The 136,877-nt window shown below is 54.5% G+C and overlaps 8 protein-coding genes across 12 annotated transcripts; 4 read left to right on the top strand and 4 right to left on the bottom strand.

Moving 5' to 3' along the window:
• Window positions 1-3,267: 3,267 nt before the first annotated feature.
• LOC139680535 (BPI fold-containing family B member 4-like) lies at window positions 3,268-10,739 on the top strand. Its single transcript, XM_071573228.1, has 12 exons — window positions 3,268-3,282; window positions 4,925-5,033; window positions 5,299-5,484; window positions 5,579-5,960; window positions 6,387-6,491; window positions 6,956-7,102; window positions 7,400-7,463; window positions 8,007-8,067; window positions 8,658-8,749; window positions 8,870-8,912; window positions 9,595-9,649; window positions 10,688-10,739. The coding sequence occupies exons 2-11, from the start codon at window positions 4,940-4,942 to the stop codon at window positions 9,624-9,626; spliced, it is 1,206 nt and encodes a 401-aa protein (XP_071429329.1). The 5' UTR covers window positions 3,268-3,282; window positions 4,925-4,939; the 3' UTR covers window positions 9,627-9,649; window positions 10,688-10,739.
• A 7,057-nt stretch (window positions 10,740-17,796) lies between these two features.
• Window positions 17,797-24,446, bottom strand: CDK5RAP1 (CDK5RAP1 mitochondrial tRNA methylthiotransferase). 2 transcript variants are annotated; one of them, XM_071573073.1, is made up of 13 exons: window positions 24,193-24,446; window positions 23,462-23,565; window positions 22,958-22,992; window positions 22,216-22,316; window positions 21,894-22,104; window positions 20,987-21,107; window positions 20,483-20,713; window positions 20,141-20,238; window positions 19,973-20,028; window positions 19,730-19,860; window positions 18,718-18,867; window positions 18,171-18,311; window positions 17,797-18,039 (listed from the first exon to the last, which is right to left on the bottom strand). In XM_071573073.1, the coding sequence occupies exons 1-13, from the start codon at window positions 24,425-24,427 to the stop codon at window positions 17,959-17,961; spliced, it is 1,695 nt and encodes a 564-aa protein (XP_071429174.1). In that variant the 5' UTR covers window positions 24,428-24,446; the 3' UTR covers window positions 17,797-17,958. The 2 variants fall into 2 exon arrangements, with proteins under 2 accessions (XP_071429174.1, XP_071429175.1); XM_071573074.1 differs by lacking the exons at window positions 22,216-22,316; window positions 22,958-22,992; window positions 23,462-23,565.
• Window positions 24,447-25,008: 562 nt separating this feature from the next.
• LOC139680261 (bactericidal permeability-increasing protein-like) lies at window positions 25,009-33,997 on the bottom strand. Of its 2 annotated transcripts, none has more exons than XM_071572709.1 (15): window positions 33,858-33,997; window positions 33,509-33,623; window positions 32,854-32,982; window positions 32,264-32,419; window positions 31,793-31,856; window positions 29,939-30,002; window positions 29,388-29,479; window positions 29,048-29,224; window positions 28,775-28,834; window positions 28,483-28,650; window positions 28,138-28,205; window positions 27,872-27,914; window positions 27,461-27,524; window positions 26,894-26,970; window positions 25,009-25,347 (listed from the first exon to the last, which is right to left on the bottom strand). In XM_071572709.1, the coding sequence occupies exons 1-15, from the start codon at window positions 33,970-33,972 to the stop codon at window positions 25,297-25,299; spliced, it is 1,443 nt and encodes a 480-aa protein (XP_071428810.1). In that variant the 5' UTR covers window positions 33,973-33,997; the 3' UTR covers window positions 25,009-25,296. The 2 variants fall into 2 exon arrangements, with proteins under 2 accessions (XP_071428810.1, XP_071428811.1); XM_071572710.1 differs by having other exon boundaries at window positions 25,009-25,344.
• A 4,460-nt stretch (window positions 33,998-38,457) lies between these two features.
• KIAA1755 (KIAA1755 ortholog) lies at window positions 38,458-51,672 on the top strand. 2 transcript variants are annotated; one of them, XM_071573135.1, is made up of 14 exons: window positions 38,458-38,732; window positions 41,556-41,753; window positions 42,241-43,552; window positions 43,661-43,825; window positions 44,349-44,472; window positions 44,789-44,906; window positions 45,541-45,627; window positions 45,728-45,844; window positions 46,171-46,269; window positions 46,526-46,674; window positions 47,444-47,582; window positions 47,832-47,954; window positions 48,490-48,681; window positions 48,763-51,672. In XM_071573135.1, exons 1-14 carry the CDS (start codon window positions 38,730-38,732, stop codon window positions 49,747-49,749), a joined length of 3,813 nt encoding a protein of 1,270 aa, XP_071429236.1. In that variant the 5' UTR covers window positions 38,458-38,729; the 3' UTR covers window positions 49,750-51,672. The 2 variants fall into 2 exon arrangements, with proteins under 2 accessions (XP_071429236.1, XP_071429238.1); XM_071573137.1 differs by lacking the exon at window positions 38,458-38,732 and adding an exon at window positions 39,549-39,715.
• Window positions 51,673-57,458: 5,786 nt separating this feature from the next.
• TGM2 (transglutaminase 2) lies at window positions 57,459-70,566 on the top strand. Its single transcript, XM_071573041.1, has 13 exons — window positions 57,459-57,680; window positions 59,860-60,039; window positions 62,152-62,394; window positions 63,494-63,612; window positions 64,355-64,483; window positions 65,042-65,222; window positions 66,172-66,307; window positions 66,425-66,528; window positions 66,660-66,899; window positions 67,051-67,323; window positions 68,707-68,867; window positions 69,081-69,217; window positions 69,494-70,566. Exons 1-13 carry the CDS (start codon window positions 57,671-57,673, stop codon window positions 69,648-69,650), a joined length of 2,070 nt encoding a protein of 689 aa, XP_071429142.1. The 5' UTR covers window positions 57,459-57,670; the 3' UTR covers window positions 69,651-70,566.
• A 5,949-nt stretch (window positions 70,567-76,515) lies between these two features.
• RPRD1B (regulation of nuclear pre-mRNA domain containing 1B) lies at window positions 76,516-100,719 on the bottom strand. Of its 2 annotated transcripts, XM_071572749.1 has the most exons (8): window positions 100,449-100,719; window positions 98,931-99,060; window positions 97,767-97,900; window positions 91,715-91,827; window positions 90,063-90,189; window positions 88,860-89,035; window positions 80,267-80,322; window positions 78,867-78,955 (listed from the first exon to the last, which is right to left on the bottom strand). In XM_071572749.1, exons 1-7 carry the CDS (start codon window positions 100,597-100,599, stop codon window positions 80,290-80,292), a joined length of 864 nt encoding a protein of 287 aa, XP_071428850.1. In that variant the 5' UTR covers window positions 100,600-100,719; the 3' UTR covers window positions 78,867-78,955; window positions 80,267-80,289. The 2 variants fall into 2 exon arrangements, with proteins under 2 accessions (XP_071428849.1, XP_071428850.1); XM_071572748.1 differs by lacking the exon at window positions 80,267-80,322 and having other exon boundaries at window positions 76,516-78,955; window positions 100,449-100,717.
• Window positions 100,720-100,909: 190 nt separating this feature from the next.
• TTI1 (TELO2 interacting protein 1) lies at window positions 100,910-115,672 on the top strand. The gene is made up of 7 exons (XM_071572916.1): window positions 100,910-103,299; window positions 103,773-103,967; window positions 104,732-104,880; window positions 105,704-105,844; window positions 107,258-107,462; window positions 108,142-108,229; window positions 114,180-115,672. The coding sequence occupies exons 1-7, from the start codon at window positions 101,028-101,030 to the stop codon at window positions 114,412-114,414; spliced, it is 3,285 nt and encodes a 1,094-aa protein (XP_071429017.1). The 5' UTR covers window positions 100,910-101,027; the 3' UTR covers window positions 114,415-115,672.
• Window positions 115,673-118,563: 2,891 nt separating this feature from the next.
• VSTM2L (V-set and transmembrane domain containing 2 like) lies at window positions 118,564-130,807 on the bottom strand. Its single transcript, XM_071572836.1, has 4 exons — window positions 130,558-130,807; window positions 123,253-123,422; window positions 122,113-122,163; window positions 118,564-118,978 (listed from the first exon to the last, which is right to left on the bottom strand). Exons 1-4 carry the CDS (start codon window positions 130,664-130,666, stop codon window positions 118,667-118,669), a joined length of 642 nt encoding a protein of 213 aa, XP_071428937.1. The 5' UTR covers window positions 130,667-130,807; the 3' UTR covers window positions 118,564-118,666.
• Between the last annotated feature and the right edge of the window lie 6,070 nt (window positions 130,808-136,877).

The following is a 136,877-nucleotide window of genomic DNA, read 5'->3' as shown; positions in this document are numbered from 1 at the left end:
CTTGGTGGTGGTAGTGGTGGGGATGGATGGTCTGCTTGGTGGTGTTACTGGTGGTTTGCTGGGTGGTGGTGGCAGAGGGCTGGAGCGGGGGGCTGGCTGGTGGTCTGATCAGTGGAGAGGACGATGCTATGAGGGCTTGCTGGGTGCAGGGGGTGGTGGAGGTGCTGATGGGGGTCCCAGAAACCCTCCCGGAGACTGGTCAGCAGCTGGTGGCGGTGTCCCCAGGGCTGGCATCACCACAGGGGCTGCTGCAGGAGCACTGGGGCTGGGAGGTCTGCTCAGCGACGGTCTCCTCGGTCTCCTGGGCAACAGAGGGCTGCGGGGAGGCGGCACCTGCTCGGCATCCTCGGGGGAAGTGGCTTGTTCGGCACCGTCCAGGGGCTCACCGGATCAGGACAGCACCGTCTGGGCGCCTTGCAGGGGAGCAATCTCTGCTGTTTTGGTGGTGCTTCAGGAGGTGCTCAGGTCTGGTTTGGAGCCGATGCTTTCAGATAAACCAGATAAAAGCTGCTTGGAAGCCCTGCAGGTTTGCAGAGCCTCCTGAGCTGCCCAGGGCAGGGCAGAGGAGGCGGCAGAGGAGGCGTTTGCCCATAGAGGGTGCCCGAGCTGCGCGCTGGGGGCTGTGCCGATCCGCTGCCGCCCACACGGTTAACTCTGCTTTGAAGCGCAGCAGAAGCGGATAAAATGATAAAGGAAAAGAACCAAGAATAACTAAAACAGGGAAATAACTGAGAAAACTTGGTGTCTTTTCTGTTTCAGGTCTAACAGGTCTCGGACTCACCCACCTCCTTAGCGTGGCTGTGTGAGCAGTGGAGCACAGCAGGTTTGTGCCAGGCTCAGAGCTGTCACTCTCAGTGTTCCCTCGCTGTCCCTGCAGGCTGAGGTCATGGAGCTCCTGCCTGGCATCGGCACCCACCTCAACCTCTACACCTGGGTGGCCCTCAGTGGTAAGGGGGGGGTCAGATTGGGGTTGGTGCTGCTGGTGGCAGTGCCAGCCATGTGTTGGGTCAGGGGAAGAAGCTCCATGAGGGGTGTCTCCTGGGGGGGACATTGCTCTGGTCTCCTGGGAGGAGGTTATAGCTCTGAAGGTCACTCCCTTCCCCCTGTGCAGCCTTCTGGGTTTGCTCAACATTGCCATGGAGGTGAACATCACAGCAATGGTCAGGCTGACCATGGACAGCACGGGCTACCCCAAATTGGTGACAGAAAGATGTGATGTGCTCCTTGGTGGCATTAAAATCAGACTCCATCGAGCTCTGCCCATCCCAGCCCACACCCTGCAAATGGCAAACACATGAGGGCATTTCCCTGTTGTACATCTCCATCCCACCATCCCTGCAGGTGGTGGCCACTTGTCAGCCCTGTCATGGGTCTGAACAGAGGCCTGCTGGGGGTGGTCTCTGTGTGCCCCTCACAGCCAAAGCCCATGGATGCATTGTCCCAGAAGTCCCGTGGGACAGTTCTGTTCCACGTGCCACATTCCCGTGGCATCTTAACTGACATGGCGTGGGGTCTTCTGAGATGTGAGCACGTGGGGTGTACAATGCAGGAGCCACTCAGGCTGAGGGTGTTTCTGCTCATTTAAGGAGACTATACACTAACAGATAAAAGGCAGCAATAAATTTCCCACTGGCTATTTTGGGATGCAAATTACAGTTATCTCATGCACAATCCAAGCAGAAACGATTCACTTTGCTGCTGCAATTGCCTTGCTCCAGGAGGTCTGTGCTTGGTGCTATTCACAGGGAATTGTTTAACAAGACCCATTTACTTTGCAGCAGGTTGTTTTCATGGTGCTCCTTTATATTTTTCCACAGCCTGCTCCCAGTTGTGGATAATTTATTGGCAAGTGTCCTGAACAGACTTCTCCCTAATCTGGTAAGTTGGGAAAAAACCTGTTCTGGAAGGAGTGATGGGTCTGAAAAGCTACAGTGCAGCTCCCCATGGCATTTCTGGTGCTCAGAGTGGGAGCACAGCCACTGTCCCAGGGCTGCTGCACCCACATACCTGGTGTCTTGGGATTAGTGGGGGACACATGCCATGTCTCCATGAGCCTGGGAGAAGCTTCTCCCTCCTTCCCAATGAGGGGTCTGCTCAAGTGCTGGCTGTTCCCAGTGTTATGGGCTAATGGAATCTCCAGCCTTCCCCTGGTAACTGGCCAGTTCCTTGAGGTGCATGTGAACGTGAGTCCTGCATCTTTTTCCATCTATGCACAAGGTTGGGGTATTTCCCTTGGGTTTAAGAAGGTCACCTTGGGACATGTACACCCGAGCAAGGGGCTCTGAAAGCTGGCAGAGGTCCCAGCTCCATGCCCTGCTCTCACCATTGTCATGGGAGAGCGCAGCGGGGTTTGGGTTTCATGAACTTCTGGAGAAGGAAGTGTCATGGGGCCTGACTTGGTGAGGCCATGCATGCAGCCATTGCACACTGAGGGAATATCAAGTTAACCATAAAGGCAAATATTGCAAACATTTTAATGTGTGTTTCCTTTCACTGTGATTCCAGACTGTCATTGGGCAAGTGGCTGGAGGCCTGAGGGATTATCCACTGGGAAAGCCAGACACTGTCCCCAAACCCATGACACTCCTGGTCTTCATGACTGTCCTTGCTGGGGAATTGCAGTGGGGTTGGGGGTTTGCTGTTGGGGGCTGGCATGTGCCAGCACAATCCTGCTCTGCTCTGGGCCATTCTGGGGGAGCAAATCAAGAGGGAACCTGTGTATCTGTGAGCAGCAACAGCCACTTAAGCCACAGCCCATGTCCCTGCCAGAGCCATGGTCACATTGAGGAGCCACATAGCACTGGGCTGGATCGGGCCTGACCCAGAGCATTGCCTGCCCAGGGACAGGAACCCCTGCCCAGGGACATGAACCGCTGCCCAAGGACATGAACCCCTGCCCAGGGACATGAACCCCTGCCCACCACCCGGGGGTGGCAGGGGGTTGCCCGGCTGCCCCCTCAGTCCCAGCACAGCATGCACAGGGTGCAGGAGGGAATGAGCTTGGGGAGCAGCGTGGCAGCTTTACTGGAGAGCCCGTGGGCACTGCACCCAGCCCAGGGTGAAGGGGGGAGCTGCTGGGATGGCTGAGTGCCATGGCCCAGCACTGCATGTGCAGCGTTTGGGGCCAGGCTGCTGCAGGGGTCACACTTCACAGCCAGCAAAGAGGAACTGTCCTTGCTCCATCCTTCCCCTGGCTTTCCTCATTCCTCAGCTTGAGTATATAAAAGCCACTGCCAGCAGCTGTGACTGTGGGCAGCTCCACTGTGACATCAAAAGGTCCAGGTAAGTGGCACTGAAGGACCGTAGCCACCGTGCTGGCTCCATCAGACAACCTACAGCACAGTCTAACCTGGCTTGTAGGAATTTTAATGATGTTTTCCTTTGATTTCTGTAGCAGCATTTAATCATTTATGAAAATTAATTTTTAAAGCTAGCAGAGCTCTTCCTTGTTAAACTCTACCTTTATTCCTGTTGTTGTTAAGTTTGTGATAATGACTAAGCTGGCAGAAAGGACTGGGAATTTTTTCATGATCTTGGTGACCAGAATTCAGAGCAATTTTCAGCTTTCCAGACCTCATCTCAGCTGGTGTAAAATAAGTGTTTATCTGCAAAGCCAGACGTGCCTTTTGCATGTACAAGATGCTCAGCTCACTGAAATGTGTGTGACCAAGGAGCAGCACCCTGGTAGATATTGTTACTAACCGCAGAGATAGCTGCCTCTTTGGTCACGTATTCTCTCTGAGACCTCCTCTAAGAGCCCTGACATCCACTTTGGCACCCTTTTGCAATGCTGCACACGTCTTGCAGAGCCCCTCCAACAAATCCCACTGATTTTATTTGACATGATTTTCAATAGAAGCTGCTCGAGCCTCTCTCCTTCTCTCCCCTGTTCAATAATCGTGGCTACAGGAGCTGTGCATCATTACGTGCTGATCAAAGGGAAAATGTAAAAGACAGTCGAGTGAATTAAAGTCTAATTTAATTGTGCCGAGAACTGTCATAGAGGGATTTTTTTAAAGTATCTGGAAGAGATAAAGAAGTTGTTCACTCTGACCTAAATAATGTTATTTCTCAGTGCTGAACCTCTGCAATCTGCACCTTGTACACCGTTTTTCTCAGGAGGGACGAGCTGGAGTGTCTGTCTGGGACAGGATCCATGGCAGTGCTGCAGCAGGGGCCTCTTCTCATTTCTTTGCAAACACCTTTCTGTGCATAAACAAATACTCCCCAGCCTGCATTGCCATCCCGAGAAGCTGAGTTTGGGCAGGAACAGGAGGTCCTTGAAGGTGCATTCTTTTGGCTCAGGGCAGATCAAACATGGGGAAAATGGGCTCTTTTCACAGCCTGAGTGAAGCAAGATGAGAAAAACAAACAATCTGCCCACGGGAAAGTGAGTCTGATTGTGGCTGTGCTTGGAGCTTTAGTAATGCAGGGTGCTCTTCACAGTGGGCAGAAGGACACGACTGAGACACTCGTCATTTTTTATCCGGCAGTGCCCCTGGGACAGCTCTGCTTTCAGGGCCACTTCGGAGCAGTGGGAAGTCATCTGTCTCTCTCAGTACAAGGTCCTCCTGCTTCATCTCCATCCCTCTTCCTCTCTTAAAATGGCCCTTTTGCTTCCCTGCAGTATCAGGTTCCCAGCTCTGCAGTGCAGGAGCCCAGCTGGGCATGGAGACACTGATGGCTCAGGAGCACCGTGGCACCAGGCACCAGCTAATTCCTGTAACCAGAAGTGGTTCAAATTTTCTGGGTGGGCAAAGCATGCTGCAGGTCTGGGCTGATCCCCTGGGGATGGAGGGGATGGTGTGTCCAGGGGGAGCCTCCCCCATCACCCCAGGACATGTGGAGGAGCTGTACCAGTACCCAGGCTGCCGATACACATGTGCTGGAACTGGTGCTTGGGCTGATGTGGGTCTTTCCACAGGTGCTGGGTCAGGAGATGGGATTCTTCTTGTTTGTCATCATTTTTGGGGGCCTTCTGCCCAGCTCTCACAGCCTCCTCAATCTGCTGAACCCAAAGCAAGCCATAGGTGGTGAGTTCAGAGATTTTCTGTGTTTCCAGAGGAGGTTTGTGGCACAGTCCTGTGCTATTCTGGGCTCATGGCATGTCCCACTTCTCATCAGGGAGCTGCCTCCTGGCAGGCTCATCTCTCTGGGGAGCCCAACTTTGTCCAAGGATGCCCAGGGGTCCCTGTGAGACTTCATTACCAGAACAGCCTATCATGACCAACCTCTCTTGTCAATGAAATCTTTCCAACAGTGGAAGTCCAATTAGTAACTGGGACTCCCTTGGTGCAGGTCTGCTTGGTACTGGTCTCACCAGCGGAAAAGGTGGATTGCTTGGCACAGGTGCTCTTGGTGAAGGTGGGCTGCTTGGCACTGGCCTCCTGGGCAAAGGAAGTACAAGTGGAGCAGAAAGTGGAGGTCCCCTTGAAGCAGGAAATGAACCCAGCAGATCTGGGGTCCTTGGCACAGGCCTCCTAGGTGAGGAAAGTCTGCTCGGCATGGGTGTGCTTGGGAAAGGAGGGTTTCCTGGGCAGTGATGGCCAGGACACTAACAGAGTTCTGACTGTTGCAGGAGGACAACCTGGCAGCAGTGGTCTGCTTGGCACAGGCATCCTTGGTGGGGAAGGCCTTGGAACAGGTATCCTTGGTGGGAAAGGCCTTGACACAGGCATCCTTGGTGAAGGGCTCGGCACAGGCATCCTTGGTGGGGAAGGACTTGGCAATGGTCTCCTCAACAATGGTCTCCTTGGCAATGGCCTTGGCAATGGCCTTCTTGGCAATAACAGCCTTCTTGGAGATCAAGGTCTGCTTGGCACAGGCCTGCTTGGAAAAGGAGGTCTCTTAGGCAATGGAAGTCTCCTTGGTCTTGATGGTCTTCTGGGGGAAGCAGGAGGATTTCTGGATCCAGGAGTCCTGCAGGGTGGTGGAACCTCTCAGAAGACACGTTATGCCTGGTGAGTCAGAAGCCCCATGGTGGGGGTCACTGCAGGGTGACCAGTAGTGCCCAGGGGATCAGACACTCCCTGTCATACAAATCACCAGTCCTGGGCTCATGGCTCACATGAGGATCTGTGGCAGGGGAAATTCCAACCAGAAATGGGAAAAGTCTTCCCCATGGGAGTGCTGTGACACCGTGATGGGCAGCCTGGGAAGTGGGGGAATCTCCACCCTCAGAGATGGTTGAGACCTAGTAGGACACAGCCCTGAGAAACCTGACCCTGCTTTGAGATTGGCTTTTCTTGGAGCAGGGATTGGTCCTTCCCCACCTTCACTTTTACTTGGGAATATCCACGTGGGTAACAGGTCAAATGATGAGCAAGAATAGATGGAACTGCAGGGTCTGCTTCTGCTGATGGGTTTCCTTTGGTGTTGGCCCCCAGGCTGAAGGTTCTGAACCTCGAGAGCGTCCGAGTGTCATGGAAGGTCCTTCGTGGCACCGAGATTGTGCTGAACATGTACTCGAAGCTGGTGTTCCGCTTGCCAGGGTGAGCAGGGCTGGAGAGTGAGGCCACAGCGGCCTGAGGGCACTGGGAAGGATGGGACACTCCTGAGTGCTGGAGAAACATCCCCAAATACTGAGCAAGGGGCTGGTGAGGAAAGCTCCTGGCTGTGCTGCTCCCTCTCCCTTCAGACCTTTCCAGCTGTCCTCACCCCAAAGGTGCTATTGGAAGTGTTCAAAAACACTTGAGGATATGGCACTTGAGGACACGGTTTAGTGGTGAACATGATGGTGGTGAGAGATTGACAGTTGGACTTGATGATCTTAGTAGAGGTGTTTTCCAATCTTAATGATTCCATGATGTGCTATAGGACCAGGAGCCTGACAGAAGGCCCAAGACTAAAGCACTGCCCCAGCCAAGCCTGTGCTTGCAGCTGCAGCACAGGCACTGCTCTCTCCTGCTGCTTCTGTTTCCTCCATAACCCCACGTGCTCCTTCCCTTTCTTCCAGGATTTTTAACATACTGAGTGGATCCTCAGTAGAAACAAACCTCACGTCACACATTGCCCTGACCCAGGACACTCCTGGTGACCTCAAGCTGGCAGTTAAGGATTGCAACAACCTGCTTGGAGGCTTCAGAGTCAACCTGAGGGGGGGGTGAGTGTGTGGATGAGCTCCTGCAAGTTTGCAGGGGGACAAAACTTCAGTCTTAAACCCAGGCACGGATTGACACCATAACAACCAGATCTGGGGAGTCAGAAAACAAAGTCCTGACCATCTGCAGTTCCTGCTGAAGCCTGGGGGAGCTGTGGGCTTGCAGCATCTTTTAACATCAGAGGAGAGAAGACAAGGAAGGCTCCTCCACAGCTGCACAGAGGAGCTGTTTTGTCTTGCTGTCAAGTCCTCGGTTTTGACAACGACTCTTGTAATTTTGTCTGCCCCTTCCCTCCCCAGCGTCCTCACCACCCTGGTGAGCAACTTGCTGAACTCCAGCCTTAAGCCCCTTGTGCCTTCGCTGGTGAGTGAAAGTTTTCTTGCTGTGAATGTGCATTTCAGCTGCAGTCAGTGCTCCTGTCTGGCAGATTTACACACACATACCCCCCACCACAGAATGGTTTGGGTTGGAGAGGACCTTAAAGATCAGTTATTCCAATCCCTCCCATGGGAAGGGACAATATAAACACACAATATATATACAAAATTCCTTGATCTTGCTTACAGTTGGAATTTATTTGTTAGGAGTAATTTCAATTCCATCATGTGATGTCATGAGGCAATTTGTACTCAGCTGCTCTCTGGGGAGGGGTGAGCAGAAGTGACAGAGCAGCTCAGAGCAAAGAGGCCTGATAGAGAATCTCTCATCATGTTCAGTAGAACCTGTATTGTTTTGAGAAGGGGACTGAGCAAGTCATATGGATCTTTATCCATGGATGAACTATGCTTGGGGAGGAGCTGATTGTTCCATCCTGCTTTAAATCTGTGGAACTCAAGCTGTGCTGGGGAATGAGCTGCTGCACCCACAGTGTTCTCACCAAGGCTGTGCCACTTGTTGCCATTGCAGCTCTGCCCATTAGTGAACTTCTGGGTCGGCATCATCAACATTAAGCTACAATTCCTCAACCGTAAGTGATTAAATATTCTTTTCTGTATTAAGTTTGAGTGAACTTGGTTTCCTGCATGTCCAGCCACCTCCCTGGGCAGTGGGTGTCCCCAGGAGAGCTGGAGCTGTGGGAGCAGGAGTCTCTCTGCATGGAGCAGGAGCAGCTCTGCTCCACCAGCAAAGCCCCTGTGGGTGGCACAGTCCTGGCTCTTGGTCACTGCCAGACACCACTGTCCTGTTCTCCTCACGGGTGTTTTTCTCACTCAAGCTGCTGCCAAGAAGAGGCTCTGCCAGGACCCCCAGGTGCAGCCCTGCAGGACTGGTGGGGTTTCCCCTCCACATGTCTCTTCACAACAAATCTCATACAGACTCAATTGCAGGCAGAGGTGCCCCCATTTGCTTCCAGCATTTTCCTGGGAGCTCCTGGGCAGCAGCTTTCATGGGAACCTCTGAGCCCCGGGAGGTTTGAGACCCACAGGAAGGATGAGGGGTTTACTCCTCGCTGGGCAGGATGATGTTTTCTCAGCCAGAAGATGCAGGCAGAGGGCTCTGACAGGCTTTGGGACCCACAGCTGGCTCTGCCCAGCCCTGATCCCCTCTCCCTGTCCACAGGTGTCGTCTCTTTTGGGCTCCTGGGGAAAATCTTCTCTGCCCTCTCCAAACTGCCGGTGAAGTCCGGGCATTTTGTGGAGCTGGATCTGCAGGTACAGCCATGCCCCATCCTGTGCCCCATCATTTGTCCCATCCCTTGTCCCATCCCATGTCCCTGCATTGCTGCCTTCCCTCCACATTCACACACTCTAACGTGTCCTTGTTCTTTGCAGAATTCCCCATTCCCAAGCACCTTCATTGACTGGCTTCTTCAGAGTGAGTCTGTCTCCAGTGCCACTGTGGAAATCCCCACTGGTGTCTGTGAGCCAAAACAGGGCAGCTGAGAGGGGGACAACATCCTGGGTGGTGGCCAAGAGTGGAAAGGGAGTCCTTATGGTTCTGAGGTGCAGCCAGAGCTCCAGGGTGCTGGTGCCACAGAGAGCTTGTACCCCACAAGGCACAGTGGTGCTGAGGGTGGTTGGAGTACCTGATCCCCAGAGACATCCCCCAGCTCAGGTGTGAGCAGCTTTGCCATTGTGCAGCAGTGGCTCCAGTACAGACAAAGTCTGTGCGCTCCTACTTATGCCCTGCACAGCCCTAGAAAAGTCACTTCACCTCTTATAAAAGGATTTAATAATATTTGCTTAATAGGAGTGAATAATGGTACTCAGGATGCTGTGAGGATTAATTAATATTTGCAGAGGTGATTGGAAGAGCTTTCAGCTTCATATGCATGGAAAGTTAATATACAGGGGAGGGAAGGAAGAGTTGGAAGCCATCCCAGCTTCTCCAGAGCCATATTCCTCAGGGCACTAAATCATCTCTGCCCATAAAGCCAGGGGCTCTCAGGCCCCTGGCACGTCAGGCTCCACCAAGCCCAGATCAGCAGTGGGGGCAGCCAGGGGGGCTCGGGGGGCCTGGAGATGGGAATGCACTGACCTGGGTGTCTCTCCCCCAGCCACGTATGTCAATCCCGGGAGCAATCCATAGCTGCACGTCTGGAAGCACGTGGGGTAAGGAGGATTTTCTGCCTGGGGACCTGGCTCAGAGTTTTGCTGCCTGTTGTACCAGGGCCTGGGCTGGGTGAGATGAGTCCTGTCCCTGTTGCTTGGAAACAGGAGGTGACAGGGAGAGCACAGGACTAAAACCTCATCCCTGCAGGTGCCCCCACAGGTGATTCCCAAGGAGGAGGGAAGGGAGGAAGATGACTTGATACATAGAAATAGACATGAAAACGGAGAAACCCCACCAAGAAAACACTTTTTATTCTGCTCTACACTTCAGACTTCTCAGACTTTGTTGTCTCTGTCCAGCCCAGGGTTATCTGTGTCAGTGGTTACCCGTGTTGGTAGTTGGCTGTGTCAGTGGTTACCCGTGTTGGTAGTTGGCTGTGTCAGTGGTTACCCATGTTGGTAGTTGGCTGTGCCAGTGGTTACCCATGTTGGTAGTTGGCTGTGTCAGTGGTTACCCGTGTTGGTAGTTGGCTGTGTCAGTGGTTACCCATGTTGGTAGTTGGCTGTGCCAGTGGTTACCCATGTTGGTAGTTGGCTGTGTCAGTGGTTACCCATGTTGATGACACTGTGACTACAGGGGCAGGAGCACCAGGACTTGCCTCTCTGCTCTCTGGGCTGTCACAGCCACAGGCCCTCGTTATGGGACTCACTGAGGAAGGGACCACCCCGACCCCATTTCTTCCACATACCCACCCCAGTTTTTCTGGGGCTGGGGTTTGGGCCAGGTGGTAGTGCAGCACAGAGGGGATATTCCAGGTGCTGGATGAAGACAGCTGGGCTGAAGGCAGGGGTTTGGTCCTCTCACAGCCACCCCTCAGGAATTTCATGAGTTTTCACCAACTACCTCAAAACCCTGAGAAGGGAAGGGAGAAAAGGAACGAGCCCGAGGAGCTGTAAATGCTTTGTCTTTGAGCTCCTCCTGCTTCTTGATTAGCTTACCATTTCAAAAGGGAATTTTGCTGTTTCCAGTGATTTCAAGAGGCAAAAAGGCCCCCAGTCTAATCCAGGTGCACACTCAGTCGTTTTGTTCCCAAACAGTGACGCTTTGAACTGATCAGAGTGAACACTATCCTGCCTTGTAATCTCCGAGAGGATTTGGATGTGCTGCATTGTGGGTGAGGCAAATTTGAGGCAGATTCACACCCTTCTGTTACTCCTTACAATAAAAAGGATTTTTCTTCATCTGCATTCAGCACGTGACTTGGTTCCTTTCCAAACTGCCAAAGGATTTTTGCATTTGTAAGGGTTTTGTTATTTATCTCTCCCATCAGCAACAGGAGTAACTCACATGTGAGGAATATTGAATAGGTGAGTCTGCTGGGAAGGTGGGGAATCGCAGGGGGCTCCAGCCCCAGAGCCAGGACTGAGTCGAGCCCAAGCCCTGCCCAGGCTGCTGGAGCTCCCCTCTCACAGCTTAAAGTAGCTACAGAAATGTGGTCAGTGAGGGAAATAAATATTCCCCTCATTTGTATTTATGCAGATTTATTCTGCCCCTGTCCCTGAGCTGCTGGTTCTTTCAGTGCCTGTTCCTGCTCCTGCCTGTTGCCAGAGAGCTGGGAGCTGTTTGACATGAACAAACACATCCCTGGTGCCCCACTGAGCCAGTTCCCTGTCAGGCTGGGGCTGGGACCCCCAGGACCCCGGGGTGAGCAGGTGGCAGTAGCCTGCAAATTCTCAGGCACAGGAGCTCACTCCCAGCTGCAGTGGCATCAAACCTCATCCTGGGGCTGGCTGTGCCACAGCCTTGAAGAGAATGGCTGCATGGCCAGAGGTGCTGGGGCCAGGGCCAGATTCCTGAGCCACATCCACTGGCACAGCACCCACACTGGCCCTTCTGGGCATCCCTGGTTGGCAGGACCAACACCCTTCTGTGCCTCTGCCATTCATGCCATTCCCTCTGGTCCTGAGCACAGAGCAGATGCTGGGTGCCCTTTGATGGCTGTCAGGGTGAGGACAGGATGGGTGGCAGTGCCTTGGACCAAGCTATTGATTCCGTAACGCCTTGTTGGGTACCTTCAGTTTCCAGTTCCTAAGGAAACAGAAGGAGGAGGATGAAGGAACGTGCCAGCTCCTATCCCAGGTTCACTGACTGTGAATGATTGCAAAGAGATGTGTAAATGTTCCCTCAGTAACCTTAGAGACAAAATGCCAAACCCCAAGCCCTTCCAGGTGCTGTGGTGTCTTTGGGCTGGGTCCTACCTCTGCTGTTGGAGAGTGAGAGGTGGGGGGCCACCAGTCACCAGGAGCCCCACAGAGCCAGTGGCAGCACCCACACTGGTCTGACCCACCAATTCTAATAGAAAATGGTGCCACAGGGGATGCTGCTGCTGCTGGCACCACCTGGCCCCAGTGTGCCAGGACAGGTAACTTTGGAACACCCCAGATCTCTGCAAGCCCTGGCTGCAAGGGCACAGATGGGTTTTTCCTGGGGCCAGGAGCACCCAAATGTTCCTTTAACCTCACTGGGTTCCCCTGCAGTGGCTGGGACATGTTGCCCATCCTGTGTGGTGGTTGCTGGTGGAAGGGCATTGCAGGGACCTGGGGCAGACCCCCATCCAAGCACAGCTCTGACTGGTGCCAGCTCTCCTGCCCACAGCACTCCAAGCTGTGTTTGCCCACAGGGTTCACTTTGCAGCACCCACCCGGTTGCACAACAGAACAACAACCCAAGGGTTGGGGCTGCCAGCCAGGGTTTGCCTTGGCCCAGGTCAGTGCAGAACCAAAGCCCTGAAGGCAAACAGTGGCCTCAGCTCTGCCTGGGGCTCCACTTTTCTCTTGTCAGCTGCTTTATGAGCACCCAGTCCCAGATCAGCCCAGCACTGGAAGGACACAGGATTGGCTGGTCTGAGCCTATTCCAAGCTCCTCCACCCAAAATGGAGAGGCAGGAGACCCAGGGGGATGGAGGAACCATCCCCAGGCAGGGCAGATGCCAGGTGAGGGGCAGTGGCTGGGCAGGATGAACACTGAGGGTGCCACCAGCTGTGGGAGTTTCATTCCCCATGTCCCAGGGCACTTGTCCACTGCCCAGAGCATCCCAGGGTGCTGCCAATGGTGCCACTGCTCCTGCCATTCTGTTGTGCTGGCAGCTGAGCATGGGATGGGGAAAGCTTTCCCACCAACAGTAAAAGGACTTTTCACTGGATTTTTGATAAGAAATGATGGGAAGAATCTTTTTTTCATGATATGTCAGAACATTTTCCTTTTTTTAAACAGAAATTGATTTTGGAAATGCCTCCTGTTTGGTTCTCATAGCTTCAACCAAAGCCTCCTACTATTCTTTTTTAAACTTCCTGGTAATTAAATAACAGAAAGATGACATAAAAAAGCAGAAGAAACAGATTAAAAGACACTAAATAACCCAAAGAGAATGAAGCACCTTGTTTAGCCTCAAAATCCTGTATCAGCCTGACCAAAAGAGAATCTTGTTTCTGTTGCCGTGCTCCAGACATTCTCCTCACTGTCCTCATAGTTGCAGGAAGGGGAGAGGACAGTCCTGTCTGGCTGTTGGTTTTCACAGCAGTGCACTGAATATTAATCACCCTCAACCCTGTGCTGGAGGCACTGCTGCAAATCGCTGCTCCTGCAGCCACTCTGCACTTCCCACATGTGAGACACAGCCGGGGCCAGCGAGGGCTCCCCGCTGTGACCTGGCTCTGCAGGGAGCAGACACAACACCCAGCAGTGTCCCTGAGCACCCTGACAGCTCTATTAGATGTGCCACTGTGCATCAGGCTGTTGTCATCCCTGTGTTTGCTCTCCAGGACTTGGGCACCTTTCTCCTCTTTAATGTGAGAAATAAATGCAGGGCAACAAGGTTGGGTCCTACATTAATCCTCTGCCCACACGGCCAACCTGACCCCGTGTCCCTCCTCACCCAGACCTGCCCCGTGCAAGTGACTCCTGGGAATGAACTCCAATGAACAAATACCCCTGGTCTTACCAAGACTGAGGATATTTGGGTGATTTCAACACTGATACTGTAGAAGACACAATGAGAAAACCCCCACAGCCAAAGGCACTCAGCCAGGCTGGCCACCCTGCTGGTTCCCGTGCTGGCAGCACTGCCTGCCCCACGCTCCTGGTGGCAGTGACGGCTCCCCCAGTCCGGCTGCCAGGGAAGGTGGCTCTGACCCAGCAGGAACAGGGATCCTGGTCAGGGGCCCCCTTGAAATAATGCAAAATAATTCCCTTTCACATTCCTAGCGGAAGTTCTGCTCCTGAGGAAGAGCCCCTGCCAGGCACACAGAGCATGGAAAGCAGCCCTCTGTTTTTCACAGATACAGCTGTCCAAAGGAATTGCAACACCTTTGCCTCAGGAGAGGCATTTTAATTACTCTATTGACTTGTGCTCTTGAGAGCCCCAGGCGTGTCAGAGCTCAGCCTGGGATTGTGGGGATGCAGGAGACAGGGAGGGAGTGCACTGACAGCCCGAGTGCAGCCCCACCACGGCCCCAGAGCACTGCCCTGCACACCCAGCAGTCACTGGGGCATTCTACCCTGTCTCTGACCAGCATCAAACCATCTTCATGTCTCTGATCTGTGCCTGTTAAATAACTCAGCAGCAGGGAAAAAATACTTGAAAAAATATCTGGAAGATAGAGAGCCATTAATGAAAAACATCAGAAAATAGATATCAAGTAATGACACCACGATGAGAGCTTATTAATAGGAAAGGCTAAAGATAAAACTAATTTAAACCTGATGAGACAAGACATCTCATCTTCAGGAGAATGAGAAGTCAATAGTTAGCTGTCAGTAAAGGAAATAAATTGCTCACAAGGGAGGAGGGAAAGCTGCAGGACTTCCAGGCCCCAGAGAGTAGCAGAGCCTGTGACAGACTGCAAGATACCCTCTGAATTCACAAACCCTGAGAACTCAGAGCTGCCACTCACCACCAGTGCCTCTGTCATTGCCATGCAGGTCACAGGCCAGCAGTGCTCCAGGAAGGTGCAGAGACATGGAGGGAGCCCAGGGAAGACGACAGGCAGTGGCAATGGAGAGCTTGTTGCATTTCCAGCACAGCACAGAGTTTGCTTTTGGCTGCAGAGGAGCCTGTAGGAGTAGCTGTACCTGTCCTGCTGGAACCCAACTGCTGCCAGTTCCAGAATGGAGCAAACTGAAGATAGAACTCATTCTAGAAGTGAAAAACAGTTTTGAAAGCTCTTAATGTTGCATTAAATCCCTAAGCTCTGTGCAAAGAGCTGGCTTCAGAAATGGTGATGACAAGCCACTGATGGAAACCTCCCTGGAACCCCAGTCCACAGCAGTCTTGGTACAGAGAGAGGGAGGAGGCCTGGGGGAATGGGCTGGCAGGCACATGGGGCCTGTCTTCTGAAGTGAAAACCCATGAGAGAAGGGGAGGAAGCATCCCCTGGAGCAGCCTGGCAGGCTGCTGGCACTGCTCAGAGGCAATGCCTTGTCACCTGCCATCGTTTCAGCAGAGCAAGAGTCCAGCTGACCTAAAGCAAACTGTGCTCACAGGCTGCCATGAGGGCAAACACCCACCCTGCCCTCCATCACCAGGACATGCAGAGGGAAAACAGACTGCAGAGCTCCAGGGGTTCTGGGGAAGGACGGGACACACCCTGGCCAGCTCTGATGCTGGGAAAAGCCAGACTGCTCTGCCCAAGCTGCTTCAAGAGCCTTAGAGGAAGGAACAAGGTTGGGCATGTAGGCAATGATGGGCATTGATTTAGAGACTGTCCTTGGGCAAATAAATGCCGGTGTGAGCAGTGCACACAGGCTGTGAGTGCCTGCTGCCATCTGTGGCTCAGCTCCCCGAGCACAGCCAAGACCTGAGCACAAACAGGTTTGTTCTCTGATGGGGCTCCAGGGCACAAACAGGCTCTTGTTCTCCCTGACAGTGACCTTTCTGTCAGGTGAAGCTATTTGTGTGTGAGGGTGATGTCCAGCCTCGCTCACACACCCTGCCAGCATAAAGAAAAGCACAGGCTGCAAGTTATGAAATCCCAGTGTCAGGAGATGCCTTGGGGAACGGCTGCTTGGAAAGTAAATGTCATCCCAGCACTTCAGGTCTGTGCTGGGAAACCTGATCTGCCAAATCCCTCGTTAGGTGTTTGCCCACAGGTGTAACCAGGGCATGACCGGCTGGGAGGGCAACACTTCCACCTGCAGAAGGCACAGGTGAACATCACCACCATGGCAAATGTGAGGTCTGAGGGAGTTCAGGGCTCTCATCCCTTGGGAACAGAAACATCCAAGAATGAGCACGAGGTGCAAGCTCAGCTTTCCCAACAGCCAGATTCAGGGAGCAAATCTGACAAGAGAAACAGAAACCGCGTCCCACCTCCAGTCCCAAAAATCCCAACATACTCCTGCTTTCAGGCAGTGCCAAAGGACTGACTCAGCCTCCAAGGTCACCGTAAGCACTTCCTAATGGATGCTTTGCTGCCTTAAAACCTCAGTCTTCATTCCCGAGGCCTATAAAAACTAAGGAGGCAAAGCAAATGGTGAGTGCTATGGCTCCCAGGGGAGGCTGTGCACTGAGCATTATCACCTCCTCATCAAAATGTAAAACCCAGCTCTCCTCCTCATTAGTCTCCCGCTCTTAAAATAATGATTGTAAAAGGGCCACAGCTGGCCTCACAGTGGGATGGGGAGGGCACACCGTGATCTGCATTTCCCACTTGGAACAGGAGCTTGTGTGGAGAAGGTCAAAATGAACAGGGAACGGTGTCAGTCCTTTCCAGGGGCACTGGCTTGGGCCATTGTCCCAAAATGCCTGGCAAACATGAGCTGAAAAGAGTTAAGCTGGACAACTATCCGGTGGGGTTAATTAGCCATGCATGCATTGGCTTCAGCAGGGGTCACTTCTGAGGGAATGATGCTTATACATCCTGCTGCTTCCTATAGGATTTCAACCCAAACTCCTGCCTCTTCCTGAAAAACCTCCCAGGCCAAAGGCTCACCCTCAGTGGGCAGCAGAGGTCCAGGCAAGAAGACAGACCAGCTCCATGTGATCGTGAGCACCTCAGAGCCCACACAGACCGTGCTGACTGTGCAGATTCATTTCTACAAGGGACTCAGCACTGAGATAATAAGCAAAATGTATTTGTTTCTTGAAGTCTAATGAATATGCAGTGAATCATGCTGTTTTCAAAGAGATGCAATTATAGCCCAGAAAGAGCTGAGCAGGAGAAAAGGCCTTCGAGAAAAACCCTTTCATGTTTATTTAAAAATTCTGCAAATTCATGTCAAGACTGCTGTTCCCAGCTGGTCCTTCAAAACTGGTCACTGCATAGAACCTTTTACAAGAATTTCTTTCAGTGACATGATTATATATATGAAAAGGCGTGATCCTTTCTCACGTGCCAGTTTACTCACAAGTGCAGGTCACAGGTCCTTGTTTGAATTTTGCAGAGCAGGCTGGAATGTGACACAGTGCAGTCAGGGTCAGCTGCAGGCTGATGAAAACAAGGAACTGTCAGATGCACTTAAAAGAACTTACTGGCCATTTAAATCACTACAACCACTTCTTTAGTGAGCAAAGGGATGTTTGGATTACAGAGCTCCACCCCAAGTCTTAAGAGACCAGAGATGACCCTTGGCTGGCAGGCAGCTCTCCTCATGCACCCGCAGGCCTGGAGACAAGGAAATCCTCTCTAGCCCAGATCCAGTCCTCCCCAACACCAGGGCAAGGCTGCATTCCCTCAGCCTCAGACACAACAGATTCACTGGTGCACAGTGAACACCACTATATACCCCACAGTCCAGCGTGACATTCCAACACGGGAGCATGGCACAGGTTCCTGCCTGCCCTTTCCAAGCATTTTCCCAATATCTGAAAAGAAGTCATCAATCTTCTCCTGTTCTTTCAGTTCTCTGTCCCCTTTGGCAGTAGTCCTGCCATTCTCCAGCAGCTACCTGAAGCTGTATTTTCTAGGCACCACCAGCTTTTGCAGCTCCTCAATTCAGCTGAGCTTGTAAGGAAGGACCTGCTCTGCACATCCATCTCTCAGGCTGGGCTGTCTAAGAAGACGTGATGACAGTCAGGACCTGCAGCACTCTGAGGGTGGCTCAGGCCTCACAGCAAGTCAAAATACAGTCTCACAGTACCTGTGGTTTGGCAAGGTCACACACACCTTCCATCCCTTTTGCCCATGAACTTGCACACATTTAGGAGGGGTAGGTTGTAGTCAAAGCAGAAATATATACGTATTTTATTATTTCATAAATATGTTTGAATATACACATATCTCCCTGTTTCTACCGTATCTCCACCTGACAACACTTTCTTGTGTCTTCCTGGAGAACATGTGCTGCTTCCATCCACTGGCAGAAGGGACCCTCAGTGACAGGCAGCAGCACGGGACAGGGTTGTCCTGCAGAGTGGAACTCCCCTCAGGGTCTGCGAGCTGGCAGAGGTCACCTGAAAGAAACAGCACAGGGCCTCAGGCATGGGAAGGCTGGGGACAATCCACTCTAATTTTAGGCTCTTCTGGTAGCAGGTGCTCTAGAGAACAGCACCAGGCAAGGAAATGAGCACTGCAGGCAGGTCACCTTCACCAGCACGTAGTCCCCGGGCTGGGCTCTGCCTGGAGCCCCACAGCCCGCAGCATCCTCCAGCTCGGCATCAGGGAAGATCACCTTGATGTTGCCGTCATTCCTCCCACACAGCTCCGAGGCAGAGCGCTTGCTGGGCTGGAAGGAGGACAGGGAACATTACCTGCATGGCAATCACTCTGATTCACTGCTGGGCTTTATTGCCTCACGAATTAATTGAGAACTATTGACGGTATTAAACCCATATTCCATGCCATTAAGCAACCTCTGGAACAGAGCCCTGTGGCCACAGCTGCTGGGTGACACTCACACAGTAAAGCACTAATCCTGTGCTTCCAGAGACACAACCCTAACTGATCCCATCCTCTGCACCCAGCTCAATGCTCTGCAAAAATCAGGCTGTCTGCTTCAGGATGAAGAAATGGTCTTGGGAGTCCTGGGACTACATAGGGAAAGTAAGAAGGGAAGGCACAAGTGGTGACTGCTGTGCACAGTCTCAGGGCCAGCAGAAGAGGAAGAGGACCACTCGGTTCCAGGCACTCACCCCCTCCACCAGCACCAGCTGGTCCTGCCCCACCAGCGCTGTGTTGGCCCTTGAGGCCTCCTCTCGGAAGGCAGCGATGAGCTCCTCCAGCCGCCGCTTCTTCACCTCCGCGGGCACATCGTCCTGCAGCCGGTGATGAGCCCGAGTCTTCTGCAAAACACAAAGCCAGTGCAGCCTTCAACATCCATCCTGAGCTCAGAGCTCTGTCTGACCCCAGCCAGCTCTGCTGCTCTTCCAGCAACAGCTTCCCATGCATTCCAGTTTGTATTCACACAGGAATTATTCCACGTGCTCAGCACCAGTCGTGCCTGTGAGTTCCTCACATCTTTTTGCACCAACTTTTAGGCAGAAGGTTTGATGCAGGGCAGTGAGTATCAGTGGCTGTGAAAGAGTTTTGCATCTCCTGTGTGGGATGTGCCTGTGCCTGTCTCTCCACAAGGAGAGGCAACAGATTCTACCAGTTCTAGTCCCATGTGCTGAAATGTGATCTATATTTTTTTACATCCTTATGTTTCCCAGCCTCCTGTCCTCATCCCCATAAGCAGCAGACACTCTGGAGAGCATTCTAATGAGGACTTATCAACTATCCACTCTTTTCATAGAAAGACCTCCTGAAAATTCACCACTTTGCTCCAGACTCAAGTGACAGTCCCTCTAGCTGGGCTTCAGCCCAGCTCCATCAGCACATTCCTCATGAGCAAATAATGCACAGCAGTTGAGTCTCTGCAGACAGAGCTGCTTCCCTGCAATCCCCCTGGAACATCTGCACAGCCAGGTCACTGAGCAGTGACCAACCCTGGCACTCTCACAGAGGAGTTGGAAGCCTCCCAGGCACAACAGCCCTTGCAGAACCACACACTCTGCAAGTGCTGCCTGTGAGAAAAAAGATCTACCAAGTCTTTGCATTTGATTTTCAATAGCTTTTTAAAAACTGTTACTGTGAGAAATAGCACTGAGTAGTTTGATGACATGCCCAGAGATAACAGCCCCTTCCACCAGGTCCTGCACTCACCTGTCTCATGCTGTAGGCAAACAGGAAGCCAAAGTTGTAGCGGACTTCCCGCAGCAAGGACATGGTCTGCTGGTGATCCTCCTCTGTCTCCCCACAGAACCCAGTGATGAAATCACTGCTTAAGCTCACCCCTGTAACAGACACAGCTGTACACTTCCCTCATGGAAGAGATGAATGCTCCACTTAGGAAAGGACAGTGAGATACAGCTGTGCTGAGTTCAGATGAAGCCAAAGAACACCCACCTGGAACAGAGTCACGCACGTGGTGTACAAGATCTAAATACGCTTCTCTTGTGTATCTGAAATGAACAGCATATGGATTTCCTCATTGGAAAGCTCTAACGTTGGTGAGGAGAAACCAGCACCACAAACCAGAGGGCAGAGCCCAGGGCTCCCTGCAGGGTGACCCACCCTCGCCGCATGGCCTCCAGCACTCGTGTGCTCCCACTCTGGGCTGGGAGGTGCAGCTGTTTGCAGATGTTGTGTCGCTCTCGGATGAGCTGCAGAACCTGTGATAAGTGACCAGGAGATGTCACAGACAGCTCAACTATACCAGGGTCCCAAGAGTACTTGGGTAAAAGCCAGCAAACTGCAAACCTGCCAGCTTTAGCCCCAACATTCCCCTTCCAGGAGCTGATGTTCCCACCCTGGGATTCCATGCTCCCTTTGGGATGGCAGCACAGCCCACACCTCCCAGGTCAAATCTGCCTCTTTGCCTGCAAGCAGAGGTCCAAGAGTTTATTTTACACTTGCCTCATCAGGAAAATCTTTGGGGTGTGGAGAGGTGAAACGGATCCTCATTTCTGGATCAATCCTCGAGACCTGGTCCAGCAGGTGTGCGAAGCGCAAACCTCCCAGTTTGGCTTTGTAGACTGTGCTAAAGCCACGGCTGAGGCCGGGGGCAGCCACCGACTGAAACTGCACCTCAGACATGTCTCTGTAGCTGTTGACATTCTGACCCAAGAGAGTCACTTCTTTCACTCCCTACAAAATAAACGAGAGGAAAAAATACAACCTGGGCAGGATGGATGAGCTGCAAGGACAGCCATGGTTTTACTTTCCAAGGGAAGTCTTCCTTTCCCTGTCTGTCACGGAGTATTAGAAGGGGAATCAAAAAACCAGTGGTGGAACCCCATGGTAACCTCATCTCTGGAGATAAAGGCTATGACACTGGTTAAATGTATCACTGAAAACACTGCCACCAAGAATCACCCTTCCTCCTGTGGCTGGGACAGGCAGGAGGAGGCTCTGCCTCACCTGCTCCGAGAGCATCCTCACTTCCTGCAGGATGGATGCAATGGGGCGGCTCCTTTCTCGGCCTCGGGTGAAGGGCACGATGCAATAGGTGCACATGTTGTCACAGCCCCGCATGATGGACCTGAGAGGTGAAGCACAGGTCACACCCCACCTGCTCTGCAAGAACCATCCAAGTTGCACCCTGCCCTGCTTTGTGCCCAGCACTGCTGCCTCCAGCCAGCTCTGCACACAGACCATCTCTTAGCACAGATCTGCAGTTTCCTTCACATCCCCCTCTACCCACTCTGCCTTTGGCTTGCCCTGAGCTAACACCTCCTGATTTTTCATGCACATTCCCAAGAAAGCTGGAAAGAACAAGGCACAGACTTCCACTGCAGCCTGGCAGTGATCAAAGGTCCTTCTGCATCCTGCTCCTGCAGAGAGCAATACTGTCCCTTCCCTATGCTGTGGCCACACTGAGCAGAGTCTGACTTCATGTGTGGGAATGTTATTATGAAAACTAAACAAACAGAAATAAAACCAACAAAAGTTACAATGTGTGGAGGATTAGAAGAATAAATAGCAGAACCAGGGGCAGGGCATCACAGAAGGCAAGGGATGAGAGAGGTACAGATGTCAGTGGGACAGAAATCACTCAGTGCAGCATCAGGCTGAGACAGTCAGCATTCCCAAAGGTAAGGGACAGAAGTCCACAACAGGCAGAGCTCAGGGCAGGCTCTCCATGACTGAGTCAAACAGTGAGCAGCAGAAAACACACACTCTGGTAGATTCATGCCTCTGGGCTGCCAGAGTGAGTGCAGCCAGGCAGTGCATCTCCCGGGCAGCCGCTGCCACTGACACACATACACTCTGCACAGGAGATTCCAAACTGGAGCCACAGAAACAAGCACTGGGAAAAGGTACTCACACAAACGCTGTCGTGCCACCTGCACTGGTCTGGACAGGCAGAATGTCTGCGTAAGTCTCATCAAGGGACAGCAGGACATTGGCAGCTTGCTGGCCAGACTCAGCCACGGCCAGCAGGCGGGGAAGGTCGCGATAGGCATCAGGGCCTGCCACGACATCGACCAGCTTCTCCCTGTGCAGAATCTCCTCCTTAAGCCTCTCAGCCATGCATCCTGCAGCCAAAGAGAAGGGTCCTGATGAGGCCGTGCCTGCCCCACATGACACCCCCACCCCTTCCCAGCTGCTTTCAGCCCACGGCAGTGGGGGCAGCAGCATGGCAGTACCCAGGACGCCGATGCGCAGCCGCGCCCCCGCCCGCTGCCGCCGCGCCTTCAGCGCCGTCAGGTGCCGCAGCCGGTTCCAGATGGCCTGCTCTGCCTTCTCCCTGGGCAGCCAGGAAAACTGGTTGGTGCAACTGCCACACCTGGACGGTGCCCCAGCCTGAAGTGCTTCATGAGGACAGCTCAGCTAAAGGGAGGGAACCATCCACCTGATGGATCTGATGGCAAGTGAAGTGCCATTTGTGGTGTGGGGATTTTGGCTCTGTCTCAGCTATCACTTTGCTTGGGAGCACCTGCACTGCACAAACAACAGACTGAGCTCTTGGGGAGCAAAAGAGCCATAACCACTGCACTGAGCTACACTGCAAGTGACAATGAGCATTCAGGATCTTCTGCATTCAAAAACACCAAGCAAAGTTCCCTTTGCATTTCTATCAAATTGACCCTGAAGTATTTCTGACACTTCTGAAGCACAGACACCCACTTCAAGAGCAAACAGAACATCATTAAAGCACATTGCAGGTCTCTCACTGCCATGGCAGATACACAGAGATTACACACCCAGCTTTCCACTACACAGAAAAGCAAACCACAGCAGAACTAATGTTGTAACTTGAAACATCAGCCCAACTCTACCCTCAACTAAATAGCAAGTTCCACACCTGCACACTCCTTTATTCACAATCCATTTATTGTCTTGGGTTTCAAATGGTAATTCCTTAAAAGCTGTCTAAAGTTTCCTTACCTCACAGAACAGGTGACAAGGAGAACCACATCTGCCTAAAGTGAAAACACCAAAAAAAGGAAGAATTTTATAAACAAGAAACTGTAAGTTCTCATGCCCTGCCTGGGTAAAGTGAAGAGGCAGACTATAAAACTCCCTTAAACCAGGGAAGAAGAGCTGCCTGAGTACATGGTGGGTTTCAACAGAGGTGCAAGAAAGTAACAGAAGACAAGCAGAGTCTTCCACTAAATGATAGAAGTAAACTCAAAGATGAGTCAGGAGGACCCTGTTGTGTCCAATCCCTCCAACTGAGAGGAAGCACAGCAGTTTAAAGAAAAAAGACAACCCACAGCTCTCTCCCACACTTGTTCAGCAGTTTCCTCCACTCCACAAAACTCAGACTTCAAAAATCACAACATCCTGCAGGACTGCACTCCAGAGAAAACCTGGGTCTTGCAGGCACAGCCAAGGTGTGAGGCCCCTGCAGCCCTGCACTCCAGGAGAGCTGCCAAGGTGCTGCCTCACCTCTTCCAGCTCCTTTGTCCTGGCATAGCCATTCCTCTGCAGGATGGTCCAGGCGATCTCCGTGTCACTGACATTCATCTGGCAGCCATAGGTCTCCAGGTAAACTGCAACAAAGGCAGAGTGACACGGGAACCTGCTCAGCTCCCACCTACAACTTGTTCTGTGACCTTCCCTAAAGGAACAAAGCTTTAATCTCACCGCGGGAGGTGGGAAAGCAGCTGCCTTTGCTGCAGCCCACACGGGACTCACTGGGAAACCTGCGTGCTCAGAGCACATCCCTGCAACACACCAGGTCTGCAACAGCACCCGTGCCCTGAGTGAGCTACAGAGCCATGAAAACCACCCCCTCCCCAGGGAGCCACAGCCCCGGCGCTGCCACGGCCCCCCTGCCAGCCCAGCACACACCGCGGGCAGTGCCAGGGCAGCCCGAACCTGCCCAGCTCCATGGGGGGCACACACAGAGCCCGCTCCCTACCCAGATCCATGACAAAGGGGCCACACAACGTGCTCCCTGTCCAGCTCCACGGCGGGGGACACACACACACCACTGGGGAGCCAAGGACTAAACTCCTTCTCGCCCCAAAACCCCCTCAGGGCCCCAGAACTTCCAACACAACCCGTTCCCTCCATGGCGGTCTGGCGGCGGAGCACCACTGTCTGCCCCGCTTGTTACGGCTGCGCCTGGGCCAGCAGTCTGACCCCACGAGCCCCGGACCCGCGGCCCCACAGACCTTTGGCGGCCCCGGGGGCAGGGCCCGGCTCGGGCGGCTCCCCCGCGGCTGCTCTCAGGAAATGCCGCAGGTCGGGCCCCGCGGGCAGCGCAGCCCCGCGTCCCTCCGGCCGCTGTGCCGGCCCGCAGCGCGCTCGGCGGGCGCCCCCGGTGCGGGGTCCGGCCCCGGTGCGGGGTCCGGCCCCGGGCGGACGGAGCAGCCCCGCGGCCCGCAGCGCTCGGGCCCAGGGCAGCATGGCCACGGCAGGGGGGGCGCTTTGAGGGACGGACCAGCCGGAGGGGACGGGCCGGCCTCGCCGTGCGCCCGCAAAAGCGGCCCCGCCGCCGCCGCCCCCCCGGCGCCGCGTTCCGCCTCGCCGCCGTTCCGGGCCCGTCGCGGGAATCGCAGAATTAGGGAATCAATTAGGTTGGAAAAGACCTCTGAGGTCGTCGGATCCAACCTGTGAGCGAACATCACCGTGCCAAATAGACCGTGGTACTGAGTGCTGCAGCCAGTCTTCCCTTAGGCACTCCAGGGACGGCGACTCCACTGCCTCCCTGGGCAGCACGTTCCAATATCCAATCCCTCTTTCTGGGAGGAAATTCTTCCTGATGTGCAACTTAAACCTTCCCTGATGGATGTTAAGGCCATGTCCTCTCACCCTGTTGCTGCTGGCCTGGGGGCAGAGCCCAAGCCCAGGGCACTCCACGGTGCCTGCCCATGGCTGGGGCAATGGAAACAGCCAAAGTGGGTTCTGCTCCCTCCCCGCTCCTGCCTGGGCCAGGGTGGAGAGCCCAGTGTGGCCCCAGGCACAGACAGCCACACTGACAGCACAGCCCCAGCTCCAGAGCCTTTATTGCTGCTGAGAGGCCCTGGGGTGGGGACAGAGGGAGGACAGGGGGTGGCAGGGGCAGAGACCCCCAGCTCTGGGTATTGCCGGGTGCGGCCCCGGTCAGGGGACAGGGATGTCCGCCCTGGGGGTGCCGCTGTCCCTGGCCACAGTCTGGGCTGTGAGGGCACCAGCAGCATTGGTGCTGTTTGGCTCCAGCAGCAGGACCAGGGGCAGGGGAGGTGAAGGGGGGAAGGAGGCACTGTCAGTGCTGGAGCTCCTTGGCCACCTGATCTTCATGGCCGGGGCTGGAAGTGAACGTCTGCTCCGAGCAGCAGGAAATTCTGCTGGGAGAAAGAGAGAAAGCTCTGGACTGCCAGCAGCCTTGGCAGCTGCACTCCCCAGAGCCTGCCTTGTCCCAGGAGGGAGAAGGGATTGGCACATGTGGCTCTGCCAGCCCCTGTGCCTAATTTTCACCCTGGCAGGCTTTGGAGGCATTTCACAGCCACGCCTCACTACAACTGTTTGGCATCCCTTGGTGACAGCCCTAAGGTCCCCACCACAGGGCCTCTCTCCACTCCCCAGGGCCCAGCACAGCTCCTTCCACCGGGGCTGACAGGCACTGCGTGTCCTGCTGGGAGCAGCTGTGTCCTGCCCCACAGCATCCCCACAGCCATTGCTGTGTCCTGCCCCACAGCATCCCAATGGGCATCACTGTGTCCTGCTGGGAGCAGCTGTGTCCTGCCCCACAGCATCCCAATGGGCATCACTGTGTCCTGCTGGGAGCAGCTGTGTCCTGCCCCACAGCATCCCAATGGACATCACTGTGTCCTGCCCCACAGCATCCCAATGGCCATCGCTGTGTCCTGCCTGCCCCACAGCATCCCAACAGGCATTGCTGTGTTCTGCCCAACAGGGATCTCTGTGTCCTGCCCCACAGCATCCCCACAGCCATCGCTGTATCCTGCCCCACAGCATCCCCACAGCCATTGTTGTGTCCTGCCCCACAGCATCCCCACAGCCATCACTGTGTCCTGCCCCACAGGCATCTCTGTGTCCTGCCCCACAGCATCCCAATGGGCATCTCTGTGTCCTGCTGGGAGCAGCTGTGTCCTGCCCCACAGCATCCCAATGGACATCACTGTGTCCTGCCTGCCCTACAGCATCCCCACAGGCATCGCTGTGTCCTGCCCCACAGGCATCGCTGTGTCCTGCTGGGAGCAGCTGTGTCCTGCCCCACAGCCATCACTGTGTCCTGTCCCACAGCATCCCCACAGCCATCGCTGTGTCCTGCCTGCCCCACAGCATCCCAACAGGCATTGCTGTGTTCTGCCCAACAGGGATCTCTGTGTCCTGCCCCACAGCATCCCCACAGCCATTGTTGTGTCCTGCCCCACAGCATCCCCACAGCCATCACTGTGTCCTGCCCCACAGCATCCCAATGGGCATCTCTGTGTCCTGCCCCACAGCATCCCCACAGCCATCACTGTATCCTGCCCCACAGGCATCTCTGTGTCCTGCCCCACAGCATCCCCACAGCCATCGCTGTGTCCTGCCCCACAGCATCCCCACAGGCATCACCCCTGGGCTGGCGTGGGGGCTCAGGGCTCACTCTGCTGCTCAAGCTGCTGTAAAGAGTGTCGTGGGAACTGCAAGCCCCGGGCTGGAGAACTGGAGAAGGATGGGCTGCTGCCCCAGACCCCAACCGTGCATACAGGAAATGCAGGGCTGTTTTTTGCCACTGGGCTGTTGGGATCCCAGACAAGGGCACCCTCCTGCCTGCTGCCTCCCAGCATGGCTGAGGAAATGGGATTTGGAGGCTGTGATGGCTGGCAGGAGCTCAGGGGTGGCAGGATGGGCCCCAAGTGGGCCCAGGTGCTCCCCCCCACTCACCTGGTGAAACCTCACAAGGGTATTGGAGAGCTGGATCCTGTCTGGCAATGGCAGAGGGAAACCTGTTTCTAACCGAGCTGGAAAAGACAAGACGTGGCTGCACTGGGATGGGAATGGGAGGGAAGGGAGTGCTGGCCATGCAGAGAAGGCAGCCACCTCCTGCCTGCAGCGCCTTCCTTGCCTCCACTGCTCCCAGAGCAGGCAGAGGAAATCCCTCCCAAGCTCCACACAAGGGCTGGGGGCTGTGTGTTGTGCCATGACAGCCCCCTGGGCCCCTCCAGCCCCGTTCTGGCCCGAATGGTTGGAGAGGCAGAACCAGGGAATGAGGGAGAGGGTCTGCAAAGCATTATGTCATGCATAGGGCTCATTTTTTCCACTGGGTGTGCTGCTGAGAGCATGTCACAGTGGCAAGAGGCTCCTGCTGCTTCACAGCCACCTCCTGCTTAGGCTGTGGCTTTACCCTGGGATCAGCCTTGGCAATGGGGATAGAATTAATGAGCTGGGACCACTCGGATGGAACAACCAGAGGCTGTTCCAGCACTCCCATTCCCCCCAGCAGGTTCTCACCATTAAGCCGGGGCAGCAGGATGTCAGAAGCAAAGATGTTCATTATGGACTGCAGCAGTCGTACCTGGGGAGTGGGGAGAGGGGGAGGGAAAGGTTTAGCCTGCAGGACAGGAAATGTGCAAGCACTGGAGGATGGTTAGGAAAAGAAAAAGAGAAGAGGAACTGGGATGGGCACACACATCGCCACCACACAGACCAGGGGCTTTCTCTGGCCATGCTGGCAGGGTAGGGAATGTAGGGGTGAGAGCAGCCCTGCAGGCTGAGGCAGGAGTTGGCTATGGGATAACTGTGGGATCCTGGATATGCTCCCAGGTCCCACGTTGGGGTCAGAGGGAATGAGCTCTCTCCTTGACCCCCAGCAGGCTCACAGGTCCATGCTGGGGGCTCTGGTCATGGCCAAGGACAGCTTACCGGGAAAGTGCCAACAACGGAGTCCTTCAGCGAGAGCTTGATCCTGCACAGGGGCAGAGGTGGTGCTGTGAAGGATGTCCCAAAGGAGGGAGCAGGGATGTCCCAACAGAGGGAGCATTTCCACCCACCGATGGCCATGAAAATCCTGCTCCCTCCAGCCCCAGGTCCACATCCATGGGACCTCCCCACCCACTCTCTGTCTGGGAGCCTGGAACAGAAACACCCACAGCTCCCTCCTGCCCAGCAGTGGCTGATCCAGTCCATACCTGCCCACATCCAGACTCCCAACTATGTGGCCAGATCTCACATCGATGACAGCGGACACATTCCCTGTCTGGGGAGAGAGCACAGAGCTCTGGCAGTGCTCAGCCCACCTGACCCCAAACCAGACACCCAGGGAACGGCTCTGACACAGCAGGACCACTGCCCGTCTGGGGGCATGTTTGCCCCCAGCATTAAACCTGGCACTTGTCAGCTTGGGTTCTGTTGGGGGCACCCCACTGCATGTGAACAGCACCAGGCACCTGCCCTGGCAGGAGCTGGGCAACAGGACCGAGCAGAGATCAAACTCTTGGTCTTGCTTCACTGCCACAGGTTGTGCCTCAACTCACCAGGCTGAGGAGGAAGAGAGGAGCCAGGCTGGAGTTGGGAAGGATGGCATAAGCCTGGACATCCACAACGGGCCTCAGCGAGATTCCTTCTGGTCCAATGTTCAGGAATGGGGCAGAGGGGGTGGACAGCCTGAGCTTCATCGGCATGTCCGGGTACATCTGCTCCAGCTGCATAGGAGCAGGGAGAGGGTGGGCATGGTGACACAAACCTCAGCTCCTGGGGGAGAGCACCTGGCACAGAGCAGAGCCTTTGTGTACAGGTGCTCTGGGGAGGCAGGGCTGGACTGCTCACCTGGGGAATGAAGGCTGAGAAAGTGGTGGTGTTCAAGTGGAAATCAACATCCTTCGGAATCTGTAGGGAGAGGATTGTCATGCTGGGGCAATGTGGCACAGCAGAGCCCACAAGGGGCCTCCCCCATCCCCATATGCTGCCATGCTCAACATCCCACAGCCCCCAGGTGTCTCACTGGGGGTCCTTTGAGACCACCAGAGCTCCTCAGCAAATGGAATCTCTGCCAGGGGCTCAGGGAGTCAGGGCCAGCCCCAGCCCACCTGCCCTGCTCACCATGGCATCCGTGATTTCGAAGACCAGTGCCCCAGCTGTGTGGTAGGCAATTCCAGCTGTGTTGAAGAAGTAGCTGGAGACCCCAAAGTAAACCATGTGGTCGTGATCCGAAGGGAAGGACAGTGGCAGTGGTGAGAAGGGGACAGTGGAGCGATGGGCCAGGGAGTAGAATTCACCCTGGGAGAAGGGAGAGAGGTGGAGAAGGAGGCAAAAGGTGATGGGGCTCAGCTGCTGACCTGGGCTGGCAAACAGCGCGTGCAGCAGGTACCGAAGGCTGGTTACCCACCCACCTGCAGCAATGGCACTGGTCAAATCAAGTGTCCCCAGGGCAGCCTCTCACCTTCAGGGCTGCATCCAGGGACTGGGCAGTAGCAGACGGGGGTGCCACCAAGGAGTAATCGATTCCAGCCCTGGCATCTATGCTGGCCGTGACTGGAAACATAGAGCAGAGAGGTGAGCAAGAGGGAGATGCTTGGGAAACCTGGGAGCAGATCACCTTGACTGGGATTCAGGTGGTGCAGTGCCTGGGCTTCCCTGTGCATCAGCTCAGTACCAGCTGCACGTGTGCTTGCTTCTCTTTAGAAGCAGAAGAACCCATTTTGCTCCTGGCTGTTTCTCAGCCATGTAAACCAACTTCTGGAGCTGAGGAATGCCAGGGTGTCCCAGCTAAGGCAGCCCGAGGCCCTGTCAGTGCAGGGGCATAGCTCCTGGAGGGGTCTCTGCAGCCAGGCAGTGCAGTGCCATGTCTCTGCTGGTGAGGTGCTCCCCACCTTCCAGCTTGAGTGCAGGAATACAAGGAGATGGGGAGTGGACACAAGGTAAAATCCTGTCTTCATGGCTGGGAAAAGCCAGGAAGAACTGCTGCTAAACCCCCATGCAGCCCTCTGGTACCTGGCAGGGTCCGGAGGTATCTCTGGAGATCATTGTGCACAGACTTGGCCACGCTGTCACACACCTGTGTGAGGGAAAGGCCACGGAGCTGAGCAGGGGCAGCCTGGGCACAGCCCCTGCTCACAGCTGAGGCCACACTCCCTGCTCTGCTGCCCACTGCTGGGTTTCTTCCTTAACAAAGCCTGCTTAAGTCAAAGAGTACACAGTGATGATTGTCTCCATTCATCAGGCAGCACATTAAGCGTCCAAGATGCAAGCAGGGTTTGTACCTGCAACCATCCACTTGCAGCAATTTCCCCTCCACAAAGTTCAGCTCCAGGGAGCTCCTTTGAAGGAATCTCTCATGTGCCCTCAGTCTTTTCCTACAGACCTTGAGTGGTCAGGACTTGACCAAAGCAGAGCAACTGAAGGGGTTAACCCACCCTGCAGGGGCAGAAGCACTGAATGCACTGAAGCTGAGCTTTCCTGAGCTCCTACAACTCTGTGCCAGGACAGAAGAGCACATCCCTCTGCTGCTGTCATCCATGGCTGAAGCCCTGGCATTAGTGGGGATTTAATCCAGGAAATTTACTGCAGGGCAGAGTCCTGCACGTGGCTGAGAAAGTCTGCAAAGCTCCTTCCAGGGCTTTCCCTGTAATATCACAGAAACCACTGGCAGGATCCCACCATCATCTCTCTGATCAGTCATGCAGCTTGCAGAGCTGATATTGAGATGTGTGACCTCAGAGGGAGGAGGGACAGAGCCTTGGGCAAGGCCTTAGGGACAGCAGGCTGCTGCTTTTCCCTGTGCCCAGCAATATTTGTCTGTCTATGCCAGAAACACCCCCCCAGTGCCTGTGAGGATGTTGCTGCAGAGAGGCAAACACAGCCCTAGTCCCAGGGACCTCAATCTCCCTAAGATCTGGATTTTTCTGTGACCTCGATTTCCCCAAGACCTTGATTTCCCCATGAATGTTGCCCCAGACCCTGCCCTCCCCTGCCCCTTGGCCCTCACAACATTGCCCACACAATGACACTGAGGAGTGTGCATGGGGCAGAGGAGGAGCAGAGGAGGCAGAGGGGGCAACGGGGTCCTCCCACAGTCCCAGAGCTGCCCTCCTTCGAGGGGGCAAAATAGCAGAAAAGGCCTCTGAGTCCCAGCGTTGCTCCTGCTGCCAGACCATCTGCTGCCCCAGCCCCCAGGAGCCTTGGGAAAGGCACTGCATGGTACTGGGAATAGTGTCTGGGCAGGATAGGATCTCTCACAGGAGTGGGATTTGCCTGTTCTGCTACTGTCTTCTTCCAGAGCAAGGTTCACATCCAGGGAGGCTGTAACTCATGCCAGTTATCCTTGTAGTAATTATTGCTAACAGCTTGTTTCCATGTCTTGTTGCAGGTCTCCTGCATGTCAATGTCTGTGCCAGGCAGCAGTACCAGGGCTCCCTGACCCCTCTCCATGAAACAAAACAGCAAGTGTCTGAAATCCAGCAATGAGGGTGTCCCCCCAGTGCTGCCCAGCGCCCCCCGGAGTGCAGCTGGTTAAAGGACAGCTGTGATCCAGTTCCCTCTATTACAGAGTTTGGCTGAGGCATAGGATGTAATTGACTGACCTTATGGAAAGAAAAGTCTTTGGTAATTAGGAGCCAATTACACTGGGCTTTAGCCAAGGCTGCAGGTTTCAGATTCACCCTGAGATGCTCTGGAGCCTGCAATACCCGTTCCTCTGGTTTTCACCAAACTGGCAAACACAGCCATTTCCACAGCTGGTTCTTGTCACATCCCTACATCTGCTCTGATCCTTCCAGCACGTCAGCTACAAGGAGGGCTAAAGACCATCAGAAAAACACAGAGGCCTGCCCTCCATTGCTCACGTACCTTGGTCTCCAGAATCTTTTTGAACCTGGACTCAATAGCATTGTGGAAGAGGTTGTAGAGCCACCTGCAGAGAAACACAGAGAGGAGTCCTGTCTCTAGCTCAGGGAGTGCTGCAGAATTCTGTGCCCCAAAAAGGGAGACCCTACAGATGTGGAACCTTGGGGAATATCATTCCCACATGAACTTGGCATCTGGCTTTGCCTCAGGGCTTAGATCTGCAAACAGAGCTGCTGGTAAACCACAGAAGTCTGCTATCTGCCTTAACCACCCACAACCTTCTTAAATGTGCAGCCACAGCAGGAGAAATTCAAGCCACATTTAAGACTAGGCAAGTTCAGATAGGCAAACATCTTACTCCTTACACCAGGACCACATTCCAGTGGCAGAGCCACATTCCAATGGCAGATCCATATTGCCATGGCAAATGGGCTAACACAGAGCACTTGCAGAGCTCCCAGTGAAGTTACATACCCAAGTCTGCCAGAAAAGTGCACCCGGACGTTGGAGATGCGGGTGCTGCAGTCCGAGGTGCTGACAGTGGGTTTCCCAGTGCCATCACTGCCCAGCCTCAGGCTGACTTTGATGTAGACATTCTCCACTTTCAGGTTGAATGAGCCGTGGCCCCGGCTGCAAAGACAGAGGAACGAGACAGGGAGGTTTCTCATTGCCAAGGCCTAGTGAAGGACCTCAAATCAGCTTCAAGATGGATCTATTTAGCTCAGGCTTCTCCTTGTATGGGACATCCAGATGAGAATGGGAAAGATTTTAAACTTAGGGAAAACAACTTTCACTGGCACATAAACTAGAAGAGTTAACCTTTAAATAGAGGGGAGTGAGAGCAAGAAGGGGAGGGGGAAGAGAGACCCACAAGCCCATGCACAGCTCTCCCATCATGTGCCTTGTTCTTGCCTCCCACCCTGTTTTATCCATCACATCTGGAGGAGCAAAGTGACAGCTGCCCAAACACAAGAGAGAGGGAGAGAAGAAAAACCCTGTCCAGATCCAGAGAGGGAGACACAGAGACAGCACCCAAGTGGGGAGAGGAGGAGCTGGGTACGCACACGAAGAACACCTTCACCCGCCAGTCCCCATCCAGCTCGGCAAAGGCGTTGGAGATGGAGACCTGCAGGCCCACGTTGGGGACAGGGGAAATCCGTGAGTACGGCAAGTGGAAACTGCGAAGGTGCAGGCTAAAAACAAATGAATAAAAAGAAAAGTTATGTTGCAGTGGTGCCTCACTCCCAGGCACATGGCTGGGAAGGCAGAGAGCGGAGTCACTGCACCAGCAGCACCTCCAGCTCCAGTTCTGCTGCAGCAAAGCTGTGCCTGGCAGGGACACACAGCGCCTTTGGGAATGTGGTCCTTGCAGCTGCCCATGCAGCAGCTCCAAACCCTCACAGCAGGGAGCTGGGATGTCTGCAGGGGCTGGGTCTCTCTTCTGCAGGGAGATGGGGACCCTAGTCCTGTGGACAAGGCCACTTCTGCCACCTGGACTTTGACTGCACAAAATCCACCTTCACCCAAAGCATCATCCCTGCAGTTCCCTTTTTCCCTTGGGGCAGGATGTGAAGCAGGAACATTTCTGCCTGCACCAAGGACAGGGCCAACATCTCAGAGAGTTGTGGAGGGGACAGGATGGTTCTCACTGCTCCAGAGGCTCCCCACCCTCCCCACCCCTCCTACTCCTCGCCTGGATTGGGCACTGGCAGGGCTCACCTGGAGAGCTCATAGTGCACCTTCCCCACACGCAAGACACGAGAGTCACCCGAGATGTCTGGCAGCTTCAGCTGGGCCAGCTCCTTCTCCAGGATGGTGATCCCGTGCTGATGGGCTGCAGGGACACAGGGAGAGTGTCACTGCCAGCACTGCCACAGGAGCTGGCGATGGTGCATTTGGCACCCCTGTCCAAGGATTCCCTCACCCTGACCCAGGACCCTGTGCTCTCTATGTGGGTACCCATGGATGAGAATCCCCATCCTGTCCCAGGACCCTGCACTTCTCACAGGGTGTGCCCAGCTCTGTGCCTCTGCCACCAGCAAGGAGAGAAATCAGAATCAGAACCCACCGTAGTCCAAGCCTGCCTGGGTGATCCTCACCACAAAGCCGGGGTTGGTGGCTGTGGTGAGTGCCAGGCACTGGGCCAGTGCCACACAAGCCACCACAAGGCTCTGCACTCCCATCCTGGCTTCCCACAGTGCTGTGCTCTCCCTGACCACATCAACTTTATATCCCTGCCAAAACGGGAACTGTGGGGAAGGGAGGAGTGTGGAGCTGAGTGGGGCTTCCCCACAGCCCCAGAGCTTCCTGCTTGGTCACCACCCTGGTCCTCTGTGCCACTGGCACCATGGTACAACCCAGCAAACCTTCACTCTGTGGCACAGCTGGTGCCTCTCATCAAAGGCAGGGAAGGGGCAGTGGAAACTGAGAAGGAACAGCCCAGTTTCCAGCTCAGTGTCAGTGCCAGCAGTACCTGCATGCACAGCAGCAGATGCTCAGTGGAGCAGAGCTGGGTTTGGCAGCTGAGCCTGACAGACACGTTCCTGCAGTCTGCATCCAGCAAAAGCTGGGAACAGCCCGGCATGCCCAGCAGCAGTGCCTCAGCCAACCCTGGAGCAGTGTCCCCAGCCCTGCTGCACCCCAGCCCTGTCCCTGTCCCTGCCCCATGGGCCCTTTGCCTGCTGGGTGAGCTGCTGCTGTCAGACCATGAACCAAAGGCACCAGAGCAGCCCTGGGACACAGCAATAGCTAAAGATCATAAGTGACGGGTTCTCATCCCAGGTGAGAAGACCCCGGGGACCTCCCCACACAGCACACTGGAGAAGGGGCACCTGCCTGGGCTGGGAAGCTGCACTGGGGCAATTACATCAGCAGGGTGCCCTGCACCTTCAGGCCCTGGCATGGGGCTCCAGCACTGAGCAGCCATGCACAGGAGGAGACACCCATCAGTTCTGGGACCCTGACACATCACAGCTCTTGTCATGATGGCTGGAGACAGGGGCAGGAGCTGGGTGGAGCCAGGTAGGGGCAAGGGGACAGCACCCCCGTGGTCCCTCAGCTGGGAGAGCTGGGTCGGCTGGTCTCTCCTTGTAGGACAGAGGTGAGGGAAGGAGAAATGATTCAGTTACTTTCATTTCCTGTTGAGGTCCAGGCACAGGAAACCTGCAGTTGCTGATGCAGGCAGATCTCATGCTGCATCCAGGGAAGTCCTGGCTCTCAGAGGCAACATCCCTGAGCCAAGCAAGGATGTTGTGAAATGCAGTTATTGCTCAACACAGCCACCAGCACAGCCGTCCCACAGTGCTGCAGCCCCAGGAGACCCCAAGGTATGAATGAAGCCATGGAGAACTCTGTCTGTGCTGGAGGAACCCTGCACATGGAGTTCAGGGGGCTTGGTTCCCATTTGCCTTTGTTCCCACGAGTTTTTGGCAGAATCACTTGCAGGTTGCCTGGCAGACACTCAGCAAATGCCCACTGGGCTTGCAGGAATTGCCTCTCCTGTTCTGCCACTGTCCCCTGCCCAGGCCAGGACACTGCTCCCTGCTGTCCCCAGGATACCCCTTGCTCCCCAGCTCAGGGCTCCCTCTGGCCACACACACTCCTCGACACGTGCAGGCAGTTCCCCATCCTGCCACAGCCCTTTCCACATCTCCCCTGTGATACACTGGCCCAAACCACCCAGCAGCCACATGTCAGGATTCCCCAGAGACAATGGGGACCAGACTGGGGCAGGTACTGCTTCTTGGGCTGTGAGCAAGGATACCCAGGCACATTTGCCATCTGCAAGGAAATCCAGACACATCCATGTCCCCCGGTGCCAGAATCAGCCCGGGAATTCCCCAGGCACCCTGTGCCAGTGCCAGAGGCAGCACTGCGGCTGCTCACCAGCCTTCCACCAGCAGGTGCCTGTGGGCTGGGCAAACACTGGGGAAAACCCGGGGACTTGGCAAGCAAAGAGCAAGCAGCCCAGATGGGTTTGTAGGCAACTTGGAAAGAAAAGTCAACAGCTCAAAAGAAAACATCCCCCTTTCATTTCCAGTCAGGACAAGTTCACTGTCACCAACAGAACTGGGCTGTGGCCATAATGTTGGTCACTGTGGTGACCACAGCACAGACTTCACCAGAGCTTGCAGAAACGCTGACAATATTGAGGTGTGGGCAGCTGCAGCTCCTGCCCGCTGCTTCATGTGAGGTGTTGCTGCCAGCCTGATGCTGCCACTGTCACCTGCATGTCCCTCACAGCCTCTGACCCAGCAGCATCTAAAAGTATGTCTGGGGACACGTGGGGGCCCCTCCATGGTTGTTTTTCCAGCTGCAGGCTCAGCGTGACCCAGCCACAGCTGTCCCTGGAGCTGGGAGGGCTCTGGGCCAGCACGGGGTCGATGCTGACGCCAGCCCTGAGCTCTTCATCAAACACAGTCACAGGGGACACCCGGGGACCCCAGAGCTCTCACAGTCAGAGCCCTGCAGGGCACAGCCAGCAGCAGTCAGGGACTCTGGGTGTGGGGACATCAGCATGAGCCACAAGGCTTCCCAGCAGGAGCCCAGCCTGGAGACCAACCCCGATGCTGGACTCACCATCCTCACCCTACATCCCAGTGACATCCCAGTGACACCCCAAGGGACCCCCAGACCAGCACTGCAGTCAGTGTGTCTCCCCCCACCAAGGGTTGCTCTCCTCTCACAGCACACCAGCTCATGATGTGGGGTCTGGGAGCCTCATGGGAGACAAAGGGTGATGCAGAGAGCCAAGGGGGTTGATTTTGAAGAAAAGAAAAATAAAAATGCAGGAATGGTGACCTCGGGCAGAGCCGTAGGGGATCTGAATGGTGGCTCTGTGTCGGCAGAGGGACAGGGCAGGAGGCCACATGCAGCCTGTCCCAGCAGCTGCTCGGGACAAACAGGACATGGAGAATGGTTGCAGCAGAGGGTGAGCTCATGGGGTCAGGGGCCACGGGGCAGTGGGGGCACCCATGAGGTCCCAAAGAGCTGTGCCTTTGGCTGGGCAGGCTCTGTCCCCAGCACCCTGACTCCCAGCTGTGAGCCTCGCTGTCCCCCTGGGCTCACCTCCACATCTGTCCCCTCCTGCTTGCCAGTGCCACACAGAGACTGATCCATTGTGCTGGTGCCAGGAGCGGGTCAGCCACATTGCCTTCCTCCCTGCCCTCAGCCTGGTGCCCGGCAGGAGGTGCAAAAGCCAAAGTAAGCTCTTGGGCTCATTTCAGAGGGGACTACACAATTAAAGAAGCCCACAGCCTTGAGCTCAAGCTCCCCTGCACTCAGGGGAACTACAAAAAGCCTGAAGCTGGTAAGTGAACCAACACAATTAAAGGAGCAATTGGCTACTGGTGGGGAGAGGGAGTTGCCCAGGTGGCCCCAGCTGGCATTGGGGATCCTGGGCAGAAGGCTGGGACCCAAGGGTAACTGGTCTCCATGGCCAAGCCTCTGCCCACCCAAACCACCACTGGTGCCTGAGCCCTTGCAGCACTCGTGATCCGTATGGCCAACAAGAGGGCTCTCTCCAGCTCCCGAGGAAATGGGAAGCAAACGCGAAGGCCTCGCTGGCGCCGTCCTCCCTCCCACACAGCAGCAGCCCAGCTGCACCTCCTCCCGTCTCGGCTTGTTTTCACAGCGTGTCCTTTGGCCGCTCACTGATCCCTGCACAAATGTTCCTCAGCGAGGCTGCCCTGGCTGCCTGCAGCCCACGCCTGGCCATCCCACCCGCCCCAGTCCTGTCTGCCTTCCCAGCCCCAGTCCTGGCCTTGAGCACATTCCCACGAACATGACAGTGGAAATTACTCCACCCTGAGAAAGGCACAGAGGGTTTAAAGAGTGCTGGGCACTGTGAACGGGGCTGGAGGAGCTGGGAGCCCTGTGCCCACTGTGCCTGGGGATGGCAGAGGTGTGCCCACCACGCCTGTGGCTGGGAGAGCTGTCTGTGCCCACCACTGGCAGAGCTGTGTGGAGCAGAACTTTGCCTTAGGGGAGACCAAATCTGTGGCTTTGGCTCTTATGCTGGTTGTTTTTGTACAGTTCTGGTTGCTGAATCCCACGATCCTGCTCCTCAGTAGGTCCTTCCCACCACCAGAACAGCTCAAAGTCCCACTGACTGTCCTGCTGCTGCGCCTTTGGGGCAACTCAAGAATGGGAATTGGGAGCCACGGGATCCATCCGGGACACACACCAGTGCCGGGGGATTATGCCAACCCTGGCTGGGGTGGTTTGGAAGAGAGGGAAACCCCCATAATACTGCATGTATTAAAACATCTGCACACACGTTTACACACATGCACATCCAGCTCTGCATGTTCCCAGTGTATCCAGGACCCCCGGCCTGAAGCTGGGCTGTGGGGGGACCCCCAGTGCAGCCCTTCTTGCCACCTCCCCGGTACTTCTTTCCCCAGGGGTCTTACACTCCCTCCACCACCCCATCCCATCCCATCCCATTCCATCCCATCCCATCCCGCCGGGGACCGCCCCGACCGGCCCGCGGGGGCTCGCAGGGAGAGCCCCCCGTTGGAGCCGCCGTTCGGGAGCGCACGGGGGGCTCCCGGCGGGGAGAGAGAAGCGGCCCCCCGGCCCCCAGCGCTCCCCGGGCCGCCCCCGCCAGCCCCTTCCCTCCCTCCCTCCCCTCCGCCGCCCCGCCCCGCTCGCGCTTTCTTCGTCTTTTCTTTCTTTATCCTTCTTTTTTTTCTTCTTTTTTTTTCCCCCAGAAGAGGCGCGGCGGGCGGAGGGGGCCGGGGGGCCGGGGCTGCCCACCCGCCTCGCCCGCGGCTCCGGAGGCGCCGGCGCCGGGAAGAGCCGCCCGCGGAGCGGGGACCGGCCGGGAGCCCCGGGCCGGAGAGCCCCGGCGGCGGGGAGAGCTCGGCGAGGAGGAGGAGGGACGGGACGGGACGGTCGGTGCCGCGGCTCCCGGCCCCTCCGCCACTTCCTAGGAAACATGGTAATTCCTGGGGCATCCCTCTCCCTGCCGCTGCCCCTCCCCGTGCTCCGCGGGCACCGGGTGGGCACGGGGTGGGCACCGGGAGCGGCAGGAGAGAGAGGTCGAGAGCGAAGGTGGAAGGAGGTGCAAAGGCACAGACGGGGGTGAAGGTGGGGGTGAAGGCAGGTGTGAAGGTGGGTACAAAGGTGGAGCTGGGTGCAAAGGCAAAGGTGAAGGTAGAGGTGAGTCTGAAGGAGGAGGTAGGTCAGTATGAAGGTGGAAGTTGGGTGTGAAGATGAAGGTCACTGCGAGGTTGGAGATCAGGTGGCGAGAGGGCCATGGCCTTTTGGGCAGGTGTGTGCAGGGCTGCATCCCACGATGCTTAAACTTTCCTGCAAAGTTTGTCAGGGTATGGGCCGCTGCTGCTGCGTGAGCTGTGCCAGCACAAGGGGACGCTCAGGGGACCCTCCCAGGACCGACTGGCTCGTTGTCACCACAGCCGGCACGTGCCGTTGCCCCGGGCTCTGCTCAGCCCGGCCAGGCGGTGCGTTTGCATCGTGTCCTGCCAAAGCTGGTGACAGAAGAGCTGCCGGAGAGGGAGAGGAATTGGTATTCAGGACTGGTCCCAGGCTCAAACCTCGCTCCTTCCTGAGCAGGGGGGAGAAAGGAGCTGGAGCTGAGTCACCCAGTGACTTTGGGCATGGGTTAAACAACTTCACCACACCAAAACCCCAAAGCCCAGCCTGACTTGTTGATGTAAACCACTTTAAAAATATGGGCATTTTGGGAGAAATATCAATCTCTATTTAACAGCACTTTGGCTTATTAAAATGGAAATAGCTTTGCAAATGTAAATCTCCTTATGTTCCCTAATGCCTTTGTTCCAGCTCTGCTCCCTAGCAGCGGGTGGAGGGACTGGGATAATTGTCTGCTTTTGGATTCCTCCGGGCTCCTGACTGGCCTGGACGCAGCTTCGCCCACGAACACTGAGCCGCTTCACCATGGTTAGCCCAAAAGCCTCCCCCAGTGATGAAGTGCTTTGTGACACTCCATGAAAACATTTCTAGTCAGTCATTCCAGGCCAAAATATTCCCCAGCACAACCCAGGCTATGTCTGGTGTCTTCATCAGTCCCTGTTTGTCTCCTGACTGACTCACACAGTCCCTGCTGCTGGATGAAGTCCTGGGTGACAGGGCGAGAGGAAACAGCCTTAAATAGCGCCAGGAGAGGGTTAGACTGGATACTAGGAAAAACTTCTTCATTGAAAGGGCTGTCAAACTCTGGCACAGACTACCCAGGCAGTGGTGGAGTCACCATCCCTGGAAGGATTTAAAAGATGGTCAGAGGCAGAGTGGGCAGTGCTGGCTCATCTCTCATGACAGTGTTCAGATCTGGATGGATCCCCCTGTGCTGTTGCAGATTGTGCCTCCTCAGCTCAGTATTGGGATGGAGAAGAAGCTGAGCTCAGAGGAACTAGGTGGAGGTGGGGTGGGTGAGGGTGGTGCCCAGTTGGGTTTGGCACTGGGGACCAGGTGGCTGCACCAGGGCTCCACTGGAGCAACATGAAGAGCTTTGCCCTTCAGCAGAGATTTTCCAAGGAAAGGTCTCCAGTCCCTTCTAGGAACTGTACATAATAAGACCAAGCATGAGGAGAAAGCTCCAAGGGCAGAAAGCCAGGACAGGGAATGCATGAAAGATTAGGGCCCTGAGAAGGGACTGGATCTCCTCCTGCTCTGCCTGGCTCTGTGGCTTCTCCTGTCAGGTGCAAGGGCAAGAGATCCCTGCATGGACCTACAGAGAAAAAGTCAAGAAGAATTAAATGAGCATGACTGCAAAGTGCTTTAGCTAAAGCGCATTAAAGCTAATTAAGCTGAATTAACCAGGGTCTCTTTGTCTCTGTGTGGGCTCCTGGACCAGGGATTAGCTGCTTGAAACTAATGCTCACCTTGAGCTAATCCCACCTTCAGCTAATTCCACTAGACTTCCCAGGTTCTCTCACAGGAGCACAGGGATGATGGCAAACTGTAGCTGCTCAAGGTGCAGGACCCAGATACTTGGAGGATGCTCCTTGTCCCTACTCACCAATGGGGTGCCTTGAGCAGCTGTGCCAGAGTCACCCCTGGAGTGCAGCTGAAGTGTCACAAGAGCTGTGGGAGAACTCCCCTCCATGTGCCAGCTGTGCCAGCTGGGTCCACACAGCCAAAAGCTCCTGCAGCACTGGGACAGTGAACTGGAAACCGCTGGTTCACGTGTGGCACAGACTCAGTGTCCTCATCTCATCTGGGACAGCATCAGGAGCTGCAACACAGCAGAACTCTTCCCAAAAAATGCTTGCAGGAGTAATTTTTAAGTTTGGCAAATTCACCAATGAGTCTGGACCAAAACACCCTATCCATCTTCAGATGTTTGTCCTTCCTCCCATCTGCTGCATTCCTGCAGCAAACTGAGGAGCCCAGCACATCCCCACGCTCTGTCTGGTCTGACTCTGCTTGACCTCTCGGCTGCTGTGGCTCCTTGGCCTCCCCATGGCTGGCGGCCAGGCAAGGTGGCTGCCTCCAGGGGTCATCCCAGGCTGCTGAACCACAGCCCTGCACTGGGAACTGGACCTGCCATGCCTCGTGCCCCGCCTGTGCCCCACTCACTGTGTTGAACTCCCAGTTCCTCCCGTTTCCAGCCCCGGAAGGTTTGGAGCCTGAGCTCAGCATTGCCAGCGTGGCCATCCCAGGGTCCTGGCAGTAACGTGGTGCAGCGTGGGATGGTGGGCAGAGGCACTGGGGTGTGGGGGGATGGTGTCCCTGCTGCAGGGCCGCTCTCTGACCAGCAATACTTTCCTCCCTCCTGCAGGACGCTGGGTCGCTGGATGCAGCAGTGCAGAATGCCCTCCAGGCCCTCTACCCTCCCTTCGAAGCCACGGCCCCAACTGTCCTGGGCCAGGTGTTTCGGCTGCTGGAGACCAGCTACCAGGGTGACGGGCTCTGCTGCCTGCTCCAGTTCCTCATCCCCACCAAGCGGCTCTTCGAGCGCCTGCGGCAGGCAGCCTGTGTAAGCCCCCGTGCCCCGGCCACTGTGTGCCCGAGTCCTGCTCCCAGACCATGGGGCATTTGCCCTACTGCCTCCTGCCTGAATGGCTCCCTCCCTGCACATCCAGTCCTTGTCCCACCCCCTCCCCGCAGAGGAGGCTGTGCACACTCAGCTTCCTGGGATGGCTCCAGCACATGTGGTCCCTGCAATAAAGGGTGGGGGGACTCTGGAGTTACCTTGTCTTGCTCAAGCAGGGGTGTTTCCTCTGTAAGTACATGGGGAGATTCCACAGCATGGGAATAGTCATGGCTCGAGGTGGGCTTGCATGTCTCTGCTGTGTTGGTTTGGCTCAGGGACATCCATCGCGTTGTTGAGATCTTGTGTCCCCATCGTGGGAAGTGCAGAGTCGGGCAGTGAGCGCCCATGGGGGTGGCTGGGAGGGCATGGGGCTGGCAGGGCTCAGAGCTGGCAGGGCTCACTCACACTCTGTGTTCTTCCTCCCTCCCAGGCTCCCTACTTTAACTGCATCTTTCTCCATGAAGGCTGGCCCTTGTGTCTGCACGAGAAGGTGGTCGTGCACCTCGCACCTCTCAACCCCCTCCTGCTGCGCCCTGGGGACTTCTACCTGCAAGCGGAGCCCTGTGAGGAGCACTCGGCACGTGTCACCCTCAAGCACCTCTCCCTGGACCTGCACTCAGTGGAGGAGACACCCGTCCCCGAGGCCGCCCACGCACTGCTCTTCACTGATGCCTGGCTGGAGGAGGTGAACAGCAGCTGGGCTGGGGCCCCCTTGCACACCTGCCTGGTGGCCACTGAGAACGGTGTTACCCCAGTGCCGTGGAGCCAGATTGCCACGCCAGAGTTTGTCAACAAGCCCAGGGCTGAAGCCGATGGTGTGCCCGCAGGTGCCCAACATGAACCTGCTCCTCAGACTGCACCCAAGCCAGCAGCACCCGGCACACCTGTGGTCCATGGCACAGCTAACATCCCTGTGCCCCGTGCCCCATCCCTGTGCAACACTGCGGGCACCATCCCAGGCTGCAAAGTCACCTCTCGGAAGTCGAGCCAGGAACGATACCCGGGACTGATAAAGGTGGAGCAGGCTGGGCTGAAGAAGAAGCCAGCCATGCTGCCCGTGCCCAGCCTCTGCGAGATCATCAGCCAGAACCTGGAGGGGGAGTACGTGGACCTGCTGGAGCAATCCCAGGAGCAGCTGCATGTCCTGACCAGGCCCCTGCTGCCCATGTGCCTACCAGGGACAATGGGGTCTGGGGCCGAGGTGATGCTCCCCTGGGCAAATGGGGCACCAGGGGCAGATGCCTGGCCCTGTGGGGGAACACTGAGCTCAGAGGAGAGTCCCTGCAGCCCTTGCCTGCGGAGGAAGCTGAGCCAGGAGCCGGGGCCACATGGCCCAAGGTGCCGCCACCGTGACTCCTACCTGGCTGCACTGCAGAACCCGGTGAGCTTCGGCTCAGGGCTGATGGCAGCCATTCTGGAGGAGCCAGACAGCCCCAGCCCCGAGCTGCCCCCTGCAGCCCACCCTGAGACCCCTGCACAGCACGGGAAGGGGCCCAGCAGCCCCACACTCCACGGCCGCCAGCACCGCCAAACGACTCCTGGGGTGCCAGCGGAGGTGTTGGCACAGAGGGGCAGCCCCCGGCCCACCCCAGGCTCCAGCCACAAGTTCTCCTTCCTGAAGGGTGCTCGACTTGGGGCAGCCTCTGGTGATGAAAAGGCCACCAGCCAGCACGAGGGGGCCTGGAAGAAGATGTCAGCCATCTACTCACCCAGGATGGGCAGAGCCAGGGCAGCTGGGAAAGGTACCATCCCATGGGGTTGCTGCCCCTCACCAGGTACTCCTGGGGCTTTGCCATTCCTTTGCCTCGTTGCATGTCACTAGCTCCTCTCTCCTCCATCCCTGTGCACAGGTACAAATGCTGCAGCTGCTGCCCCCACGGAGGAGCGGTCCTTGGAAAGCACTGGCTGCAAGAATGGTCCCTCTGTGCCTGGCACCAGCGCTGCTGGCTGGGAGCCACTGGCCTGGCTGGACCTGCATGCTGGGCTGCTGCACTCTGGCATCATCTGCCTGCCAGGTACTGCCGGCACCGCGAGCCCGGGGGATGGCAGGAGAGGCTTCCAGAGGGAAACAGTGGGCTGCTGGACAGGGTGTTCTGGAGGAAGGCTTCAGGGCTTTGCTGGAAGCCAGAAGTACCCCAAGCAGAAAATTTCCTTTCAGCTGGGCAAAAACAAAAGCATAAATGCAGGCAGGCTGTGCAGAGCAGCTGCCTCGGTCCCAGCCGCCCTGAACCCTCCCACACCATTCCTCTCTAGTGAAGCTGTTCAGCTTTTGCTGCCAAACATGTTTGGCTCCTTCCTTTTCCCAAGAACCTAAAACTGTAAAACCCCCATTTTTCTCAGGAAAAATGTCCCCAGCAGCTCTGGAATGCTGGGTATTCATGTCAAGAGCCTCCCCAGGCTGGTTCTGCCCCTTCAGGAGGACTGGAGGGGCTGCACCATGGCAGGCCCTGACCTGAGCACTGATGGGTGCCCTGGCCCCTATGGGTTGCTCAGGGCTGGCAGGTTGTGCCAGAGAGGTCACTCAGCCTTTTCCTGCAGGGAGCTCAGACAGGTTGGGCAGGGCCCTCCTTCTGGTGACCACCAGTGGCAGTGCCTGGGGGGCTGCGTGGTGCTCAACTGCTGAGCTGGCGAGGCTCATTCTCTACCTCTGCTCCCTCCCCAGGTAAGAGCCAGCAGGACCTGCCAGTGATCCCCAGCTGCCACCTGGCTTGGGGTTCCTGGCACAAGTCAGAATGGATGCCCAGCATGCCACACACACTGGTTTGGCACATCCCCAAGGACCCTGGGCTGTGCCCCTGCCAGAGGCACATGCTCTGAGCTCTTGGCTGGGGCATCTCACAGGGACAAGGTCACCTGTGGCTGTGTGTTTCTGCATGCCTGGGAGTGCAGAGTGTGGGAGGAGGCTTTGAGCAGGTCCTGCCCCAGGGAAAGACCCACACTTCATGTGCCACTGCTCCTGCTGTGCTTCCCCTCGCTAGGCGAGACGTGAAGAATGGCGAGAGGCGAGAGGTGAAGGACATTGGGCTGACGGTCGTGGTGGACGCCCGGAGGCAGCCGCCCACTCCGGTCTTGTTCTCAGCCCTCCGCTCCGTCCAGGTATACTGGGCTCAGCATGCCTGTGCCAGAGACATTCTGGGGCAGGTGTCCCTGCCTGGGAGGGAGGGAGTGCTGCCACCCTTTGGGGGACCCTCAGAGCCTCCCCTGTGCCCACTGAACATGCGATCCCCAAAAGTCCCTTCCCAGCCTCACCATCACCCAGCACTGTGGCATCACCCAGATCCCTCCAGCATCCTGCTGCCTGAGCTCACCAGGAAATGGGCTCCACAGTGGCAGTCCATCACCTGGCAGGGTCCCTGTGCTGGTGCCAATGCAGAGCTCCAGGAGTACTCTGTGCTGTCTGGAGACCATGGAGTCCCCCTTGCCACAGCGCCCTTTGCCTCTGTGTGTCCGATAAATTCCATGCCAGCCCTGATGCTCCCCACATGGAGAAGTGTTGCTGGTGTCAGAGAAGGTTCATTCATGTGGCTCTTCATGCAGGTCCTTTGCCACGGAGCTGGTGGCTGGGACAGGGTCACATCCTGAGTGACCCGTTTTCATCTCCCACTCCAGTGTGCTCAGGAGCCTTGTCCTTTGCAATGTGTTCACCAGTCTCAGCCGACTTGGGCAGCCCCAGCAGCCCCATGGGCTGCATGTGTGGTTTGTCCTGGTGACTGTTCCATGCCTCCCACAGAGTGTCTCACCAGGCTGCATCCACACTGTGTTGCTGCTGGCTGAGAAGGAGCTGGTTGCCCACCGTGAGAAGCTGCCCGGGGTGCAGGTGAGCCTGTCCCTGTCCCTGAGCTGGGGCAGGAGGGGGTTATTTCCTGCTTCAGGATGTCCCTGGAGAGGGACCAGCCTTATGAGGCTTGTGCCCACAGGTGGAGACCCTGACGTCGCTGAAGGCCCTGGGCCGCCACGTTGACAGTTCCCAGCTGCCCCCAGAGCTGGACGGTGCCTTCCCCTACTGCCACAGCGAGTGGGTTCAATTCTTCCAGGTGTCTGTTACCACGCCATTAGCCATCCCCTCACTTCCCCCATGCTCCTCTGTCCCCACTGCATCTTACATGTCCTGCACACATCCCTGGAGAAGCAACAGGAAAGTCTGGGAGAGGGCTGGGGAGAGGAGAGCTCTGAGCACAGGAGGGCAGCTCCTTGCTGCCTGCTCCTACCTGCAGCTGCCCATTCACCTCCACGCTCCCTTCCTCCTCAGCTTTAACCTGGTGCCTCACAGTATTCCCTGCTCTGGCCTGGTACTGCTCCTCCTCCTCCTCTCCTCATGGGCAGGCTGTTCCCACTGACCCACTGTGTGTCCCTCCCATAGAAGCTGCATCCCTTCACAGTTGGCCTCAGACGGGCATCGGAGCTGCTGCAGCGCTGCATCCAGGAGCTGCGGAGCACTGACACACTGGCAGGGACACAGGTAAGAGAGATGGTGGCACCACAAGTTGGGGACATTCCCAAAGTGCACATCTGCAGGGCAGCCACAGCAACATTTCATCCCAGTTGCCCAAAGCTTGGCATAATGTCTCCCAGACTGCCTGCTCCTGGCCATGGGGCTGTCCCCTGTCCCCTCTGCTCATCCCCTGGGTGCAGCCTCAGGTACCTGTCCTGTGCCAGCAGAGGCCCCAGGTGAGATCCCAGGTAAAACTCCTGTCCAACCTTCTCTCCCTCTGCAGGACGTGGCTGTGGGCATCAGGAGGCACCAGGAGCTGATGCAGAAGGTGCTGAGCGACTCCCAGCTGGTGCGGGTGCAGCGTGAGGGGGGCTTTGTGCTGGCCAGGCTGCGCAGGGAGGCCACCCACCTGTGCACCTCCGACCATGTCAGGTAGGAGAGGGTGGCTACACTGGTCAAGGGGTGTCAGTGCCAGGGCCCCCCATCTTCTGCTGGCTGACAGAGCCACCTCCACAGGGTCAGCTCGGCCCCCATGAGCACAAAGCTGTTGCAATGCTCCATCCTGCTCTGCAAGCCCAGACCGTGCGTCTGGCACAGCCCAGTGCACTATTCCCCCCATCCTGAGTGGAGAAGGTGCCAGATGCCCGGGAGGGTTTCCTGCTCTGCGTTGACTCAGGCTGGGCTTGGGAAAAGCCACTAGATGGGGCCAAGTCCCGGCCGTGCTGCACTCGGCCGGCCATGCCGTGCTCGTCCAGTGATGTCGCACTTGTCTGGCCGTTCCATACTCACTCATCCAGTGGTGCTGGATTACAGCCATGCTCTTACTCACCCAGCCATGCTATAATCAGGCCGTTCCGTACTCACCCAGTGGTGTCGCACTCATGCAGTGATGCTGCACTCATCTAGTGATGCCACACTGGTCCAGACATTCCACACTGGTCCATTGCCCTTGCAAGGTGACAGCACTAATTTCACTGCTCCCTTGTGCTCCCTTCCCTCAGTGGAGCTGAGCTGCACTGATAAATGATGCTTTCCTATGTTCCCTGCTATCCATCTTGCTCCATGGGATGGTGAGATGTCCAAGTGTGTGCAGGACCAGAGTCAGGAGCCAGCCAAGAGACCTGCTCCACTCCATCTCATGCATCCCTGAGCCCACCCAGCGGCACCTGGCACTGACAGCCCCTCTCCTCCCAACCACCAGGACTGCCATGGAATTGGCTGAGGGGCTATACAGTCAGCTGGAGGAAGAGCTTCATGACCTGGTGTCCCAATCCAACAGCTGCCTGGAGCACCTGGAGTTCCTCCGAAAGGTCCGGGAGCTTGAGACCGAGTTTGGCAAGGTGAGCTGGGTGTCCCTAGAGTGCTGCAAGTTGAAGTTGTCCTCTGTAGTGTTCCGTGGCTGAGTGTTTCGGGCACATTTCCTTTGTTTCTGATGATGACGGAAGCCTGGAGAACAGCAGGACAGCCTGGGCTTTGATTTTCCTTATGAGTGACTGTGCGTGACTGTGCCTGGGCTGGGATGTCCGGGGCAGGAAGGGGAGGTGCTGTGGACACACTGACCCCCTGGCTCCTGTCCCTCTCTCTCTCAGCTGGGGTGCTGGCTGGACGGGGAGGCAGCAGCACGGCTGCAGGAGATGGGCACCGAGGAGTGGAGCCTCGAAAGCTGCCAGGGCTCTGCCAAGCACTTCAATGAGTTCCTCACCCAGGCCACAGTATGTTTGGAGGGGCTTTTCTATAACACATGTCCCCTGGGTTTGGGATGGAGTTTCTGGGCAGGACTGGGTGTCCCTGCATTGTCAAGTCACACTGAAACTGTCAAGGCACACTTGTCAAGACTTGTCAAGTGGGGACTCTGGGCAACCCTGCTCCAGTGGCCGCACTGGTCCTTGGTGTGTGCTGGGCTGGGACCACTGTCCCCAACCCCTGCTGTACTCCATCCATGCAGCTGCCTTGTCCTGCAGAACCTGGGCATCCATTAGATAACAAATAACATGGTGATAAGGATCTGTTCTTCCTGCTCCCCTGCATGTGGAGGCCCTTTAGTCACACACGCCGCAGGAAGGACAAGGCACAGTGATCCCACTTGGGACAGGAGGTGCATTTAGAGCCAAGCCAGGGCAGGGCAGAGATGTGGAGAATCTCTGTGCCCTTTGTTTCTTCTCACTTGCCCAGAAGTCACCATGCACCCACATCCCGGGCCAACACCATTCCCAACTGTGGAGCTTGTTCCTTCCCGCTGTCCTGCAGGCTCAGTACCGGCATGGCCTGACCCTGTGCCGGGCAGTGGCTGAGGTCCGAGGCGCAGCATTCCCCGAGGCAGACGCCTTCCACGTGGCTGCAGCCCTTTTCCAGACAAAGCTGGTGAGCTTCTCCAAGCAGCTGGAGCGGCGGCAGGCAGAGTGGGAGCTGCAGCAGGAGCTTGTCCAGTTCTCCAACAAGGTGTGTGCAGGGGGGGTCTTCCCATGCAGGACCTGGTGCTGCTGCAGCCACAAAACCAGGTGCTCTCCCCTCCCTTTGCAGGTCACGGGGCTGAAGCTGCACTGCGGGCAGTGCTCGGGCCGCACTCAGCGTGGGGAGGGTCAGGCACTGCGGTGCCTGCAGAGATCCTTCCAGAAGCTCTCGGTGGAGTTTGCCCTGGAGAAGCTGCAGGAGATGAAAGCTCAGGTGCGCAGGATGCAGAGCAGCCAAGGGCTGGCAGCCTGGACAGAGGCACAGCACAGGTACCAGGAGAGCCGGCAGATCCTGGAGGAGATGCTGGCAGAGCTGCAGGAGGCCTGGGGGGTGCAGGCTGACAGGCAGGGAGACCCCTCCAGCCCTGCCAGCACAGAGCCTGCAGGCCCTCACACAGAAACCCCAGTCTGCAGAGCAGCCACCAGCCCTGAGCCAGTGGTGCTGGGGGGTCAAGGGGTGGCAGAGCAGACACAGCCCAGCCCTGGGGGGCCAGGACAGTCCCAGGGGCCAGGACAGCCCCGGACCAACACCCCTCCTGGCCCCACACGGAGTGCAGAGCCCAGTTTCCCACAGCCCTGTTGCCAGACGGGGCCCAAGGGTGCCCGCACCTCTCACCACCATGTCTCTGCTGACCCCCCCCTGCCCAAACCCGAGAGTGGAGCCAGTCTGAGAACAGCAGGACACCTCTCCCAGAAGCACAGCCAGCCCCCTCGGAGGCGTCCCCACACCCTGCCTCCCTGGATGCGCTTCCCAGGTGCTGACCAGCCATGTCCCACTGCTGTGCCCCACGGGGCTGCCACAGATCCCAGCACTCCTGGCCCACTGCCAGGGCCACAGGCAGAGGCTGCTCAGTACTTTCAGGTTTCCAGCCAGAGCAGTTTCTCCTCTGAGGACTCAGACTCACAGAACTCCATGGAAGAAGCCCCAGCAGTGAGCTTGGTTTTGCCCTGGGACCTTCAGAGTCCCAGACCACCCTGCCCCTCCGAAAAGACCTCCCAGATTGTTTACCTGGAGAACCACCACACTGAGAGCCAAGCTAAAGCAAATGCCAAGTAAATAGTTGTTCCAGTTGGGACTCCTTCTGTCCAGCTATGGAAGACTCGATCACCAACCAAATGAGACTTCCCATGCTCAGAGGTGGGATGGTGGGACCTCTTACCCAACCCTCAGTGCCAGAATCTTTGGTTCCCTGTCGTTGAGAGTTCTCCCCACCGTGGATCAGCAGTAACCCCATCACAAGCTCACAAGGTTTGTTAATAATCTACCAGGTGTGTAGCAATCTTCCCATTAAGTGCCTTTATCTTTACCAGTGTCAGCCTTGTCTCAGGCAGCAGGGAGGGTTCCCACAGCCAGCAGCTGTGCCTGGAGCATCCCAGGGGAGTGCAGACCTGTGCCAAGGTGTTCCTGCTATTGACTTTGCTCTCCACTCTTCCATGTGGTTTTACCACCCCCTGCATTGCTGCTGCAGCTCCAGCTGGGCCTTTTCTTTGTGTGCTCATTAACACAGGACTAATGCCATTAATGTTAATAAACCTGAGGAGAAATGCCTGGTGTGATCCTCGTGGAGCAGAGCAAGAAGTCATGTCCTGCTGACAGACACGTGCTGGGCTGCTCACCTGGGCTCCAGATGCTCCCACCACTGCAGCACAGCACCCATGGGCAGTCAGTGCCACCACGAAGGGCCCCTGTGCCCCCCATGTGCGCTGCTGCTCTCAGCCCGGCTCTCCTGCTTTGCCACCAGCACCTCGTTCCTGCTCAAAGGACCCTTTTGTAAGGGTTAAGTGCCTCAGGCTCTGGTTCCCCCTCCCAGTACATCGAGGATGGTGTCATCCTGCCCAGCCTCCCCGCTCTGTTTTGGGAACACACGTGCTGAGCCCTTGGGGACCCATCGAGCTGGGTGCGACCTTGCCAATCCCAGTCCAGAGCAGACTGGGGTCCCCAGAGACCACACCCCCGTGGGTGCATCCCCCCACCATGCCCCACCTGTTTGGGCACCGGGAGCGAGGAAGGCAGGCGGGACCGCCCCCCAGCTGTGGGACCAGGCACTGGCCGGTCACCCCCTGGGCAGCCGCAGCATGAGCTAATCAAGAGACATCGGAGGAGAAGAAATCTCTCCCCTGGAGGCTGTTCCAGAAAAACACCCTCCTCCTCCCTGCCCCGTGTGGTCATGGCTCGCGCCCTGCAGGATGCTGAGCCTCGGCAAAGGGCACTCGCCCATCCCAGTCTGGCTGAGCATCACTCATACCCCCCTCAGTCTTGTTTTTGCCAGATCCCAAAGCCAAGCCCCACTGAGCTCCTCTCTGGAGGCTCTGGCACTGCCCTCCTCCTGTTTGGGTCATTCACGCAGCAGTTGCCATTAACGAGGATTGACCCCAGCCCTTCTCTGTCACATCCTGCCTGTCACAGCTCCCAGTCCTACCCATTGTCTGCTCTTTACTTCTCCTTACAGTTCTTTCAAACTCCATCTGCCCCAGCTCAATGCTGCTTTTGCTCCTGTCACTTCTGTCCTGCCTCCACTGAAATCCTGGTTGCTGAGTTCATCCCATTCCTTTGGGCTTAAAAGTCATTGTCTTAGAGGCCCCAAACAGGTTTGCATGTCCAGTTCTTGATGAGTCTGGTGGCCTTTGTCCCATTCTCAAATTATGCCACGTTCTGAATGGCACCAAGGTCACCCAGCCAGGACATTTCTACCTCTTCATGTTATATGTCCCTGCTCCCCATCCCTGTGCCAGCCTTACATGCCCAGTTCCCATCCCCACACATATGGCCAGTGCAAGCCATGCCCCCCTGGGTGGTACCCAGCTCATCACAAGAGCCAAACATCTCTTTTCACTCCAGCATCATTCTAAGCCAGGCCTGACGGGTCCCTCCCTCAATTTTGTGCTCTGCTGAGAGCTGATCTGCTGTGTCCCCCCCATTACAGCTTTTAGGTTGGGGGAATAGCACTTTGCCAGCACGAGGAATCATTCTTCAAACCAGATGGAATTATGGTTCTTTGGAATAAAGCAAACAATGGCTTTCCTGTTGTTTATTTTTCCAAGAGTAGAGGAAAAAAGGATATTTTGCTAATCCTAAGAATAACTGATAACAGAAGGGAGAATTCATATCCCCTGGCTGGAGGGTGAATCATTTCCACGGAAGAGCCCTGTGCACTGGCTGTCCCTCAGCCCCCACAGCTGGATCCTGCCCACCAAAAAGTGTTTTGCAACATTCTGCAAAAATTTTCTTATCTCTGCTGATCCTTCAGTGTATGATTTATGACTCCAAGTTTGACCAATTAAGCCATAACCTTTCCAGAAAGGCAAGTACAGGAGTTTATCAATGTCTCCTTCCCCCCATGAAATGGCAAAATCATTTGTCAGGGGCTGGCAGGGGTCCAGGCCAGAGGGGGTCCAGCTGGGCTGGGTTGGTGGGGGTCCAGCAGTGCCCAGAGCAGAGGGCATTGTGGGCAGCCCAGCCTTGGAGGGGAGCTCTGGCAGGGCCCCAGGAAATACTTTTTTCCAAAGGAAAAGATTTCATCAATGGATGCAGAAGATGACAAAAGCAGCCTGGAGAAGGGGAGGGACTGTGGGTTAGGCACAGAGCCCAGCCCCAGAGACAGCCCTGCTTTTCCCCATGGCAGTTCCTGGGGCTGCCTTTCCCCCACGGCTCCTCTCACCCTGCTCCAGCAGAGCAGGTGGTACCCAGGTTGGCACAGAGCAGGGAGCACTCACTGGGGTCAGCCAGTGCAGTTTTCTTCATCCTCCTCTTCTTCTTCACTACCAGATTTCCACCAAACCCTGCCCTGCAGACTGTGGGGGCTGGAGGGTCACTGAGCTCAATCATGACGAGATGGAGAGAAGAGGAAGGAAAGAATGGGAAGAGCAAGAGGCACTGGGGTTGCCTCACTCCCTGACAGTGACTTCTCCCCGACAAGGAGGAAACGTGGGCGATGGGTGACGAGGTAAAGATGCAGTGACCAGGCCCTCCCAGCAGCTCTGGTTCACAGCAGAGCTACCACAGGCCCCTTCCTGTCCAGGCAGCCCCTGGCATCAGAGCTCAACCACAAACAGCCTCGGGAGTTCAGAAGTTCAGGACAGGGACTTGGCCCACGTCACAGCAGGAACACCATCATGCCTAGATCTGTCCTCCTGGGTGGCAGCCAGAGCAGCAGTTAGGGCTTCAGCAGGTAAATACAGAGGCAGCCCTGGGTGCAGGAGGGAGCTGAGCTGGGGCACAAAGCCACCAACTCTGTCCTGGCTTTAGGATAGTGGCTGTGAGGAGAGATGTCCCAGATCAGCTTTGTTATCACCAAGCACCTGCTCAAGCAGAGCAAACAGAGGTCTCACCCATCACTAAGCCAAGGTTGCTGGTGCTCTGGGGAGCTGCAGGATGGCTGTAAGGAATGGAAAACCAAAGAAGCCAGAAATACCAGAGGAAAACAGGAAGGTCATGGGTAACGCCAAAGGGTCAAAGGGCTGGACAGAACTCAGCTCAATCTGAGCTGGCCAAGGCAAGGCCAACCCAGCTGCTTTCCAAAATCCCAGCTGTGCTGCATCCTGAGGGATGGCTGAAAATCACAAGTGTGACAGCGCTTGCCCAGGGGCCTGGCAGACACCCATCCCTGGGAAGCTGCTGAGAGGACTATTGGGTGCAGGAGATCTGAGTGGGGGTCGTGTGTGGCTCACATGTGAGTCCTGGGGGAATTTCCCGGCTTCAGGCATTAAATCTGGACGTGCACACTCACAGAGGAGCACAAACATGCCATGCACCAGCTGGGAAGCACAGATCCCTCTTGTTTCCCCCTGCAGAGCAGTCAGAGCCTGCATGCTCTGAAGGAGGTGAGGGATTACTGGGGAGAGGTGCCCTGGGGGAACAGGAGCCCTGGGTAGGAAGGGCTGGGGGGGTTCCAGCAAACTGCTGGGAAATGAGAGCCAGAGGCTGGAGTTCAGCCTGCACCAGGTACAACCAGCTCAGTTTACAAAACATGGGGCTTGGCTCGTGGCTGCCTGGGCACTGGACACGAGCCCACCTGCAGCACTGCAGCCCACCCTCGAGTGCTGCAGGGCCCTGCCAGAGCCGGACTGGCCTCGTGGCCATCCCAGTGCCACAAGCAGGGAAAGGCTCAGCACAGCTGGAGAATGCACCTCCCCTGCACACATCACTGCTGTCCAACACAGGATCCATCTCCTGAGGGCTTGCTGGGGAGCCCTGCAAGGGAACCCTCCAGCCTTCCTGTCCCCACCGAGCTTGGAGATCGAATAAGCCAAGAGAATTTTGAGAGGTTTTTTGTTTCTCGCTTATTTTAAATAAAAATACAAACTCAGCCTAAGAACAAAGACAGTGACGTAACAAATTTGTCCTGAACGTCTCTAGAAGTGGGAGGAGGTGCCTTGCCCCCAAGACTTTCCACGAAAGCTGGTTATCAGCTGCTGACCTGTCCCTTCAGAACATGCTGGTTCAGGCTCTACACTTCCCAGGAACAGCCTCTGACTAAGCACGTGCTGTAAGCAGTGAGCCAGAGCCTGGGATTGCATCTGAGACCACTGGACCATCCCTCCCCCTGCCCTGCAAACAGAGGACGTCTCAGCCTCCCAAGGCTGTGTCTACCCTGTGGCTGCAACATCAGAGCACACGGGGCCTTCCTGTGGGGCCAGGTGGAAAAACAATCCCGTTTTCCTTAAAAAGCCACTTCTCCTCCCACAGTAAAGGCTGCCCATTCCCTGCACTGCCTGGCCTGGCAGGCAGCTGCCTAGGGCTGAGAACAAGCCCCCTTTATGCTGTCTCCAAACCCACCATCCCGGGAGCCCCACGCAGCATCAGCCTGTCTTGCTCAAGTTGCTGGCTCAGTGCCAGAGCTGCCTGTGGCAACCAAAGTCCCAAACTAGGAGTGATGTTGGCACCAAGTCAGTGGGTCACGTGGCCTAATCTGCCCGTGAGGCCACCACCAGCCCTGTTCTCTCTTGCCCCAGGTGGCAGTGTCCTTGCAGACCCAGTCTGTGGCTGCTGCCCAGCCCCTTGGCTCCACAAATACAGTAGCTACAGGTCTTTCCCCTCCAGCTTGGAAATACACTGACAGATCAGAGCTCTGGTGTGACAGGGGTAATTGCTGCACCTTGTATGCCAGGATCCCCACCCCCAGCCCCAAATGCTCACCACTGACCCCCTCATTCTGGGCATGAAACACTGCCTCACCTTTTAACCTTTTCCCAAAGTCACATCCCAGCCCTGCTGGCCCCTTTCCAAAGGGGAGCAGGGAGGAGGCCATGCCGAGCTCCCCACCAAGGTGAACACAGGTCTCCTGCCTTCAGGGAGCTGAAGGAGCAGAGGCTGTGCTGAAGGCTGTGCTTTGGGGAACACCCAGGGCAGGAGGCACCCCAGGAGATGGGCAGAGCTGTTGAAGTTGGTTGACAACTTAACAGGGCGACTCAAAGCAGACACTGTCCCTTTTCAGGGGTTGTTTATCTGCCTGCACAAGGGACTGAGTCAGGATGTGCGGGCACTGGGGGGGCTGCAGCCACCCCAGCACACACCCAGGAGAGCAAACGGCAGCTCTGCCTGTGCGGGATGGCATGGCAGGGACCGGCACGCTTTGAAGCAGCTCCAGGAGCAGGGAGGGGGCAGGGGAAGTCTCAGTCCTGCACCGAACACCTTGAGCAAATGAGGAGTTATTCTGGGCTTCAGCAGTGCAAACACCCTCTTAATGCAACCCTGTCTTAGTAAGGAGAATAAAAATAACCCCAGCAGTACGGCTGGCCTACCGTGGGCGGCATTTTCCAGTGCCTGGGCAGACAGATGCCTCTGTGATATGTGGTGGTGAGTGAAGTGGATGCTAAAGCTGGAAACAAGGGAGGTTTGCTCTTGTTGAGGTGCTGAGACCAAGACTGGGGCTCCCTGGATTGCCACTGAAGAACAGCCCTGAGTGGACAGACTTAGAGAGATACCCCTGGGGGACAGGCCCAGGCACTTGTGTCCTGTCACTTCTACATGAGCTTCCAAAGCAGTGACAGGCACTGTCAGACATTCCTGCTCTGTCCTTGGCCAAGCAGCCAGAGATAAGATAATGCCAACAGCCAACAGCCTGCCAGTGCCAAGGCACCCTGGCTTGCCTGGTCCCACACATCCCACACGCTCCAACACCCTTCATGGCAACAAACTGCCCTGCTTCCAAGTTGGGTGAGAAATGGCCATTTCCTATTGCTCTGTATCTGACAGTGTCAGTGCAGCTGTTTGTCACACATTAACTGAAGCAAATGACACATTCCAAGTGTGCACCTCCACTGTGGAGTGCATCCAGAGTTCATGCTCGGCACAGGAGGAAGACAGGGCTTGTGCAGGCAGAGCCAGATGTGGCACCCCCCAGCAGGAGCCCAGGCACACTGGCACTTGTCAACAGCTGGTGGCAGAGGCTCCTCTGCCCCGGAAGCAGCCCTGAAAGCAGAGACAACTCAGCTCTGGGCTCCAACCACTCCCTTCCCTCCCCAGGCATCACAACAGCCAGGCAGTGGACAGGGATTCCTGCAGTCCTGATGCCCAGGGAGATGGGCAGCCTGGGGGACACCTGCTCCTCGTGAGTCCACTCTGCATCCATGGGAACAGCATGACAGTGCTGCCGATGAGGACCAAGAGGAAGAGGCTGTAATTTTCAGCATCTCCTTCCTAATTGGAGCAAGGAGAGCAGGACCTCGTGGTGGCATGGCAGGAGTGCACTGGCAGGGCAGTGCTGGCAGGCTGTACCCATGTGATTCTTTCCACAGTGAGCTGGGCACTGCTGAGGTGAGGGGGACTATGCTGGCACTGCTGGTGCACCTGCAGAAGGATCCCCACACAGCCTGCACACCCCCAGCCTGCACACTGATGTGGTGGAGCAGTGCATGAATTATTTCCATTAAAACCAGCTGTCCCGAGCTTTCTCTCAGCAAGGATTTGCCGCTCACTCCCACTCCAGCCTCTCTCCTGCCTCCCTCAAAGATGGTGAAGGAGGAGGGGACTCCTCCAGCCATCCTGGGGCTGCCCTGGGCAGCTTAATACACATGAAGGAAAACCAGTAACTGGACAAAATCACTCCAGAGGTCCAGAAACTTCTCAAGACCTTGTTCATGACAAGCCATGCTCAGGTACCAGTGTGCTTCCAAAACCCAAGAGCCCATGGAGATGTGGTGTCTCAGCCCTCTGCCTCTGACAGAGGGTCTCTAGTGTGTGGGTGACCCGTGCGACACACAGGGAGGGCCAGGCCAGGCCAGGTGGCCCCAGGTGGTACTACTGGCAAGATCCGGGGGCAGGAACCCTCAGGCAGGAGAGGGATGGCCAGAGTGTGGGGCAGGGACTGCCAGAGAATGTGCTGGTCACTGCTGTGTGCACACTCTCACATTCCAGAGCTAACAGCTCCATCTCCAACACATGAGCTGTCCACCAGCTAAGTTTTCAACACATTTTCCCTCCAGACTTCATCTCTCAGGGATGAAGTTGTGGGAAGGGATGCGATTCCCGACAGGCGCATCCCACGAGGACCAGCCAGGATGGACATGCGGCCAAAGAGGGAGAGAACTTTATAAGGAGAAAACATTCCCGAGTCCTGGCACCTCACTGGGAGCCGCGTGGTCCCTCTCTGTCCCCTTGTTTTCCCCTCCTGATCGGCAGCGGGGCCAGCCCGCGGCGCTCCGGGGCCTGCGGCTTTGCCCCCTTTTTTTTTTTTTTTTTTTTTTTTCCCTGGAGTGGTTCCTTTCAATAGGTGGGACCAAAACCCGCCGCGTTTCCTGGAAACTTTGTTTTCCCTTTCGTCCCTCCGCCCGCGCGGGGGGGCGCGGGGAGCGGGCGGCATAAATGGGGCTGGCGGTGGGGCCGGTCAGTGGGTGGTGAGGGGCAGCTCCCCCGGCATCGGCATCGGCACCGGGACAAGCACCGGCACCGGCAGCACTGCCAGTGGCACCAGGACAGGCACCGGCACCGAGACCAGCCCGGCGGCACCGGCACTCCCGCACCTCCCCGCGCCGGCACCATGGCCGAAGGTAGGACCGCGGGGCGCTCGCTCCGCAAGGTCGGGGTCGCTCCCGCTCCGCGGGAAATCCCGACCCGCCAAGCCCCCTCTGCTCCCACTGGCGCTCGGTGCCCTCCCGCCGCTCCCCCTCACTCCCCGCTCGAGCCGCTGTCTGAGCCTCAGCCAAAGCCGAGCGCGATGGGGAACGGGAAAGACCAAACCGGGACGGCGGCGGCAACAAGCCCAGCGCGGGTCCGCGCCGGCTCCACGCCGGGCTGCGCCCTTCGCTCCCTCCCTCCCGACTCTCCGCTGGCCCGGGTGGCGCCAGTACCCGTGGAGTGCAGTTTGGTGCTATTTAAAGGTTTCCCGGGAGAGGAAGGTGGGTGACTGGGCCAAGAGCGTGCGCCCACGTCCTGTCAGGGTTAGGGGATTTCTGGAGGCTCAGGCACAAGTAAAGTTTCCAGCCTTCGGGAATCCTTCAAGCGTGTCTTTTCACGGTAGAGACAGCCCCGACCTCCCACAGAGCTGCCCCCAAAGTCCTAGGAAACGGGTCTGTGTGATACTCATGGGCATGAGACCCTCTGGATGAGATGGCATCACTCTGCTGTGCTGTCTCAGAGCGCACAGGCTGTCCCGACTTCCCAGCACCACCACAGCAACTCCAGCGCGGGTCCCTCGGGTCAGACACTGAGACGGGCACAAAGCTGAGCTGCTACACCCCGGGCAGCTCCTGCTCCTGGGTGCCTGGGGCCCTGCTACCTCTTACAGCACCGTGGCCCCTTCCCTGCATATCTCTTGGCACCCATCGATTTGGGTAGAGCACCTGTGCTTGGAGAAATCTGCTCTTTGCTAAATGTGCTGAGGATGATAACCCTGGGGTGACTGGGACAAGGAGGAAGCCTGTCCTGCTCTCTGAACACACTTATTCACAATGACTTTGGCTCCATGTCAGTGGGGTCCCACTGGTACGGTCCACATGCCGTAGCACAGAGCTGTGCTCCTGCTCAGTGAGGGGGAGGCAGTGAGGGGAAGGACCTCTCTGTGCTCTATCCTCTATTCAGGGTCCCCATGGACTGGCTGCAGGGACCTTGCCCTTAGTTCTGGACAGTCCCAGCAGCTCTAGCAGTGCAGAGGGGATGGTGACAAGCCCACTGCCCTGCACTGAGCACATGCTGCAGAGTTCCCTTGCCCAGAATGCCGGGAGCAGTGCTTTTCTTTAGCTCTGGGAACAGCAAGCTCATGGGCAACTGTTTCCATTTCACACAGGTTTGAGAAGGGCTCGGTGACTACCGGGGCTGGCACTGGGAAGGGCATGGTCAGGGAGAGCCGTGGCAAGCTGAACAACACACAGTGAGCCACCCCAGTCTGGGATTGGTGCTGAGCTTGCTGTGTGCTCTCCTGCGTGAAATGCTTTTGCTCATTCTGGTGATTAATGCATCACTGCAGAGCAGTCAGGGGGCTCTGGCCTCAAGCAATGATATCTCATCGTTCCAGCAAAGCACCCAGGGTGGTGGGAACATGGCCCTGCCTGGGCTGGGAGCAGAGCAGAGCAGCACGCACACGTCTGGGGCATCAGACAGCCTCTGTCTCTGAATTTACACTTGCTCTCACTGATTTGTCAGCAGCCACAGCACAGTAAAGCTGCTGGATGCCTGGCTGAGGCACAGGAACATCCCAGGCATTCCTGGGCTCAGCAGTACACAATTGGGATGGGGGCACAGAAACAGCAGCCCTGGTGACAGGCCCTCTGAGAACAGAGCTGAGTGGTGGGCTTTGCTCCTGTGCTGGGTGCTGTGAATCGTGAGCCTGGCACTGCTCTGGCAGCACAGGGTCCCCCTCCTCCGTGGTGATATCATGGAGGCAGCTCCACAGCACAAGAACACAGCACTGAGCTGGCTCAACAAGGCAGAATGTCACTGTGAGCTCATCTGTCAAAGCCATGCCCCTCTCGGAGCACATGGTGCAAGCCCAGCCCGCAGGGCCCTCCTGGAAGGATGCTCAGAGCTCAGCAGGACCACAGTGCCCAGAGCTGTGCTGGGCACACCGGGCAGGGCAAGGCAGTGTGGGCAGGGGAGGCTCCATTCCCCCTCTAAAGTGCCAACCCAGGGCTCAGGGTGGGCTACAGCCACTCCTCCTGCCCAAGCACGAGGCTGGGTGTCGTGGCTCAGCTGGTCCCAGTGTCAGAGCTGAACATGCCACTGCCTTTTCAGATCTGGTGCTGGACACGTGTGACCTGCATTTGGAGCGCAATGGGAGGGAGCACCGGACGGCAGACATGGGGTGCCAGCAGCTGGTGGTGCGGCGGGGACAGCCCTTCACCATCACCCTGCGATTCTCAGGCCGTGGCTACGACGAGGGCGTGGACAAACTCGCCTTCAACGTCGAGACAGGTGAGTGCCCCCACACCTGTGCCATGAGGGAGGGCTGGGCAGGTGTCGCCACCCTCTGCCCCTGCCCCAGGGCTCACCTGTGCTCCCATGGAGGCTGTGTCAAGGGACCTGGCTCATCTCACACAATCTCTGTCCCCCCGTTCCCACCTGGCAGGGGCTGGTGCTGTGCACAGCTTTTATATCACAGCAAGAAAAATAGGTAGAAATTCATCTCCTTGATGCGAGTGGAAGGGAAGCAATAAAGAAACAAAACAAAGGCCACCACCACCTGTTCCTCCTTCCTCCATGGCCAAGCCAGACTTGGGGTACACTGGAGCCTCCAGCCCACCTGGAAGTGCCTTGGCTCTGGCTGGGAACCTGCCCAACACTCTTGTCCTCTGAGCAACATCAGCAAAGTGCATCTTTTCAGCCAGGGGTAACACAGCAGTTCTGCTGATGCTTTACACACAGTCCCAGCACTGCTCAGACATCCCCAGCTCAGGGTTTGGTCAGGAAATATTCCCATGGAGCACCCCCAGCACAGCCCCCTGAGCAGGGCCAGGGCTGGGACTATCATTCCTGAGGCCAGGGCTGGGTGCAGCTGCCGGGCAGGGGCTCGGCCCTGCCAGCTCAGAGCAAAGGGAGAGGAAACTCTTTCTCAGGCAAGAGCTATTTTGGGTTCGCAGTGTCCTGCTGAGTCAATCCAGTCAGAATTAAAAGCAAAACTGCACCCAGGTTTCCTCACACAGCAAAACTCTTCCATGCCAAAAGCTCTGGTGACAAACCCAAACGTAGCACCCCTCAGCTCCCCCCATGCCCTGGCAGTCCCATAGGGGCTGCCCACCCACTCCCACCCCCTGGGTTTCTTCAGGCCATGTCACAGGCAGTCCCAGCCTGGTTTTACTGGAGGAGCAGCCCCAGGCACAGCTTTCCAGGCCAAGACAGGCTGGCAGAGGCTCCTTTGAGCTGGAGCCTGGCCCCAGCTCTGGAAGAAAGAGGGCAAAGGTGCTCATGGAGGCACATGGCAGTGCCACCCCACTGGCACTACCCCTGGCACATTCCTCACCGAGGCTGGACCTGCAGCCCTTCAAGGCAGGAGGGCAAACCCACCAGAAAGAGGGGAGGAAGAATAGAGTGAGAATACAGCTGTATTTTTGCAGCAGCTGTGTAAGCAGAGCCCTGCTCAGTGCTGGAGCCTGGGGGGATGTTGTGGGCTGTGGAGGCAGGAGCAGGAGGAAGAGGAGCAGGAGGAGCAGGCTGCCCATGGCTGCCCATTCTGCAGCAGCACCAGTCTAGCCCTTGCCAAAAGAACACTGTGAGCTCAGCCCAGCCTCCTCAAGAGGAGAAACTGTGTCACTCTAATGAGTTCATGAGTATTTTTGGTGACTGGTCTGATGCCCTGCCCACGGTGTGGGCGAGGGCTGGCTGGGGACCAGCCAGGGCTGTGGTCCGTCAGGGAGAGTGGTCAGCAGTGGCACCACTGTCCTGGCTGCCAGCCAGGCACTGCATGGCCGGGGAGCTGCTGAGCCGGGCTGGGTGTCACCGCTCTGGGGAGCAGGTCTGGAGCTGGCTCAGTGCAGGTGGCTTGGCCATGGCTGCAGCTTGGAGGGCCAGCAGGGATCACGCTGTCCTGGGCTCGGCACTTTGGCCACTGATGTCATCTCTAATCCTGGGATGTTTGCAGCAACGCCTGAGGCTGCACACACACCGTGGGGCTCCCAGGGGTCTGGGGTTCGTGGCTGGGCTCCCCCAGACCCCGTGCCATGGGCTGCAGCAGGACTGGGCTGTGTGGGCACAGGGACTAACTCAGTGGCTCCTCTCAGAGACCTGGCCCTGTGGTGGGCACCAGGACAAGCACCCCCTGTGCTCTGCTAGCCCAGGGGGGCCCATGGGGTGAGACTGTCCTGCCCTAAAGAGTGAGAGATGTGCCTGAGCCCCCAATAGCTGAGCTACCCTGTGCTCCCAGAACCCAACAGACCACATAGTGAATGTCCCCAGGTGGTGACAGCCAAGGCCTGGGCAGCTGCCACAGGACAGGGGACTTGGTTCAGGACCCCTTGGTGCAGCCCCCATGGCAGAGGGATCCCAGGGTTCCCAGAGCACTGAGAGAGCTGACCTGCTCCTTCTTAACAGGGCCCTGTCCCAATGACACATCAGGAACCAGGTCCCACTTTGCCATGACTGACTGCCCTGAGGAATCGTGCTGGAGTGCTGTGATGCAGCAGCAGGACGGGGAGTCCCTTTCTGTGTCTCTCTGCTCCCCTCCCAACGCCTGCATCGGCCGCTACGCCCTGACCTTGGAGGCCAGCACAGGCTACCAGGGCTCCAGCTTCTACATCGGCCACTTTGTCCTGCTCTTCAATGCCTGGCACCCAGGTGAGGCTTTCACCTTCCTCAACCCAGGGGTTCCTGGGTTCAAGCCAAGTACAGGCCACTCCCCAGGTCTGACAGGGCTGCACGACCCTGCTGGTCTCACCCCAGGTGCCCTGAGCCCTGCCCTGATCTCAGGTCTAACCAGAAATCCCCACTTTGCTTCTGCTTCCACCCAATCCCTGCAGTAGGTCAGGGCCACGAGCATCCTTCCCCACCCTAGGACATGCACAGCCCCTTTTACAGCATCCCAGACACCCAATACCCCATCCAGGCTGCCCCACCTCACAGTGCCCATGGGAGCTCACCACTGGGATACTGGAAGCCCTGGGCAGTCCTCAGCAGCTCCTGGCCAGGCAGTGGGCAGGGGAAAAACCCCTAAATGCCCCTACTTGTCCCCAGTTGCCCCTACTTACCCACAGTTATCCCTACTTGCCCCCACCTGGCCCATCCCCACCCAGGCACCCAGCTGTGGGCTCAGCAACAGGGGTGTGTCACTGCCCCAGTAAAATTCAGGCAGCCAGACCCAGAGGGGAGTCTCGACTCAGAGCTGCAAGTTTTAACAGCCCTGGGATTTTCCTCCCTCCATGTCCTTTCCCTGCCCCTGGACCAGCTGGTTTCCTGGATCTCAACCTTTCCGTACTCAGTCCACAGAGATAAGGAGCTGTAGGAAGCTCTGCTCAGCCAGGGCTGTGCCAAGTTCTGGGGATGGACACGTCGAGTTTCCTTCTGCAAACATGTCTAGTAAATACTGATTTTCACAGCAGTAGCTGCTGTGAGTGAAATGGCTTGTGCTGTGCTCACCCACTCCCACTGCTCACTGCTCCCCCAGGGAGGTCTCTCCTTCTGGGAAAAGACCTGACTCCATTAAATAAAAGAGAGGGAAGACAGAAAAATGAGAAACCACAAACTCACTGAAATTTCCCCATCAGCTAAAATCAAACTGGGCTGAAATTCTTCAGCAGTTTTTCCAGGCAGAAGCAGTTTCAGCCCCTGTTGCCTCATTGCCCAGTGGATGCATCCTCAGAGAGGGGTAGCCCTGAGGGGGTCGGGGGGCTGGTGGCACATGGCAGAGCCCTGTCCCCATCGCTTGCTGTCCCCACAGAGGACACAGTTTTCCTCCGTGATGAGAACGAGCGCCGAGAGTATGTGCTGTCCCAGGAAGGGCTCATCTTCCAGGGCACCTACAACTACATCTTCTCCATCCCCTGGAACTTTGGCCAGGTCAGTGGGCCTGGCCCCCTGGGACCTTTGGGACCCCCAGCTGACCCCAGCCTGTGCAGCCCTTGTGCTGCAGGGCTCAGGGACTAGTGTCATGTGTGTGCCCCCCCAAACATGCACCCCAAATTCTGTCAGCACCTCAGGGTGCAGTTGTGGGTGAAAGAAACGTGATTCCCACTTCCAAGAGAGAATGTGCTGACTTCAAAGCATGGCAGGGTAAGGGGAATGTTTCTACATGGCTCATGGGGGCCCCCCATGGCCATGTGCCGCTAATCGGGATGTCCCTGCTGTGCCAAGGAGCCGGTGCCTGATAACACACTCCCTGGCACTGTGCCGGGGGTGCCGATAAGGCAGCAGCTCCCACAGCACAGGCAGAGCTCAGCCACACTCCCTGAGCAAGGGCATGGATCCTGTGGCCCCCACAGGATCCATGCCTCAATTCAAGGAAGGGCTGTGACTCAGCTGTGGTGGGAAATAAGTGGTTTTCATAGAGGTCAGCTCCATGCATGACCCCTGTGTGGCTGCAGGAAGCCACATCCGGGCGGGAGTTCACCCACAGGCTTTGCAGGCTGAGCGGGGACGTCACTGAGTGAGGGCTGCCCAGGGAGGGCACCCTGGAAAGGTGTCACCCCCTGTCCCCAGCAGTTATGCTTGCAGGAGCATCGTGGTGATCCAGGGAGGGAGGACAGAGGTTCCAGAGCCCCAGTGGGAACCTCACGTGCCTTTTCTCCCTGCTCTCCACCAGTTTGAGGATGACATCTTATCCATCTGCCTCAACATGCTGGACATAAACCCCAAACACCTGAGGGACCAGAACCGGGACTGCTCCCGCCGCAATGACCCCGTGTACATCGGCAGGGTGGTGAGCGCCATGGTGAGTTTGGGGTGCAACCCCGCAGGGTGTCCCCAGCACCCCACATTCCCTGGGGTGCAAACTCACCCCAGCTACAGCTGTGACAGAGAGGTGGCATTTGCCATCCCCCCAGTAAGGCCATTTTCCTTCTCTGAGGCGTTTTTTACATCCTTTCCCATTATTGCTCCTGTATGTGTAAGAGCCTTTTAAAAGGAAAGGAATAGCTGGGGAAGTCTTAGACCATCCCAGGAACAGCTTTGGGATAATGACACTCAAATTCCCAGGTCAGAGGACTTGTTTCTAAAATTCATCCCTAATTAGCACTGCATCCAAGTGAGCTCTTGCATGGATATATGATGCTAATGTGGGTGACAGCGCCCGTGAATGGCACAAAAGCTCTTTCCCTCCCTCCTCAACCTGCTCATCCCTGTTCATCCATCCATCCATCCATCCATTCATCCCTCCATCCATCCACCCATCCATCCCTCCATCCATCCATCCATCCATCCATCCATCCATCCATCCATCCATCCATCCATCCATCCATCCATCCATCCATCCTCTCTTCTCCTGCCACAGGTAAACTGTAACGATGAGGACCGGGGGGTGCTGGCGGGGCGGTGGAAAGACCCCTATGATGATGGGATGAACCCCATGTCCTGGATTGGGAGTGTGGATATTCTCAAGAGGTGGAAGAATTTTGGGTGCCAGCCAGTCAAGTACGGCCAGTGCTGGGTCTTTGCTGCTGTGGCGTGTACTGGTGAGAGCAGATGTCTCTGTCTCCTCTTCCCCGCAGGACAGGGTCACCCATGTCCCCCCATCTCCCATCCCAGCCCCCTGCCCTCCACCCCCTCTTCATGCTGCAGTGAGATGGAAGAGCTGGGACTGGCTGCAATCAGCCTGCAATGATTCCTTCACAATTAACTCTCTGTTATTCTAATTTGTCAGGAAATAAGAGGGAAAAAATTATAGGAAAGGGCTCTGGTTTTTCCATCAGCACTGCCTGCCCAGCCAGGCAGCAAGGGAGTGGTTGGGGCAGGACAGGGGGAGGGAAGTGGCTTTAAGGCCAAGTTTGCAATAAAGTCACGAGTCCACCAAGATCAAGATAATGTCACGGCCACCAGGGCAGTCAGACTGGGGAAAAAGAGAACGATTCCAGGCTGTCTGCTGCTGGCAAACACTCACACGTGGTTGTGCAGCTTTGCCCCAAGAAAAATGCTGTCTCTGAGCGTTCATTGATGTTTCACAGACAGACAAGACCCTTTTTAGGGAAGAGAAATAGGAGAAAATTAAAGTGGATATTCAGCGACTTGCAGAGTTTTATAGCCTTCCTTTGAAGCACTGTAACTGCCTCACTGCTCCCCAGGGAGCTCCAAGCACAGTGAGAGACAGCTGGGAGATGAAATCTGGGGTTCAGCATGGCTGCCCACACTCTCCCTCCAAAGCTCTCCCAGACTCTTCTGTGCCTTTTTTCTGCTGCATTCCAGACCTTTCAGACTGTCAGAACCATGTGCCACCCATGCACAGAGGGTGTGGGAACTGGCTCCTCCCGGGCATCACGCCCTGGGCACCCCTTTGTGGGGGAACAGGAAGGGAAGGAGCTGTGCCAGGCTGGGGCTCCATGAGAGAGGGACTGTGCAAACCTGAGGCTCTGTGGGACGAGAGTGGTGCAAATCTGGGCCCGTCTCACCCTCCTCTACTCCCCACAGTCATGCGGTGCCTGGGAATCCCCACCCGGGTGGTGACCAACTACAATTCAGCCCATGACACAAATGCCAACCTGACCATCGACCGCTACCTCAACGAGAATGGGGGGTTGGAGCGGGAGTCCTGGGACAAGATCTGGTGAGTGGCATGGCAGGACCTCAGCCTGTCCATCCCCAGAGCTGCCTCTTCCTCTTCCCCAAAGCCTGGCGAGCACTGGGGTAAGCTGAGGCTTCTACATCCTGCCTTCCCTTGCAGGAACTTCCACTGCTGGGTGGAGTCCTGGATGGCCCGTCCAGACCTGGCCGGTGACTACGATGGGTGGCAGGTGCTGGATCCGACGCCCCAGGAGAAGAGTGAAGGTACAACGTGCACCACACAGATGCTTCATCCACCTCATGCTGTGACATGGCAGGGTCACCCCACCACAGCCACCTCTTGCCCCTGCAGTGGCTGAACCCTGGGGTGCTGACAGTGGCTCTGCTCCCTGCAGGAGTTTATTGCTGCGGGCCAGCCCCCGTCAAAGCCATCAAAGATGGTGACATGCAGCTGAAGTACGACATCCCCTTCATCTTCGCGGAGGTGAACGCTGACGTGGTGTACTGGGTGGTGCAGCCTGATGGGATGCAGAAGCAGAGCATCCAATCCTCCATGGTGGGGAAGAACATCAGCACGAAGAGCGTGGGCAAGGACAGCAGGGAGGACATCACCCACAACTACAAATATCCAGAGGGTACGGGGGGCTGCATGGGCAGAGACACCCGGCGGGTGGATGTGGCTGTTGGGAAACAACTGCAGCAGGAGGGCTCCAGGGCTTGGGGCACAACAGCCTGGACCGTGCCCTCCCCATAACTCTGGAATCACGGGAATTTCGTCCACCGCAGGGTCTGAGGAGGAGCGGAAAGTGTTTGAGAAGGCAGAGCACGAGAAGAAGTCCATCATGGAGGAGGATGAGGCACTGCACCTCAAGATCAAGGTGTCAGAGGGTGCAAACAAGGGCTGTGACTTTGATGTTTTTGCCGTCATCAACAACAACACGGATGTGGAGCGAGTCTGCACGGTGAGGCTGAGTGCCCGCACCATCAGCTACAACGGCTCCAGTGGGCCCCAGTGCGGCCTCACAGACCCAGTGGACATCGACCTTGGCCCACGGTCAGGTAAGGGACCCCCCGGCGGTGAGGGGGATGCTGGTCCAGCCATTGGGTGAGCAGCATGCCCATGTTCAGCTGCTCGGTGGGTAGTGCCCCTCAGGGCATTCTCCTTAGTTATCTACCACTGAGGATCTTTATGAGAGGATGAGGAAATTGCTCGGGCAGAGGTGGGAATTGCATCTGGAGCTGGACAAACCACTGCTGCTGCCATGCAGCAAGCTGGGCACAGTCAGGCTGCCATCCATCCCTGGGCACTCCATGGCTCTCTCTGAATTTCCTGCTTTCCCACACACCTCCAGGCTGGACTGGCCTCTCAAGTGGGATCTTCCAACCACGGTGAGAGTGGGACTGGCATGGGTCAGCCCCAAGCACACAGTTCCAGGCTGGAGGAAGTGGGCAGTACTGGGTTTACTGGGCAGCAGTGCTGAAGCTCTTGGTGTTCCCCAGCGCTCAGCCACAGAGCTGTCCTGGCATGGCCTCCGAACTTCCCCTTGCTCTTCTCACACGTGAACATCACCATCTGGTCATTAAACACGAGTCTGGGTTTATGTGAGTTTGCCAGAGACCCTTCAGGGCTTGCAAAGGCCACACATGTGCTGTCCTGGAACAGCCCAGTGTTTCCCCTGCACCAAGCCCTGCTCCTCACCGTAGCACACACAGCACTCGGCGTTCTGCCACGGGTTGAGCTGCACTACAGGAATGAGGAATGTGCCGGCTCTCAGCGCTGTTGAGGGGTGTGGGATGTGCCTCTCTCATGCTGGCAAAGGCACCAGCAGGTACCAGTGCCTGCTCGAAGCCTCCTGCAGGGCTGGATGGGGACACTGGTCCACATGTGCCCACCTTGCTAGAGGAGCCCTGCTGCTCCTCAGGGTCCTTAACGTTCCTGTCTGCAAGTTAATCCAACATCATTTTCTCTGAAGCTGTAATTACAAGCTCCTAAAGCTTCTCCCCGCAGCTCCTGCCTCAGAATACCAATCCCAGGATTCCCCAGATTCCATCCTTTAGTGCTTTGTGGTGTTGTGGGGAGCCAGGTTTGTGCCTCTCTGTATAGCTCCAGTCAATACTACAGCAGTTCAGTTCTGCCCCAGGAATGCCAGGCTCCATTTCCCATGGTCATGGCTGCTCAGGGGGTGTTGCCCAAGGCAGCTCTGCAGCTGGTTGCCTTCAGCCTCCTTCCCGTTCAGCTCCAGACAGCTCCATCCATCAAGGACTCTGGGATAAACAACACTCAGGGCTGAGTGAAGGCACTTGGCAGGGAGCTGGGCTGCCCTCATTGGCTGCCAAGGGCTGGCAAAGCCCCTCTGGGACCCTGGTACAGGCAAAATCCTGGGGTCCTGCCCTGGGACGTGGCTTCTTCTCCTCCTGACCCTGCTCTGCTTCTCCTTCCAGAGGAGAGGGTGCCCATGCGCATCCTGTATGAGAAGTACAAGGACAACCTGACCCAGGACAACCTCATCAAGGTGGTGGCTCTTCTGACCGATCACCAGACTGGTGACATCATGGTGGCTGTCAGGGATGTCTATGTTGAGAATCCGCCAATCAAGATCAGGGTGAGGGTCCAGTGTCCCATCCCAGGTTGCTTTGGAGGGGGTAGGGGTTGCTGTGATCACCCTGAGGGGTTATCCCTTTGGCAGTAGGTCCTGCCTCACTGAGCAGGGCTGCAGCCCCTGGGACCTGCATCAGTCCCACCAAGCCCAGGGTAGGGGGAGCACCATGGCCGCCAGGAATGGTGGTGCTGGGGGTCCAACTTCTCCTACTTGCAGATTTTGGGAGAGCCAATGCAGAATCGGAAGCTGGTGGCGGAGATCAGCCTGGTGAACCCCCTCGAAGTGCCCCTGAACAACTGTGTCTTCGTGGTGGAGGGCACCGGCCTCACCAAGGGGCAGCAGATCAAGGAGCTGTAAGAGATTTTCCCTCTTCACATGGCTAGAATTTGGGAGTGGGGTGGGGGTGGATTTCTGTGTCTTGAGCCCCCAGGGAGAGCAGTCCTGGGACACAGCAGGAGCCAGGGCTGTGCAGAGTATCCCGTGCCACATCCTGCTGGGGAAGGGGCTTGGCCACCCCCCAAGAGCCCCTGCTTCCCGGGGTCCCAGTGCTGTTCTGGCACCACAGGCACAGGGAGGGTGATGGGGCCAGAAGGGTGATGGGCCCCACTGACCCCCTTGTTCTCCCACAGTGAGGAGCCAGTGGAGCCACAGGCTGAGGCCAAGTTCCGTCTGGATCTGGTACCGCAGCGGTCAGGGCTCCAGAAGCTGATGGTGGACTTTGAGAGTGACCAGCTGAGGGGGGTGAAGGGCTTCCGCAACGTCATCATTGCACCCCAGCCCATGTGAGCTGCTGCCGTGGCCCCCCAGCTGCAGAGACCCTGCCTCGCTGGCCCCCCACTCGCTTTAGCCATGATGGCTCCCAGTGGTGCCAAGGACTGCCAGAGCCCAGCCTGACCCAACCCAGCGGCAGTGGTGCCATGTCCTCACCAGGAGCAGGGACAGGACAAAGGAGCTGGTGGCATCCTGGGGCTCCTGTGGCAGCCACTCCCTTCACCACCATTCCCTCATCGCATGAGATGGACATGTCCCTGTCCTGCCTGTCCCACAGCATCATATGCAGCCATGACCTCTGTCCTGCCTGTTCCACAGCGCCAGGTACAGCCAGGACCCCTGTCCTGCCTGTCCCACAGCCCCACTGCAGCCGGGACCCCTGTCCTGCCTGTCCCACAACACCAGGTGCAGCCAGGACCCCTGTCCTGCCTGTCCCACAGCCCCACTGCAGCCGGGACCCCTGTCCTGCCTGTCCCACAGCCCCACTGCAGCCAGGACCCCTGTCCTGCCTGTCCCACAACACCAGGTGCAGCCAGGACCCCTGTCCTGCCTGTCCCACAGCACCAGGTGCAGCCGGGACCCCTGTGCAGCCCCCCCTCTGTGCTGTGCTGCCAGACCTGGCCCCCAGAGCCCATTTCAGAGCAGCAGAACGACCCCCTCCAGCCCTGACTGCACCTGCTGCTGCAGTTCTCTGACTGCAGCTCAGTAGAGAGAGATTGTACACTGTGAGCACAAAGCCTTCTATACGCCATATATACATAAACAAATCTATAAATACATACTGCAAATAACCTACTGCTTGGGTATAGCCAGGCATTGGCTTCCATAACTGTCCTGGCACTGCAGACACTGGCAGGGAGGGACAGGATGTTGCCTTGACATGAATCAACTATGCAAGCACTGAATAAAAACTCTATTTTTCACTTTTAAAGCCAGACCTGGCTCTTCTTGCACTTCCTCTCCCCACAGCAACACCCAAATGGGTGGGGGTGAGTTCCCCAGCCCAGCACTCAGGTTGGGTGGGTCCTTGCCAAGGCTGCCACTGCAGCCCCACATTGGCCACCCCTTCTGCCCCAAGTCGGTCTGGCCTGGTGTTCTTGGGCTGCTCTGCAGCTCAGAGCTTGTACCCAGGAAGAGGGGTGATCCCAGCAGCTCTCCCAGTCCCATGGCCAGTCTCTGCAGCACCCCTGGCACCGGGTAAAGATGTGCTCAGCCCCCAAGGCAGCCACCCCACACACCCCCAGGGCATTTCTTCCCTATCAGGAATGGCTCCATGCTGTGACTGCACAGAGAACAGGACAGAGAACCCTGTTTGTTTACCCATCCATGGTAATCAAACTAACAGATTTTGCACACCCAGGCTCTGAATGGGGCTGTCCCCTCAGCCTGGAGCAGATGAAGGGGTATCTGGATCAAGGACTGAGATGCAGGAGGAGAATGTAGATTTGTCTCACACTTTGGAACTTGGGTCAAAGCTACACTGAAGATAAACACTCTCTCCATGCCAGAAGAGGCCTCCTGCCTGTTCTCCATAAACAGGGTGGGAGCCTCACTATTCCCATAAACAAACACCACAAAAACCATTACAGAGCTGGTGGTCTCCAGCTGAGGGTCCCACAGCCCCAGCAGAGGGGATGCACTGGCCTAGTCTGTGGGACAACAGGACCTGCTCACACTGGATGGTCCCAGTCACCCTGACAACCCTGGCATCTCCCATCCTGGCTGTGATCCAAGCTTGATGGGCAGCGAGGAACGTTTCCCACCCAGGACAGCCTGTCCTCCAGCTTTCCCTTCTGTTTATCTTTAGGATGAGATAAAATCTCCACATGGAACTGCAGACACAGCTGCTGCTCCCCCGAGCCAGATTGGGGTTTAAGGCCAGAACTCCCCACACCCCAACTCTGTTTCCCCCATGGGAGGCCAAGGACCCATCTCAGCTCCATCCCAGCCCCAGCTCCTGCTCCCAAGCCTGGGATTGGATGGGCACCCCTGGGCTGGGGTGGGCACTGTTGGGCTCAGGCTTCACACACACCAGCACGTTATTTGACCAGCAAAACCTTTCAAGACAACCCTCCCAGAGAACCACGTGGTCCATCTCCCCTTACCTTATGGAGCTTTAACCCCATCTCCCTGTCCTGCTTTTCTCAAATGCAACAAGAAAAAGCAGCTGGGGCCTGGGACCCTCATGGTATGCAGTGGGGATGGAGAGGAGGTACAGTCCAGGGAAGGATGAGGAGAGTTCTCTCCTCCCACAGCCAGGGAGAGCAGTGGGGGCCATGCCAGCCCCCAGCTCTGGCAGCACCAAACCCCCAGAGCACCCGGAGTCCCAAAGAGCACAGTCCCAAGAGCACAGGGAGTCCCAAAGAGCACTGAAGGAGTTAACTGCACAAACCAGCACTGCCTTCCCTGTCAGGAACATTCCTCAGCCCAGCAATGATGCACGGCCCTGCTTTACAGCATTTGTTACTGGGCCTTGCTGAGCCAGGGCTCCAGCTGCTCAGTGCCTGGGTTAAAAATAACCAGCAGCTCTGCTGCTCCAGAGCGGGGTCCTGATAAAATAAACATTAGCACAGCTATTCATGAAGGTCACTCCCATCCATCTGAGCCTCAGCAGAGCAAAGCTGCTCTGTCGAGAAACGAGCTCAGAACAGACTCCAAACACTGCAGTTATGGTTTGGCATCAGGGGTTGGCTCTGTTTTGTCTTCCATTATGCACAGATCTAGGATCAGCTTCCCTGTGCCATGATCCTGTGCTGTATCCAGCTCCCTGTGCCCATCCCAGGTCACTGCCATGATCCTGTGCTGTATCCAGCTCCCTGTGCCCACCCTGGATCACTGCCATGATCCTGTGCTGTATCCAGCTCCCTGTGCCCATCCCAGGTCACTGCCATGATCCTGTGCTGTATCCAGCTCCCTGTGCCCATCCTGGATCACTGCCATGATCCTGTGCTGTATCCATCTCCCTGTGCCCACCCTGGATCACTGCCATGATCCTGTGCTGTATCCATCTCCCTGTGCCCATCCTGGATCACTGCCATGATCCTGTGCTGTATCCATCTCCCTGTGCCCATCCCAGGTCACTGCCATGATCCTGTGCTGTATCCATCTCCCTGTGCCCATCCCAGGTCACTGCCATGATCCTGTGCTGTATCCAGCTCCCTGTGCCCATCCCAGGTCACTGATGCAGTCCCATGTTGCATCCATCAGACCCTTTTGCACCATTGCTGTGCAAGCAATAAATGATGAATTAAATGTTTCCAGCATCCATTGTGTGGGAGGGTTTGTAACTCAGCACCAGCCCAAGTGCCAAAGCCAGGCTGGAGCTTCCACGTGTCAGGGAGGTTACGGATACACCTCGGCTCGCCAGAGGTGCTGACTGGCCAAGAACTGATGGTAAACTCATTTCAGACTTGAGGACCTTTAACTTGCCTTCATTGATGGATCGAAACTAGAACAAACTCCCATAAATCAGAGCTTTCACAAGAACAAATCTGTGGGATTTTCAAAGGCTGCTGACTCTCCAAATGTCTCCCACCTCCTCCTCCACAAATATGGACATATTTTTACCCTCCTTGAGCCAATGAGACACCATGGAGAGGTGTCTCTTCCAGCATGGCCATCCCATGGAGTTACAACTCCAACAGCCTTTCTGTGGCTGCCTGACTCCTTCATGCAGCCTCCCAGAGGAGCAGCCCCTGCCCCATCCCTGCCTGGGGTCCCTGTGCTGCCCATCACAGCCAGTTGGGCCCACACACACACCTGTAAGGACTGGTGTGCTGGCAGCAGAGGAAGGTGCTGACACTCAGCCACTTGTCTTTTCCCAGAAGGCAAGACTTGTCTCTTCCTAGAAAGAAGAAACAAGAGTTGCCTCTTCCCAGAAAGAAGAGACAAGACCCTAAATCTGTATATGATTTACTATTAGTAGTCACACAGATTTGCTCAGTCAGCAGCAGTGCCACCATAAGCCAGCCAGGGTGCAACCCACCACATGCCTGAGCCAAGGAAAACTGGGGGACAAGGATTTGCAAATCCAGAGTGTAGCCTTGATGGGCTGTAGCACACCGGCCCCTCAGGCTGCTCTGTGCTCAGGGGACATCTCTGTGCCTGAAGTACTAATTTTCCTTAAACAGCCCCCTCCCAGGGCTGCCCCATGCTGGCTGGTCCCTAGAAACCCCTGCCTGCTCCTGGGGTTTCGTAGAGGAGATCCTGGGTGTTCCCTGATTGATCCCACTCAGCCTCCCAAGACAAATAGTAATCTTCCCTTGTCCCAGAGCATCAGAAGAATTATGAAGACACACAGTTTAAGGTGAAGAAAAATGTTGCACAGTTAACTCAATGCCAAGAAATACACAAGGTAACTGTGTCCTGTTTCAACACACTCTCCCCTCCTCCATTCCCTGGACAGCACACAAAAATCCTCAAACCTACACTGGATGACTGCAGCAGTCAGTGGCCATCATCTGCTGTGGCAATCAGTGTGGCACATGCCCCATCATCTCTCTGGAACAGCTGCTTCACCAACCCACTTGGCAGAAGCCAGGAAGGGCAGCAACAAGAGGATGCCTGGCATGGGATTTGGGACATATTCCCAGTGCTGCTGCTCTCTCCCCATGAGAGGTGACGCCCACCTCCTCCCCATGCCCTCCCTCTGCCCTGGGTATCTCACAGGCAACAGCACTAGGCCACATTCTGGACCAGCACAACCACAGTTTCATCTGCTCCAGCACCTGTGGAGGCCTGAGAGGCCACTGGCCTTTATTAAACTCCTGGATAAACGTTGTTATGTAAAGCTGCTACTGAAAATACAAATAAAGAACACATTTCCTATCTAGCTGCCTTCCAGCAGACAGGACAGAGGCAGTAGATGCCTGTGGCATGTCCCTACAGGCAGTGAAATCACTGGCAAATACATGTCAATGCAACAGACCAGTGCTGTGCCTGCAGTGACACTTCACCCACGTGTTGTAACAGCTCATTTTTTTTTTTTCAGATGGCATGAGGTGCATTTTATACTTTTTTAGTCTAATCCTGAAGATAAACACACATGAAGTTTGGAAGTGACTCGGGAACATATCAACATTTGGCCCAAGTAAGCAGCTGGATAAAGCCCACAGAATCCCACCCCAGGTCAAACTGCTGGCAGCACAACCACTCACCTCCCCTGCCACTCCGAGGCTCTGCCAGCCCTTCCTTACCACCATCTCAACCTGGGATCTCACAAACTGATATTGCAGGAGATCTTGAGGGGCTGGAGCAGGGCCAGAGAAGAGCAACGAGGCTGGAGAAGGGACTGGAGCACAAGTGCTGTGGGGAGAGGCTGAGGGAGCTGGGGGTGTTCAGCCTGGAGAAGAGGAGGCTCAGAGGTGACCTCAGCACTGTCTGGAACTGCCTGAAGGGAAGTTCTGGCCAGGTGGGGGTTGGTCTCTTCTCCCAGGCACTCAGCAATAGGACAAGGGGGCACGATGGGCTCAAGCTCTGCCAGGGGAAATTGGAGATCAGAAAAAAATTCTTTGCAGAGAGAGTGCTCAGGGATTGGAATGGGCTGCCCAGAGAGGGGGTGGATTCCCCATCCCTGGAGGTTTTTAACCTGAGCTTGGCTGTGGCACTGAGTGCCATGATCTGGTAAAGGGACTGGAGTTGGACCAAGGGTTGGACTTGATGATCTTGGAGGTCTTTTCCAACCCAATCGATTCAATGATTCTGTGATTCTGTGGATGTGACACTGAGTGAGAATCCACCATGTCTTGATCCAACCCCACTGTGATCACCAGCCCAGGGCACAGAGTTAGTGATCACAGTGGGTTGGATCAAGGGTTGGACTTGATGATCTCGGAGGTCTTTTCCAACCCAATCCATTCTCTGATTCTGTGATTCCGTGGATGTGGCACTGAGTGAGAATCCACCACATCTTGATCCAACCCTACTGTGATCACCAGCCCAGGGCACAGAGTGCCCTGGGCTGGTGATCACAGTAGGGTTGGATCAAGGGTTGGACTTGCTGATCTCTGAGGTCTTTTCCAACCCAATCCATTCTGTGATTCTACTCTATGACTGACCTGCTGGTGAGCCAGGAGTGGGTTCTCACCTTGTACAGGTGCACAAGCCAACACTCTTTGGTTACACAGCAATCCCTGCTGAGCAGGCAGCAAAGGAACACGCCGGGGCTCTCAGGTACCAAACTGCACAGGCAGCTGCATTAACAGGCAAGTATTTTTGGAGGTGTTTGTTCCAGTTCTTAAAAAAACAACAAAAACACAATTCTCAAAGGCAAGGAAGGACAGCCAGTACCTTGTCACAGTTATGTCCTTGAGAACCCCACCCTGGTTCCTACACCACCACACAAAGGTGGTTTTCACTGGGAGGAACCGCCCCACTCCCTCCTGCTCCCAGTGCCCAACCCCTGCAGGGCTTTGTGAGAGCAGTGCTAAATATATCTCCTTGAAGGGAAGATTGGTACATCAGTACAAACATAATCCTCTTTGCAGATACTCCCCCAGGCACAAGAAACAATTACTGTTTGCCCACAGAGGCTGTCACAGACCAGTTAATTGAAGAAACCCTGAGTTCCCCCTTACAAAACCTCCAGAATTGACTCCCAGAGGGATGAGAAGACCCCCAAAGCTGAAAGGCTTTGATGACACAGCACCACTGACCCTGCTGGAACAGCAGCTCCTGGTGTTCCTGCACAGAAGGACCTTTCTCCCCTCCAGGTGTGACTTTCATTTGGGTTTTTTCCCACAAACACCACATTCCCACCCTGCCTTGAAAACTGACACAAGGATTTCCCCAAGTCACTGCCTGGACTTTAGAGGGTGAAAAAACTCCAGACAAAACCCATGGGGTGCCAGAGCACTGAAGGAAAAAAGTAAGGCCACTACTGTTCAATGACACCCTCTTTATTCAAAAATAGATATCTATGAAACATTTCAGAATATACTGCTGTCCAATGGCAGCCTCTATGTCTAAATTAATTCCTAAGTCAAGTCATATACAGATTTAAGCTTTTGTTAAAAAAAGACACACCGTGGGGAAATCTGTTTAACCTTGAGAGAATGTCACCCAGTTCACCAGATGCCCTTTGCCCAAAAAGTAAAACAAATAAAATGAAAACCCACAAGACTTCGTTTAAATTAAGCAAAATAAAACACACACATATATTTGGAAAAAAATCTAAACATTTCAATTAAAAAAGAAAAAAAAAAGACATAAAACTCTGTCACAGATCTGCCAAAAACACAAGTGTGAGATGCCAACACATTTGTCTACATCATTTTTTGACAGCTTTTTTGTCCTGCAATGGATACACATTCAATCAATGCTAAAAACAACTTGGTTCAAGCAGCCTCAGGGTAACTCTGTGAGAGGAGTCAGGATGGAAAAGAGTCTTTTGGTTTGGGTTCTCAAGGTTTGGTGGGGGTTTTTTTTGTTTGTTTTTCATTTTTGGCCAAAGCAGAGAGAATGTACAGTGCTTTATCTAAAGTCTGGACCATAAAAGGCTGCACAGTCAAACCAACTCAGGGAACAGACAGTTCTGCCACGGGAAAAAATCCTGTAAACTAAAACCACATTTCTTGGCTGGGCAGTGAGGGTGCAAGGAGCATGAAAGAAGGACAAAAAGAAGGACTTGTCAGTAGGAAAAGGACGTGAGCTTCTGAAGAGCTTAATGATCAAAAGATGCCGTGCTGTTTGCTGTAACTGAGTGGAGAATGGGTTACTGAACACCCTGCAAAATAAATTAATGTGGAGCAGAACAAGCTTGGTGTTTCTGCAGGTTTCCTTTCCTGGCTTTGACAACAGCAGCTCAAGACCACAGGGAGGCACAGACACAGCTCCTCAGTTCACTTCAGACTCTGTGTTGCAAAACCTGTTACCAGATCAAGTGTCTCCAGAAATTTAACCTGTGTTATAGTGAGAGGTGCTAAATTTAACCAGAATTGTATCCAAACTGGAATGGTTCAGTGATCACAGAGTCCAGCTTGTCAGACCTAACACACAAATCAAAACTACACCCCTGGCAGCTAAAACACTAGCCAGCAACAGAGTGGAATTAAGAGCTTTTAAAATTTGTCTTTTTTACACTTTTTCTGATTATAAAAATCAGCTCACAATAATCTGTGACACAAAATTAAGTACATCCTTCTAATATCTACATGCATGGACATGGTACATGTGCATACAGGGTATGTGCATATATATGGGTCTATTTTCTATATAAATAAATATTTATACCACATTTAACTTCTGTGCATCAGACAACCTCACTAAAGCTATGGAGAGAGTTTATAGCATTGTATTTTCAGTGTAACCATCCCCAGGGCAGACCAGACAGTGCCTGCCACAGGGACACCAGCAGATGCCACACACCAACCTCTCAGTTCATGAATCCAAAGCTTCCATCACCATCTAACTTTGTACAATGAAGAGGAAAAATGTGGTATAAATCTAAGGTAGCTAAAACAAAACTTACTTCCACTCCCACTTAGGTAACATCCAGTTCTGCTTTGCTCAGCACAGTGTAACTTGAGTCTATCTCTAATTCACAAATAAAAGCTGCTTATTTTTATTGCCTGTGATTTCAGTTGATGCCCACGCCACGTGGGAACTCCCCCCATGGCAGGCCCACAGCAGGATGAGGAACTGCAGGTTTAGGAAGTCTTTCCCTGCACACTGCTCAGCAGATGCTTTCCCCTTAAGCTGACACAGGACCCACACACCCCACGAGCCACTCCACTGCTCTCAGAGATGAGGCTCAGAAATCTAATTAAAACAGGCAAGACTTAGTCAGAAATAACATGATATTTGTACAGAGGGAAGATGCTCCATGGCAAACCCTCCTCTGAAAGCTTCCCAGGTATGTCTGTACATGATTCTCATGACTTTTGGGGGGTAACAAGTGCTAAGAGCAAACAGCAACTAAGGAGTATGGGAAAAGTTTGAGAGAAGTTTGCCTATAGAGACCACCCCCACTCCCTTTAGAGCTCACAAAACTCACTCCTCTTCCTCCCCTCACAGTGTACACAGAGAGAGGGTGAGCACGAGCAGCCAAGAGGTTGAAAGCAGGGTCTGCAAGTTCCTTCCTACTGCAGAACTTGGAAGACTGGACTTCCAGCCAACATCAGTGTCTTCTTACTTCTGCTGGTAATAATGGAAACTGGGGCACATGGTTTGTTCTAGTCTGTTGAAAACAGGTCCCCAGCAGATGGCAGAGGTGCCAGACCTCCTGTGACATTGGGCAGCAGCGACAGGTCTGGCAGGCTCTGGATGTGGGATTTCAGCTCCTTGCGCACCTGGGTTACCCGGGCAAGCTTCTGTTTGTACTCCTGAGGGAGAGAGACAAGAGAACAAAGATTGGGCACAGGTTAATGAACAGTGCTGTTAGTTCATCCAGGAGTATCTTCCAGGTGAGGACTCACAGAGGGTGGTCAGGCCCTGGTGCTCTGAGTGACTGCTGGCAAAACTGCAGACTCTGCACCTGAATTCACAGCCTGCCCCAGGCTCTGGCATCCCTAAACCAACACCCCTGCCCTGCCTTACTTATTTCACATGAAACATGCCCTCCAACCTGCACCCACTGGGGCCTGATAGAGCATTTGAGAAGTGTCACTGTAGAGTTACTCTATCCTGGTGTTCCTGCCCAAAGACTCCCACCTGCTGCCAGTGTCCCTCTGACACCCCTCTGCTGTCAGAGGCTGCAGCTCAGCCACACCACAAGCATCACTATGCTGCCAACATGCTCATTGCTTTCAAGCTTGATCAGTTTTGAACATTTAATTAATGTAATTTTCCCTTTCAGGTCATTAAATCAAGCCCAGGTTTTGGCTGTTAGGCAGGGTCCCCTCAGTGAGCTGCTGGATGCCACATTACAGCAGCTGTGCCTGACACTGGCACAGAACACGGGCAGGATCACTGATGTGAACAGGGCAAGGACACGGCCACACCAGACACTGACACTACAATCTTCACAACTTTATCACTAAAGGAGAAAAACAAGTTAAAAATCCATGAAGAGGAAACTTGCAAGTGGTTTTTTCACAAATAAGGTCTGGATTGAGCAGTAAAAGTCCAGTAAAACTCCCGTTCATGTGCAGAAATCCCCATAAATCCCAGAGACACCAGAGACTCCTGTGTCACTGTGAGAGAGGAGGAGTCTGGACACTGAGAATGGAAGAAAGAACCACACCTTGGTCAACTCTGTTTAGAGGCCACTTAAGAACAGCCCAACACACATCCAAGTTATCCAAGACAGAACCTCAATTAAAGATCAATGTTTAAACAATTTTCAAAGTTTTGTCACTCTAAACATTCATGTAACAGTAGACAGAAACTAAAGGAATAAAACCCCAGTGTCACCTCATTTCTTCTGGAATGTGCCAGTCTTTTTACCCAGATACTCATGGCCTGGTTTTCGTGGTACTTCCAGAATGCAGGAAACACTGAGCTTAAGACAAAAACCATGCACAGAACAGCCAGCTGCAATATAATTTTATTTTTCTTTTTTTTAATTACTTGGCAAAGAGAACAGTCTACCAGAGAACAGAAATTTTTATCTCTGAAGATCAAACAAAACTAGGCACATGTTTAATCAAAACATCTTTCTGAAGAGTTTACAACTTTAATCCAGACTTTCTAACCTTCTCAGTGATGGAAATTCTCTTCACCTTCTCCAAACATCAAAGCACAGCAGTTCCTGTGGGGTTACAAGCAAGGAGTTTACACTCTCTGTGTTTCATTATTTTGAGTTAGAACAGTGAGAGCAGCCGTCAATCCCAACAAGTCCCAACACCCCTGCAATGACTATGTAAATATATCCAATAAATTTCCTGCCAGCACCAAATAAGAATGTCTTTTAACATCCTATCTCAAACTCAAATGTTTTATGAGGCCCTGTGAGTTAATATACCATCTTAACCAAACACATCTGCCAAAACACACAGGATATAATAACCCAGTCCAAACAAAGCCCTCCCAGCACCAGTGAACTGCAGGATGCTGTTCTCAGGCCTGGAGAACAGTAACAAAAATATCAAGGGGCACATATTTGTTTAGGACTGCGGGAATTTGTCTTGTTTTAATGAAAGACAGAGAATCAGGATCAAAATACAAATGCACCCACATCTCCAGTCACACTCTGGGGAATTATTGAAGAGGGAAACAAGTCGAGAGAGTCACAAGAAGAAGACAAGAGAACAAAACACCCTGGATTTTTTAGCATGAATAGAGAACAGCAGCAGATAAAGAGGGATGCCCAGGAGGCAACAGCATTCCAACACTTGGTGCTCTTCTCCAAGAGAACGTGGGGGCCAACACTGGGGAAAGGGAGAGGTCAGGGCTGGCACAGCCCAAGCACTGCGAGGCAAGAGACAGGAATTCTACTGAATCCTTGTACTCCAAATGCTCAGACAGAAGGTGGAAGAGGCTGGACTCTGATATCCCCAGAAGACAATCTTAAAATAAAATTAAAAATTCATAATTCATTGTCAGGGAGTTACGGATATGCAGCCAGGAAAGAACAGTCAGTGCTTTCTCAGGAATGCCAAACTGTCGAGAGTGAGTGTCAGCAGGTGCTACTTTTTCCTGTAGAAATACTTAACAGGGATAGGAAAGCAACAGTAAGGGCAAGGCAGCTGGCACGTCCTGCAGGTCTGATAAATGGGCAGAAGGTACAAATTCCAGACAGAAGCCAAAAGAATACTTCAAATGTGGCTTGAGTTGCCAAGATCCATGCAAAACAGATAAGGATTTATGGATCCAATCATGGATCCACATAAAACAGTTATGCAAAAACCTTCACGGAAAGACAAAGGTCCTGCCACTCCCAGAGCAAAACAGACAAGAGCAGAATCCTCCACATCTCACGGGCAGTCAGGACCCTGGGACACGACAGTTCTTGGGCTGAAGAGGATTTGCATGACCATTACAATTATATTAGCTGCAAACTACATTCCTTTCCCAACAGAGCTATTTAGGGGAGTGGGACTCTTGCCAGTGCCTTGCCTGACAGCCCAGCAGCTCTGAGAAAACACAACAAATGAACCACCACGATCGAGGCAAACCACAAGGCTATTCTGGTTCTTATGGGATGGCAAACACACAGATTAGGAGCAACTCCTCTGCATATTAACAGCAGCAACGTGATTCCAGATTTACAATTAACAGTTTCGAATGTTTAGGAAAATGCTGCACTTCACATATCCCAATTTTGAGGGACACTCTACAAGAAGAGCTACATGGAACACTGAGCTACCAGAAATACACTCTCAGTTTGAAGAGAGGCTTTTGTATATATATGATGACAGAAAATAGAAATTAAGTTACCTTGTGAACCATATTCCATTCAATTATAAATAATTCCACCTTACCAGGAGGTTAATGCAGGCATTAACAAGTCCACACAAAAGGTCTAACCTGTCAAAAACAAACTAAAAAAAAGAGAGAAAAAATACAAGGAAAAAGCAGCTACAGCCCTCAAATCATTAAACACTCAGGCTCAGAAAAACATCACTCAACTCAGGAATGGAAACTAAAGGAGTAATCCAAGAATCAAGATTTCCTAGAATAGATGAATAGTTACTGGACAGATTGGATATACATAACAAACAGGAAATTCAGCTCTCCCCTGCATGCTTAACCCTCTGCATCCCCCTGGCTCTGAGAGGCTGTGCTGACCCACGGAAGCAGCTGAGGGACCAGGGGCCAGAGCTGGGGCAGGGAATTGGCTGCCCCCCTGAGCACACACGGCAGCACAGACACGGAACACCCTTCCAGGCTGGGGGCTTTGCCTTTTCCATGAGCTCTGGCCATATTCTGCAATGCAGGAATCTGGCAGCAGGTTTTATGGGAAACCACGTTTTTCACATAGCCCATGACATGCTTTGAAACTGCAGCTTGTAGATTTTGGCATATAGTCCCTCTATACCACAAAATGGAACAAATATGAAGTGCAGTTAAAGAAGCTGCTGCTTTTTGAGGCCTTTGTTTGCACCCTGTGTGTGGAGCTAATTGCCTCACTGCACATGAGGCTTATATTAAGATTAATAGTATTTGGATGCTATTTGCTTTTTTTAGACAAAATAATGGGATCTCTGCTGTAAGCAGGAGCTTCAGGAAGATACAGGAAACGCTGGCAGTGAGCCATGAGGATGCTTTTGCTCATCAACATTCCCTCTCAGTGCACAGCATTCTGCATCCTCAGCGACCACGAGAATCAGACACAGCCCTTGAAACAAATGCAAGATCAGAATTAACCACCACTGAAGGAATCTGACAGTGTTCCATTCCAGAGCAGCCTTGTCTGAACGTCACAGAACTGCCTGTAATCGACACGACAGGGAATTCAGCCTGAGCATGGCCGAGTCCACCTCGTTGGGTTCCACGGCACAGACTCGGCTGGTTCTGGCTCAGAGCACACACTGGGCACGTCCAGCCCTGCCAGGGTCAGGCAGGAACATGCTGTAAGTCAGCACAGCAACTGCATCTATTGAGAAACACACAGCTAAGCATTAATGAGAATTGAGAGAGTGAACAGGAAGAGCTGCCAGTCAGGCTCGGGTTTGATACGCTGCAGCTTGAGCCAGTTGTAGGAAAGCAAAACACCACAGAAGTGAGGGGGAAATGCACCAGAGGCTCAGCAGAGATTTGCAGAGTATGAAGTGAGGTTCCAAGTCTGACAGCCACGTGTTTATATGCTCAGGTAAAACCTCTCTTTAAAACCACTACTGTAGCAGGTTGATTAGATATTCCTTAGCTTCTGATACTTGGCACTAAACTTATGTAAAGTACTCTTAAAAAACATTCATTAAAACACATTAGAGTAAGAACAGAAAGGGAAACTTCTGCCATTTCACAAGTTCAGTGCAGCACAAAGCAAAGTGAAACCAAATGCCAGCAGTGACACCAGGTTTCCTCACTAAACCAGTAAATCTGAGGTTTTTATCTCAAAGATGCAGCCCAGGAATCAGAGCTTGAATGATGTATTTCCTTCCAGAGCTTCAGTTCATTTTCAGACCTGAAATTTGTTCAGTCTTGCTCTTTTAAATTTGACAAGGCTCCTTTCTTCTGTGGCATCATTCCTCACGCTCCAGCAGAGACTGTGTTTCTGCAGAATTACACACTCTGAAGCCATAACTCATCTCCTTGCTCTCCTCTTTGTTTAGGACAACACAAGAGCCAGCAGCAGGAACCTCCACAGAGCATTTCTCCAGCTAAGCCTCTCAAACATTTAAAAACTCTCAGAAAGGGCCCAGGCTGTCACTGTATGACAGATATGGACATCCTCTTCATTTGCAAAGTATCTTTGCTAAAATAAACACTGGGAGGGTGAAATTGATGTTCACAGCAAAAACCATCACTCAGGGTACAAGCAAAGCAGCCACATATTCACCTCTCCAAGCATCTTAATTCTTTTATAACTGAGTAAGAGTGGTCATACCCTCATTCACTTCAGTAAAAGGCATAAAAAGTTTATGTTAATATTGGATAATTTTTATTTGCTTTTATTTTTTAGTATGATTCTGTTTGCAGCACTACTATAATTAGAAAGACCTACAAGTGCCTACAAAATGAAGAAATTGTATCCTTGCATCATGCAAAGAAACAGAGCTGTTGCCTCGAGCCATACACAGCCCAGCAGCCCCAGACTCCCACTGGAATTGCATCCTGTGCTCTTGGCCCCATTCCCAAAGGCACCACTGGCTCACAGCTGGCAGGACTCGTGCACAGCCCTGCCCTTCTTGCCCCATTAATCACCAGTTTGTTCTACAGACCCCAGGTGGCCCCGGGCCCTGGTGCTCCTGCCCAGGGTGCAGAGCTGACCCCTCACTGCTGGTTCCTCCAGCTGCCCCTCTGCCTCAGGCATGTGAAACACTGACCATTTTGGTTCCCTAACAGCAAAACTAAAAGTTCACTTCCTGTTTCACTGTGTAAAGCACTGAAATGAACATACCACAACCCAGGAATTCCTGTCTGAGGGAAGCAGCAGCCACAAAGCCACACCAACACTGACATGCTGCAGAAAGCCAGGCAGTGGAACCAGCACAGTAACAAATTGCCTATTAACCCACTGAACTAAACCGTATTTCAAGAAAACGTGTAGTGTTGGGCAGTGCAGAAAACCTCAAGCACTTCACCCCTCAGACACACGTTGTCAAAGAGGGTTTGCAGATTCCTGCGGGCAGGGCTTTAACACCTTATTAAAGGTGCCTCGAAGCCATGAATATTAAACCCCACAAACATCAAAACCCCTCCACAGCTCTCAGCAGGACTCTAAGGCACAATTTTTCAGTTTCAGTCAAGAGCCAGAACATTTCTTGTAAACTGGACCTTAAATACAGCATGTTCTTTAGATTTCTGTATGCAGACACTCAAACACACTTATCTGAGTGTACACACCTGCTCACACACTCTGTACTACACACATGTACTGTCTGTGCTGTAGTGGGTTCCTCCTGACACCTCTTACAAACACAGGGACAGAAGGTACATGGAAATCCTGCCTTCACTGACTGCAAATCAAAACAGAAACTCCGAATGCACAATCGCCTTTATTTTCTCTGCCTCTTTCCCCCCTGAGACTAAAACAATCCTCCCTCCACATACTCCAGGTTTCCTCCTGTCAGTGGTTATTTCAGGTGCCCATAAAGCTTCCACACAATTTGCCATCTCCCAGCACTGCCCTCCCTTGGTTCTTCCAGTCCCATCTATTTATCTGACTTCATTTTGCAGCTGCCTGGGACACCAACACGGAATGTTCTCCCCGGTATCTCACCACAACATTTCAGTTTTACACAAACTGATCCCCTGGATTTTTTTTCTCCTTGCCTGTCGTGCATTCCAGAAGAGTGCACTGACTTCAAAAGACAGTCCTTCCCCTTGAAGTCCTACAGGCTCAGGTGCTGGAGGACAAACCCTCCCCAGCTGACTGTGCTCTGTGGCTGTAACAGGGCAGCAGTGGCCAAAAATAACACAAACCAGACAACTTGCATTAGAAGCTCAATACTCATGTGAGATACAAAGATATCTTATCTCAGTCTTATAGAAACAACAGTTCTTGGTTCTATGCCTGTCTGAAAGTGGATTTTATTTCCTGTCACCTGCTATTCTCAAAGTCCAGGCCACCTCTGATCCTGCCCCTCACAGAGGAGCTGGTACTGAGCCCACAACTGCTGAGCCAGATGAAACCTCATTCAAACAGAAATTCAATGTTCAGCTGCTCAACAGCAGCAAGCACCATCCCACCATCCTTATCAGTAAGTGAACCCAAGAATATTTACCCTTAAAAATATACACCTTGCTACAGGCTGCTTGGCAGGAGTTTTGGGCCAGTTAATTTTGCTGATTGCCACAATTAAAGGGACTCTGCCTTCCCTTTGTAAGCACTCAGAGTACAACCAAGCTATGACCATGCCCCTCTCCAACAAAGAAATGCTCATTATTACACTTCCAATGTCTTCCATTGCTACTCTAAACCCAGAGTCTGACCACATGTTTGTGATCTTCAGGCTCTGTGCCAGCTTTCTCCCTTCCTGTCACCAGTGCTGCTTCAGCCCCACTCACACCAGCTGAGGGGCCATTCCTGTCCACAGCCCCTCAATTAAGCAGCTTTTCTGCAACTGATGACAAGAGCTGTGTCTCAGGGGGTTGACACTGCAGAGCATTCTGAGCATCAGCCCACTGGACATAAACACAGGGAGTTCATGTATGTTTTGATAACTTGCTGGTTCATGAGGGACAGAATTAGCAGGATCAGTAAACAACCGTTGCCCTTCAGACCACGAAAGCTGCTTTTCAAAAAACACAGATTAGCTGCTTTCATAGTTATCACAGTGAAAGACTTTGTGAGTAAATAAAATACAAAACCATCCAGAGTGATTTCCAAATTACACATTTCCATCTCTAAAATAAAGCCCTAAGTTACAGTGCTGTCAGAAGCCCCTCTCCCCAGCCCAGCAGCCTGGGCTGGATTAGGACAGCAGAGTAAACAATCCATCTTCTATCCAAAAACACCCTCTCATCTGAGTCAGGAAACTCACAGCACAAGAGAAAAAACTCATAGTACCAAAGATTCTGGAAAAGACATCCAGAGAGCAAAGCCTACAATCTGAAGATATGTAAAATTAGATTGTTTTAAGTTATTTCCCCATTTCAGACTTTGCCAGAGTAAATGTTTGGCTTTTTAATACGTTTTTAATTGCTACAAGAGGTTTAGATCCTTCTAGTAAAATGCTTATTAGCACTACAAAGGAAAATCCAGGCTTATCAATACTGTGAGAACATCAAAGTCTCAAACAAAACTGATAAGCAGATCTGGCCTGCCTTATCTGTAACCAGCATCTTCCACTGTTTATTAACCCTCTACAAGGCCCAAACAATGGAATGCTGTAATCAGGCAACCTCCCTCACTGAGGCTTGAGAGCTGACACGAATATCAATTATGCCTCATGTTCAGAGTGGCATTTCCTGCTACTGTGACAGCACCCAGGCAGCTTCTCTGGCAGAATGACAGGGATGCTAATCTAGACAGATATTTAATAAGATCCTGGTATTTAAATAAGATCAGTCTTTATTTTCCAAGGTAGTGAATGCCTGTGTTTACACCCAACAGTGAGCAAGCCTGTCCCATTATCATCAGCAGGATTATTCCCATTAACAAACCAGCTCAGCCAGCAAAACACTTAATTTTCAGGATTACATTTCTGCCTCTGCCAAAGTTACAATTTTCAAGTAATATTCCTTACAAAAGAAGTTATTTTCCAAACAGAAACCCCCCACAGTTGTCAGAACATTTCAGCCAGTGCATTAGAAATTTTTATTTCATGTTGTCATTATGGATTTCTCAGTTTCCCAGTCTTAAACTGACTCAAATTTATGGACTGCCCTGGGCCTTTTCAAACAATGCTGAGCAACAGTTTGCTACCTATTTCTGGCCTTTTTGAAAACCAAACATCAATATCTCTAACATTTATGCTTTGTTCACATACACATATGTGTTTCTACTACACAGGTGCCCTTCTTTCAACAGGAAAAAAAGTCAGACCTAAACCCAAATCCCCAGCAAATAAATCAGCTGCCAAACAGGATTTGGGTTTATGGCATCACCCATATCCAGGTCTAAAGGCTTTTTACTGACTCAGTCATAAGACTGACACTATGCTTGAAGAAATTCAGTCACAAGGCATTGAGAAACTCCAGTATAAACACACGGCAAAGGAAACACTTACAAAGAAATTTATCTGGGAACGCCGTTGCCGAGTTGTCAGAGGATGAGGTTTGCCATGACAGTAAACAGCCTGCGATTGCTGCAGCAGAGTCTCCTTCCAGGAGGTTTTGTCCTCCACGTCCCTCCCGTCCCAGCCCACAGCAGCTGTTCAGCACCAGCACCACGAGAAGGAGCAGCTCTCAGCTCTCGATGTGCCGCCAGGGGCACTTTAGCAGATGGCAGTGACACCACCCACAGCCATTAATTAAACTCCATGGTGCCAGAGAACCTCCATGCAGAAAGCACACTCTGGATAAACAGCTGCAAACAGCTGGCAGTGCAGCCCCCCAGGGTGGGGCAGGGGGCTCAGCTCAGGCCCAGCCAGCCCCACACTGGTTTGGGTCCTGCCCTCCTTGTTCAGGAAGGAAATGCAACTCCCTGTCTTTCACTATCAGCCCCACTTGCATTCCATTGCAGAGGCAGTAGGTCAGTGGCTGTTACAGGATGGAGAGCAGCAGATCTGGCTTAAACTGCTTCCCCTTACCAAGCAGGGGCTGGCAAGGCAGATGAAGGGCATCCAACCATAAGGAAAATAACCAAAACCCAAGCAAAATAAAAAAAAACCTCAGCTAATTATGGTAAACAAAGGCTGACTTTTTGAAAAGGGGAATGTCATAAAAAAACAGGGTAAGTCTGAAGAAACCATGTTAGGTGAGTCTATTTTTCTTTAAGAAGTATAGAATTCTGGGCCTCCCAGGTGCCCATTAAAACATTCAGGCTGAACATGGGAACAGATTTGCATTCTCCAGATCTTACACAGCTTCCTTACCTGCTTTACTCCAAATATAAAAACCACCTAGATCAAAATTAAAGATAACACCCAGAGTACAATGTAAAAAACAACACCTAAACTACAATGTAAAGACAAAAACTACAACTGTCTCCCTTGGGAGAAACCCAGAGAGAGGAGTCAAGGGGAGTGTTTGGTGAGCCAATAACCAGCTCGCCAGCCCCAGTAACCCAGCGCTCACCTCCAGCTTTTTCTCCTTCTCTGTGAGCACGTCCTTCTGGTTCTGGGTGTACTCGATGAGCATCCGTGCCAGCTGGCGCCGGTCCTCCAGCTCTGCCGCCAGCCGCCCGTTGTACTCGGCCAGCAGCAGACACGCCTCGTCCACCGTCTTCGAGAGCCGCTCCGCTGCCTCCTTGTCTGCGGGGGGGAGTTACCGGGCAGGGTTTGAAACTCTCGGCTGTTTATAGAAGGGCTACAATTCACCAGCCACACACACACACTGATGGATTGTTTGTAAATAGACTTCTGGCTTGACAGGAAAATAAGAGCTGTTACCACGGGGGATATACAGGAAATAGGACAAACACCTTTCTTGGGGTGTAGTTTGGACACTGACATGACTGACTGCATTTGATCCTTGCAGAGATGTCAGAGAAGGGGGAATATAAACCTATGAAGTCAGTCTCTAAGAACAGGCTGATTAAACTAAGACATTGGGCAGCACTTTCAGATAAACAATTCCATGGTTTCCACATTTAAACAGTGTGCAGTTCTTAATTCCTCTTTTATCTGAATAATTCCCAATGCACTGACACAAACCTAAGAATTGCACACAGTCCAGTTGGACACTGTAAGAGTGATAGTTCATAATGGGTTTTAAATTAAAACTACCTCCAGGAGCAAGAGCCAAATCAGTTCAACCTTTAAATGCTTCTATTAAAATTACTCTTCAAATGTAATTGCAAAAGTTCATTTAAACAAAGACTGACAGATTGATGGGGGTGGTGAGTTTCCTTTCCCATAGCAATCAAGGAGTGTATGTGTGCTCAGCAATCTGACAGAACTCAGAAATATATCAATCAAGGAGTCTGTGTACTCAGCACAGTCTCATAAAACCTCAAGATATCTTAACAGTCGGGGTGTTCAAAGGCAAACACGCACTTGAGAGAGAACTCTGGCCCAATTCCCTTTAGATTCTTGCAAAATGCTGCTGCTCTCCAAGTACAAAAGCCTTGGTCCAACCCAAAAAAGTGGAAGCAGCTATGTCGGTTTAATCTTCTGAGTCACGTCACAGGATTGCTATCTCTTAATTACCCCGGAGCTACAAAGCAAGGACACAAAGGCAGGAATTCACTCCACCGTTGTGATTGTTTAAAAAAAACCCTGCACTTTGATTTCTAAGTTGTTCTTTGGACCCGTGTTTATTCATCCTTGGGTCTCATACCTGTAATTTTCTCCAGTAATGAAACATCCTGAACTTCCTGAGGCAGGGAGGCGATTTTTTGCCGCACTGTCGCATCTCCCGACGCTGCATTTTCCAGGTCTTGGAGGGCTTTGATCAAATCCTCGGTCTACAAACCAAGTGAGCCATGAGTAAAACCAGGTAACCTTAACCACATCCCTTTCCAGGGATGTGGCCACTGCAGCTGACATCACCTACCTTAGAAAGCCACCACTTGGGGAGTATTTTCTTCAAATAAATTTTAAACCGTTGCTTCCTGACACAGGGAGCATTCACTGAGTTTACACTATCCCAGTGTTTGGGAACTCCTCAGTAATTACAGCAGGGTTGGCTTTTCCAAGACCCTGCAGTGGAAAACTCCTCATTCCAATGAAGAGAGGTGATTATGCCAAGGCATAGCTGAGAAGGACCCGACCACACAGTCTGAGGCACAGCCACCAGCCCCGTGTGCTGCCCCAGGCTCCCAGCTCAGCTGCTCCAGAGCACTGGGGATAATGTGTCAGCTTGAATGAATTCACCCAAAACATATCCCAGCCTAAAAAGGATGTGCATGAGGACAGCCTGAAATGCCATATTTCCTCCTTGCTCAAAGAAATAATTCAAAAAAAAAAGGAGAGAGAGAGACTCCCTAAACAGGAAGAACAAAGTGTTGTTTCTTCATTTTAAAAATACTGAAGTTTCAACGGGAGGTTTTTGAGAGGGGACACCAGCCCTGTAAACACAAACACTGATGTTTAAACTACAGTTCAATAGTTTAAAAACTATTAAAAACACTGGCATATTTTAAACAAATATTTTTTCAATCTGAAAAACAAAAGTTCATTACCTAATATTTACTGTTTCCTTGCAAGCTGCTAATGATTTCCAACAGTAACAATGTTTATCAGCAAGAGAAAACATAAGCTGCAAGGCATCTGGAGGTAAGAAATACCAACACAATTCTCACTTATTTCCTTGACAACTGTTATTTATTTTTATTTTCAATGTTTACAGTTTACCAGATGGATGGTGTAATTTTTTATCCTCTTCAAATAGACTCTGGGTCAACATATGTTCATTCTGTAGCCTCAAATGGCCAGAAATTCCAGCTATTTTCACACCACTAACGTGTGAGCCTCAAAAACTCTTCAGAGCTGGTTTTCCTACCAGTTCCACACACACCTATCAAGGGTCAAGCTTTTTTATAGCTTATTGAAAGAGATGGTCTACAAAAAAACCCAATTATGTTTTAACTGTGTTAAAACTTGGAGTTCAAGAGGTTACCCACTGATCTTAGGAAGAAATTAAAATATGGTCTGCTCTTCGGGCAGTCCTCTGAGACTCTTTCCTGACAGCACTACTCAGACTGCCTGGAATTGCTCAGAAGGGGCACAGTCACTAATGCAACAGGAAAAAAAAGAACCTGTTGCATTTCACGTGGACTTCTCAATCGCAAACTGCATCGCTCAACTGAATCTATTTCACTTGTTGTCAGCTCCACCTTGTGGCTGTGACACAGAGGAGGTGGCTGGGACATGGGGGGCACGGCTGGGGCACGGGGGAGGGGACCGGGGCACGGGGGAGGGGACCGGGGCACGGGGGAGGTGGCCTTGTGGCTTCCAGAGCTCCTCCCACACTCAGCCCATCGCACATACCAGCAGTGGCCCAGCACTGGGGTCTTGGGGTGAGTAGCTCCCAGGATAATCATCATCTTCCTCCTCTTGTATTTGCTGGAAAGTTCTCTTTAGAGACTTCTTCTCCTCTGCAACTGAAGGCAAAGAAACAACTCATTTGGATGCCAGATCTGCTCACCTTAACTGTCTCTCCTTCAAAAGAATTGCACCAGATGCTCTGATGATTAAGCTCTCTAGAGAAGGACAACCACAGCTGGATTCTCATGTTGGCATCATATTCCAAACGCTCAAATGCAAAACAGCAATAAAGGGTTGATTTTGCCCCCACACAAACCTCTGTACATGCCATGAGAATGCAGAGCCCTCACATCAGCAGCATGCACTGCTTGTGGTTTGTGCTTCCTACACTGACATCAGGAAAGGCAGAGAAATGTGGTATTTGTCAATGAACAGCAGATTTCAACCCTGCTCAGACTCTCTGGGTAACACTGAGCGTGCTGGTCAAGATTTCTACCAGCAGAAATGAAGCAAAGCACACACAGAGAGAATTTCAAGTAATCTTTCTGGATCAAGGACATGCTCACTGTGGTCCCACAACCAACAGAGTAACTGCTGGTCAGTCAACCTGTCACTCTTCCACCAAAACAGAGGCTTTGGGACAGCCCTGTGGAACTCCAACTCCAAGATGTGACACCACCAACAGCGATGGGCAGGGCATGAAGTGATCCCCAAGCAGGTACCTGTAAAACTTCAGAAATAGGGATCTCATAAAGCATGAATGAGAAATGTTAAATGCAGCTCAGTGTGGCAAACATCAGCTTCAAAGGGAAGAGACAGTTTATTCAGTGAGTCAGAAGTCTTAATGCAGCCTTTGATCCAGCCAGAGAACCTTCAGGAGAAGACAGATCATTCTTCAAACTTGCCACCAAAATTAATGAGATCCAGGGTAATTTGTAAGAAAGCTCAGCACAGTTTTGAGAGCATCTCTTCAGTGGAATCAAATCTTGCAGAGACAATCAGGGAGTTCAAGGACAGAGTCTGTAAAGACTTTGATTCACAGAAAAATCCAGGATCACTTGATTTCAAACGAACCAGCCTGCCCCACTCAAACAGAAAGGTCTGCCCTTGCCCTGCCTTGTCAGGTGGGGCATATGAAAAACCTTTACTTTAATGCAGAGAAAGGCAGAAGTGCTGTAAAACCTGCTCATGTGGAGGGGAAAGAGCTGAACTCCACAGACACTGAACGACCTTCCTGAGACAGACACAAACATACTTGTTAGAGAACAGATTTGCTGAAGGAAAGCAAAGCAGCACAGAAAAGTCACCCTAAAACAAATGACCTGTTGATGTTTGCCAGAGCAAAGCTCTCTTGGTTAGAAAAAGTCTGATTATTGTGTGTATCCAAGGGATGTAAGAGTGCTGGATAACTCGACTGACAAACCATTGAGACACCAGACCAATGAGGAAGCAGCTGCTGCCCACTGAGGTCTGCAAGAGACACGAGCTGGGCTGAACAGGAGACGAGCAGATGATAAAAGCATTTAAAGTTCCTCAGCCCAACACAATGGGCTATCAGCATTTATCACTTGTGTCTACTTATCATAAAGTAATTAACCAGCAGAGGATAAACACGAGCTAACCCACAGAACACACGACCACAGCATGCACACAAGTGAAAATTAAAATGAGAGAGAGGCAGGATTCAAATTGCTGAAGAGCCATTCCTGCTGTGCTGCCAACTGGTCCAGCCCAACACACAGCACTTCACTTGCTCACTGCCCTAACACAGAGCACACAGAACTCACTGAATTTTCTACCTGAGCAAGGCCAAGAGAGGCTGATGGAACCACACTGAAGTGGGTGGTGCTGAGCACCTGCAGCCCTGAGCACCAGTTGCCAGAGAATCCCAGAAACACCATCTCAATTTAATCAAAACAGAAGAAAAAAGCCACACATTTTCAAACTGAAGAGTGTACAGAGCAAAAAGGACCCCCAAAAGAGAACAGAAACACGGCACAAATTACAGCACACCCTGGCTGGGCAGCTTTCAAACTCTGCCAGCCAGGAACAATTCATCCATGGCAGGCTGTGCTTCCCAGAAAAGCCTGTCAAATCCAGGCAGAGAGGGGGAGAGCAAGCACTGAGAGCACCCAGAACGGATCAGACTGTGACACACACCTGAAACAATCAAGGTATCCTTGTAGAGCACTGACAGCTCTGACATGGGGATACAGAAGAGAGAAGCCCCCACCACAAAGCCAGTTTTCCTGTTTCACTGGGGTCTTCCTCACAGCTCAGAGACTGAAGTACTCCCTATAAATCCCCAAAAGCAAAGTATTCCACTTCTCCAGAACAGACACCTGCTCTCCTACAGCTCTGCAGGTTGTTGTTACCTCACTCTTGCAGTGTCCAGGGACCTGTAAAAGTGTTTCTGCACCACTTTTCAGTCTTCAAACAATCTCCAGTGGCCTGAGGGAAATTACAGTGTCAAAGGCCTTGCTGCACACACATGGGCTTTTCCTGTCACGGGGCAGCCCAGGAGATCTCCCCATCTCAGGTGCTTATCTTTGTGTTCTCTTCTCCTGATGGGTGGTTTGGGAGGTAAACAGGCCTGTGATAGTTCAGCACATCCCTCCAACCGTTCTAACCCCTTCTCTCTTTGGGGCTGGGTTACTCATCATGGTTTCAGTCCTCATCAAATCACGTATTTGTGGGTACCCTCCCCTAGTTCAAATGTACCTGGGGCTACCCTGCTCTAAAGCCACACCCAGACCTGTCCCCAGGTGCCTTTATTTAACTCCCCTCAGAGGTTTCCCTTCCTGCTCTCCTCTGTATTTTAATACAGGTCTGACTTTCTGTGCTAGAATTTGCAACAAACACAATGAGCAGAGGGGGAGCAGCTCAGTTGTGTTGGAATGACACACTCCTACAGGACCTCCTTCAGCTGCTCCTTGCAAAGACTACAAAAAGAAAGCACATCAGCTCTATGGGTTGTATTGCCTGAAGGGTTTCACATCAAGCCTCTAAGACCCAGTTGTTCCAAGCTTTGAGAGAAACGTGAGGCTCTTCTCTCCCCTACTGCTTGTGAAAAGGAACATTCCAATAAAAATGAGATTAATGAGAAAGCAAATGCAAGATTAACAAACACATTTAGAGATAAAACAATGCATCAATATTCAAAAGCTCATTTCCATGTATGTGCAGATCTCCTTAAGGAACCCAAAAGACTAAAATCTGGTAGTCACTGAGCAGGCAAACCAGGGAATGCAATGCTTAGAAAGGGTCAGTTCTTTTCCTTCTCTGCCTCTGAAGGGAAAGCCTCATCATCCATGTCAGCTCTGCTCCACAGCAGGACTCAGCACAGCCACTGAACTGCTGTGCCACCCAAGGCCCTGCTGCTCATGAGAAGCTGCACCACTGAAACACACACCAAGGGGTTTCAGGACATCCTTCCCCACTGACACAGGACTCAGCTTCCTCTGGGCAAGTTTCCCAGTTCCCAGTGCTGCCCTCCAGCCCACAGAGCTGCACCCACCAGCCCAGGAATCAAAACCACTGCACCATGGAGGTGCCTCAGAGAACCTGCACTGACCTGCTCTGCTGCCACACCTGGGGCTGAAGAAAAGCACCAGGTACTGGAGAACAACAGCACCAGATGCTCTAAAGGAGCTCCAGCCTTTTAACAGCACAGCTTGAACCAATCTATACCACTGCCTGTGCCTCAGCTGTGTGTCCCTTGGTCTACACAAGTGCAGGAAGCCAGAAGGGCTCTGGAGGAGCATCAGACTATGGTTTTCCACATCTGTGACAACCATTTTATCTGTACAAGAGGAAACCTCAAATTCCATCTTGTTTATGTTCACCTGTTTGAATACAGAATACAGTAACTACAACAAAGACTTCTGCAACACAGACAGTCACCCACCAGAAACTCCAACACCAATTTATCTCAGAAATCCAAAAAATCCCAGCTGAAACTGACTTTTACCATTAAGAAGCTAATTTGAAAACAAGCCAGTCAAAACAAGGAAAAAGGATAACTGCTGAATTCTTCAGATTTCTTTTTCTGTTAGTTTAAAAATCTCAGAGGTTTTTTGACAGTGAACTGACAAGGCAGCAACATTCACACTCAGGAAAAGCCCTGAACTTTCCCTCAAATGAAAGACACCACATTAATATCTCCAGTTACTCAGACAAGAACTGAGCTCCTTGCCAAGTGAAGCTGTGCACACAGCAGTTCTTGAATCAGCCCTACTCCTTCACTCTGCTCCCCACAGACAAAGGTCTGTCACACTTAGGAAGGGTCTGATTTTGTACAAACATTTTGAGAGGACAAGAGCAGCAGGAGAGATTGATGCCACCAGCCAAGGGAGAGGACACTGAGCAGCAGCTGTTTGCCAACTGACCAGGAAACAGAACACACGGGATCAATGATCAATTTGCTTGGATTCAGAGCTGACCCTTGTGAAACACTTACCCAGGTACATTAAATTAACTGTTTCAAATCCTCCCTTACTCAGCTCAGCAGGAATTCAGGCATGTCAGTTCTGTCCTTGGCTGACACACAAGTGCCTCACACGCTGCACCCAGACCAGTTCATGCAGAGACTGTTCACCTTCACCCCTGAGGGAACAGACTCCTCTGCCACACACAGATCAGACAACTCCTTTGGTCAGGGCAGTTGGTTCACAGCACTGGGGGAAAAATGGCAACACCTTCCCAAAGTCACCCCTCAGCCCAGTCACAGGCAGGAAAAGGGCTCTGGTGGGACCTGCTAAGGCACCAACCCAGCAGTTCTGCCTGGAGAAGGGTCTGAAAACCCCACAAATCTGCAGCCACAGATCTTCATACAGGCCTCATTAACACTCACATCTTCATATGAATTCTGCAACTCCATCAGACCTTGTCTTCACCACAACAGCCCTTCACTAATGACCAAACCAAGCCTCTCACAGTCCTTACACCTCTGTGGGGAACAGCACGAGGTGCAACCAGAGCAGCAAAGCCATTCCAGCTCATTCAGACACTGACACTTCACAGAGTCCCAGAATGGCCTGGGTTGGAAGGGACCTTAAAGATCATCTTATTCCAACCCCCTGCCCTGGGCAGGGACTCCTTCCACCAGCCCAGGTTGCTCAGAGTCCTGTCCAACCTGGCCTTGAACACTTCCAGGAATGGGACAGCCACTTCTTTTACCTGCAAAGTGGACAAATATTCCCTTGACCAGAACATTCCTGATTTTTAACAGCCCTCACCTTCCATAGCTTGGGAATCCTGCTGCTTTCCACTGCAGCACCACCACTCTAACACTTCCAGATGCTGTAAAAGGATGTGCCAAGCAGTACCAAAGCACAGTAAACACAAGTTTATCCTGTCTCACAAAGTAATTAAGGGTGTAACTGTGATGTCCTAATGATGTTAAATGATGCAAAGTTAAGAGTTTTCCCCAAATGACATCAGCATAAGGCAAACAAAACCCACACAAGCTTCTGGGCACATATTCCAGACTTCAATTATTAACTCCTTGCTGAATCATAACACAGTAACTGCAAACCATTACCATGAGAATGGCAGCACTGACAACACGGATAAGCCATTTCAATAACCCAGCTGAGCAGCCCCAGAGTGGGATCCCTGACTCGAGGTGGATGCAACAGTTCCCTGCATGGCTGAGCTGCCCCACCCCAAAGGCAGCCCTGGAGGGCTCTGCCTGCACGGGCAGCCCCAGACAGCACCTCCAGCTCAGCTCCCTGCCAGCCCCAGGCTGCACACCTGCAAACCAGAACCACAGTGTAACAAACACCAGAGATCAGCTCAGTTGGGTAACACTTGGCTGTAACAACGCCAAGGTCATGGGTTCAATCCCCTGTGTGGGCCATTGACTCGATGGTCCTTGTGGGTCCCTCCCAGCTCAGAACAGTCTGGGATTCTGTGACTTCAAGACAATCCTGAAGAATCCTCATCACCAGCTCAACTAAAGGAGCCCAGAGCACAACTCCTCAGGGTACCTGCAGTGAAACATGCACTAATGTAAAACCAAACTGCACATGATGAGCCACAGGCATTTATTTACCTTTTGTCTGGGGGCTGTTGGAGTCTTCCATGGACAGTTTGAGCTGCTGGATGAACTCACTGCCATACACACTCCTCTCCTGCCAGATGTTCAGCAGTCGCTCCAGGGGCTTCTTGCAGCCCTCGTCTGCTTCTCTGTGCAAGGTGAGAAACCATTTTATTGCAGCACATCAGCACCCCTGATGCTGTAAGAGAGCACCTTCCAAACCACCAGCTGCACCCACTGCAACGTGAGCACATTGGAGAGGATCCTTCCCACGTGTCTGAGTGTGCAAAACCCATTGGTGGCCAATTTCCCCCTTCACTGGAACTAAAGGTTGCCTGGAAGGGCCCCCCACTCCCACCCCAAAGTGAGGGCAGGGAAAGGCACAAAGGAAAAACTTTCCATCGTTCAGAGTTTGCAGAAGAGTGATAAAAACACCCCCAAGGTGACATGTTCACAATTCGAGAGTATAAACTTTCAACAGTTGTTTCAGTCAATAACATCCCAATTAAAAGCAGGTTGATTGGATCATTAGGCACTTAACTGCACTCAGAGAGCACAGTGACACCAGACAGCCCTCCAGAACAGACACCAAGCACCCAGAGCACCAGTGCTGTTCAGATAACAGGAATTACTCCACTATTTAGAGAAAACCTTAACTAAACTCCAGTCCATTTTTTCAGGTGGTGGCTGCACCTTCTCCTCCCTTTCAGGGATGAAACTCTTCCATCCTCCAGCAAGGACTCTCTGACAGGTGACCATCAGAACAAGCAACACACAGAGAAACTGTCCCCAAACCAAGAGGGTTGTGAGACCCAGGGACCCAAAACATCAGCTCCTTTACTCCCTCCTGACTGGGGGGCAGAGCCGGTCATTGTGTGGCTTCCTTGAACACACCCAAGTGCTCAGGAGCAGATCTGCCAGGCCTTTGGGAAGACTGAAATGAAGGGCGCAGGGTGGGAAGGGCCCATTCACACACAAACAGAACAGGAATGTTAACCCTGAACAGAAACACCAACACCAAACAGTTCCCAGAGTTCAGACTCCCAGCTCTGCTGCAGTAACGGGGCACAACCACCCCTGAGACAGAAAAAAACAACAACAAAATCCAATTGAATTAAACTCTGAATAACACGAATGCAAATCCCAAGAGAGGAAAGTCCAAGAAATGCAGTAACATACCTGGCAACGTGAGAAAATGCATCCACAAGAACAGACTCGAATTCCCTGGTAAATTCAGGGCCTTTCCTCTTACTGTTCTGGATGACATCGTTGGCTAAATACAGGAAGGTAAGTTTCCTGCTGGATTTTGCTGAGAAATGGAAAAGGAGGAGGAGAGAAAAAGAAGAGTTTGCATTTATTTCTCACTTCTTTCACTCACAATCACTGACGTGGCTCTCCACGTTGCTCACAGATTTACAGTCTAACACAAAACCAAAATACTTCCCTGTTACCAAAGCAAACCAGGGACCTTCCAGTCAAGTAGTTTTTAATCTCCTCAATTCTGCTCTTTTTTAACTAATTCATGAAAAAAACACGAGTTAAATCCTTTTTGGGCACAGTGACACCTCAACTCTGAAAAACCCTGTGTAATAAATAAACTTTAAATATATGATTAAAAAAGGCATTCTACCCTACCAGTAAATTAATAAAACAAAGAATTTCATTTCTTATTAATTAAATTCAGAAAAACTGTTTGGTATAGAACCTCCTAATTCAGAACAGAGTGGGACTGTAGGACTCAGCTGTTGCAGAGACCCAAATATTTTCCAGTCAATGCCATGACAGAGCAGCATCGAATTCCTTCCACATACCATAATTTTCCTGTTTGGATCCCCCCAGTTTGTGCTTCAGAACCCGCGGGATTCACCCAGAGCCAAATGGCCACGGACAGGCACGAGGCACAAATGAAAGGGCTCATTTCTGCAGCAGGTCGGGCTCAGACCTTCTAAACCTTCAGGAATAAACCAAAATGGCAACAACCACCAACAGCTGCTCCGAGGGGCTCCCAGCGCCGGGCCAGGGGTGGGAATGGTGGCAGGGGCTGCTTTGAGAGCTGCACCTGGGGCCGGGCCATCAGCGCCGAGTCCCACCATGGCCTGGGCTGCGAAGGATAAGGATCCCCCGTCCACCTGACACTGACACTCCCCCTGACTCCGTGATGAAGCCACCTGGGAAGTTACCTTAATTTAATTCTACTTAAGTTACTCTGCAAGGAAAAAATAACCCACAAAGTATTTCTGGATGACTGTACCAAAGAGACGTTGCCATGGAGATACAGGTGGAGATCTCACAGGTTTTTCTTTGCTTATTTCCTCCCCCCCGAACGCAATTCTCTAATGGGTGAGTTGGAGGAATCCGGAAACAAAGTTTAAAAGTAAAATCTAAAAGGTGCAGAGCCCGAGCACCTCCCGAGGAGCACAGTTCGTACATCCCTGTTTTACAGCCAACCTGAGCATCCTCCCGCCCCACACCTCGCTGTGTCCCCATCCCGTGCCGGGACCGGCACACACCACAAACGCCTCCCCACAGCGGGAATTCCCTGCGAAGTTTATTAAACAACCACAACAGCCGGGAAACCGGGGCCGAGGCTCCGCTGCCGGGTTACCGAGCTCCGCCTCGGCCGTGGGGACGGACCCGCCGGGCAGGGGCAGCCGGAGCGGCCCCGCCGCCCAACCCGCCCCTGGGCCCCCCGCGCACCTTTGCGGAGCTCCCGGTGCCACACGGCGACGATGGGCCCGGCGTGCTTGCGGTGGTGGATGAGCCACAGCGACAGCGTCTGCACGCTCTGCTGGGAGTTGCTCAGCTCCGACAGCTTCTTCTCCAGCGCCGACTCCGAGAAGGAGGACATGGGGCCGGGCCCGCTGCGCCCGCGGGGGGCGGCGCGGCCTCTCCGAACAGCGCCGGGGCCGGGGCCGCCGACACAAGATGGCCGCCCGCGCTGACCCCGCCGCGGGCCGGGGGGCGGCCGCCTACGGAGCGCCGGAGGGAGCGCGGGCCGCGGGGCGGGCAAGACGCATGCGCGTTGCGGGCAACCGCGACTTTTCTCACAGCTCTTCCCCTGCGCCCGCGGGAGTTTTGTGGCGCTGCCAGAGCCGCTGCCGCGCGCCTGCGCGCTGAGGCCGGGCGTGACTTCTGTCACAGCGCCCGCGGGAGGTTTGTGGCGCCCACAGCGCCGGTGCCGCGGTGTCACTTCCGGCACCCTCAGGCCCGCTCGGCCCGGCCCGACACGGCGGGGCCCCGGCGGGACCCCCCGGTACCGGCACGGCTTCCCCCGCCATGGCCGTGTTCGACACCCCGCAGGCCGCCTTCGGGGCGCTGCGCCCCGCCTGCGTGCAGCTGACGCGGGCGCAGACGGTGGAGAACGTGCGGCGGCTGCAGGCGCACCTGGGCGCGGTGAGCGGCGCGGCCCTGCAGGAGCTGCAGGAGTACGTGCTGTTCCCGCTGCGCTTCGGCCTGCGGGTGCCGGGCCCCAAGCAGGAGCGCCTGGTGCAGAGCCTGGTGCAGTGCATCTCCTCCGTGCTCGCCGCCACCTGCGTCAGGAAGCGGGAGCTGCTGCGGGAACTCTTCTCCGAGCTCTGCACCTGCCTCGCCCCCCCGCCCGGCTCGGGCACGCCCGCCCCGCTGTCCGAGGAGCTGAAGCTGGCCGTGATCCAGGCGCTGCACACCCTGCTGCATTCGGCGTACGGGGATGTTATCCTGGCGCTGTACCAGCCCGCTGCCCTGCCCCTCCTGGGGTTCGCCGTGTCTTTGCTTCTGGGCCTCGCAGAGCAAGAAAGAGCAAAGCAAATCAAGATCTCTGCTTTGGAGTGCTTACAGGTCCTGGTTCTGCAGTGTGACTGCCAGGAGCACCGGCACTTGGATGAGGACGAGGCACAACAATGTGGGGATTTGTTTGCTTCTTTTCTGCCCGGGATTTCCATTGCACTGTCTCGAGTTATTACTGGAGATGTCAAACAGGGTCACAAACCCACCACCTCTGCCATCAGACTCTTCTATCTGCTTATTGGCTTGGTAATGGCTGATGCACAGCTAGCCAAAATCCCAAAGAGTAAGGAAAAGCTGCCAGTGGAACAAAGCAGAATATCAGAGCTAATGGTCCACAGAGGACCTGACTGGAGTAAAAGTACTGCTGAAAAACTCTCTATCCTTCTACATAAAGTTGTTGAATCTTCTTCCATTCACCCTCACTGGAAGGTGAGACTGGAGCTGGTGGAACTGGTCCACCACTTAATGAGGAACTGCAGTCAGTCACTGGTGGACTCGTTCAGTCACCTCTTGAAGGCCTTGGTTGGGCTGGTGAATGATGAAAACAGCCAAGTGCAAAGCAGGTGCCACGAGGTTCTGCGAGGCATCGCAGAGCAGAGGCTCGTGGCACACAACAGGGCTCTTGCTGACGTCCTCTCCGAGAACCTCCACTCCCTCTCCACAGCCCTCCCTCGCCTGATGAACTCCCAGGATGACACAGGCAAGGTGTCCACGCTGAGCCTCTTGCTGGGCTACCTGAAGCTGCTGGGCCCCAAGATTAACATGGTCCTCACCTCTGTGTCCCACCTGCAGCGCCTGTCCAGGGCACTGGTGCAGGTCCTGGAGCTGGACGTGACGGATGTGAAGATCGTGGAGGAGCGGCGCTGGGGCCCGCCAGGCTCCCTGCAGCACAGGGACAGGCCCCACAGGAAATACTTCCGCTTCTTCACCGAGGAGAAGGTTTTTCAGCTCCTTCAGCAAGTGTGTCGAGTTCTTGGCTACTACGGGAACCTCTACCTGCTTGTGGATCACTTCATGGGGCTGTACAGGGAGTCTGGGCTGTACCGAAAGCAGGCGGCCATGGTCCTGAATGAGCTGCTCACGGGAGCTGCCGGGCTGGGAGTTGATGTCCTGCAGGAGAGGGAAGTCCCACCGAGCGTGGATGATCTCAGAGGATCCATAACATCCATTCTGGATGAGTACACAGACCAGGCAAACTGGTACTTGGTCACTGGCACTGACGCAGAGGGAGCCAGCCCTGAGCCCTCTGAGCAGCGCCCAGGGCTCGCTGCCCGTGTGGGGGCTCCGAGCACCAGCGTCCTCCTCCCGTCCCCGGAGCCCCCCGGCACCACCCGCGCCATGAACAGCAACATCTGGCAGATCTGCATCCAGCTGGAGGGCATTGGCTGCTTCGCCACCGTCCTGGGGAGGGAGTTCCGGCTGCTGCTGCTGTCAGCCCTCTACCCTGTGCTGGAGAAGGCCGGGGACAGGACTCTGCTGGTCAGTGAGACGGCGCTGGGCACGCTGGCAGACGTGTGCGAGGCCTGCGGTTATGACTCGGTGCAGCGCTTGATTAATGAGAATTCTGACTATCTGGTGAATGGGATTTCCCTGAATTTGCGCCAGCTGGCACATCAGCCACACGCTTCCCAGGTCCTGGACACCATGCTCAGGCATTCAGATGCCAGCTTGCTGCCACTGGTAGAAGATGTTATCCAAGATGTCCTGTCTGCGCTAGATCAGTCTTACAGTAACCAGGCTTCCACCTTCCTCAGGGTCCTCCACTCAGTCATGACAGCTCTAGGTACCCAATGATGTTTACTTTGTGTAATTCAGCACTTCTGTCACCAGGAATGCTTGTCTTGGCCCTTCCCACTTGCCATGGGAGGTTTTAGGTAGCCAAGGTGCTGCAGTGTGATGGCAACTGCCCTTTGCTTGATGGCCAGTGCTTGAGCAAAGGTCACCAGTACATTCCTCCCTCCAGTTTCCATCTGGCCTGCAGCCTTACAAGAACATGGTCTTAGTGGCAGAGAAAGGATGGATTCACTTCTCCCAAAAGTGTTCTGTAGTACATGTACACATAGTATAGTGTATTGCTTTTTTGTTTTAACATTCCTATCAGGAAGGTGATGGGGATGTGGCAGCAGGTGCCTGGATCTGTAGTGCTGTCCCGTGAGACATGAGAGCCAAGCTCATCTCTCAGGATATCAAGGCACCTTGCTGAGTTGCAGGAGGTGAGGGCGGTTGTTCAGTGACATGTTGGTTCCTCTTTTGCAGTCCAGTGGTTTGGAATGCCCAGCGCTGAGGAACAGCAGCAAAGGTGGACTGACAGGGGGCAGAGTGGGGCCCGGTCCCAGGGGCAGCGCGAGGTGACAGTGACAAAGCAAGAAGTGGAACGGTTCTTCCTGGATTATGTGAGCCAGAAGCAGATCGCAGAGGGTGATCTTCCTGACACAGGGGAGGAGGAGGCAGGTCAGTACTGTGTGTGGCTGAAGAGAAGCATGTTCAGCTTGCAGAGGGACAGTGACCTCTGATGTGTCTTTTGGTCACATGGAGGACCTGTCTGACAGTCTCAGGTCTACTTTGAGATGACCTTGTGTAAGGTGCTGCTGGGTGTTCTTGCTTTGTTCTTTATGAGGATGGGAGCAAAGTGTTTGCAGATCAAGGTTTCTCTGGCCCTGAGGTACAAGGACACTGTTTTTCCTTACCTCATAAAAGGTTATTTGCGTTTAGGACCAGAAGTTTCCTCTTCACAGATACTACTGTGTTTTCTTGATGTTCCCTTGGGAACCCCTGTACCATTTTCTCCTGGCTAATGATGCCACTGCTCCCTTCTCACTTGGCCTGGGCAGGCACTGCAGACATTCAGATATGAAACTTTTTAGTCTTTACTGGGCTGTACTGCAATCCTGACCTTTAAATACTTCATCTTTAAATACCCAGGCTTTTCATTTTTAATAAAAACCAGTGGGAAATAAGTCCATGGTGAGAAGAAACTGCAAATGTCAGACAAACTGCATTGTCCAGTAAAGCAGGGGAACCTTCTGTAGCCCCACACTCTTATCTGAACCTGACACTAACTTGCAGACTCAAACATAGACTTGACTCTATCTAATTACACTAAAGAAAACCAAAGGCCTCACTCAGGAACTTTCAGAGTCGTTGTGGGTGGGTATTGTGATGTCCCAGAGCTCCCAAGTCATTTTCGTAGCTTCAGTAATGGCTTTGTCTTCCAGATGAGGTTCCCTCCCTTGCTCAGACAGAGCCCAACAACCGTGACACGGATGGAGAAGCTGCACTGCCAAGCCATGCTCAGCTGGCCCGGGATGTGATGGAGAGGTGCATCCACCTGCTGTCTGACGGGAGCCTCCGGGTGCGGCTGAAGGTCGGTGGCTGCTGGCTCCGAGGGGACAGATGGTGCCCGTGAAGGGGCTGGTGGCTCGTCAGCCTGTGCACGTCGGGCTCCCTGCCAGCACCACGCTCCTGCTGCCATATGCTCAAGCAGGATGGATCTTCCAAGCCTGGCAAGAGAAAGGGAGGCAGTTTTCTGGGAGCGGTTTGGGTTAGGAATGGCAGCCAGGCTGAACAGAATCCTAGGGGTGGCTTTGTGTTGGGCACCTTCCCTGGATGCAGGTAAAGTCTTGTGCCTCAGCCTTTGGTGGAAGGAACAGAAGCATCTTTCTCCCATCTGGGCCTCCCATCCCCCTTCCTCAGGCTGCAGTGCACAGGCTGATGAACATTTTTGAAGTTGCTGGGGTGACGATAAGCAGGGCTAAAAGCCTGGCTTTTTTTGTAATTATGAAAATCCTTTGAAGGTGGCCTCCTTTTAAAGTGCAAAGCGAGACAGAAAATGCAGCAGTGAAGCATAACCCAGATTCTCGGCCCAGCAGCCCCAGCTCTGCCAGGTGATCCTGCTGCCACAGCAGGGTCTGAGTGTGCAGCTCAGCCTGTGGGACCATGCCAGGAATCCTGTGCTGCTCCCAGCCCAGCCCTGTATCCAGCACAAGTGACATCACTGCAGTACTTGTCCCTTTGCAAACACGCCTGTGCTCTGAGCACTGTTCACTTGTCCCAGTTCCTGCTGTGGTAAAACTGCACCCTTTGATATTCAAACCCTCCTCCCTCCCAGCTTCCCAGTGTGATGCTGGGATGCTCCTGAATGCCTGGCACTGCAGCACTGAGAGTCTGTTCCCTCTGTTCCTGGCCAGGTCCTGGACGTGCTGGAGCTCTGTGTAACTGTGCTGCATCCTCATGGAAACCATCTGCTTCCCATGGCTCACCGAGTCTGGCCAGCTCTCGTCACCCGGCTGATTAGTGACGACCCTCTGGCAGTGCTGAGAGCCTTCAAGGTACAGCAGTGACTGCCAGCAGCCTTCAGGCTGGGGCTGAGAAAGAAAGTGGCTTGAGCAGTGCTGCAGCCCAGGAGAGGAGCACCACACTTGTACAGTGGTGTTTCATGTGGTTTGGAGCATGGCATCACTGTCCTGTGCTGGTGGGTGGGCTTGGCATCACTCCCACTGCAGCTTGTCCACAGATGAACCCTTGACACTGTTCCTGGGGGAAATAGCAATGTTGGTGGTTGTTGCAGAGACAAGGAAAACAGTTCTACAGCCTGAGCAGCTGTCAGAGGCACTGTACATTGCAGCTTGGCATTGCTGGAGCCACACAGTCCCAGCACCCTCTTTGGAGGTCTCAGACTGAAGATAAGGGAATATTTCACGATTGAGGCATTGTCAAGAGAAAGGAGAGGTTAAAAAAAGACTTGGCCTTGTAATGACATTATTAAAGAGCTCCTGACCTTGTCAGCTGGCTACAGTCTCCTCCTGACTCACAGGATGGCCAGTAAAGCATGTTTCCAGGGGTTGCCAGCCCCAGGATTTCACAGGGATTCATCTGCTGGGCAGAATGAGATGCATTTTGGAATCCTTCAGTGTGAATAAAGAGAGTTTTGATTGCCCAGATTCAAGAAGAGATGCACTAGAATTTCAGAGTAGCCATATCTGTCATGTGCCTGCCCTCAAAGAAGGGAGAGATTGCTGCACAAAACCTAAATAATTCTTGAAAAGTTCAAGTGATCATTGCTATTAGCACCCAGCTTGGATTTTGTGGTATGAATTCCCCTCAAAGTGTTTGCCTGCCTAAATTTCAGGACAAGGGGTGTCATATCAGTGTAGGGGAAACACAACATAACCAGCATCTCAGTCCTCCTCACAGAACTCAGTAAAGTTCCAAGAAAAATCAGCATTCTGGCCCCATGGATCCCTCTTCGTTTTTACATGTGTTTAGGGCCATTCTCTGGCCAGTTTGGATTTGATCCTGGGCACAAACCATTAGTTCTGGGTGCCCTGTGCTGTGGCCAGTTGGCCTTCTGCTCCTTGGGATGCTTGGAAAGATGAGCTGTGTGTACCATGAAGGGGATTTAATGGCATGATGATATTTAATGGCATTTTCCATCAGAGGCTCCTCCAGTAATTTTGAGTAGGACTCACAGCTGCTCTTTCCTTTGCTGTGCTAATGGGAGAAGGGCAGCCCAGGAGGTCAGACAGGTGAACACTGCAGAGCAGGGTGCAGTTCACTCAACTTCTCAAATATTCACCTTCTGCTCATTATGGGGAAACTGGGCCAGATGTGGTCACATGGTTCTCACCTCCAAAAAAAATTCTCCGAGGGGAATGAATGCCTTACCTCTTAGCTGGTGTGGATTGCTGAGCTCCTCCCAGGCCTGTGTGTGCACTGCACCCTGTAACTGGTGTCTCTCTTAGGTGCTGTGTACCTTGGCTCAAACGTGTGGGGACTTCCTGAGGCAGAGATTCTCCAAAGATGTCCTCCCCAAGCTGACCAGCTCCCTGCTCAGCCAGGCCACAGCAAGTGCCAGAGCTGGGCCTGTGTACAGCCACACACTGGCCTTCAAGCTGCAACTGGCTGTGCTGCAGGGCCTGGGCTCCCTCTGCGAGAGGCTGGACATGGGTGAGTACCAGGGGAAGCACAGCTGGTGTGGGTCTCTGCCAGGCTTGCCTCTTCTTTCACCTCACCTTGCTGCTTCTCCTCCTGCTGCCCCATGGCATTGATTTCCAGATCTTCTCCAGCCTGAATCTGTCCTATTGGGAGCTCTGTAAAGAGGTGCTGGGCTCTCTTTACTGCCCAGGAGAAAATGGGAGAGAGGGTTCACAGCACATGGAAAACCTGACTGCTCATCCCACTTGTGCACGGGAAGTGGGTCTGCACTGGAATGTGTGGGTTGCTGTTGGGCCATGATTAGTTCCTGTCTGGCAAACTGGAGCCCAGATGAGCTTTCTGACCGTCTTTACTGGTTCCATTTTGGGGCATCTCTCTGGGTGACCCTTTAAGTCCCTCACATCACAGTCTTCTACTGAATGAAATGCTCAGAAATGCATTGGAGTGAAATTTCTGGAGCTGACTTTGATGAGGGAGAAGGTTTGCTGGCGAGTTCCTCTCTTCCTCTCAGTGCCCTTGATTACTTTCCTGGCTTTGCAGCACGATGCTTAAGAGGCAAGGTCAGAAGAGCTCCGGGTCAGACAGCTCAAAGGCTCGGAAGCCTCTTGCTGCCAATTTGGAGCTGATTCCATTAGGCAGCAGCCACTGAGGAGGTCACCTCCTACCCTTCTTTCCTGTTCCATTTCTGCAGGCGAGAGTGACCTGAATAAAGTGGCAGATGCCTGCCTGATTTACCTCAGTGCCAGGCAACCCGTGAAACTGCAAGAAGCTGCCCAGAGGTAATGTCTCTTAAATGCAGGTGTGTTGGGTGTACAGATAATGGGGGACAGAGGGAGCATGATGATCCCATTCCTTTTGCACCTTTCCCGTTCCTCCCTGTGGCATGTTTGAGTCCTGAACAACAGGGTTTCTCATGGAGGTTTTCAGTGGTGAAATTCACTCCCCAGAACGAGCTAGAGAGGTCAGCTGTCAGCTTGCACAGAAGTTACAATTGACTTTTAGATGACCTAGCAGTGCATTTGGGGACAGGAGAGAAGATTTGCTACTTGATTTTTTCCTAACCACCTCCTGTGCCTGAATACCTGGTGCTCTTAGCCCACTGGTGGCATCAAACTGCAGAGGAAAGACAGCTATGGAAGAGGATGTGCCAGGCATTGCCTTGTATTTTATCACTTAATAATACCTTCTGCAGCCTGGGAGATTTACTTCTATTATCCTTGGATTTTCCCTGGGCTCCTGTGATCACACCAACCCAGGCTCTGCCAGGTGGACCAGAGTTTGTTTGGGAAGCTGTCAGTCTTGGCACCACTGTTGCTCTGAGAAGGCTGAGAGAACCTAAAAGAGCACAAACACTTTAGGTGAGCACACACCAGCTCTATGAACTGTTGACAGACATACTCTGCTGCTTGGTGTACAAACTCCTGCTCAGCATGTTCCTGCTGTCAGGATAAGAAATCACTGTTGTCATATGTTGTCACCTGGAACCAAGGCCGGAGATTTCAGGAGACAAAACGAGTCCAGTTACAGAACGCAGGACATAAATCAGAAAGCCAAGGCCGGGGAGGGGTGGGATGTGACAGCCAGCTCCCCTCTTCCTGTGTGGCCAGCCCTGCCCTCCTTGAGGGGAGGGGACGAAGCAGGTTCCGCAGGCTCTGCGGATATCGGGTTTCCAGGGCAGGCTGCTGGAAAGGGAAGCAAAGGGAAGCGCATCCCATCCGGTCCCTTTCACAAAGCGCAGGCTCCCGGGGGCGAGGGTGTGAGGAGCTTTGTGGGGCTGGGCAGCAGTTCAGAGCCAGCGCTCTCCGGAGCCGGAGCGTTCCTTTGTTTGTGTCCCTGCGCGGGTGGCAGCGCGGTTATTTTTACCTTGGAGGCTTTCACGGCAGCACAGCAGGCTCCGGGCGCTTGTGCTGCAGAGAGAGGGGCTTGCCCTGTGGGCGGGCATGCCCTTAATGCAATAAAGCCTCGGTGCTGCATGGACAGAACACCAGGATTCATCTTGATATTTGGAATCTGAGGCTTTTAAATCATTAACTAAGCAGCTTGAGAAGCTGTGCAATCTCCCCCCCTCAGCAGGGGTGGAGGAAATACAAAATGAACCCTTTCAGAAGCTGCGTGGTGAAGCGAGCTCACTTGTTGGAGGAAAAGGGCAGCAAAGTTCAGAGCAAGTAGCATTTTTCTTCTCTGTGTTATTTTTATTCTATTCTAGGAGAAAAACGCCATATGTTTTGCCTTTCCCCCCATGCCTTTGTTGCACTATACATCACATATGTCACTGAACCAAGCTGCTTACAGAAGTCCTTGATCTCTCCTATTTAACTCCATTTAGTCACATGTGTGCACTGAGGCGTGCACTGTGCTGGCCTGACAGTAACCATGCACATGGTTTTGGGCTTTATTTTTTAAGTTTAGTCCTGTGTGATCCCTGGTCTTGAAGCCTGGAAGGATCAAAGTTAATCATATCCCACTTGCTTTTAACTGTAGTACCCTGATACAAGGTTTCAGTTTGGAAAAGTCAAAATTAGTTTGCACCATAACAATCAGCTCCAGCACCTGGATAAAAATCGTTTCTCAGCCACACTTCAATTTCCATTCTCCAGCTGGTGAACCACCCCATTGCTGTAAGTTCTGGCCCTTCTCCTTCCTCCTCACGTGCCTGAAAGTAATCCTGCAAACTGACACAGGCTGTCACACAAAAGGCCCTTTCCATCTAGGCAAGGGCAATGTTATCAGCCTGATACATGAGAAATTCTGCATTTTAAATGCTTCTAAAAACAGATAGACCAGAACTAATCTTAGCCCCGGCCTGAGTGCCACCGTCCGTCACATAACTCAGCTCTATCACTGCAGAAATCATAGAAGGTAAAAGGATGTTTGGAATCAGCTTGCCATGGTGATTTATACTAACTGGCCTTTGCTCAGCTCTTTGGATTCTTATTCACCTGGTGGGTTGTGACCTGTCAAGAGCAAGGTCAGGACTTTAAAAGTCAGTTGTAGCTCCAAAAACAACCTGCACTGAGTCTGTGAGGATTCTGTGGGCGTGCAATGGGCTGAGCAGGAATTTTTGGCCAAGGTTCTGGAGCCACAATAGAAAAGGGGGGAAAAAAAAAGGAAAAAAGGAGTTTGGCTGTCAGCCATGGATGTTATCATGCCCCAAGGAGGCTGCTTAATCCCATTTATGGGGCCCTGTAGCTTTATTAGATGAAGCAGTGGGAGTAAGTGATTTTTGTAACTGCAGCTTCATGCAATACTCTACAGGCAAAAATAGATGCTGGGGAAAAAAGAACTCCAGCATGTCTGAGGACGAGAAAATGGGACAATAACAATAGGCTTTACTAGAAGATGACTGCTGGGAATATTCCAGGAGACCATTATCCAAAGATTAACAAAACCCAAACCAAACAACAAACAAAAAACCAAATTCAAAAATCACCGAAGAGTCCAAACCTACTGAAGAAGAGTTTGGGAACTCCAGGGAGCACTAGATAAGTCTTTGCCTTCATTGATGATGAACCAGTGCAAGGGTGGGTGAAGTGCCTGGAAACACTTGAGCAGCCAAAGGAGGTTTGTGGGAACAAGCCCAGGGAAGATGGTGGAAACAAAGTCCCAACATGTAAATCTGAGCTTCTTGTCAGTTCACAAAGTTGCATCATCCCTGACAAGCTTTTCACTAGGAAATAAAATCTTGAAGGAAAAGAGATTAAGAAATTGCCATTGGCCTTTGTCAAGACTGACAGGTAATCTTCCATTCTTTCAGTTTCAAGTGACTGTTTCAAAATTTACACTTAATTCCTGCTAAATGTTTACAGCCTGGGAAGTTTATGTTTGACCTTTCAGTCAGCAGTCTAGATAGGAAGGTGGGGTTTTTTCCCCCAAGATGCAGAAATAATTTTACTGAAGCCTGTGGTGAGCTGTATCCAGTTAAACATTCAGCAGGGGTGAAAAGCCTTGTCCTTCTGCCAGCCTGGCCACTATGCTGTGGCTTTGCTTGGAGCTTGGGAAGAGACATGGCAATGGAATAGCCAAAGTGCTCTGTGCTAGCAGAACAATTTCAGTATAACTGGAACCAGTTTGAGCTATTTTGGAACCTTTTGAGAGACCAAGGTTGATTATGCAGCTTACCTATTTTGGGTTAGTTGTGTGGTTTGCTGGATACTCATTGTCAGCTGTCATTCCCAGGCTGGGTTGAAGCACACCAGAACAGCCACCTGCACAAGGCAAAATTCAATAAAGTGATATTTAAGGTAAAAAAAACAGAAAACAAAGTTGGATTAACCCCAGGATTCTTTGCTATGGAAACAGGTTGCTTGGAAACTACCCCAGAGTTAGTTTGAAAATGTAAAAGTCAAGTTGTTCCTTAAGCTGCAGAGCACTCTGGGCTATCAGGAATAATCACAGCCTCGAGCTATTATGGGCACCAGAGGCAGCAGTTCCCCAAGGACTGGATAATCTGCAAGGGTCTCTCTCCCCTGGAGCAGCTGATTGTGAAGAGGTTGGAGAGCAGAGTGTCTGTGCTGTGAGTGTAAGAAGCACAGCTGTGCACGTGCTGGGGGAGCAGCAGCCAACTGAACAGTATTCCCCATTCCCATGTTTAATTCACAGCTATTCATCACCTTTGCCCAGTCCTGCCCCAGCCATGAGGAGCAGGGATTATCTTTCTGCCCACCAGCAGCAGTCCATCCTAAACTGGGGGAAAACCCTGGGGCCTGGTGTTTGCTGGCAGACAGAGCTGTGTGCTTGTGGTGTCATGGCCAAGTGAGCACCAGGGACAGGGGCAGAGAGCTGGAGCCAGTTCAGTAGGGTGAGCTCTAGAACCTGCCAGCCTGTGCCTCCCTTGGGCTGGCTCCAAGTCAGGCCAGTCCTCCCCTTGCAGTCAGCAGAGCTGCAGGAACAAAGCCAGGGGAGTCTTGTGAGCTCACCTGAGCCTGGCCATCCCATCCCATGGAAAAAAGTCATCTTGTTGAGGCAGCTGTTGCCAAGCCCAGCTATCACTGTGGAGCACATTCCTGCTGGTTCCTCTGGAGCAGGCAGATAGGCACTGCCAGCACCTCTGGGAGGGGATGCTGCCAACAGCTTCAGTGATGACATCTCCTCTTGCTGTTCAGAGACCTGCACTGAGGGACAGGCAAGGTGAAAATGGCAGAGAGGCAAAAGCAACAGCTTTGGCTACTTGTGGAATAATGAGTCACACATCCACAGGGTTATTGTGAAGGGCAGAGGGAACTTTTCCTGTGCCTTCATCTCATTTCTGTGCTCTTTCAGGTTCCCCATAGCACAGAACTCCCTTTCAGAGGAGAGCTTCTCAAAGGGATTTCTCTCTGCTTTACATGAAGCAAGCTCACTTTAGGGATAAAAGTTTTTCAGGGAGAAGTTTGGACACCAGTGAGATCTGGATTTTGTGTGGCCTTTGTAGCAGGTGATCTTTGCTTTTAGAGAGGGGAGTGCAGTCCTGTGCTTCCTGGGGGAGCAGGAACAGGCCTGCATGATTTCTCTTCCCATTACCTCACTGAGGTGCTGTTCTCCTCAAGGCCCCGTGATTTCAATGAAAATTAGAGAACTGAAGACTTGTGGCTGGGCTTTACTGGGATCTTGGAAAGCTGTGCTGTAGGTTTGTTGAGTGCTGAGTACCCTTGGTGCTCAGAGAGCACTCTGCACTGTGCAGGCAGAGCCCTTGCAGTGCTGTCAGGGCAGCCTGCAAATTCCAGTCTAATTTTGTCCATGGCACAGCCAGAGAACTTAATACCAGTTAAGCCCAGTCCACCTTCTGTGTGTTAAACCCTGACACAGACCTAGCTAAGCCCAAGGGTTACTGCAGGGAGAACTGGCAGGAGTGGGTGGGCAAGTGAAGGTCACACAAATCAGCCATTTGCTCTTCAGCTCCTTGAGCTTCCTGCTCTGCAGCAGCAGCTGCTGTGCCCCAGCAGCTCATCTGGGGCCCCCTGTGAAGGGCACGGTGAAAAGGCAAATTCCATCTTACCTGGGCATTCAAATGCAAAGGCTGTGGAGGAAGTTGTGATTCCTTTTTTCTGTCATTCTGTTGTTAAGAAAGGTTATGTTTAATTTTTTTGTGAAAGGTGCTGTGCAGATGGAAGAAAATTTGGAGGCAGCTAATAAGGACTTAGTATGGAGGGAGACCCCATTTGAGCAAAAAGCTCTCAAATACAGCATTGAGCTTCCCCTGGGGCCCAACCCAGGCAGCTCTTCCCAAATATCCTTGAGTTTCCCACCACTGGAAAGGGACAGAATCTCAGATATGTTAACTGACTCACTCTCCAAAAATCAGAGAGGCTGGTGAACAACACACCCAGCTTCTTCCAAGATCTCTGCAACAGCTCTTGTCCAAAAGGTCCCACAGATAAGCAGCACCTGCAGAGCCCTGCAGTCACCTCCCCAGCATGTGGGATGGGCTGGTTTAGAGAGACCTGTGGTGCCAGCAGCAGCCCACACTGCCAGGACCAAGCCTGGGTCAGTTCTGCACCAGCTGCTTGTTTGATGTCCCTGACTGTGTAGCACAGTAAATATTTTCCTGCCAGGTGCCTGTAGCTGTGAGACACAGAGCTGCCTTCCCTTGGGCACAGGGGCCACTGCACTGCCCTCTGTAACAAGCTGCCCAGTCTGTTCAGCTGCCAGAGGTCACCAACATCATCAAGCTTTCCTTAGCCCTTAATGCCTGTTGGGTGCCAACCAAAAGGCCTCTCCTTACTCTTATTTCCTGCCTTGTGTTTTCCACAGTGTTTTCCTGCACTTGCTGCAGGTGGACCCTGACAGCACGTGGCTGTTCCTGAGCGAGGTGTGGTGCCCCGAGCGCCACGAGCCGCCCCACGGCAGCCTCTGCCCGGTGAGGCTGCGCGGGATGGGGCGGCCGCGCAACGAGCTCACCCACAACGTGCTGCTCCTGCTGCACAGGCTGCGGCTGCAGGAGGGCACAGCGCCAGGGACCTCCTCACAGCAGGCATCTCCCTGCTGACAGACCTGGGAGGGGGAAGAGGAACCTCCAGGACAGAGCTCACCTGGGAAAATGCTGTCATCGAGGCCAGGAATTGGTCAGGAGCAAAGGAAGGGCTGCCCAGTCTGGGGCACTGGCTGAGACACCTCATGGCACGTGGTTTGTTTTTGAAGCACTGCTTGAGGATGAGGGGGTAGATGACCCTGGCTCCTCCTGACTTGTACCTCTCCAGCACCATGTGCAAAGAAAACAGCACATCTATTTCAAATTCTTCAGTATGAAGAGTGAATCACCTTTCAGAAACTACTTCCCAACCCTTGATCCTTGGGGAGTGCCCCTTCAGGACCCCCCCCACTCCTGTGGTCTCCTCACAGCTGAGATGATCCCTCCCGTTCTCAGCTGGACAGCAACTGCCAGCTCAAAGCAAAAACATTTTCTCTCCTTAACCCTTCCCAAGAAGAGAATCTGGTTTGGGGTTCACTAAAACCCTGTTCTTTTTAAAACCAGTTATTCTCAGAAAAAGGTAAAGGGCATTTCCAATAAATTCCTTACCAGTGTTGCTGTCAAGAACAGCGTGTCCTCTCAGAAGCATCAGGGCTGCTCCTCTCAGCTGCAGTTTGCTGAGACTGGCTGGAGGCAGCTGAACGTGCTCTGCTCCCCATCTCACCATCTGTGTGAGGTTCTGTGGAGAATCAGCCAGCCCTGGGAGTGATTTATGAATTCTCCTGTGCCCAGTCACCTGGTTCTCTAAGGCCATGTCTAACCCCCTGACCCAAGGAGAATTAGATGAAATATCTACCAGTGCCCCAGTACAGCCCCACATGTGTTGTCCATGGTCAGACAATGCTGGCAGTGACATGGGGTGTGGGCACTGCAGTACCACAGCAGGGATGGGGTTTGCCCAGGCAGGTACAACATGGTGCAGAGAGCAGAGGACAACTCGTCTTTGGGGTCAGCTCATTGTACCTGCCAAGAGGCCTCCCCTCCAGATGACAGCTCAGCCCCTGCTCTCCCGGGAGCAGCTCTGGCATTTTCCAGCTCCCACATCCAAGGGTTCTGTCCACAGAGACTGCTCACAGGCACTGCTTTGCTTGGCTGCTCACAGAGCTCACCAGCTCCTGCATCCCTCAGCTTCACTTGAGTGGCTCCTGACAAGGGGCTGCCTTCTAACATAGGAGGAAGTTTATGCAAGTGAAGCTAAAGGAGAGATCTTGACTGGAAGTTTGGGAGCAAGCTCAGAAACAAAAAGAAAAAAACCCAAAGCAATAAATGAATTGTTACATGGAGCAGTCTTTGTGCATCAGTTTTGGGGATCCTGGGTGAGCATCCAAACTGTATCTGCTGTGGGGCCCAAGGGCACTGCTGCTGCTGCCCACATTCCTCAGCTGAGGTTACCTCCCCTCATCTCTCTGGTTTTATTAAGGCTTTACTCCTAGTTGCTTCTCCAGGGCAAACACAAGTCAGTGGCTTTTTACCCCGTAGGACAGGGCTGCAGGTCAGCTTTATCCTTTTTTAATATCTGTTCAGTGCTTAACGCTGGTTGGGTTCTGTACAAAGGAGCTTTCAGAGCTGGTCTGACAGGGCAGGCAGGGAGGTGAAATACTGCCTTTGGTCTCCAAGCACCCTTGGGGCTGGTGCAGTTTTCTGCGTTGTTGTAGCACTTGATAAAACTCATCCATCAGGTGCAGATGCTGCATCCAGCTTGGCTCTGCTTGCCTCTGCAGCAGGGGGGGCTCTGAGGACCCAGCCTGCCCACACCAAGGCTCACCATCCTGCAGGTCAGGCACAGCATTCAAGGGCAGCACTGTCCCATCACTTGCAGTGCCCAGGAACCAGCCACATCCCCCAGCCAGGGCTCTGGCACAGCTGACTGCACCGAGACCCCACAGAGCCCCAGCACTGGTGGCTCCCAGTGCTTTCCCAGAGACTTCCCCAGCAGCCTCAGTGGGTGGATGTGGGTGGCAGGAGGGGCTGCCTGCCTGTCACACAACCACCTGGCACAGCTCCTTTCCTCAGCTTTGTTATTGCCCCTGCTTTATTGGAGGCAGAGTAAATTGCTTTTGTCTGAAGCAGGATAATGGCCAGGAGAGAGACTGTGTGGAAATGGCATTTTTGAGGGGCTGGTTCCTCCCCAGCAGTGGCTTGTGTATTTAGCTCAGCCCCTTCACAAGCCCAGAAGCTTCTCTACAGGCACCTTGCTCCCTGAGCAGGCACCCAAGAGGCCCCCAAGCCACTGGGAGCTGGACCCAGCTGGGGGCAACCCCCTGGCTCACCCCACTCCAGCCACCCTCCCTTGGGAGGGCCAGAAACCCATGTCCAGCCCCCTCCTCCAAGCACAAACACAGATGGGACCATGGGGGCACCCCACACCCAGGGGCACAGTCCCACACTCAGCTCCCAGCCCCAGGCACTGCTGGGCCCCACACATGGGCAGCAGGGTCTTCAACTCCTACTCCCAAGATTTCATATAAACTCAGCAAAATGAATCTCTTCTAATAAAACCTGTTATTGTTAAAGCTCACCACCAGGTTTTACAAATCACTACACTGCACAGCAATTTGTTTACTCCCTGTTTGAGGTGATTTGCAGCCTTCTGCCCTCCCCAGCATGTCTTGCTCTTCATTTTCCTCTGCCTGTGGACTGTGTTTTGCTGCATCAGTCAGCAGTGCCTCCTGATCCCTTCCAGCAATCTTGTTCCCTGACTGGGAGAATCCAAGCACAGCCCCAGCCCCATGGCTCTGTCAGGGATTGCTATGGCACAGCCACCCTTATTGCTTGTGGGAAAGTGGAATTTTGCACCAGCAGTCACTTTCCCTGCAGCTCCTGAACATTTTTCTCCTGGCAGCACACCCAGCCACCCCACAGCACCACATGGCCACAGTTTGGTGCAAACCCAGCTCACCTGGGACCTGGCTGTGTCCTGCACCCCTCAGAGCAGCAGCAGTACCAACTTTCTCCCAGGCTAGGCAGGAGCTCCCCAGCTACAGCTTTTAACTGCTCACAGCTGCAGGTGACCATGCTGGTGCTCAGCCCCATCCCCATCTCCAGCCCAGCCCATTCCCATCTCCAGCCCAGCCCATCCCCATCTCCAGCCCAGCCCGCCCCAGCCATGCCCCATTGTAGCCCAGGCAGTGCCAAAGCCGTGTCCCCTCGCTGTGCCAGAGACAGAGCACAGACCCTCAGAGGCTTTGTTTAAAGAGCTTTATTAGCTGCAGCAGGTCTGGTGGCAGCAGGCTGGGCGGCACCGGCGGGGGGTGGCAGGGCAGCAGTGCCCAGCACCCGGGCAGGGAGGGTTGGGACCCCCTTGTCGCTCCCCACAGCTCTGCCCAGTGGCAGTGGACACCCGAGGGGGCACCAGGGATGGGCTCTGCCATTTGCGCTGTGACGCAGGAGCCCATGAGCCAGACCCTGGCCAGGGCAACGTGGTGCCGTGGTGTGGGAGGGGGGGATGCTCAGCTGGGAGAAGGGGCCAAGAGCCACGCTGGCACAGGCAGCAGGATGGAGGGAGGATGGACAGGGCTGGTGGATGAGTCCCTGTCCTCTATCAAATGCAAAGGGCAGGAGGAGTGATGGGTGCAAGAGGCCAGCTCCAATGGCGCGGATCCCTGGGCACACACTGAGCACGGGCAGCTGCCTGGCTGAGCGATGCCAGAGTGTGCCAGGAGCGTGCCAGGAGTGTGCCATGCCATCCTTCCTCTGCTGAGCTCAGGCCTTGACGTGCTGGGGGGCTTCGGGGCATACAGGGACAGGGCAGGGCAATACACACGGGCTGTAGGATGGAGGCTGGAACTTAGAGAAGCACTGTGGGGCTGGAACTGAGCAACTAAATGGGGCAGCCTACAGGAAAAGGCAACTGGTTCTGCGAAGCACAAGGGACAGCAGGGAAGGGCCCGTGGGCAGGGGGGTCTTCACTGGGTGGAGAGCTCGGGTACAGCACAGCCCACGGCACTGCGGTGGGAGCAAGAGCAGGTGTCCACCCACGGAAGGTTGTGGGGATGGGGATCATCACATGTGGGCACACGCCCTGGCCCCGAGCACAGTCCCAGCGATGCGCCCCTGGCACAGATATGGTCCTGCTCCCACCCCCAGCCCTGGCACTGCTGCGCCACAGGGTGGGGGGAGAAACCTGTGGCAACCTGTGGGATGGGGAGGTGATGGGGGTGGTGAACAAGATGGGGTGGTGGGCCAGTCTCTGGCAGGGGGTACAGGACCCTCGATGGCTCCGCTGAGTCCAGGGCGGAGGGAGGCTCTGGCGTCCCCCCAGGCCACCTGCCTACAGCACACAGGAGGCGTCTGCCGAGCGCTTCTTCAGCTCCTTCCCGGCTTTGTGGTGGTGGTGGTGGTGATGTGCATGGGCCGAGCCTGGCACGGCCAGGTCTGCCAGCGGGGCGCCCTGCAGCTCGGTGTCCTGGGGGTGCCCCGGGCCCCCCGGCGCCTCCACCCGCAGGTACGCCTTCACCTTGTGGTGCCGTGCCTTGCCATCGCTGGAGTCGATCACCCGGCACTCGTAGGTCCCCTCGTCCTCCACCTTCACCCGCGACAGCCGCAGCTTGTGGGAGATGTTGCTGCCAACCACCTTCACCACCTGCAGCAGGGCACATGGGGGGTCAGATGGTCTCCAGGACTCCCCCTGCCCCCCAGTCATCCAGCTCAGTGCCTCCTCCAACTGTGTGCCACCATGCCATGCCCCAGCCGCGTTCTGGGAAGGACCTGGTAAAGTGTTTGAAGCCTGGCATTTGGCACAGGGCCCCCAGCCCCAGCCCGGGCCCACGGGGTGATGGAAGCCCTGGCTCGCACCCGGCTGCGCAGGGCTCGGAGATCAATGCAGAACCACGCTGCCTAATTAGCTTTTCTACCAAATTGATTCGCTCTCAGTATTTATCACCCAATGAAATTTAAGACTTACTCACTAACCAGAGCCGTGGCTGCTCTGGGCTGGGTCAATAAATCAGATTTATAACCCGCCCGGAGGCCCCTGGCTCCGTTCCCTATAATCACACTGGATGGCAAAGGCCATTTTTCTACTCACCGCTGCATTTGTTAGCTGAGGATTTTATGGTGTTTAGAAATGGGGCTGGAGAGAGGCAAAATCCACCCCAAATGCAAAGGAGGCAGTGCTGGAACCAGGACCCCCCAGTGTTTCCACAGCCCTGCACCACGGTGGCAGCCAGTGCCAGCACATGCACTCACCAGCACACGTGAGCACATACAAGCACACACGAGCACATACCAGCACACACAAGCACATACAAGCACACATGAGCACATACAAGCACACACAAGCACACACAAGCACACATGAGTACATACAAGCACACACGAGCACATACAAGCACACAGGAGCACATAGAAGCACACATGAGCACATACCAGCACACGTGAGCACATACAAGCACACGTGAGCACATACAAGCACACACAAGCACACACAAGCACACATGAGCACATACAAACACACATGAGCACACACAAGCACACACGAGCACATACAAGCACACGTGAGCACATACAAGCACACACGCGAGCACATACAAGCACACGTGAGCACATACAAGCACACATGAGCACATACAAGCACACGTGAGCACATACAAGCACACACGAGCACACACAAGCACACGTGAGCACATACAAGCACACACAAGCACACATGAGTACATACAAACACACATGAGCACACACAAGCACGCACGAGCACATACAAGCACACGTGAGCACATACAAGCACACACGAGCACACACAAGCACACATGAGTACATACAAACACACATGAGCACATACAAGCACACACAAGCACACACAAGCACACATGAGTACATACAAACACACATGAGCACATACATACAAGCACACACAAGCACACACAAGCACACATGAGCACATACAAGCTGCTGTGTTTGGCTGCCCTGCACACCATGGGCTGCTGAGAGGCAGCTGGTGCCACAGCTCATGCTCAGTTGGGGGTCCAGTGGGAACAGGACAAGGCAGGGGCAGGAGCTCCCAGGCCCTGGTGTGAGCATACCCAGATGCTGAGGCTGTCATGGGAAAAGAGTTTCAAAAAAACCCTCTTTGTTGGAAGAGCCAGAAATCACTGAAATTAATGGCTGGGAAATTTAGAACTAATAAAATAAAACCCCAATTTGCTGGTGCCGCCAGTGGCCAAGGAGCTGCTGCCCAACAGGTCACTGAGCCTCAGGAGGGAGGATTTTATGATCATCCATTACTCTTGTGGCTCTGCCAGCACAGACTGGGCAGCAACAGGCCAGTCTGACCACGGGAATAGGGCAGAGCCCCTGGTACAGCCAGGATGGGCAGGTGTGCTGTGTCCAGCACCAGCTCAGCCCTGTGCTCTGCAGGGGAAAAAACAAATCCAGACCCACTGTATTTCCCTTCTCCTCATCCCCACAAAGCACAGTAGCTCCAGGCAGGGCCAGTGCCTCCAGCACCAGGTGTGTTTGGTGGATAACAAACAGCCAAGGGGTGCCTGGCACAGCGGCTCCTGCTGCTGTTTGTTCCCAGTCACCTGCTGCCATGGCTGAACCACAAGTTCCATCAGAGCCACATGTGTTAATTTACCTCCTCCATTCCGTAAACACTTCATGATCAAGGACATTTGAAATAACAACAAACAAAAGAGGTTTGAGGCTCCAGCCCCTCCCTGCTGCCTGGATCTGGAGGAGGCAGCAGAGGCGTCACACCTCGAGCAGTTCGAAACAAATCCTGGTTACCCTCACACACATCAATTCCATCTCGGCTTGCAATCAACTGCCTAATTATGCTGAAATATGCAATGCAACAGATGAGCTAAGAGGGAGCATTAGCCCCAGGATGGCTCCATCCACCTGCCTTAGCCCTTCCTGTCCTGGGAGCAGGGCTGGGGTGGGACATGGGAACACAGACAGGGTCTGGCAAAGCCTGGAAGAGCCCAGGCTCTGGCTGCTCCAGCAGCAGCGCTGGGACTTGGCTGTTTGTGGGGCAGCAAGCCACAGCAGCCTGGGGAGGGACAGATCCTCGAGGAACCTGCTGAAGTTTGGATATGGATTGTGGGTGTGGATCAGTCAAAGGGGATGTGGCCCCTGGAATGGGACTCATTACCAGCAGGAGAATCCCACGCTGCTCCCTGCAGGTGGGTGCTGAGGGGTGATGCCCCCATGGGGATGGGTTCCAGCATTGGGCTCCTTGTAAAATACACTTGGTCTTTTCCTGAGGATGAGGGACTGATCCTGGGTACCTGGGCAGGCCCATTCCCCCCTTGCCCACTCAGTGAGGGAAAAATGGAAGAGCCAGGAGAGGCTGGTGGGACAGGGATGATGGTGGGAAGCACTTTCCAACACTGCACTGTGTCTGTGGCAGCCCCAAACACAGAGCCCCCCAAGGCAGGGAGAGCAGGGGGGTACGTGCTGGGCAGTGGGAGGCCACCAGTGTTTTATTTAACTGATTAGTGTCTCCTCATTCTGTTCACATGAGCCTAAATGGCTTTGGGATGCTAATCCGCTCAGCCAATTGGATTATTTTATCCCTGGCATTAACGTGTCACTCACATGCTGGACGGGGCTCTGGGTCCAGGCTGTGCCCTGTTGTGCCAGGGAGAAGAAGGCAGACCCAGCCCCCCCAGGCCAGTGTTCCCAGCCTATGGCACTGCAGCACCGGTGGGATGAGCCGAACATTCCAGTGAGCCCTCAGGCACAGCCCTCACAAGAACTGTCACACAAACTCACGCTGATTTTGGTTGCGTCCTTCCCGGGCTCCTCTGGTGGTGATGATTTCAGCTGTGGGAGAACCAGGATGGGGGGGCCAGAGAGGGAAGAGAAGTGGTCAGCTCAGCTGGGAGTAGGGGGTAGCCCACCGGATCCCTTCCCACCCCCAGGATGGCTGCCCCAAGCAAGGAGGAGAAGGGGAGGCTCAGCCCCAGCAAACTCAGCCAGCCAGGGCAGCTGGAGCCAAACGGGGCACCCAGGATGGGAGGAACCCCAGGGCCAGAGGGCACAGGGTGGTCACTCACAGGTCCCCCTGCACTCAGCTCCATCAGCAGGTGCTCCCCAATCCAGGACTGGGGATGGAGCCCCAATCACTGCAGCATCACCGCTGCAGCAGTGCCCCCTGTCCCTGCAACCCTGTCTGTGTCACTGCCAGCACCTGCTCCCATCGCTGCCAATATTCCTCCTCTGCAGCCACGGGCTGGGCATTCCCAACGCCCTGACACCCCTGGCCCCACCACCCTTGGCCCCCGGCAATGCTCCCCTCGGCAGCGCTGCCCCGAGGCTTCTCGATTTATGGCAACACCAGCAGCAGCTCTGGACAACAGAGGCTCATTAAAATCCCCAAAGCTGCTTCCCATTCTTTGGCCCTTATCTCTGTGTGAACAGAGAGAGAAATAAAGAGACAGCTGTTTGCCGGACCAATACAGAGGGAAACAGGGGAAAAGGGAGGGATGGAGGGTGTAGGGCCGGAGGGATGTGCTGGTGATGAGATAGGCAAAGGCATAAGCACAAAAACAAAGAGTCTACCTCGGACTGGTCACGGGAATGGGCCAGGGGGCCCCTCGGCTGGGAAGGGCATCCAGGACAGCCCAGCCCCGCTGGCTCCGGAGCATCCTCAGTGCAGCCGGATGCCGGGCAGCGCAGGATCCTGTACCAAGGGACCCCCAGGCTTCTCTCTTGTCCGTGCAGAGAGGGGTGAGATCCTGCTCTGCAGTCCAGTCAGCACGGGAGATGCTGCTGCACTTTGGGGTCCCCCACCAAAACCCGAGAGTGGCTGCAAGCAAAGCCCCTGCCCTGGGCGAGACGGGGAAGGGCTCTGCCTGGAGGGCTCTGCCTCGCTGTGCTGCTGCTGCGCAGGGGGAGGACGAGGGGCATTACCTGGCTGGAAGCCCACGTTTGTTTGTCCGTCCAGTCCTTGTGGTTGCGGACGTACCACCACTGGATCTCAAGGGAGTAGGACGGGGAGCCGCTGCCGCGGAAGGAACACGCCATCTCCACGTCCTCGCCCGCCTGCGCCGTCATGTCATGCGGGGTCTCGGTGAAAAGAGCTGCGGGAGACAGAGCGGGGGCTGCGGGCGCCTGCGGGACACACCGCGGGCCCGGCAGGACGGCGCCTCTGGCCATGGGTCACCAGGAGTGCCTGCATCCCTCCCCAGCCAAACAGAGCCGGCCTCCTCGGCAGAGCAAACAGGTCCCTGTCATTCCCAGCTTCTCCTTGCCCTCAGCAGTGCCCCACCTCCACCCCTGGCAGAGCCACCCGGCCCACCCATTCCCTGGCACTGTACAAAGAGACTCGGGAGGAAAGGGAGGGAGCGGGAGCCGGTGGCTCTCTGCTCTCACAGCACCTCTGGGACCTCTGCCCCAAAGTGAGTGCGGGACCCCACGTGCCTCCGAGGTGTAATAAATAAATAAAGCACAATCACATCTCTCTCAAATCAGGACATAAATGAAAAACAAATCCTCCACTAATGCAGCCCCAAACAGGCTCCCACACGCCATATGGTTTGCTTTCCTCACTCAAAACAAATATTGTTCGGAGATGTAATTAGAATTCTTTTCATCTCCTCTGGAGAGACTGTTGTTCCTCCGTAAAGACGGCCCTGCCGTGCCGGGCTCTGCCAGACGCTGCTGCCGCGTTCGGCGATGGCTTCTGCATGGCCCGGCCCCGGACAGGGCTGGCAGCGCCCTGAATGTCCCGGCACTGCTCGGGCTGCAGAGGCTGCTCTGGGACTCCCGTCCTCACCCACCACCTCACGCTGCCGGCGCTGCCGGCTCACAGACACCGTGAGGTCCCACCGGTGCCACCAGAGCCCCCTGGGACACACAGCCTGTCGGGAACAGAGCCTTCACCAACCCTGATCCCTCTGAAAACCAATTATTATCAGCCCAGACGAAAAGTTAATACTTCTAATATCTCCCCGTCCCTCTGGACGCACAGAAATCCCATCCACTTATCGCTTTCCTTTAATCCATCTCAGCAGGGAACAGAGGAAAATACCCAGCACCAGGGTTTGCCAAGGCTGGGGCTGCTGGGGGGTTCCCAGTGCTGCTCCCACTCCCTGCGTGCCCAGGATGCAGCACCAGCAGCCACCTGGGTTCTGTGTTGGAGAGTGGAGGGAGCTGCAGGTGAAGGGACAGCTCCAGTGGCCAAGGGCTGTGGGAGGAGCAGGAGGGTCTTCTCAACACAGGGCAAAGGGTTTCTCTGTACTCCTGCCATGGTGGTGCTGAGGCTGTTTTGTCCAGCTGTTAACCAGCACTCACCCACCCATTCCCTGGCCACAGCCAGGATCAGGCTCTTGCCCCACAGGATTAAGCAATGGCCAAAGCCAGTGTGTCCCAGCACAGGCTGTGCCAGCCCCCCAGGTCCCACACCTCCAGCAGTGCAGAGAAGGGGATGATGACTTGAGAGCTCCAGTCAGGTCCAAATTGCTCTAAACATGATTAAAATCTGCTCCCACAGACAGGAATTTGGCAGATGAGCAGGGAAAAGTTGGGTTGAATCAAGTACCTTATTTCTTTCCATTTTGAATTGGGAAGTGTATGTATTAATTAACCCCAGGGCTCAGCCACCTTCAGGTGCATCCAGAGGAGGGCAGGTCCCATGGATGGATGACCAGGGTCATCAGCTTTGCTGGGGGCAGATGTCTCTCAGATGCAGCCTACAGTGACATCTTGTACTCTCCCCAGGGGACACTGTGGATCTCAGATGCCTGGACAGAGGTGATGTAGCGAGGACAGGACTTGATGCACTGCCTGGCCCCAGCCCTGCCCTTCCACAGGGACATGGGCAGAGGGGATCAGGACCCTGCCAGGCAGCCCCAGCCATGAGTAAGCCAGGCATGGACCCTGCACCAGGACAGCCAAGCTGCCTGGACCCTGCTCCCACCAACACCAGGCGAGTCACCAACACTGGCCAGTGCCCTGGCCCCTCCAGCACGCTGGTCCCCTTCCACCCAGGCCCCTCTGTCACCAGCACCATCCCTCTCCCCCCACTGACATTGGTGTGACATCCTCATGGTGGGAGGGAGGGCGCCGTTGGGGGCCGTTGCTCCGCGTGCTTTATGGCTGCTACCTGTCATAAACTGAGAACATCAGGATCAATAAATCTTCCAGGAAACAAAAATCAGGGGAAATAAAATGAACTCAATGGGGAAACACAGATAAACGGAATTGAAAATGCCTGCTGGGACAGCTTGGTGCTCTCATAAACTGGAGACAGACGGGCTGTGTGCTCCCTCCCTGTGGCGGGCACCTCACCGTGACCCTGCCCCACATGGGGGGGGGCTGAGGGCAGCAGGGATGGGGCAGCCCCCACCTGACCCATGCTGGGGCAAGGGCAGCTCATGCATTGTCCAGAGTACCTGGAAATGACCCACAGACCCACCTGCCATGGCCCCCCACCACAGCCCCCACAAGGCACTGAGGACACCCATGGCTGGAGCAGCACCATGGGCACACCCCCGGGCTAATGTTTGTGCAAATGTGTGCTGGAGGGCAATGAAATATTGCAAATGCCTGTTATTCACCCAGTCAGCATATCCCTGACCAACAGCATTGGAGCTCCTTGCTGGAGCCACTGGCTGGCAGGGTGGCACGTGCTGGGCAGGCAGCAGGGCTGGAGTCTCGCTCTGTCCCATGCTGGGCATGGACAGGGGCCAGGGGAGCTGAGAAGCCCCTCTGCACCTGCTCCTGCCCACCAGCATGTCCATCCAAACCCTGCCCTGCATCCCCAGCACGGGGCAACTCCGACCTGCTTGGTTTGAGCTGCACCACTGCAGGAAAAACAAGAGTGCCCAACAGCATCCACCACTGAGGACACCTGCCCACAACACCTCCAGCTCCTTCACCTCCCCAGACACCCCTGACCTGTGTGGCGGATGGGGAGTGACGGCCCCGGCTGCAGCAGCACCATGTTTGGCTGGCAGCAAGAGCACCCGAGGCACATCCTGGCACACACACTGAGCAGAGACCCAGAGAGAGACGGATCCTTGTGGGTGCCACAGGACCCCCCACTCATTGTCATGGGCTGCCTGAGCAGGACACACCCCGGGAGAGCAGGAGGCAGAGGAGGCACCCTCTGGATGGATGCAGGAGCTGAGGCCTGGGCACTACCCCAGGGCACTGGCTGTGTGACACACACTGTCCCCACCACGGGGACACCAGGTGTGCCAGTGGCTGCTGCACAGGTCAGGCTGCAGCCTCCCTCCTCTCCCCACCACCTCTAACAGCTGTGGATGCATTTCCTCCTGTCAAGGCTGCGAGCTGGGCTGCCGACCCCAGGGCACCAAACACAGCGCGGTGCAAACCGCGGCATAAACACGGCACCGGTGAGACAGGGCAGGTGGCTCCGGCTGCGGCAGCCGAGCCGGGCAGAGCACTTGGGTGGCAAGCACCGCTCTCCTCCAGCAATCCAGGCATCTCCCTTCCCACCAGACACCCAGGCTGGAGTGTTGTGGCCATGGCTGGGGCCGGGAGGCTCCTGCCACACGCTGGGGTTGGCAGTGCCATTGCTCTGCCCCTATTTACTGTCATATTAGCAGGAGAAGGAGCTCAAATTTGCAGCATAAATTAAAACCAGAAAAAAATCCAGCTAACTCAGTGACTGTGGTCCAGCCAGCACTCACCTTACCAGGGAGATGGAATTAACCTTGAAGCCTGCAGGTATTTCCAGCAGTGCCCCACTGAGTGGGGCTGCCCCAGCTCTTGCGCCCAGCACTTTCTGCTGCCCTGGTTTTACTGCCACAGTGGGAAAGATGCCAGTGGTGAGTTCTCTTATCCTGGCCTTGGCTACTCAAAGCTTTGCCCAGGTAAGGGGACTCACTGCTCATGACTGGCTCCTGGGAAGTTGTGATTCTCAGACAATTCCCTCCCAAAGGGCAGCACAAGGAAGAGCTGTTATTTGAAAGCATAAGTACCAAAGCCCTAAAATGGCCTTTTTTGATAGCTCCCAGTGGGACCCCAGCAGCATGTGCAGCCATCCTGCAGCCACCACTCTCTCTGGTGCTGCTCTCGGCCAGCAGATGTTTCCAGCAGGCAGGAGCTGGGATGGGGCAGACAGGAGCTTTGCCCTGCTGAAGGTCAGCCCCACCAGTCTCACACCCAGGACCCAAAACACGAGCCACTGGCACTGCCACTGCCAAGAGCTGCTCACACCACACACAGGGCTGGTCCCATCCCACAGAGCCAGCAGTGCTTGGTGCTCACAGGAACGGCACCTCCTGCCTGGCTCTTCCAGCTCCATCACTGGTGGGCTCATCCCAGTTCAGCTTCACAAGGACCACATGGTACAAGGCACCAATGCCCTCAACACACCCAAGCCCAGCCAACACCCCTGGTGCCCAGTCGGACACCCACCTCAGATGGAGCTGCAGGGAGTGGGCAGCCAGGCAGGACGGAACCCTGCAGGAGGGAAACAGCCATGGAGAAGAGGAGCTTGGAGAGAGCCAGGACAGTTGGCAATGGGACCAGGAAGGGCTGTCTGTCCCACGGCACATCAGTCCCTCTCGCTGTGAACCAAAATCACAGAGGAGCTGTGAAAGGGAGAGCACCCACAAGGTTCCCGCCTGGGTGCCTGCCCAGCCTCCGGAGAGGCCCTTGATGGAGAGGGGAACGATGGAGATTAACCAGCTCGCTGACCCCCTCTGGGTCCTCCCTCCAGCCCTGCCATCCTGCCTGCAGCTCCCAGACCGTGCACAGCCGTGCCGGCCGTTGGTTTGATTCCCGCCTCGCTCACAGGGAACGTTCTGATTAAAATTAGCTGTCACTGTCCTAACGTAATAATTCCCAGTGTCTGGCCCGTCGTCTGTCAGCCGCTTCAAGGGAAGAGAAAGCCCAGACGTTTGATGAGGAGAGGTGTCAGATGTAATTGCGTTGAATGACTGCACGAACAGCAGCAGGAAAAACACATCGGGTGGAGAATTCCCATCAGGAAGTGTGAAAATATCCGGCAGAATGCAAAGTGTTTATGAAAGTAATTGATAGAATAATCACCGGGGTGTGCGGGCACGGAGCAGGGCAGTGCCCTGGGGAGCCGGTGCCCGCTCCCTCCATCCTCCAGCCGCGGCTCTGCTGCCGGCGAGGCGATGCCGCCTCACATGGAGCCGGGAAGGAGCCGGGCTGCTCCTGCTCCCCTGCCCCGCTCCGGAGCCAGCAGGCTGGAAGGGCGGCTGGAGCTTCCCAGCCAGACCGCGTGAAAGCCGATGGCAGCAGCCCAGCGTGCACAGGCTGCAATGGGGGGCATGAATAATTGAAGGCGCCAGCCTGAGGAGAGCAGAGAGACGCGAGAGGCAGCGCTGTGGGTAGGGAAGGGATGGCGGGAGGGATCCTGCGGCTCAGGCGCTCTCACAGGGCAGATGGAGCCCATTCTGTTTCCATCCTTGCCCAAGGCAGAGCCTTCGCTGTGGGGGCAGGGAAAGGACTTTGTTTGACTGTGACTTGTCAGTCCTGGCTGCCCTGTGAGCAGAGCCTCGCTGCCCACTGTGGACTGGCAGGATGGGGGAGCCGCTTGCGCCCCAGGGGTGCTCATGGTCTCCTGCCAATGCCTGCAGAGCACATGCTGCTCCCGGTCGATTCCCTCACTACATCTGCTGTGGACAAGTTAAGAGGAAGAGCAAACCCACTCCCAGAGCCTTACGATGCCGTGGAGGCTCCTCCAGGCCGCCAGAACTGGGCAGAGATGGCGGCAAGCTCCGGGCACTGCCTGCTGTGGGCAAAGCCTGGCAGGACCTGCCCGACCCCACCAGCCACAGCCGAATCCATCCCACCGGCCATGGCCCCTCTCCCGCTCCACATTCCTGACCCACTGGACTCTTCACGGTGCAGAGGGAAAGCTGTACCAGCCAGTAATGAAATGATCAATCTCTGATCTGCTAAACAGCGATTTATACAGGTTTTCAGCACACACAGCTTTTATCAAATTGGTATTCACCTACTGAACACAAATGGCTTATTATACATGACCCACTTATTCACTGCTTTTCAGTATCGTTAATAAAGGTTTCTGTTGTGATTAAGTGAGTTGCTGCAGAACTGCTCGAGTAGCGAGCTGTAATGTGGCTCCAAAGTGCACTCGCCCTCCCAGAATATTTCTTCTCCTTGGCTCCCTTCTCCCTCGCAGCGACCATTTCACTATTTATTTGCCTATTGCTGAATTTCTGAGGGGAGCGGCAGCGGCTAATGGAGGCTCCTCACCCACCTCTCCTTCTGGCATGCCAGGCTGGCAGGTCTGGCAACCCTCCCGCAGTGATCCCCCCAATGCAGAGGCTGCTCACCCCCTCCTTGGGCAGGCGGGTGCTCCGCTGGGGGACACCACAAACTGCGGGACACCTCACACCTCCCCCCTGGCACGGCCGGAGGCACCGTGTGCCTGAAGGCTCCCTGGGGCAGGGAATGGGTCCCTCCACATGCCGGGAGGCTCCGGAGCCGGGCGAGGGGAAGAGCTGGCACGCTGGGCACCCAGCACGCACCCGTGGTCACTCCTCGGGCTCATGTTTGAACCCGCCCGTGTCACCCCACAGAGAGCGAGGAGGGTCTCGGCAGCCTCCTCCGGGGGCTCGGTCCCCTCTCACCTTCCCGGCACCCACAGGGAAACCGGCCCCACGCCAGGGTAGGTTCGCCACCGGCGAGCGCAGGATGCCAAAGAGGTTCCCCTTCCCCAGCCCCGGTGGGTACGGGCGGACTCGGCAGCCCCGACCCGCCGAGCCAGCACGCCCCGGAGCGGGCGGAGGAGCGGGAGGCGGCGGAGGAGCCGCTGCCGGGGCGGGGGGCACACCGGGCGGCACCGGGCGGCACACGGTGACGGCGTGTAGACCGCAGAGGGCACCGGGAGGCTCACGGACACGGGGTGCGGGTGGCGGCGGGCACCGGGACGCACAGAGCAGAGCCCCCGTCTCGACAGCCAAGCGGCGGAGGCCCCGGGGACGGGAGCAGCGGAGCCCAACCCCGGCTCGCCCCGGCCGCCCGCCGCTCGTCGGCGCCGCCGGCGCGACGGACCGCGACGCGGGGCTGCCCGAGGCGGCGGAGCCCGACCGGGACCCCCGACCCCCCGCACCCGTCCGGCTGCCCGGGCAGGGACCGCCTCGACACCCCGCCATCCCCGCGGGGCACCGAGCCCCGGGAGCGCCCCCCGTGCAGCCGCCCCGCGCCCGAGCCCGAGCCCGAGCCCCACCGCCGCCGCCGCCTCACCGCTGCCCGCCGCCGGGGCGTCCCACGGGGGGTGTCGGGAGGCGGCGCCGAGCTGCAGGTAGAGCCCCAGGTAGTGGAAAATCCCCAGGGCCAGGGCCAGGGCGCCCATCTTGCCGCGGGCACGTCCGTCCCGGGGGCGGCGGCGCGGCCGGGCCGAGCCCTGTCCCTGTCCCCGGGGCTGCGCCGGTCCCGGCGCCGCCGCGCTGCGGAGCTCTTCCCTCGCGCGGAGGGCGCCGCGCGCCGAGGCGGTGCCGCGGCTCGCCCGGAGCCTCCCCCGCCCGGCGGAGGGATCCGGCCCCGCGCACCCCCCAAGTTTTTTTTCCCACGGTTCATTCTTAAACTGCGCGGGGCGGGGCTGCGCCCGCCGCGCCCACTCGGGACCCCCGCACCCCACTGCTGACCCCCGGCACCCCACTGCTGACCCCCGGCATCCCACTGCTGACCCCCGGTATCCCACTGCTGACCCCCGCACCCCACTGCTGACCCCCGGCACCCCATTGCCGCCCACTGGCACCCCCAGGATTCCCCTTACCATCCCCCCGGTACCCCCTGCCCCGCCCCGCCGGGACCCCCCGGCAGGCTCGGGACCTCCTCACCGTCCGCCGGACACTGCTGGGACCTCCCCGCTCCGCCCCGCCCTGCCCCCCCAGGAGCTCCCACCACGGCCGGGACCCCCCACACCGCCTCGCCGAGACCCCCCGGCACCGCGGCACCCCCGGGTGCGCTCCGCCCTGGCTCCGCTCGCCGCAGGGCGAGAGCCCCGCGCACGGCCGGGCTCTGCGGGAGCGGCTTCAGCACCCAGGACAGCGCCAGGCGCCGCACAGGGCAGAGCACGGCCCGTACGGCACAGCCCGGTACGGCTCAGCCCAGTATGGTATGGCCCTGTATGGCTCAGCCCAGTACTGCCCAGCACATCCCAGCACGGCCCCAGCGCCTGCAGATGCAGCGCGGGGGATGCGGTGCCCGGGGCTCCGGCTGCACTGACAAAGGGACAGGGCCCGTCTGGGAGCGGTTTGAGGGGTCTTTAAACGTCCCCACGTGTGTCCCCATCGCTGCCCCAGACCGTGCAAGACCGGTCTCAGAATGGAAAACCTGGAGCCGGGGTGGGTGTGGGCTCACACAGCCTCAGGGCCCCGATGCTGGGACTGGGGGCAGCAGCCGGGCTGGCATCCCCCGCTCCAGAGAGAGCTGGAACAACCACCCTGCCCCTGCCACGAGCAGCGTTTCATGGGACAGGCAAAATCCCAATCTCCCTTTGGCTGCAAAAATCCTGAGGCCAAACCCATCAGCAGCCCCAGTGCCCCCAGAGCTGCCCCTCGAGCAGGTCACACCCCAGCACCAGCACAGTGCAACTCATACACCTCTTCTGAAAAGCCTAAAAATGCCCTGAGGGACCTGGTGGTGCCACATCCCTGCCTTACACATCAGCCTCAGCAGTGGGGGAGGCACAGGGCAGACATCACTCACATGAGAATATCCATGCACGCCAGAGCAATATGAGGAATATTTGCTATCTAGATAAACAGTAAAAATCAGATTATTTCAGGTGTTTTCTGCCATGAGATGACAGATGTTTGCTACAAAGAGATTCTTTAAATTGGATTTGAAAATACTGACTGTATTTCCTCCCCCTTCCCTCGGCAGGGCTCCAGCAGAAGGAATGGGGATGTTGTTCCCATTCCCCCCAGCAAGGCAGGTCCCTGGGCAGGAGCTGCACTGCCTCGAACCAGCGTTACTAATCAATAATTAAAAAAAAGTTGTACCCACTGCAGCGTTTGCCGCATGTCAGAATAAAGCCCAGCTCAGAGCAGAGCATTGATCTCTGCCCAAGTTCATTATTCCCTCCAGAGTTAAAAGCTGAGGGAAGGAGGGAGTGGTGGTGACAGACAGATATTCCTCAATGGTGTGGCCAGTTGGATTCAGAGGGTCCTGTGGCCAGTTCAGAGGGTCCCACTCGGGGATGGAGGTGGCAGCAGCAGCAGCAGCAGCAAAGGGCTCCAGACTTCCTGAGGGAAAGGTGCCTGGAGCTGCTGAGCAAACAGGGCTGCTTTGGGAAGCACCTCAACGCCTGAAACCTGCCCGTGCACCATCAGAGATATTTAAATCACACCAGGGTGAAGCCAAGAGCATAAATTCCTCCAGGAGCTGGGAACACCTCTAGAGGCAGAGCCTGAATTAAGCCCCATTTCCAGCTGATTTTCTGCCACCGCAGCAGATGACAAATGGGCACTGGGGCTGTGCAGGGCCCAGTGGATGGGGAAAAGTCAGTGCCTGCACGTCTCAAGCACGCCGTGAAGGTTCCATTTTCCTCCTCAATTTAATTCATCAGTGAAGAGGGGCCGGGCAGGTGCTGCCTGCAGGTGCAGCCCCCTGTGTCTGACAGGGATACAGGGGAGGCCACTCACACACAGAAGTGGGAGCACATCCAGTGGCTCCTGGAGCAGAGATGTCGGCACCAGCTGTGTAATGAGGTCCCTTATCTGCACACTCGATATTGCTCTGAACAGCCAGTGCCTCCCTCACAGGGCTCCTGATCCAGCAGAACAGGCCCAGGGACTCACTCTCGAAGATGAAACGCTCTGTATCTCTGTCAGTGCCACATCCCTGCCCACCACTCTGTTCTGCTCAGGGGGGACTTGCCAGATGGGGGAATCCAGTGGCAGCTTCTGTGCAGTGACACCAAAGATCCCAGTGGCACCACATCCCCCATGATCACAGCTCGTGTGCCCACAAGGTTTACATGTGTGTCCCCTGGGACATCTATCCATTGGGCAAAGGCAACCTGTGGAGCTGGAGGGTGCAATGGAGCTCAGATAAACAGGATGATGTTGGAAAGGAATGGGAGATCAGCCAGATCAACAGCACCTCTCGGGGCACCAGCTCCAGGAGGACCCAGACCCTGTGGGGCAGTTGGGAGGATCTGCTCACTGGGGCACAGGGACCAGGCCCGAGGATATGGCCCAACCTGGCACAGCCCAAGGACACCCAGAATGAAAGCAAGAGGGTTGGTCCCTTCCTACTGGCTCCCAACGCTGCTCACGCTCGTTCTGGGGCCATCCACACCCTGTGCTCTCTTTCAACAGCAAAAACTGCCCAGCAACTGGCAGAAAAAAAGCCCAAGCCCCAGAGCTGCTGAAGCACTGGGGGCTGCCTCATGCATTGTTTTGAAATTCACCATTTTAAGGGTTCATGTGGGGGCACCCCAAGGCTCAGCACTGAGCTCTCCTGAGGTCCAGGAACCAACGCTCAGATCTGCGTCTGCCTGGGAGAGTGAATTGGGTTGTTCATCTCTCTGACGGGCAGAATAAACACCCTCCACATTGATACCGAGCTCATTTCTGATACTTGTTTAGAGACTTGACAATTCCTGTATAAAAGGATTTCCTTCCACAGCTGAAGTTTGACATTCCTGCATTATTAGATTATTTGCAAAGGTCTGCGTGCACTGCAGGAAAACAATGCTCCCGCCAGGCAACATTACAGCCTGCTCCTCCACAAATCATCCTGGGCACAGCCAGCCTGGAGGCAGAGCCTGGCTGGGTCCCCCCGTGCAGGGGCAGCCAGGGACGTGGTGGGCAGAATCTCAGGTGGGAAAACACAACCCACCCACTCACACCATGTGAGCCACAGCAGCATCAAAAAATAAGACACTGAGCAGAAAAGAACTGGGTAGAGGGAACTGTGCTCCAGACACACCAGCACCACCACGGGCTCTTTATGTCACTGCCAGCACAGCCCTTCCCCTGGCTGGGAGAGAAGTGAGAGCATCCCTGGGGCAGGGATATGAAGTGTCTCCACCCCTTGCCTGGTCTGGAGTGGTCACAGCCCTGCACCCCAAACCCCCACCCTGGGGATCCAGGAGCAGTGTGGGAAAGGCACCTGGAATCCACACAGCACGTGGGAGCCAAAGGCTCCTGCCCAGAGCAGCCCCCACACAGGGAACTCTCTAAAGCATAAAATTCAGAAGAAAATGACTTGAAAAGAATTATTTCTTCAGAGAACAACTCAAGCCCGTTTCCAGACCATTAACTCCTTCCTCTGCAGAACCCACTGCCAGGTTCCCAATGGAGAGGAGCACCATCACAGGTGTCCGTCACTGTGGAACAGTTCCCTCTTTCCAAACCATTAGGCACCAAAAAAAATTAAATGTAAAAAACTATCAAATGCCCAAACCAACCAGCCCTTCCCCCTCCAGATGATTTCCTGCCCCAGGAGAAGAGCTTTCCCTGAGAGCCAGGCCTTAAAGGAAAAAAATATTAAAAAAAAAATCAATAGTGTAAGTGACTTATTTCGCTGCTGACGGTTTGTTCCCAGCACTGACAGCCTCTCGCTGTATTTAGCGCAGCCTCGGTGCCTCCTCTGGGATATCAGGAGATGTTCCTCAGCCATGATTTACACTCATTTTTCCCCGTTTAGGGAGGCTCAGTCGAGAGCGTAGCTGAAGATGGATTTGGACACATCATGAGGACAATGCTTGTCTCCCGTGGCCAGGAGGAAGTGCCATCAGCTCCTGCCATTCCCAGCAGCAGGAAACCAGCACTCCCACCACTGGGATTGATGCCCTCCCTGCTACTGCCAGCAACATGACTCCCACCCCATGACCCACCATGGGCGTGGCATCACCATCCCTCTTGCTCCCCTTTCCCACACTGGCTCCCCCAGGACTTGCCCCAGCCCCAGCTGAGCCCAGCCTGGCCTCAGTCTGACCAAACCCCACTGGGGTGAGTGCCTGTGTGGAGCAGAAGCAGCCAATGGCCCCAGACGGGGAGGGGCAGGACAGGATGGGCATGCTGCCATTCCCTAATCCCACAAATACCTCCTTTGGCTTGGAAAGACTAAATGAAAACACTCGGCACAAGGTGTTCCTGCTCTCCAGGTGCAGTACCAGGGCCATGGGAACAAGGGACACTGCAGGGGTGGCACCACATCCCCAATGCTGCAGAGGGAACACGAGCCTGCAGGATGATGCTGAGTGCCATCAACTTCACTCCATCACCCACTGTCCCCATTCCAGGTAAGAAATTGTGGCCAGGACAGCACTCACTGCTGGCACTTGAAGTAGTGCCAGGATCCTTCCCTGCTCCCCTGGGAGTCCAGGGAACCCACAGGCCACAGCACCAGTCTTGGTTCCTCCAGCCCCTGTCCCGTGCTTCCCATGGGAGTTCACTGGCACAACCCACTGTGGCAGAGACTGAGATTTCAGTCCCAGCAGCTGCTGCTGGAGGATTTCCCCAACTGAGAGGAGCCAACTCAGAGCAGTGATCCTGCACTGCACACCCACACCAGCTCACCAGACATGCACAGAACAATCATACATACACACATATGTGTGGCAAACACAGAGAATCAGGTTAAACATGAAGTTTAGATTTATAAACTTACCTTGCTCTCTGGCAGTTTATTGCACTATTCTCAAGACCCTCCCTGTCCTTTTCTTCCACAGATACGTGGCCCCAGTTCCCAGTCACAGCTCTTTCACGTTCACTAAGTTCCCCTCCTGCTCTGCCTCAAACCCTCCATCCCACATCCTTCCCTTCCTCCTCAGCCCTTCCAACACAAGCACAGTGTGAGGGAACAGCCAATCACCTTCCAGGGGGAACCAGAGATCAGCTGTGCCCACAACTCCCCTGGCCATGGTGTGGAAAGGGAAGGATTCCCAGACTCAAGGGAAAACTTAAAACACATCTGAAAGGTAAAGGAAAAAACACCCTTAACAGAAGAAAGAAATGCAGAATTCAAACAAGTTCTGCACCAACAGTGTATTTTTGCAGCTTTTTGTGGCTGTTGAAGCCATGACTTCCATGCTGATCCCCTGGACAGCAGCATTCCACAGTGCCAGGCCAGCAGTGCCTGCACAGTCAGGACTGAAGGAAGCCTTTAAGCTTCCCTGACAATGCATTTTTCTTGGAGATAAAAAATGAATGCTGCCAGCATGCAAATCTCTCTAAATTAGGCACGGCCCAGCTTGCGGGAGCCGCGATGGTTTGTGATGACAGTCATTAACTTCAGCAGCAGCAAAGAGGATGCAGGAAAATATTCTCACCTACTTTCTATCCCAGCTGGGAGTCCCAGCTCAGAAAAGCACCAAGGTCTGGGACAATGATGCCCAAAATCACAGTGTGGTGCAGAGGGTGACAGGAATGAGCTGTGCCCCCCTCCCCTGGGGCAGGCAGGCAGCTGCTGCCCTCAGCCTCCCTGCAGCCCCACAGTGCTCTGCCCTCGAGGATTTGCTGCTGCTGGGAGTGTCAGGCTCCCCACTCAGGAACAAGAACAATGGTTTTCTACCGAACAAGCACAGCCAAGCCCCAAAGCTCACTACG

This window comes from Pithys albifrons, chromosome 18, assembly GCF_047495875.1.
Source record: "Pithys albifrons albifrons isolate INPA30051 chromosome 18, PitAlb_v1, whole genome shotgun sequence".
Classification (NCBI taxonomy): domain Eukaryota; kingdom Metazoa; phylum Chordata; class Aves; order Passeriformes; family Thamnophilidae; genus Pithys; species Pithys albifrons.
The sequence above is the reverse complement of the archived record's forward strand: the minus strand, read 5'-3'. Positions and strand labels throughout refer to the sequence as shown.

Excerpts from the sequence above, each read along its gene's own strand:
- LOC139680535 (XM_071573228.1), top strand. The coding sequence starts at position 4,940 with ATGGGATTCTTCTTGTTTGTCATCATTTTTGGGGGCCTTCTGCCCAGC. Across the intron at positions 7,464-8,006 it reads AGCCCCTTGTGCCTTCGCTG|CTCTGCCCATTAGTGAACTT; the intron begins GTGAGTGAAAGT and ends TTGCCATTGCAG. Across the intron at positions 8,913-9,594 it reads CATTGACTGGCTTCTTCAGA|CCACGTATGTCAATCCCGGG; the intron begins GTGAGTCTGTCT and ends TCTCTCCCCCAG.
- CDK5RAP1 (XM_071573073.1), bottom strand. The coding sequence starts at position 24,427 with ATGCTGCCCTGGGCCCGAGCGCTGCGGGCCGCGGGGCTGCTCCGTCCG. Across the intron at positions 22,993-23,461 it reads GGACAAAGGAGCTGGAAGAG|GCAGATGTGGTTCTCCTTGT; the intron begins GTGAGGCAGCAC and ends TTTTCACTTTAG. Across the intron at positions 22,105-22,215 it reads GCTGCGCATCGGCGTCCTGG|GATGCATGGCTGAGAGGCTT; the intron begins GTACTGCCATGC and ends CTTTGGCTGCAG.
- LOC139680261 (XM_071572709.1), bottom strand. The coding sequence starts at position 33,972 with ATGGGAGTGCAGAGCCTTGTGGTGGCTTGTGTGGCACTGGCCCAGTGC. Across the intron at positions 30,003-31,792 it reads AAAAGATTCTGGAGACCAAG|GTGTGTGACAGCGTGGCCAA; the intron begins GTACGTGAGCAA and ends TCCCTCACACAG. Across the intron at positions 28,206-28,482 it reads CTCTCTTCCTCCTCAGCCTG|ACAGGGAATGTGTCCGCTGT; the intron begins GTGAGTTGAGGC and ends CTCTCTCCCCAG.
- KIAA1755 (XM_071573135.1), top strand. Across the intron at positions 46,270-46,525 it reads ACACACTGGCAGGGACACAG|GACGTGGCTGTGGGCATCAG; the intron begins GTAAGAGAGATG and ends CTCCCTCTGCAG. Across the intron at positions 47,955-48,489 it reads AGTTCCTCACCCAGGCCACA|GCTCAGTACCGGCATGGCCT; the intron begins GTATGTTTGGAG and ends GCTGTCCTGCAG.
- TGM2 (XM_071573041.1), top strand. Across the intron at positions 65,223-66,171 it reads TGCTGCTGTGGCGTGTACTG|TCATGCGGTGCCTGGGAATC; the intron begins GTGAGAGCAGAT and ends TACTCCCCACAG. Across the intron at positions 66,900-67,050 it reads CAACTACAAATATCCAGAGG|GGTCTGAGGAGGAGCGGAAA; the intron begins GTACGGGGGGCT and ends CGTCCACCGCAG.
- RPRD1B (XM_071572748.1), bottom strand. The coding sequence starts at position 100,599 with ATGTCCTCCTTCTCGGAGTCGGCGCTGGAGAAGAAGCTGTCGGAGCTG. Across the intron at positions 99,061-100,448 it reads GCACCGGGAGCTCCGCAAAG|CAAAATCCAGCAGGAAACTT; the intron begins GTGCGCGGGGGG and ends TCCATTTCTCAG. Across the intron at positions 90,190-91,714 it reads CCAGTGCTGGGCCACTGCTG|ACCGAGGATTTGATCAAAGC; the intron begins GTATGTGCGATG and ends CTTGGTTTGTAG.
- TTI1 (XM_071572916.1), top strand. The coding sequence starts at position 101,028 with ATGGCCGTGTTCGACACCCCGCAGGCCGCCTTCGGGGCGCTGCGCCCC. Across the intron at positions 105,845-107,257 it reads CAGTGCTGAGAGCCTTCAAG|GTGCTGTGTACCTTGGCTCA; the intron begins GTACAGCAGTGA and ends TGTCTCTCTTAG. Across the intron at positions 107,463-108,141 it reads CTGCGAGAGGCTGGACATGG|GCGAGAGTGACCTGAATAAA; the intron begins GTGAGTACCAGG and ends CCATTTCTGCAG.
- VSTM2L (XM_071572836.1), bottom strand. The coding sequence starts at position 130,666 with ATGGGCGCCCTGGCCCTGGCCCTGGGGATTTTCCACTACCTGGGGCTC. Across the intron at positions 122,164-123,252 it reads AAACGTGGGCTTCCAGCCAG|CTGAAATCATCACCACCAGA; the intron begins GTAATGCCCCTC and ends GTTCTCCCACAG. Across the intron at positions 118,979-122,112 it reads AGGACGCAACCAAAATCAGC|GTGGTGAAGGTGGTTGGCAG; the intron begins GTGAGTTTGTGT and ends GCCCTGCTGCAG.